The sequence below is a fragment of the Balaenoptera ricei genome, chromosome 16, assembly GCF_028023285.1.
Source record: "Balaenoptera ricei isolate mBalRic1 chromosome 16, mBalRic1.hap2, whole genome shotgun sequence".
Lineage (NCBI taxonomy): Eukaryota > Metazoa > Chordata > Mammalia > Artiodactyla > Balaenopteridae > Balaenoptera > Balaenoptera ricei.
The window spans coordinates 37,935,083-38,068,517 of record NC_082654.1 but is presented as its reverse complement, the minus strand read 5'-3'; the positions used below and the strand labels follow the sequence as shown (position 1 = coordinate 38,068,517).

Sequence of the window (133,435 nt, the reverse complement as noted above, 5' to 3'; positions counted from 1 at the left end):
ATTTCCTATGGCTGTGTTTATAGCCAACCCCAGCTGACCAGCACCTAACTCCCTGTGAGGAAAAAGAGGCTCCTTCAAGGTGTAGCCCAAAAACTTGACCCCCCAAGAGAGGTTCAGTAGAGCATACCTAGGGATCTTAACTCACCACATTGTCTAATGGCTCCCACTGGAAGCATCTGATTAAAGGAGTGTCATGATCATAATTTCATTTATATAATAAAGCCAACACTCTGGCCATTGTGTGGAGAGTGGATTTGAGGCAGACAAGAGAGAAAACAGCAAGACCAGTTAGGAGGCTACTGCATTAGGTCAACTGAGAGATTATGGTACCAAACAAAGGCAGAAGAGCAGCAGTGGGGATGGAGAGAAAAGGAGGAACTATGAAGGACGTAGGGTGCCATGTCAGCAAACCAAAACTTACATAACTTTCGTGTCCTTGTAAATGCTCTGCTTGACCAGAAACACAGTATTTCCAGCCAGTCAGTCCTCAAACACCAAGAATCTGTTCTGATATCCTTGTTCTAAATAAGGTCAGATATGCAACCCCAGGGTAATCAATTTAAGCCAAATACATTTTCCTTATGCCCTAATTGACCTGCTAGCCTTGTGAAGAACTCTCCAACCTCCTAACCAATCATGCCCTATTTCTGTGTTGCTGCTTCTAACAAACTTTACAACTCACTCCTGCCCAAACATCCTTGGAAAGAGGACTCCACTGTTTCTGAGGCACTGTACTCCTCCAACCCATTGATTGTTTCCCCTTAAATAAGGGACATCAAACTAAACGGTTTTATTTTCGTCATTTGACAGCTACTACCTCCTGGCACCAAACACACTTGTTTATATTTTGTTCTGTGATGCTGACACTAGCTCCCTGTGGACTATATTTCTTTTCTCCCCACTGACCTCATGTTAGATTCTCCCAATAGGGACCCCTCAAGGGAGACTACAAGGCTAAGGAGGGAGAAAGAGACCCGCTCATTCCACGTTTGCTGATCCTATCAGTTTAAGCCCAGCAATAGTATTTCATCCTAGAAACAGCCATTGGGCCAACTTTTTTTTTTTTTTTTTTTAAATATTTTGGCCCCATCGCACGCTGCATGTGGAATCTCATTTCCCCGATCAGGGATCGAACCCGTACCCCCTGCGGTGGAAGCGCGGAGTCTTAACCACTGGACCGCCAGGGAAGTCCCTTGGTCCAGCTTCGTTTCACACTCCCTGAACCGGCCTAATCACCCCCGCAGAGGCCCCAGCATCAACTGTCTCCCCTCCCACTGCCAACCTGATGCAACTTCTCTGCTGAGCTCCTCCAGCATTAGCAACTGCCAGACAATGGCCCCTCTTCAAGCCTGGGTTCCAAGAATTTCAGGGTCCTTCCCCCAAGTTCCTAAATTCTGATAACCCCAACCTCTGCTCTCTGTTCCTCCAGTCCGAGAAGTGGTGGTTGCCCCCTGCAATCCTCTCTCCGTTACCTCGGGCATCTCTCTTTCCCTTTTCAACCTTCCAATACCCACTTAACTGAGTCCTTATATTAAATCTTTCTGTTGAAGTAACTAGTGTGGTTTTCCTTACTGCACCCTGGCTGATATAATATTCTAGAGATGTTTAGACACTAGAAATAGCAGGAATTCTTACTCTGATATGAGATACATGGGAAATAGCATATCAAGGATGACATGCATGTTTGCTCCTTGGGAAATCTGGTAGATTTTGATACCTTTCACTGAAATTCAAAACACTGGAAGAGGAGTCAGACTAGGGAAGGGCTGGGGAGAGATGATTTGTTCCAGTTTGCATAAGTTGTGAGTAAGGGACACAAGTGTAGCACAGGTAAGGAGAGATATCCAAAAGTAAGTTTGTTATGTGGTTTCAGAACTTTGGAGTAAGAGTTGTTCTAGAGATAAAGGTTTTGAGAATTATTAGCATATCGACCAGTAGTTTTCAATGTAAGAAATGAGAGAGTTTAGATACCTTATTTTAGACTTTTTTTCTCATCTACAGCCTGTATAAATTCCTTGGTGGTTGTATAGGGTTATTTCTTCTTTAAATAATGCAAGGACATTGGCTTTTCATTTGAGCCACCTTTTTAATGCTAAGAATTGCTATTTAATCAAATAAGTACTTTTGCTAATCAGAATGTTTGTGTTTCTGAGTTTTATGCGTTGGAGTCCTGTCATCTCATTCTGTAATTCTCTCTTGTTCTGTCAGCGCTTTTTATATCATTTGTTCACTTAAAATTAAGTCCAGGATTCAGAAGCCAAACAGCAGTAATACTTCTTGTTTTGTACTAATATAGGGTTTTTACTTCAAGACTTAAAAAATCTTGTCAGATTTGAAATCACTTTTGAATTTTCCAGTAAATACAGAAATTTATGGTAATGGAGAAGGAAATGGGGTCAGCCAACCCTTAAAATAAAAAAAATACCGGCATTGCAAGTTTAAATTTAAAATAGGTTATTTAATTGTTTAGCTCTTATGCAATGATTAATTCCACAGTGTGTTCTATTTCTGTGTCATCCTTTACAATGTGCTTACAGAATTAGTTATTATCATGTGCTTTAATGGAAACTCAAAGAGTAAATATCATGCTCGTGGTCCCATAGTCATTGGAATGCTGAGATTTTTGTTTCTTAATTTTGTTAGATAATTTAACATATCTGAGACAAGAGAGTTAATTTTCATTTCTTAGTAAAAACAGAAAATAAAACTAGGAAGTAAATATATTTCTGACAAATCCTGTTACACTGGATGGCTGTTTCAAGATACAGTCACCTACTTCTGCAAACTTTCCACTATTTCTCCACTGACTCAAGAATCTGCTGGATGACTTAAATTGTAAGTCTCTTTCAATTTCGCAGTAAAGCCAGTTTCACAGTATGAGACAAGGTATACACTTCAGGGTGTGAGTTTACTACTCTGACCCACGATGAAGAATGTAGCCCACTTTACCCTGTGACCTATAATTTTCTTTTATTCCTGACGTCTTTCAGGGCTTAAAAAAGAGATGATTTATATCTACTCCCTTATGAGGTCCTAATGTTCATTGTATTAGATTCAGCTCCAAGCCTATGAAATGCAGTCTCAAGTTTTTATGGGATTTTGTTTGGTTGGCTCTAGTTTATAATAAAGTATTTTTTGGTATATATACCCTTCCAATCTTCTTCCTATGGAAATGTACACTTTATTTATTTATTTATTTGAAAAAAATGAGATTTTTGGCATGATTTTTTTGCATCTTATGTTTGCCCTTCAACAGTACATATTGACACCCTTCCATGTTACAAAATAGTCTTTAATATCATTTTTAGTGACCACCTAGCATTGCCTTGATATCAAAGATAACAGCTCTCATTTATTTAGCACTTACCATGGGTTGAGCCCACTGCCAGCTGCTTATCGTATATTGTCAAGTTCAATCCTTGTAGTAATCCCTTGAGATAATAATAAAAAATAATGGCTAACCTTTATTGAGTGCTTACTGGGCAGATCTCAAGAACCTCATCCACCTTACCCCACTTGGTGCTCTTTTACAATAACCCTGTGAGGTTAGTACTATTATCACCATTTTTACGATGAGGGGACTAAGACTTCAAGAGGTAGGATTACCTGCTCAAAGTCAGCAGCCGGCAAGTGGCTGAGCATAGCCAAAAGCCTTTCCTTGAACTACTGTGCACTCCTGCTACCTCTAAGAGACTGTAGTGCATTTGATCTTAACGTGCTTTAGACCTCAGAGGCAAGTAGACTTCTTGCCGTTATGACAGTTTTTTGGTTTCCAGATGTTTGTGAGCAAACATCTGTTCAGCTCCCCAGACACCACTAGACCACAGAAACTCCATATTGCTTGTCATGAGCTTGGATTCCCTGAACTTTTAAGAATCCAACTCGGGGACTTCCCTGGTGGCTCAGTGCTTAAGAATCAGCCTGCCAATGCAGGGGACACGGGTTCGAGCCCTGGTCCGGGAAGATCCCACATGCCACGGAGCAACTAAGCCCGTGCGCCACAACTACTGAGCCTGCCCTCTAGAGCCCATGAGCCACAACTACTGAGCCCGCGCCCTAGAGCCCGGGCTCTGCAACCAGAGAAGCCACTGCAATGAGAAACCTGCGCACTGCACCGCAAGGAAGGGCAGCCCCCGCTCGCCGCAACTAGAGAAAGCCCACGCGCAGCAATGAAGACCCAACGCAGCCAAAAATAAAAAAATTAGATTAAAAAAAAAAGAATCCAACTCAACCAGCTACTGTCCTGTTGCATTTTAACACAGGCCTTATTAACTCTGACCAAATAAATGCCACAGAAGAGAAATCCACAGCTCTTAGAATGTTCCCCTCTCAGAGCAGGCCCTCCTGACATGAGCTCTGAGGCTAACAGCCTCATTTGCAGGTGGTCAAACAGAAGGCTGAATGAGCTAGGAGCTAGGGTCAGGTTTCCTGTACAATTTCCCAGCCCATTGCCTCACGGCTCCTCTTCTCCCTGTAGCCCCTTGTCACATAGGGCAGGTGAGAAATGTCTGTTGGTTCACTTCTGCCTCCTGGCTCACTGAGCACATCCTGGAGCCCAACAGTTGGCAGCCCGTAACACTCAGACGAGAGAATGGGGAAATGCAGCCAACACAGCTGGAGAGTCTGGGGAGCTCACACAAGCAGGCACTTCTATGGGCTTCCAGCCCCTAAGGACAGTGCTGGACCTTGGCTTGGGCTGTGGCATGAAATGTTAGGACACCAGATTTCCAATTCCTGCTCTGATTTTCTATGTGAATTTGAACATGCTTAGACTTCACTTTCCTCATCTGTGAAGTGAAGGGGCTAGACAAGATTATTTCTCAAGTCTTTGAGTTCAGAGTTGTTTAAGTTTATGCCGAAATGGTGTCCTAACTAAATATTTCAAAAATGAGAGACGCTGTGGCATAATTGAAATGAACACGGGCTTTGGGATCTAAGCGACAGAGGTTCTATTCCTGGCTTTGTTACTAAAAGGCTGATGACTTCAGACAACTTTTCTGACTACTGGTTTCTTCATCAGAGAATTGAAAAGGTAATCATCAAAATTAAATGAGCTAATGATTAGAAGTGTCTAAATCATAGCAAACATAGGAAATTGTAGAGACAGTCATCAATTCCTCCCATTTCTGTGCACACATGTTGCTCTTCCCATCAATATGGGACAACCTTGTGATTTGTTTGACTAACAGGATGTGACAGAAAGGATGCTATGCCGATTCTGTACCTAGGCCAGTTTCTCACCTTCTCTTGGGATCCAGCCATGTTTAAAAAAACATAGGCTAGACTACCACATGACAGGGGGCCACAGAGAGAATCCCACCCAAACTCCGGTGGCTTCAGCCACCCAGCTGAAGCAGCAGACATTTGAGTGACAGTATCTTGGATGTTCCAGCCCCAGGAGCTCCCAGCTGAATGCGACCACATGAGTGATCCCAGCAAACACAATGTGAGATAAAGGCACCTCCTAGCAGAGCTCAGCCAACTCTCAGAATCATGAGATAAGTTTTTTTGATTCACTAAGTAAATTTTGGAGTGGTTTGTTACACTGTAAGAGATAACTGAAACAATGAACACGATAATTCATAACTGATATGAATATTAGTTAATATGTTTTGATCTCTAATTCTTTGCTACTTTGTTTTCACTGGAAATTCATGTTTTTTAAGCTGACTGCTTCCACTGATTAGTTTTCCCTGTCCTCCCACTTCTCCCCTTATAATCAGACTACATAACATAGGGATATGACTGCAGTGTATATAGTCAGAGTTTCTCCACAGATAGAATTTCCCCTGGAAACAAAGGGAGAATCCAAGATGACAAAATGCACTTAAAATGAGCTCTCTGGACTCCAGAAGAGGATAGGCCTGGCTTGATTTAGAAGAAACCAGTTTTGGGTGGGGTAACTCATTGACCCTAAATGTTCCTTCCGGCTCCTGATTCTCTGATTCCTTACGTTAAGAGCTGGGTTAGTCATACGGTGTAGCCAGAATATTAGATGCTGGGTCAGATATGCTTGTTGGAATGACTGGTGATACATTTGCATCAAAAACATCAGGGATCAAAAGATTGAGGAAAACATTTGGACTCCTCTTTTGATAAATCTTACCTCCCTCCAACCTCCTTTCACCTCTGGGTTCAGTAGCTCTTTTTGCATCTTGCCGTTGGTAGAGCTTACAGTGACATGCAGTTAGTGTGATCACTGAATGGAGTGCATCTCTTTTCAGTAGTGAAAGTTAAGAGCACATGCTCTGGACTCAGAGATGGATCGACTTGCTCAAAAAACCTTCATATTACTTTTATTTATTTAGTCAATAAATATATATTGATTACCTACCATGTGCAAGGCTCTATTTTATTTTATTTTATTTTATTTTATTTTAATAAACTTATTTATTTATTTTTATTTAGTTTTGGCTTCATTGGGTCTTTGTTGCTGCTCCTGGGCTTTCTCTAGTTGCAATGAGCAGGGGTTATTCTTCGTTGTTGTGCACAGGCTTCTCATTGCGACGTCCTCTCTTGTTGTAGAGCACAGGCTCTAGGCACGTGGGCTTCAGTAGTTGTGGCACGTGGGCTCAGTAGTTGTGGCGCACGGGCTTCATTGCTCCACGGCATGTGGGATTTGCGGACCAGGGCTCGAACCCGCGGCCTCTGGATTGGCAGGTGGATTCTTAACCACTGCGCCACCAGGGAAGTCCCAAGGCACTATTTTAAATGCTCAAAACCAGTAGCAAAAAAGAATGATAATGTCTCTGGCCTCATGGAATTTATTCCTCTAGTTCTTCACCTATAAAATGGAGGTTTTAATAGTTCGTACCTCAGAGGGTTGCTCTGGGGTTAATAAAACATTATGTATATAAATAACACAGTAAAAGAACTCAACAAATATTAACTATTATGGATAATATTATTCAGCCTAGTCTACTTAGAAATAGAAGCTAAAGGAACTTGTAACTTTTAAATTGCCTTGCTAGTCTTATTTTATTTGGATATATTCCATAAAGAAAAAAATGTTTAAGTAACCATTTCAACAGAAAAAATATTAAATATATAAAATTTAATGTTTTTCACATATTATGTTTAAAATATTAAATAGAAAAGACAGTAGCAAAAATTTTTGTATTTACCCATGGCTATTTTTTGTCTCCAAGGAGAAGATAATAATAGTGCTGTTTTCCAACTGTTATCACCCATACTTCAGTGCACGTGTCAGAGTTGAGTTCCCCATGAGCTATGAACCTGGTTTGAACGAAATATTGATCCCTAGTTTATAATTCCAACCTTAGGGGACCATATTCAGGAATTTTGGCAGGGACTCAGAAAGAAACCAAGAGTGGGGAAAGGAAAGAGCTATCTGACAAAGAAGGCGGTGACTTAGCTTGTGCTAAGAAATATGGGACCTTTACCTACATTCCGTCCAAAATTCTGTTAATGACTCAAAGACGTTTGATGATCCAAGATGGAAGATTCTATACAGCTTCAGAGCTTGATGTCCCTCAAAGTTTAGCCCCAGTGCAGGTGGGAGTATAAATTGCTATAGCCACTCTGTAAAATTGTCTGGAAGTATTTACTAAAATTCTGCACATGACTATCCCATGACCAGGTAATGCTACTCTTAGGTATATACTTAAGCAAAATGTAAGTACCAAAGACATACAAAAATGTTCAAGCAGCATTATTTATAATAGACAAAAGTTGGACCCAACCCAAATTCCATCAACTGTAGAATGGATAAATAAAATTTGATATGGTAGTATAATGGAATACCACACAGCAATAAAAATGAACAGACTATTGTTACATACAAAAACATGGATAAATCACACAAATATAATGTTGAACAAAGAAGTCAGACACAAAAGTGTATATACTTATAATTCCATTTTTATAAAATTCAAAAGAGCAAGCTAATATATGATGTTAGGATCAGAGTAGTGTTTACCTTTGGGAAAGAGAAAGAGATAGTAATTTGGAAGGCACTTGAGAGAATTTCTGGGGTATTTGCAATGTTCTATTTCTTGATCTGGGTTATGATTTCACAGATATATTTGCTTTAGGATAATTAATTGAGCTTATGAGCTGCACATCTTTCTGTATGTATGCTACTCTAAAATTAAAAATAAAACACACATACACACACCAAGGTCAAGGCTTCTACATGATAAAGGGACTTAACAAATATGCTCTTCTAGGACCCTCTCCCCCAGTGCTGCTTCCCCACTCCTAGCAACTCGCTGTTCTCTTAGAGAATCTTCCCATCTTCAGTCTTGCCTCTTTCCTTGTTATCCCAAGTGTTGGTGACTGGCTTCCACCTATGGTTCTGGCAGGCCTTGGACACCTGTAACTTGCCTCATCCTAGCCGTGAATAATCCATGGCTCCATAGGAAAGCATCTTCTTTGAGATATATGAAAGGAAACACTAGAATTTGGCCATATCTCTCTTCTTCTCTTGGAAGGATTCTGGAGTACCCCGGCTTGCCTTTCTATGCACAAGTCATAAAACAAACAAAAACAAAACAAAAAATCCCCCAAATCATCCAAAACAGTTAGAAGAAAGCAGAAGTATCATTACCACTTAGAGTGCCATCTGGTGTATTTTTTGCCTCGTGGCATAAACATCACTGCCAAGAGCCATGGAATTTAAAGCCTTTTCCTGAGGGATATTATAGACCTCTTTCTTTAGATCTAACCATTGACAGAGTCCTAAGAATTCCGGCTATGTCTCAATTTGAGAAATATAGAATAACTACTGATGCTGTGAACATTTGTCTGTACTTCTGCCTGTGTTCCTAAAAGCTATGTTTGGAGACTTTCCCACTGTGAAAACTGTTGAAAAACAAATATTGGATTTCCCGGACTCCTGTTCACCTCAGACATGGGCATATGACCTAGGGTCCACTGATTAGAAGCAACTGCCACCTGAGCTTAGTATTGGAAGTTTGGAAGAGAAAAAAGGCTGAGACTGCCATTTCCATTCTAGTGGTGGCCTCCAGTTTCTTAAGACAGCAATGGGAGTAATTCTAGCAGCAAGGTGCAAAAATTGATGGGTATGAGGTTTTGCCCTACTTTAAGCTAATAGGTTCACGTGCCACAGTTGGATGGATGCTAGTAGAAGACACTAAACCCTTGGGTCAAAGACAAAGGACTCTATTAATCATGGCACATCAAGCTGGATGAATATTAGCATATGCACTAGTTAGCTGCCCTTGATCCTAATTTTCATGGGAGCAATGCAAATGGGCCAGATAGATGCCTGAACACGCAGTGGTTGTGTTACAGGAGACGAACCTGGATCCTTTATAATGGGCAGTGAGCATGTCTACTCTTTGCTCTGGAGGGAAATACGATATCTTCTAAGGCTTCTGCTGTGCGAACATCCTTGAAAGATAATCTGAAACGAAGGCAACCAGTGTCTCTGCTTGCAAGACATGCAGAAATGCAAGACGCCAATGAAGAAGTGTCTCCTAACACTTCAAGGACCAGTGTTGATGGAACTGGGGGCATTAATTGCAGTGACTCATCTGAACAATGGTGTCAGTGGTACCTTTACCAGACCAGTTCTGCAGCATTATTTTCAGCCCTGGCCCAGGCTGTACCATCTCCAAATCTGATTCTTGGACCCATCTGGAGTTAGTGAGCTCTGGCCAATATTTTCTACTTGATTTCTTTCATTCACACCTATCAATGCTGACTGATATATTAAAGAAGTGGTGAGAAAATGCCTATACAAAACCATTTCTTGTCCTTTATTTTGGTTGGTTCGTTTAGTCTCTTAGGTGTTGGGTAAATCATCTGCCTTCTCATCCCCCAAAGCAAGTATAAGCTCTCTCCTCGGTCCAGTCTTAAAGAAAAAAGGAAGTGATATCTGTATCACCTCAAGATCCTGGACCTGAGTTAAAATCCCCAGATAATACAGTTTCTGAAGGTGCTGGATCTCTGGCCTGCAAATTGCTAGAACCCTAGAGATTTTGTCTTAATCAAGAATACAGAGAAACTCAGCTTCATGAGGACCATTGATGAGTTTTTTCAATTGTTGTTCTCTTTCTCCACAGCAATGCTCCCTAGGATAGCGTTTCATGGTTCTTGCAAGATGTAATTTTTGTTTATTGATTGTTGAATAATGGTCTTAGTTTTAATATTTCTTGATTAGCATACACTACCATTGCTGAGAATCAAAAAAAAAAAACTTAGGCTTGAAAGATTACTTCTCAAATAGTTCACAATTTGATATTGACTTTCTTATCTAAAAATGTTATTCAAAGTTTCACTATTGTCTTGATAGTGAAAAATACTTTTCTAACAGTTTTCCAAGACGGATTGTGTATATTGCATCATCTTCCCTCTAAGACCAGCTACTTTGATTATATTCCAACTCTACATTTCCAGTTAATTAAATATCACATAATACTCCTTCTTAATTTAAAGAATCATGGACTTATAGAGAAGGAAGGGGCCTTAGAAGTCATCTTCTGGTTTAGTGCTTAATTTTAAAAGAAGGAGGGAATCCTACCTGCTATAAATTTTAATACTCTTTGTATTTCTTTTAAAAGCATTCCATTTGTTATATTTCATTTGAAACAATAAAGTAATACTTGCTTATTTTTTTTAGTTGGAAAATAAAGAAGCCAGTTTTTTAAAAGTCACCCAGAGAAAATTCATTATCAGTGTCTACATGCATTTTTCCCAAGCTCTTTAGTTCTCCCTGTATGTATATTTTCACACACCTTAAATTACAATGTGTATTTCATTTACATCTTGGTTATTTTTCCACTAGTTGCACATCACTTTTTTCTTTTTTCTTAAAGTGCCAGTGCTTCTTAAAGATGTCCTACCTTTTTGCCCAAATGATAAGGAAAGTTAACAGTTTTATGAAACAGTTTTCAGATATTAAGTTGCTTTCTAATTTATTTTTCATTTTATATACATAGTCTGTTGTTAAAATAATCTCTTCCCAAAAGTAATTTTGAATTTAAGGGCTTCTTCAGGTTTAAATGGTATGGTAAACAGTAGAGTGTACGTGGCTATGATAAAATGTAAAGTTAGATTTATGTGCCCTGATGTAAGTGAAGACTGTGCTGGTTCTTTCTAAACCAACATGGGCACTTACGTGTCCTGGAACTATATGACCCCGAAGAAGAGAAAAGAATGTGGGAATTCCTGCTGGGAAATAGAACAGCCGTGCAAGATCAGGATAACAGATGTCATTGAAAAGTGTGGTCAGGACAAGCTAAATAACATTATTAATAATGGTAATAACGTTATTTAATATTGGCTGAGAGTTTGCTATACTCTAGGAACCATACCTTAAAGGCACTGTCTTACTTAATCATCACACAAACATCAAAGTAGATATTATTATCATTACTATTTTAGAGATCTGAAAATTGAGGCATAGAGAGGTTCAGTAACTTATCTAAGGGTGAAGAGTTTGTAAGTGACAGAACCAGGACTCTTGAAGCATCTCTCTTGGTGCTAGGCATTTAGAAGTCATCCAGTAGGGCTTCCCTGGTGGTGCAGTGGTTAAGAATCTGCCTGCCAATGCAGGGGACATGGGTTCGAGCCCTGGTCTGGTAAGACCCCACATGCCACGGAGCAACTAATCCTGTGCGCCGCAACTATTGAGCCTGCGCTCTAGATTCCACGAGCCACAACTACTGAGCCTGCGCTCTAGATCCCGCAAGCCACAACTACTGAAGCCCACGCGACTAGAGAGAAGCCCGTGCTCTGCAACAAGAGAAGCCACCGAAATGAGAAGCCTGCGCACCGCAGTGAAGAGTAGCCCCCGCTCGCTGCAACTAGAGAAAGCCCGCACACAGCAACGAAGACCCAACGCAGCCAAAAATAAATAAAAGTAAAATAAAATAAATAAAAATTAAAAAAAACATATAAAAAAAAGTCACCCAATAATGATCTGTTGAGCTGACATAGTTGGATGTAAATTATATTTTAGGAATATATTTAAAGATGTAGGGGGAATTCCAGTGGTTAGAACTCTGTGCTCTCACTGCCATGGGCCTGGGTTCGATCCCTGGTCGGGGAACTAAGATCCCTCAAGCCATGTGGCACTGCCAAAAAAAAAATAGATGTGGGAAAATGTTCACAATATGTTAAGAAGAAAAGGTTATTTAAAATACTCTAATGTATATTCTAATACTAATTAGGTAAAATACGTATATAGAGTGATATATGGAGTGTATATATGCACGCGCATGTGTGTGTGTGTGTATAGATGAATCTGAGAACAAATACAACAATGTGTTGGTTTTTTCTGGGTAGTTAGATCACCGATGATTTTTATTTTCCTCTTTGAGATCTCTATTTTAGAAATAGTCTCGTTTTATAATAATAGGAAGCAAATAGTGTGCTGTTTGCCTCAAAATGTTGGTTGGGTAATTGGTTAAATGGTATATTAGTCAAAGGTTTCCAGAGAAATGGAATCAATGAGGTAAATATAGAGATATGTAGATAGAGAGATTTATTATGAGGAGGGTTGGCTCCCACTGTTATGGAGGCTGAGAAGTCTCATGATCTGCCGTCTGTAAGCTAGAAGCCCAGGAATGCTGATGGTGTAGTTCCAGTCTAAGCCCAAAGGCCTAAGAACTGGGATCACCTACCTACGTTTGAGGGCAGGAGAAGGTGAACGTACCATTTCAAACAGAGGGAGAAATTTTGCCCTTCCACTGCCTTTTTGTTCTCTTCATGCTCTCATTGAATTGGATAATGCCCACTTACATTGGTGAAGGTGATCTTCTTTACTCAAGCTACCAATTCAAATGCCATCTCTTCCAGAAACATCCTCACAGACACATCCAGAAATAATGTTTTCCCAACTATCTGAGCGTCTCTAAGCCCTATCAACTTAACACATAACATTAGCCATCACAAATTGTATCCTACCAAGCCTGGGGTAAGAGGGGAGGAACGTGTTATCATCATAAACAGGCCAGTATGCAAGCAGATGTGGCTACCAAGGGTATCTAAGCCAAGCCTCAGAGTCTCATCCTAGATTTACTCTATAAAGCACCCACTGGGGGTTCTTAGTTTAAGGCAGGGCCTCAGGGGCATAGCCTAGATACCCTCAGCAGAAGACTCACTGGAGGCCTTAGCTTTTATAAAACCTTCCGATCAACCAGGTCTGTCTCCTGAAACAAAGGCTTTATCCCAGCCTCACCTTCCACCCTCAACCCCTCTGGCATCTTCAGATATCCCTGTCCTTCAGTGACAGATTTTCTTTTCCGTGACCAGGAAGACAAAAAAAAAAGGAAAGAACATATTGGGGATAAATCCAAAGTTTTCCATCTTACTCCCAGATGCTTACCTCCAAGCCCTCTCCTCTCCAAACCATTTTTTTTCTCTTTTTTTTGGCCACTCCGCTTGGCTTGTGGGATCTTATTTCCCCAAGCAGGGATCGAACCCGGCCCTGTCAGTAAAAGCTCCGAGTCCTAACCACTGGACCGCCAGGGAATTCCTTCCAAACCATCTTGAACAGAGTGGGCCGATTTCCCTTTCAAACTGGTTTTTCACACTGATGTGTTTAGTGAGAGAGATGTATTTCCTTAATAACTTAAAAAAAATTATTATTATACTTGTAATAGGTGCTCTTGGCAGAAATATTGAAAAAATAGAAAAATCATACAATTAGAAAAACTACAAAAAAAGAAGAAACTAAAAATCGCATATAAATCCATCCCCTGTCATCCAAGAGCTTCCAGAATTCAAATCATTCTCTAGGCACTAACACAATGCTAGAGTAGTTATTCCTATTGCAACGGCTTCCTTAGGCTAAGTCAATACAGATTTTAGTCAAGTTAAATCAGATCTTAATGAAACATCTGCTGACAGATGCATTTTGTCTCCTTAGTCTAGCCTGCATTGCAGATATCTCTTTTGGGCTCAGATATCAGGGCTGAAAGAGTATCCAAATGCTTACAAGTAGAGCACACCACTTTCCAGGAAAGTAAGCTTGGATATTTGCATGCTAAATGGCCTGTAAGTAGATAGGCAGACTCTGTGCCCCCAGCCCTCAGACCCCTCTCCATACACACACTATTCTGTGGCTAAAGAACTTGCAGGATGGCTCAGGGATGTGTCTCCATCTGACTCCGCCCATCTGACTGCCCCGCTAACCGGGACTCCTCTTTCACTACCAGCTGTATTGGTGACTATTTATTGAGTGCCCACAGGGTGCTGGTCACTGTGCTAAGTACTTTACTATAACAGCTCAGTGAATAGTTACAAACTCCCTTTGAAGTATATTATTATCCCTGTTTTATGGATGATGAGGAAACTAACATTCAGAGAAGTTAATTCACCGGCTCAAAGGTCACACAGCTGCAAAGTGGCAGCATTAAGATTCAAACCCAGGTCTGCTGACTCCAAAGCCCTTTCTCTTAATCATTGCAGTAAATGTCCTCACTTTTTGCAGGCGTGGTCCACGTTCATGGTTCTGATGATCCAAGTACGGAGGAAAATGCTGAACCAAGATTGTGTAAAGGGTCTCCCACTCAAACCTTAACTCCTTAAAGATCCCACCTGGAAACCTAAAATTGAACACTCAGGGGTCAGTAATTACTGCATGGCTGATGTCTGTTGAATTTTTATATTTGGTAAGATCGTTCCTATCTCCCTGAAGCGCCTCTGCCTGATGGGATGTTAAATCAAAGAACTTTGTTTTGGGATGGATACCACACGCCTTCGACCCTATACTTTTCATCCTTTCCTTCTGCCACAGATGACTTGCATGTGACAAGAATACATGTTCATATATGTTCTCAATTTTCCGCTCTCTTCTTGGACTTGGAGAGGTAGCAGGAGGTGGTGAGAGGCTTCTTGCTTATAGGTTAATTCCTGGTCTCTCTTTCCTTGTAGGGAATCTGAATAATGTGAGAATAAGTCATTGGAAAGAGTCTAGGAAGCTATGTAGATTTCACAATAAAGACAAGGGGCTCGGAGTAGAAAAGGAACACAACAAAAACGTTGGAGTAACTGCCATTTACAAGATACTAAATAAGGAGGGGGGAAAAAACCCATTTAGCATCATGAAAACAAGTCCTTTGGCATCTTTGTGTCACACAGCAAAGTTTTAACTTGCTATCTGAACTCTGGACGCTGAATGGATGTTTCTTTGAATGCAAGAGTGTGCTAAGAAAGAGTTCCAAGGCAGTAGGACATGGGAAGTTTGGTTCTCTTGTTCTGAAAACAAGTCCTCACGTCTGCATTACTGATACCATCCTTCAAGATCTTACTGTCTTCATTAACTCTTTCCATATTCCAGTCTTCTATCTTCCTTTTGCCACCAGGTCTTTCCCTCTGCTTCCCTGCCTGGAGGAAGAAGCTACTAGGCTCTGGTTACCCCCTGATTACCAATCTAGTCCTTGCCTTCCTTTGGGGTAACTGGTGCACAGCTGGTTCCCCCATTCCTTTCCCAATACCCCCCTCTTCACTTCCCTGTAACATTGTGGATGTGCCCACCCCTCTTCTGAAAATGTACTCTTCACGACCAGTGACTTATACATGGGAAAATCCAATTGCCTTCTTTCAGACTTTGTTCTCCTTGCCATCTCTGCAGCTTGTGGCCCTGTTCACCACCCCTTACTTCTTCTGTCCCTGTGGTTCAGAGTGCCAGCTCTCATCATGGCTGCATCACTCCATATTCTCACCTGGAAATAACGAGGGTGATGATATGACCTACCTTGTTGGGTTGTGTGGATAAAGTGAGGTGATGTAAGCAAATCACTCAGCACAGTGCCTGGCTCAGAGAAGGGCCAGGAAAGGGTGGCGGTTTTGTAATTACTATTCCCCACACTCAGTTATGCCTGGTTCTCTTCTAAGATTGACCTTTTCTGGCTCTTCTTCCTTCTGCAGCCCAGTACACGTGGACATTTGTTAAGGTTCAATCCGTGGTGCCCAGGCCTTCCCCATCCATCCTTGAGGCTTTCATCCATTTTCTGGCTTTTACTTATTACCACTCAGCAAATGTCCTCCAAATCTACACCTTAAGGTTAACTTTCCAGGATTATTAGGCATTTCCACTTGACTGCTCTTCATTCATCTCCAACACATCACCATCTCATATAGCCTATATTATTGCTTGATTTTTTTTCTAGCAATAATAATGTGAAAAATAATAAAGGGAAATCTCACAAAAATGGAATTGAGAGGCCAGAAGAGAGAGTTCTCCCACACATACCACTTGCCATCAATACAGATTCCAACAGGGACTTCCCTGGTGGTGCAGTGGTTAAGACTCTGTTCTCCCAATGCAGGGGACCCAGGTTTGATCCCTGGTCAGGGAACTAGATCCCACATGCATGCCTCGACTAAGAGTTTGCATGCCACAACTAAGGAGCCCACGTGCTGCAACTAAGGAGCCTGCCACCACTAAGGGCCAGTGTAAAAAAATAAATATTAAAAAAAAAAAAATACAGATTCCAACAGAAACAGGTGTACCTTGCACCTCTGGCAGGAAGAGACACTACTTTACTACCACCAGCAGGAGGAAGGAAAATTTTCTCCTTGCCTGGTAATAGCTCAGCTAATGAGAGACTGTCACAACTCAGTCAATGAAAAGCCACTGTACTTTGAACCCCTCCCAGTATCTTCCAATGGACTTCTTTTTTTATAACAGCCCCTCCCACCTTCCCAGTCTCCTCTATAAAAGTAGAGTTTCCTCTCTTTTGCTTCATCAGACTTGCATGTGGTTTGCCATAGCTGCATATCCTGAATTGCAATTCTTTGCTGTTCCCAAATAAACCCGTTTTGCCATAAAAATAACTGGCTATTTTATTGCTTTAGGTTAACAATAGCACCATTCTTTTTGTAGTCCAGGCTCCAAAACCTCCTTCCACCCCTTCCTGCCTTACACATAGTGCTAGATGCTTTATAGATATGATTTTATTTACTCTTCATAAGAATTCCATTGGGACTTCCCCGGCTGTCCAGTGATTAAGACTTCGTGCTTCCACTGCAGGGGGCGCGGGTTTGATCCCTGGTCTGGGAACTAAGATCCCACATGCCTTGTGGTGCAGCCAAAAAAGAAAAAAAAAAAATTCCATTGTATTTACCCATCAAGAAACTGAGGCTTAGAGAAATTAACCAACTTGCCTTTGATGTACAATTTGTCCAACGAAAAGTACCCATTTTTTGTGCTCAACTATCCTGCCACTTCATATCCAATTTCACAAATTCATTTATCCTTTATAATATGTAACAGACACCCATTTGTTTCTATGTGGCATTTGAGTTCCACTTTAATTCTGACCCTTATTGTCATATGTTTTGCAGATTTGCAGTCTTCTGTCCTCCACACCTTTAGATTGTACCCCTTCCTAGAAGCACAACCCTTTACCCTTTGGCCTCACATATGGCCTTCTGGTTTCACAGGGTTAAGAGAACCAATTGACATCATGTCTGGGAAAGGCATGTACCGTCGGTAAAGGTAAAATCTAACAACACTAGCTAGTGGCGAGCTAACCACGTTTCCTGACTGTAATGGAACAGACTCAAGACTCGGCTGTGGTGCTGCAGTCTACAGTGACCTTGACAAGTCAACGCCACTTTCACGATCTCAGTTTCCTCCTCTGTGAAGTAAGGAAGTTGGACTAGATGATATCTGTGATAACTTCTGATTCTCAAATTTGAAAACTCTGCTTGTTCAGGAAAATGTACCCTATTTTCCACCTCAAAGAACGGTAAAGATCTTTCTGACTAAAAAAAAATGATTAAGTCAAAGAAAGGCAATAACAACAACCTCTTAGAATTTCTCCCTTCTCTTTTTGGAGGGCAGAGTGTGTTTTGTGTTTATTCGAGTCTCTGAAAACATAATGGATTATGACAGAGTGACCTGTGATGGCAAAGTTTGACATTTAGTCAGAGAAACTGAATAGATGAGTGCATAACAATGACAGAGTCATGATTATTTTGTGGCTTGGGGTCAAAGAATCCTGCAGTTTCTATGAGACTTGTATGAAACTATGTGGCTTCATTCAAGGTCTATTTTGGACTTACTTCAAATGGCAAATAGGTTGCTAGCAACTGAATTGGGTACCCCCAGATGTGACTCAATATGACCGTACTTAAAGACAGGACTTTTAGGGAGTGATTAAGGTTAAATAAGGTCATAAGGGTAGGGTCCTAATCCTACAGGACTGGTGGTCTTATAAGAAGAGGAAGAGAGAGAGAGATCTCTTTCTCCCCTCTACCCCCATATGAGGGCACAGTGAGAAGGTGGGTGTCTGCAAGCCAGGAAGAGAGCCCTCACCAGGAACCCAGTTGGCCAGAGCCTTGATATGAACTTCCCAGTTCCCAGAACCATGAGAAAAAGTTCTGTTGTTAAGCCACCCAGTCTGTGGTATTTTGTCACAGCAACCCGAGCAGACAAAGATATTAGTGTTTATCTACATTATGAGCCTAAGCTTTAAGCCCAGCAGCACATGCCTAAATGTATATTTAGAGATCTGCTATTTTTACTATTTGTCCTTGGAAAAGGTCATGTCTTTGCTTACATAGCAATAGATAAGTTTAAGAGTTGTATTTTAGGAAGGTATTATTCAGTCCAGTGAAAACTTCAGTGGGCACATTTTTCTATAAACAGAAGGTATTCTTTTTTCTGTTGACCAAAGACATTTTAAATTTAAAATAACAAGTACAATGCTATCTTGTGTCTTTTGCACTGTTTCTGCTCAAACCTACTGAATAGCTGTTAAATAATAGTCAAAGCTTACCACAGAAGGATTTCTATTGCATGAAGCAGCCCCAGGGGAGATGTGACCATCACATCACATGTTTTGACAGTGAGGGTGAGGGTCAGATGCTTTTCTACCACCTCCTTCCCGCTCTCCCTCCACCTGTCTGCCCCTCTCCACACATCCTTTGTATCTGTAAGTCAGCCTGCAAAAAAAGGTCTTTAGAAAAAAATCTATTGCTCCAAACACTACTAATATTTGTTCCACATTTATCAATATCTTATGTACCTAAATCCAAGAGATTAAATAATGTCAGCTGAAGAGAGAATTCACATTTTCATCAAATGTCTGTCTGGATGTTGAAATGTTAAATAGTAGTAAGCCTTATATCTGTAAAGCACATCGAAATTTCCAAAATGCTTTCATATGTATCAGCTTCATAACTACCTTAAGAGCTTCCCAGCTACCTTTGTAACATGGCCATCATTCCCATGTTTTGATGGAAACACTAGGCTCAGAGGAATGAGGTTCCAGGAATTCTGAAACCTCACCTAGTATCCAGTATACTGGATATGAGAACATAATGGACATAGAATTCTCCAAGCCTAAGTAATTAACAGGAAGAGGGCAGCAAAATAAATCTCAGGAGTGGAAAAACTCAAACGTGCCTGCAGTTTCCATTTTTGAAGCAGTTGCTTCCTGCATTTACTGACACAGGCTAGTTGCCACAGTTATAATTCCTCAACGAGGTCTGAGGAAAAAATAGGTTATTCAGAGCTTATTAGTTCCTTAATGGCACAGATTAGTGGTTTTTGCAAACTTTTCAGTCTCCAGACTCTATACAGTCTTTTTCTTTTTAATTTATTTTTTATTGAAGTATAGTTGATTTACAATGTTGTGTTAGTTTCAGGTGTGCATCTATACAGTCTTAATCTTAAAAACTATCACGGACTCTAGAGAGCTTTCATTTAAGTGAGTAATATCTATCCATTTTTTACTATACTAGAAAATAATATAGAGAAACTTAAAATATTTATCAATCTATTAAAAATAATAAACTGATTACACGTTAAATTAAACATCTCATTTTCGTTACAATATAATGATGTTTTTCCCAAACACAACAAAAACTAGTGAGAAAATTGGCACTGTTTTATATTATTACAAATCTCTTTCACATCTGGCTTCATAAGAGATGACTGGATTCTCACACTTGCATCTGCATTCTAGCTGTGGCGACATCAGCCATGTAGCTCTGGAAAACTCCACTGCAAACTCATGAGAGAATGAAAAAAAAGGTCAAAGAATGGATTTGTGTTTTCATGAAAATAGTTTTGACCTTGCTGAGTAGACTGGATAGTTTTGACTGTCTGAAAAGATTTCAAGGGTCACTTCCATACTTTGAGAATTATTGGTATAAACAAAAGCAAACTCCAGAGTTTTAAGAACACATGTTTTTAAGAATATAGTCATTTCTGAGGTACATGCTTTTAAGTACACAACCTATGAGATGAATTTTTCTTCTAATAGAATTGAGTTGGGTATTTTAATTCATTTTTCCCCTTGATTTTAAAGATAATCCAGAGCCAGGAAATTCTAAATCTGTGAAACAAAGAACAAGAACTCCAGTCCATCTGGTCTCAGCAAGGACCTCCGGTAAGGGCGGTTATTACCCCAAGGAGCACCATTTTATGTGCAAACACCAAACAATTACAGGAGGGCACAAATTAATTTCAGTTTCTCAATCAATGTAAATTCAACACTGCTCACTTTCTCCTTGTACTGTCAGTTCCAACAAATAAGATTCTCTTAGGATGTCAACTGATGGGGAGAATAAAGGCTACTCCAAACTCGTCTCCAAACTCGTGGACTTTTGGGTGCCCCAAGGAGAGTGGCAGACCTCCATGTGATGGCCAATCAGAGGCAAGAGGTTGCCTCTTTTTCTTGAATACCAGCACCCTGTGCTCATCCAGCTTCTCTGAACAGATCTATCTCTGATGTTGTGGAACAGAAGAAAAATCTGAGTGCTGACTCCCTGTTACTTATACAGTGAGAAAGGTATTAATGTTTCGCCACTTATCACATTTGGGAAATACTCCAATGCAGAATTACTTAATAAAGCAATTTAGAATGTAATGTCCTGTTTCTATATGTACCATCAACTAAACAAAAGACAGGGGAGTCCCTTAATTCATCACTCTTCTTTGTGAAATAGTGTGTCCTTCATTTTTTCCTCTCTCTCTTCTTTATTCCTACCTTTGTCCTTTTCTCAAACATTTATTATGTACCTATTTTGAATGAGGCACTGTGATAGATGCAACCTTATGTTTTTCTGGCTTCCAATATTGTTTATTTTTAATTATTAAATATTTCTTTTCCTTAAATAAGATGAAATCATGCCTTTTGTAGGAAATTTAAATTACAGTAAAGTATAAAGAAGGCAATTATAATTGCCTATAACTAATCTCTAGGGATAATTTTAATAAATTCTCCTAGATGTTTTCCCTGTGTTTTTACCTACTTGAGATTATATGTTTATGCAGTTTTGTATAGTTCTTATTTATTTAACATTGTATCATAAGCAGCTTCATCATAAACATAACTCTAATGCCCAAAGTTGGTGATAAATATCCCAGTGGAAAAATCTGATTCCTCATTTCAGATTTCCTTAGGATACATTGCTTCCTGGAAGTGGAATTACTTTGGGCAAAGGGATGTGCATATTTTACAGCTTCTGTTAACATACTGATAAATTCCTTCCCTGGCAGTGTATCCAAATTATACCACCAGATGAGGGGGCTCATTTCATTGCATCCTCACCAGTATTGATGGGCACTGTTTATTTATACACAATCTTTGTTAATATAATTGATAAAGGCAAAAAAATTCTATCTTTTAAAGGGATTTATATTGAAATAGAATCTTCAAAAGTGCAAGCAAAATTATAGAACACTTTAAAATTCTCTAAGATAAAAGATGTATAAATATTTCTGTGCCCACTTTTCATTAATTCAGTTAACGAAAGGGAGGCAGAGCTTGGATCAACCCAACCTCACTGTGTCAGAGTTCTCACGGCAAACACTAAAACCAATTCTGGTTAACTTAAGCAGAAGAGAAATGTCTTGGAAGGCCATTACATAGAATACCAAAGAGACAGAAAGGTTGGAGAATCCGGCTCATGAAAACAGGCAGGGCAGCTTGGTAGCTGGAATCAGAACAGGCCACACCACCCAAGCAGCCCACTTAGGACACCACTGGTACTGCCATTGGACAGTCCCACCTCTCACTGCTGGCACTGCTGTCTATGGGCATGAAAGCTACTCCACAGATAATGGTATTATTTCTAAAATGTCCCTTTGAATCACACTGCAGATTCAGAGACTTGGGTAGGAGACTCTGATTGGCTGAACTTAGGTCACATGATGCTAGCTGCTAAGGGGAGGAGACAGTGAGTGCTGAGCTATTTTGCCTTTTATGAGAGTTTGGGATTCTAGGCAACAAGACTACGATCAATGACCACTATAAATATTTATGTGCATTCTTTGTTTCTTAATACTTTTTAGGAATCTGATTAATCTTTTTTTTTGGCTGCCTAGGGTCTTAGTTGTGGCACGTAGGATCTTCATTGTTGCACGTGGGACCTTTAGTTGCAGCACACGGGCTTCTCTCTAGTTGTGGCACACGGGTTTTTCTCTCTCTAGTTGAGGCATGCAGGCTCAGTAGTTGTGGCGTGCAGGCTTAGTTGCCCTGCGGCATGTGGGATCTTAGTTCCCCAACCAGGGATCGAACCCGCCTCCCCTGCATTGGAAGGCGGATTCTTTACCACTGGACCACTGGGGAAGTCCCTGATTAATCTTCTTAATTATCACTGAATTTTAGATTGTCTAGTAGATCATGAGATTATCTAGTTCCAAACTACACACTCAAATGTCTACCATATCCTCAATGTCAGGGGATGGGGCATATAGGAGTGGTGGGGACTGGGGAAAACTGAAGAGCATCTTCCCAGTCTAAAGGATACACCTACTACTTAGTTCTAGCTGATGGCTGCTAGAACCCACCATGAAGCAAAAGTTGACAGTCCTTCCAACTTTCCAGCACATGGCCAAAGTCTGAATTTTTGTTAAAATTTAGACTCAAATTCAAAATTAGAAAAAACAATGACACCACTGCTTCTTAAAAATCAAGGCTGCAGGCTGCCTATAATAGTCAGACCTCACCATTTCAAAAACCAGTGCAGGGAAATGAGGCCTAAGAGGGTGAAATGCCTTAGGCCAAACAGCTCACTTGGTGGCAGAGCCAGGGCTAGAAGTTTGGTCTCCTGAAGAAAAGCAGGTTAGAAGAAGTTCATGTTCCATTACCTCTCTCTGCAGTCACTTCCCTCTCTTGGAAGTAACCTCCCAACCAAACTCAGGAAAAGTAAAAAAATGTCTGCGTTTCACCCAGAAGTAGTAGTATTTGTATAATGTTTACACATTCAGAGATTTACACATTAAAAGCCAATAGGAATAGCCTTTAGTGTCTGATCAGAATTTAAATCTTCTACAACTTTCTAGGTGGGTCACCTGGGACAAATTACCTTGCTTCTCTGTGCCTCAGTCATGAGAAAAGTAAGAGTACCTTATATAAGGGCTGTGGAGAGGATGAAATAAGATTTCATGTGGAGTGCCTGGCTCAGTGCCAGGACCATACTAAAAACACCGCACATGATAATAATATAATATCCAAAATATATCATAATAGCCTGCATTACCCCAGGACACAGAGCGGGGAGAGGGGAAGAGGACTGAACTGTTTCGCGGTGGGGGTGGGTTATGGATAAATCTCAAGGTGGAATTCCTAATACGGTGTAAGTGGGATTTTCACGAAAACCCTATCCTTCCTCTGACTGCGATGCGAGTTCACGGTCAAATCCAGCTGTACCACCTCACGTGTACACTTGAAAGGCACCCACTCTGGTCCACCTCAGTGAAACTGATGGTGGAGCGAAATGAGAGTTCAGGTGGTTCTGGGCTGAGAAGGGGACGGGCAGGGTTTCAGAAGAGAAAGTCGCACCCGATTGTTTCACATTCGCTCTAGGCCGAACCGCGGGGACCTGCTTCCACCCGCGAGCGTTTTCTGCGGAACGCGGGAGGCCGCCGCCGAGGAAGGGGCGGAGGCAGAGGCGGAGGCGGCACCCAGGGGCCGGGGCAGAGGAGGCCGGGACCATCGCAGTGACAGTTTATTTTCCTGCGGCGGCGGCGGCGGCGGCGGCGGCATCAGGGACGGCTGCTGCAGGCTCGGGATCGCCAGGCCTGCGCGTGGGTTTTCGAGGGAGCTCTCTGCGCTGGGCGCTGGGGAGCTACGGCCGCGAAGGGGAGGGGGAGGAGAGGAACGCACGGAAGCCAAACGGGCGAAGGTAGCAAAGCTCCGTCAGTCCGCAGAGAAGCGGAGGAGGGTCGGCAGAGTGAAGGGAGCGGGCGCCTGCTCGCTGGGTGCCCTATCACCCTACTGCAGTGCCTTCCAGCAAAAGCCACCGCGGCCCGGGCTGCAGCGGCCAGACGGATGCCAAGGCCACACGGCAGGCGCGGGGACAGCCGTTGCAGTCGCCATCCCACGCGGGCTCCGGACATCAGGGGCTGGTGGTGAGTAGGCGCGCTCGCGTGCGTGTGTGTGTGTGTGTGTGTGTGAGTGTGAGCGCGCACCGGCACAGGCGAGTGTGCACGCCGGGCGCGTGTGCCCGGTGGCCTGGCGCGCGCCGGCCCCTCTTCCGCTGGCGACGTTCTGTCCCGGGCTTGCTCCGCGGGAGGAAAATGCGCTTTGCGGCCGCTCACTTCCTTCCTGCCAGTCCTGCGGTCGGCTGCCTCCGCCTGCGTTGCCTCTGTCCGCCCCGCAGCGGGCTCCGAGGGGTTAGTTTCACCTTGATGGGGAAAGCAGGAAGCTGTGGCTCCTGGGGGCAGGGTGGGACGCCGGCAGTGATCTACCTCCACGCGGGTGTTTCTGGTTTAGGCTTGGGGCGCGGCCTCGGAGATGGTGTCGGCGTTCAGAGAGACCCCCGCAGTGTCTTTGGGGGTGCGTGGTGTGGGGAGGGACGGGGCGGCAGTTGGAAAAACAGGCGTCCTTGCAGGACCGTGTGTCATGCCTTTCTAGATGATGCTTACTGTTACGCCGTTTATGAGCCACTCATAAGGCATTTTCCCTCACCTGAATAATTTATAAGCCTTAACGGAGAGCCTTTAATGAAATGCACAGAGAAGTGGAATGTCACTAAAACATAATTTTCCAGAACTCTCTGAAACAACCCACACCGCTGATAGCCAAGAGCCTAAGGTGCTGTAATTACTGAAATTTAAAAATAAATAAATAAACAATAAGTAATTCGGGAAACAGAACCTGATCGAGAGGATTGAAGAAAATCTTAAGTGTCTGGGTGTCTTGGGGGTGGCTTTCTGGAAATCGGTGTTTGAATCTTTGAATCTTTCAAAGTAAGCCCCAGAGAGCCCAGTGCTTTCCAAACATCCTGCTAATCACTGAGAATAAAATGAAGTCCTAGGCTTTAAGGCATTTCTAAGTTTATAATGGATATCACCAGGATGCTGATTTATGATCTCATGATTCAAGGCCCTGTCAAGGTCAATATGGCAGATTTGTTCCAGCAGTTCAATTACACGTGAATGTTTGATTTTCTGTTTCAAGTTTTGGGGAGTAATTTTCTATGGTTGTTTTACACAGAGTTTAAGCCACTATCTTCTATGCTTTTCCAGACCTTGTTTCAGTTGGCAGTCTTATGTTTGTGGGATGGATGCTAAATTGAACTTCAAAAAGGTACTCTGTTTTAAAATATATATGTATAAAAAATGTACTCTGTGACTCTATTATTGTAGACATTTTATAGCTACACTGTAAATATCTATGTTTCTTTTTAATACTGAGTCAATACCTTTGGGAAGGCACTGGGAAGTAGGTTCCTCTTGTTTACCGTTTGCTCCATTACATCTTCATTCAAAGGCATGAAATGTTATTAGAATCTCCCTGGAAAATGGACAGGCTGCTTGTTTTCTGTTCAAGCGTATATGCAGCAATTTGCTTGCCTCTTGGGAATCGGCTCTTGAATATACTACTTCACCTGTAATTTATGTATTAGCTGGTTCTTGGGAATTTTAAGAAGAAACTTGTTTTCTTACACTCTTTTGTAACATAAGCACCATTTAAATCAGCAGGCAGAGAATCCAAGTCCTTTACCCATATTGTGGTCTTCAGGGCCAGTTTCTTGCGTACTTTTGCTCTGTTTGATAGCACTCATTCCCATTGAAAGGCTTGGAGGGAGAAATGGGAGCATCGTGGTCCCAAGGGTGTCCTCAGCAGAGAGATTATTTCCTGGAGGGGAGACTGTTTTGGTGATTGGCTTCTGAGAAGGACTGATAAAAAATAAAGAATTGTTAGTAATAGTTACCTCTGTTTACTTTTGGCACAAAGGTCTTAACACAGTTCGATCACATTCCTCCTTCAAGGACTCTTCCCAAGCCTACTTACAGCTACAATCCAGAGAGCGAGGTTGCCTTTTATAGAGAAGAAAAACCTGGTAGTGCTTGCTCAGGATCTGAGGGGTAGAAGAAATAGTAGATGCTGCCCAGAAAATGCCAGGTGCCTTCAGGGAGGATACATTTACCAATTAGACACACTTATAAACCACTGGATTTGTGATTCTGTCTAATCCTAGCATTTTTTTCTCCCCCCTGTGAAAGATTTAGGAGTAACTTCAATTGAAACTATGAGAAATGACTCATGGTCATCCTTGAAAATATGAGAGTCAGTTCTCTACCCCTGAGGGCTAATGGATGTCAGCTGCCCATTAAATATTTGTTAAATGAATACCAATTCTAGAATCTTCCCAACCTTACTACATCACCTCTTCTAGTATTGATTATTTTTAGCCATAACTTTATATGAATCATCAAACGTTTCATTAAATTGGAGCCAATTGATATAGTCAACTAAGACCAACTTCCTCAACTGAAGGAACAATAACGATCCCGCTAAAACAAAACAAAACCAAACAAAGAAAAAAAACACTGTATTGGTACTTACTGACTTGCTTATTTCAGCTATCTGAACATGTGAATTGTCCAGTTGGATGTGTTGAGTGTACATTCAGAAATCCTGAGTTGACATCGTAATGTTCAACTCAGGAATGATCTAGATGTAGCTACATCTGGATATGCCTTTTGTCAGAAATTAGTTGCATTTCTAAGCAAATTAGATGAACTTCTAGTACAATCCTTCATCTCCTCATGTTGAGTAGAAAAGCCAGTTAAACATTTGGCAAATTGCTATGTCTTCAAAGTTCATATTTGATTTTCTTTCTAAATTTTAAATTAAATCCATGTTATGTTTGTCCATTGATGTGGTTGGCTTACAGACATTAATTCAGACCACTGGCTACTTAGTAACTCATATTTATTAAAAGCAGCCCCTTGATATAAGCACCAGTAATTCATATGTTTTGATTAGCTCTAGCTAGCCTTTCAAAATACTCTTGGAAATGAGTGCATTGTGTGATCTTGAATATGAAGAGTGTTATGCCTTCCTTTTTTTTTTTTTTTTTTTAAATAGTTCTGACTTTCCGTCCCCAGTCATTGGAGGTTTACCCTATGATTCATGATCTAATTTCAGGATGAACGATTAGAAAGCTGACTGAAATTTGTCTGGATATTAACATTATGGTGCATATAATAATGCAGATTTTTCTCTGATATTCTTCCCTTTTTGTCCTCCAATCAAGCTTGTTTCATCCTGAATAAAAATCAAGTGAGATCCTTAAACATTTAAAAATGTTTTCCTGTTGGGCTGTGTCCAAAAGAAATAAATAAAATTTAAAAATTGCTTATTACTGTTGTGAAGTAACACAAACACTACTGCTATTCTCTGCATAATGAAACATGGCCATTCTTATCAAGTATTCATTTGATAAGTAGGCACCTGAGCACTTGAACTAGAGTTAAAGGCATGTTCCTTCCATGTCTTATTAAGGCCCTTGAAAGCAAGGGGGTGGAATTTTGATTTAGATAAAGTAGCCAATTCAAGGTAGGTTCCTTGAAAGGAGTACGTATGAAAGCATCTTTTGGGAAGAGCACTTTGGCAGTTGGGTGGGGAGCGAGTGGGTTAACAGAAGGAGAGAGTGGAGGTGAAATCTGATGTCAGATAATGACAGCCTGACATAAGATCCCAGAGACACTGAGATGAAGAAGGGAAAACTTCAGACAGCCAGACATCAGGATTCTTTGTTTTATGTGGAAGAGGAATCGTAAACCTGGGGCATAGTGTGATCACACACGTATTCCACATCCACGGGACACCTCACCAGTTGATCACAGCATTCTTTCCTGCCGAGCCCTGGTGTAACCTCAGAATCTTGCAAACGTTTGACAAATACTTATTAATAAATATTAGTTATTAAACATGTGCTATATGCCAGGCACTGTACTCAGCCTTTACATTTGTTATCTCAAGGATGATGGAGTGGTTAGGAACGTGAATTCTTTTTGCCATTTACGAGTTGTGGGTCCTTGGGTAAGTTACTAACTTCTCTGAGCTTCAGTTTCTTCATCTTTCAATTGGGATATTAGTTTCTGTCTCATAAGGTTTGGGGAAAGATTAAATGAATAAATAGGTATAAATGAAAAGTACTGAGAAGTGTCTGGCACAAGGTTAACTGCTACATGTATTAGTTGTTACTATTGTTATTAATTCATAAGACAACCTTATGGAATAGGTGCCATTTTGCAGATTAAAAAATTGAGGCACAAAAAGGCTAGGTAAATCACTCAGCGTCATAGGCTGGGATAGAGTGATAGAGCTGGGCATCAAACCCAGACAATCTTGACTCCGGTGTTTGCTTTCCTAACTTGTGTGTATCCCTGATCACATGCCAGGTGCTGGGGACGCTGACTGGGGAGAGAAAAGTGGGGGCTTGTCCTAATGAGATCCGGGCCTCCAGTCATTTCCACTGCAGAGTTTGTCATCTCCTATATAGAATTAGTACCCAATTATTGTACAAAATTTTGGCTATTTTTCCTTGATGTTTTGGTATTTTGTAAATGTGTTTCATTAAATACTTTAAGAAGGGGTCCAATTTGTGTTTTCACATATGCTTTAAAAATAGGTTATTTTTTGTTTTTGTCTAACAGTTGACATATGCAATACATATTATAATCATTTGTAATATCTTTCCTTGTACCTAGTGATCCTTCGCTGGAGGCAGCAGGATATGTCTCCCTAATATAATGTATAATATATACATTATATGTTTTATATATATTGTGTGATGTAATATTATTTAACTATATAATATATATTAGATGCATTTTATACAGTGTATGTCGTGTATACATAATATAATGTATACATTATATATAAGGTATGTATTATAAAATATATACATTATACTACATATTATGTGTAATATAATACATACTGTATAACGCATTGTGTTAGGGAGACATTTACGTTAGATGTAAAGAATCACTGGAGAAGAGAGATGTTACAAATGAGTATGTGTACATTGTATTATTGGAAAGGTATCAGTATTCTGAAAAACTTCTATGCCATCCACCTTTGTCCACACTCTCAGAGTCTTATATATCTCCCATTCAGAAGCCATGGTGAAGTTATGATGACATTTCATAACCATTTTTATTCAGAATATTTTATAGAGTAAAAGCAGAGTAAATTTTAGCTGTTCTTTGACTTGACATAATTACGTCTAATTATAAAAGGCCAGACATTTTTATTATTGGACCTGCCATTAACATTATGTTATACTTTGACTATACCTCAATTTAAAAAAAAAAAAAAAGAGAGAGGCCAGATTTTAACTATAGGTGGGAAGACTGCTGTAGCAACAAAGAATCAAAAATTCTGAATTCCTCCAGAACTTCTTTAGCAAGGAGTATGTCATCACTGATTTCAATATTTTAACATTACATTAGTCCTCATAATTCTTTATTCTCATAAATAAATTTCAGAGATTTGTAACTAGTATTGTTTTTTTCTAAGGAGGCAAAAACTTTTCTTGGTCTTGTGTAAAGTTCACGGATACTATTTAGTTGAGGAAAATTTTTTAAATCTCATTTTAAAAAATACAGTCTGCATTGTTTGATTTTACCCTTTTGTTCAAATTACATAATTATTTAAAGTCCAGTTTCTTTTAAAGGAACTATTTAAAAATGTTGTGAGTTTAAACTTGACTAAGTTTGAGTTTTGGTGAATTTGGTGTTTTATTTTGTTTTTAAACTTTTGCTGTACTTAGGTTTCAGTGCTTTCACAGTAACTGAACCAAAGATTCAGCCCAGGCTCATACAAGAGATAGCTAGCTGTTCAGGGACTCATCACAAATTACTCATTTTGATTGCTTGACTTGATTTGACTCTGGTTTATTGGAAACAGGAGGCCAGTGATGACTCATTTTTAACCCTTCCAGTCCCCAGTTAACACTGCCTGTTTTGCCTTTGCAGGTACTCAGGGGGAAACTCCACTGTGGGTCTTTTTTGGGAGTGTTACATTTCAAACTTGAGTGGCTAGGACCGTAATCAACTGTGCACCTTTTCATTAAAGGCATAAAGAAAACTGCAGTCAGTAATGGTGATCAAGTTTAAATTCAGCTCATCTAAGGACCCTGTAATTTTATTGAATCTGTTGCTGGAGCCCTGTCTTTTAACACCGGAAGTATGCATTTCAACCACTGAGAAGAAATATGGAGAGGCCTTTATGCCTGTGGGTTCATGCTTCAGTCTTCTGATAGATTGACTTCAGTTCTTTTTCCAATCTGTTTTGTCCTTGAGAGGTTGGTTTATAAACTGTTCCACAGGACACATTTTCTTTAACAAGAGGAACAATTGGAAGTGGTAGATAGAATGAGATTAGAAAAGAGAAGCCTGGAATAAATCCTTCATACGTTCCTGTTTTTGTAAAAATGGGGCAGAGAAACTGCTTACTGAATCAATATAGTACTTTAAGGAAAAAAAAGATGAAAATCACTTAGAATCATTGGTGGGTGTGGAACTTTTTTTTGTCCAAGTATTGAAAAGTTCAAGAAATTCAAATGTGGCTCTTGAAAGAAATGTAAATGACCATCACATTCTTATGGCATCAAGGTTCTTTGTCTTTTGTCAAATGTAATATTATTGAAAGACTTAGAAAGGTAACTAGGGCAGTGCATTTCAAACTAGTCTCAAAAAACCAGAATGACTTCCATGCCACCCCCATAGGTTATTATTTAGTAAGTTTGGGCAGGGCCTGGGAGCCTTATTTTAACAACCTTTTCAGAGGATTCTGATGCAGGTGGTCAATAAACCATACTTAGAGAAAAACCTATTTAGAAGCTAAATCTAATTTTATATGCAAATTTGTGCTTCTGTTTTTAAGCTTTATGCATTTATTCCTCTGATTTTCATATACATTTTTATGGAATAACATATCCATCAAGGCTGCCTTGGAGTTTTTGTAATGGCACCCAACACTGTGTTTAGTTTTCTTATGAATACCTGTTTTCAGGTGGAAGAAATCAGAAAACCACAGAGCTGGCAGGAAAGAATGTTGCACCTCCTTCTGAATGGCAGATGTTGGGATAGGGCAGAGAGGGTTTGATCAAAAAGAAAAGTAGGGGAAGCCTTATATATTGGGAAGCAATGGAAAGCAAAGTCTAATAATGCACAGCACTGAGGGCCAGCAAGGGTGTTTAGACCTCTTCCATAGACACTAGGTTATCAGTTGCTTTTTTGATCAGGAGACTAACCTGATGCAAACAAGCCTTACTCTTGTGCTAGGGACACATGGTACGTGGTCCAGAAGAGAGGATTAAGGAAAGGCAGAAGGGAGCAGGGTGAGCCCTTGGGGCCTTGAATTTGGCGGGACTGACTGAAGGGTTCATGCAACAGGGTTCTCCCGCGCTGTTTTCCTGAAGGTCTATAGCCAATCAGCTAACTGCTCTCTCTAGCAGCTGCATGTTATGGTGTGTAGCACCAAGGCTGCCCAGCCATCAGGCCAGATAGCCTCTCTGGGTTTAGAAAGCCCTTGAATAACTGTTTCAACTACCACTACCTTCAAAACATTGTGAGGCAAGTGTCTCACCTTAGACAAGGGAAACAGACTCAGGGAGTAATTGATCAAAATCCACACATCTGGAAACTGGCAGGGCTAGGCTTCAAATCTGGAGCTACCTACTGACAATTTCTAGGCTTTAAAAAAAGTATAATTTGTCTGATAATGAAGTGATACATACTTGTAACAAATTGTACCGAAATGAATAAGTTACATATGAAATCCTTCATGATTTCATCCTTGAGAGAACAGCTGAGAAAAATCCAGTGCATGTTGTTCAGATACCTTTCTAGCAAATGCCAATATACATTAAATACATATGTATTAGTACTACAAGGTGGGAGTCCTACGTTATATGCTATTTTACAACTTGCTTTTTTTTTCACTTAATGCTGTAACGCGGACAACTTCCTGGTTCAGCACATATAGATATAAATCTTTTCTAATGGCTTCATTTCCTGTAGAGATTCTTTATTTCAAATAACATCCTTTTGACGGCTATGTATTTTAATTTCCAAAATTGTAATATTTTTAAGCCGTACTACAGTGGGAGCAAGTGTGTGTGTGAGAGTGTGTGTGTGTGTGTGTATTAGTGTATTATTTGGGCAGGACAGTCTATGGGGGAAACTTAGAATTGCTTGGTCAACAGGAATGCGTATTATTTTTTTTAATTGCCAACTTTTCTTCCAGTCTTCATCAATATTAAGTATGACCAATCACGTAAATTTTATCAATCAAATAAATGGAAATACCATTTCAAATCCATAGTTTCTTAATTACTAGTGAAATTAATATTTTTCACGTGCTGCTTAGCCGTTTATATTTCTCTCATGACGTGTTCATTCCATTTGCTGATTTTTATTCAACTTTGTATCTCTTTCTTACTGTTCTGCAAATATGCCCTATAGTTTAGACATAATCAATATTATATATGTTGCATATGATGCAAACTTTTTTCCTTTTGTTGTCATTTTACTTGTTGAAGGGATTGTTAAGGTACTAATTGAACATTTTAAAAATATTTAATTTTAAAATAATTTCAGAATTCCAGAAAATTGCAAAAATAGTACACAGAATTTCTGTATATCCTTTTTACCCATTTCCCCAAATATTAACAGCTAATATAATCACGGTAGTTATCAAAATCAGGATACTAACACTGTTACAATACTATATTGTCTAATCTACAGATCTTATTCACATTTCACCAGTGTCCTTCTTCTGGTCCAGGATCCCATACAGGATCACACATGGCATTTTTTGTAATGTCTCCTGAGTCCCTTTTGATCCGAAACATTCCTTCAGGCTTTCTGTCTTTCATCATCTTGACACTTTTTAAGAACACTGGCCAGTTTTTTTTTGTAGAAAATCCCTCAGTTTGGGTTTGTATGGTATTTCTTTATGAGTATATGACCAAGAGTGTGACTTCGTTTGGAAGTGGTCAAAAATATCTGCCTGAGGAAGAGATGCTTAAACTAACACTGGAAAGATACAGAGGAAGTAGAAGTGTGCAATGAGGGTGAATAGAAGGCTGGTGGGTTGGCAGCTGGATCAGACCCAGCTTTGTGGGACCTATTAAAGATGCATGATATTGACAGTGATGGAAAGCTATTAAAGGGTTTTAAGTGAAGAAATGACAATATCTGAATAGCATACCTGTTGAATGTAGAATTAAACAAAGGGGAGCATGATGGAGACAAATAGACCAATTAGAAGGCTATTCTAGCGATGCAGACAGAGTAAAGGGTGACACAGATTAGGGTACTGTAAGGAAAGTTGGTGAGAAAATGCAGATTTGAGAGATATCTTGGAGGGTGACTCAGCAACTATAAGTGGTAGAATGGATGTGGAGTTGAGGGAGGGAGGAGATTCACGGTGACTGTTTCCAAGTTTTGCCAGGTTGTGTGTAATTGGGTGTTGATGCCATTCACTGAGATACAGGAGAAGTTTTCTCTGTTGAAGTCAGAAGCATCACCATCTCCACTTCCCTTAGATGCCAACATTTACAGTATCTTTGCCTACTTACGCTCCTATATTCCGGTCTTTTCACTTAACTTCCAGGTTCTATGTTTTTTTTCCCCTCAGAATCGCTCCCAATAGCTATTTATCCTTCTACATTCTTTTTACCACTCTCAGTCCAGTTCTGGGGTATCTCCAACACAGTTGCATACTTGCCTCCTTTCTGAATTGCTGATATCTCTTCTCTATGTAAGTTTATCCATCACTCCCAGACTTTTTTTTTTCAGCTTCGTTGAGGTATAATTAAGAGACTACTTCAGTTTAATAAATATGTACTTAGTTCCTAGTTTGGGCAGATCACCTTATTGAGCAGAGTTGAGAATTAAATAAGAAGCTAAGCAAAATTGAAGAGATTCAGGGTCATTTTGCCTAATGATAAAAAGAATCTGTATCCGTGTCATACTCCTTACATAAAAATAAATTCCATACAGATCAATGGTATTTATTCAAAAATAACTAACCATAAAATTACTAGGAGAGGGCTTCCCTGGTGGCGCAGTGGTTGGGAGTCTGCCTGCTAATGCAGGGGACACGGGTTCGAGCCCTGGTCTGGGAGGATCCCACATGCCACGGAGCGGCTGGACCCGTGAGCCACAACTACTGAGCCTGCGCGTCTGGAGCCTGTGCCCCGCAACGGGAGGGGCCGCGATAGTGAAAAGGCCCGCGCACCGCAATGAAGAGCGGTCCCCGCACCGCGATGAGGAGTGGCCCCCGCTTGCCGCAACTAGAGAAAGCCCTCGCACGAACCGAAGACCCAAACACAAACAAAAAAAAAATAAATAAATAAATAATAAAGTAGCTATTAAAAAAAAAAAAATCATCCCCTCGAAAAAAAAAAATAGAAAAAAAAAAAAAAATTACTAGGAGAAAAGATTGGTAGACATGTTTTTTAAAATTTTTTATCATTAGTCAGTTTGAAGACCTTTTAAAGAATGATGAAGAACCCAGATACCATAAAAGAAAAAAAGGATCCTTTTGACAGCCTAAAATTTTAAAATTTTGTACAAAAAATTAAACAACCTTCAACAAAAACTCCAACTAAGCTAATAAATATAGAAAGAAGGGTAGAAATAGAAAATTCACCATTTTCAAACATCACAGTAATAATCACTTCAGAAAAGAATAATCTTTAGATGCTAAAATGAATGGGCAAAAGTATACTTGCATATTCGCAAAGTAATTCCCTGTAAGACACTTTGTAATTACAAAAGGAAAAATAGTATCTTTACAGGGGAGAAACATGGCAGACATAACTTAGGTGATCAAAGTAAACATCGCTGATAACAGGGCAAATCAGTGTCTCCTGATGTACTGAGAAGGACACACCACCACTTCTGAGATATTTTTGCCAAAAAATGCATAACCACCTCTGTTGTATTTCATATTTGTAGCACTTACCGCAGTTTTAATGATATATTTGTGCAGTTAGTTGTTTAGTATCTTGGTATCTTAGTACCTCTGTGCTCAACCTCCTGCCTCTAGCAGAATGTAAATTTCATAAGATCAATATCGTCTGTGTCTTTGCTCACTAGTTCCTAGCAGGAAGTAAGAGCTTCATAAATAATGTTGAATAAATAAATGAAGGAATGAATTTACTTGGAGCTGATACTTGTGGGAAAGATATACAGTAGTTATTAGCCTTGGAACTATTGAGTGAGAAATCACAGTCGGATATCCTGGTGAAAGTGGATGGAGTGAAGACACAGTGCTCAGATTAAGCCTTAAATGAAGCCTTGAAAGAAATGTGTCCCATGGAATAAAAGTATGTTAAAAGACAGAAAATTAATAGGTAAGATGCAAGGTGAGGGAAGTGGGAGGAAAAAGGAAATGCCTCTACTTCATTTAGAGCAAAGCAGGAGTTTGCTCTAAAGTAGGTACTGTTCCGCTGATCAAGGCGGGTATTTAGGGGGTTATTTGTAACTGTCTTAGAGCAGTTTTATCTGATGCAGTGAGTCTCAAGTTTCAATGTGCATAAAGATCTCCTAGGCTGCTTGATAAAAATAGAGCTCTGTGGGGCACCCATGGCAGAAATACTGATTTGATGGGGCATAGAAATGTTTGTTATTAATAACCACCCTCCTCCTCCACTGAGTAATTATGGTGCAGGTGGCCCAGGAACCACACTCACAGGAAACTTTACATCAGAGTAGAGGGGTATAAGCTGCAGGGAAGGAAAATAAGAAGGAAGTGAGTGGGGTGAGCAAAGAGAAACAGTGGAAGGCCACTTGCTAACGGCTTTGGCAGTATAGGGAGGGGGCTCTTTAAACATTTAAAAGTAACCTGCCAGGGAAAGTGATGAAGGGACACAGCCTGTTTTGATTTTGTCCACCTCGTTGAAGAGATTGTCTAGTTCAAAACCAAAAATGTGACTGCAGCTATCTATTGAAATGTGTTGAACAGTTAGAACATTTCCTTTGGTTGAGGAACACTGGAGAAGCCGTGTATGAGAGGTATTCTGGGACAACTTTTGCTTTTGAAAGGAGTGCTGGACTAAATTCATGTCTTTCAAGCACTGCCCTTAGGAAATTTATGAAAATTAAATAAAATTGATTAATAATGCCCAAGGACTGACCTCATCTCTGGGCTTCAGGCATCTGGCAGGCAAGAAGATGATGTTATTTAAAAAATGTATTTCTGACTCATTATGCTTCATTGGATTAGATAACTTGTGGATAGTATTTTCTTTTCTTTTTTAACATCTTTATTGGAGTATAATTGCTTTACAATGGTGTGTTAGTTTCTGCTTTATAACAAACTGAATCAGCTATACATATACACATATCCGCATATCCCCTCCCTCTTGCGTCTCTCTCCCATCCTCCCTATCCCACCCCTCTAGGTGGTCACAAGGCACCGAGCTGATCTCCCTGTGCTATGCAGCTGCTTCCCACTACTTATTTTACATTTGGTAGTGTATATATGTCCATGCCACTCTCTCACTTCATCCCATCTTCCCCTTCCCCCTCCCCATGTTCTAAAGTCCATTCTCTACGTCTGCATCTTTATTCCTGTCCTGCCCCTAGGTTCTTCAGAACCTTTTTTTTTTTTTAGATTCCATATATATGTGTTAGCATATGGTATTTGTTTTTCTCTTTCTGACTTACTTCACTCTGTATGACAGACTCTAGGTCCATCCACCTCATTACAAATAACTCAATTTCATTTCTCTTTATGGCTGAGCAATATTCCATTGTATATATGTACCACATCTTCTTTATCCATTCATCTGTCGATGGACACTTAGGTTGCTTCCATGTCCTGGCTATTGTAAATAGTGCTGCAATGAACATTGTGGTACATGACTCTTTTTTTTGGATCCCCATTCTCTTTTTTTCTTTTTTTTTAAAAACATCTTTATTGGAGTATAATTGCTTTACAATGGTGTGTTAGTTTCTGCTTTATAACAAAGTGAATCAGTTATACATATACATATGTTCCCATATCTCTTCCCTCTTGCATCTCCCTCGCTCCCACCTATCCCACCCCTCTAGGTGGTCACAAAGCACCGAGCTGATCTCCCTGTGCTATGCGGCTGCTTCCCACTAGCTATCTATTTTACATTTGGTAGTGTATATATGTCCATGACACTCTCTCACCCTGTCACATCTCACCCCTCCCCCTCCCCATATCCTCAAGTCCATTCTCTAGTAGGTCTGTGTCTTTATTCCCGCCTTGCCACTAGGTTCTTCATGACCTTTTTTTTTTTTTCCTTAGATTCCATATATATGTGTTAGCATACTGTATTTGTTTTTATCTTTCTGACTTACTTCACTCTGTATGACAGACTCTAACTCCATCCACCTCATTACAAATACCTCCATTTCATTTCTTTTTATGGTTGAGTAATATTCCATTGTATATATGTGCCACATCTTCTTTATCCATTCATCCGATGATGGACACTTAGGTTGCTTCCATGTCCTGGCTATTGTAAATAGAGCTGCAATGAACATTGTGGTACATAACTCTTTTTGAATTATGGTTTTCTCAGGGTATATGCCCAGTAGTGGGATTGCTGGGTCATATGGTAGTTCTATTTTTAGTCTTTTAAGGAACCTCCATACTGTTCTCCATAGTGGCTGTATCAATTTACATTCCCACCAACAGTGCAAGAGTGTTCCCTTGGATAGTATTTTCTTAAAAGCAAATTGCAATAAAAAGGGAAGTATGTTCCAGTAGATATTAGAGTTTAGTGGCTTATGGGTGGCTTATCTTTAGAATGCATAATTTCCAGGAAATTTTAGTATTTCAACAGCAAGATAACACAATTAATCTCATATGAATCTATCTTGGCAAATTAACTGAATTTCTCCCCAACACTTCAAATTCATATTCCAAATGTTTTATGAATTTTTAATTGTTTTATGAAGATATTAATTGAATCACCTCATTTAAAATGTACAACAGAATCATAAATTAGTATATTTATGAGCATATGAAATGCCTTTTGAATACCAGAATTTATTTTATTTTTTTATTGAAGTATAGTTGATTTACAATATTGTGTTAGTTTCAGGTGTACAGCAAACTGATTCAGTTATACATATATATATATTTTTCCAATTCTTTTCCATTATAGGTTATTACAAGACATTGACTATAGTTCCCTGTGCTATACAGTAAATACATGTTGTTTAGCTATTTTATATATAGTAGTGTATATCTGTTAATCCCGTACTCCTAATTTATCCCTCCCCCCCTTCCCCCTTCAGTAACGTAGCTTTGTTTTCTATGTCTGTGAGTCTGTTTCTGTTTTATAAATAAGCTCATTTGTATTATTTTTTAGATTCCACATATAAGCGATATCATATATTATTTGTCTTTGTCTGGCTTACTTCACTCAGTATGATAATCTCTAGGTCCATCCATGTTGCTACAGAGGCAATTATTTCATTCTTTTTTATGGCCAAGTAATTTGAGTACCACAATTTAGAATTTACATTAAAAACCAGCACATATTTTGAATTAAACTGTGTCTTGGTCGAATAATTATGCATTTGAATTTCTTAACTACATATTCCAGGTGGTCAGTCCACAGACATCGAATCACTCTGCCTAAGAAACAAGTGGAGGGAATGGATGCCCTTTTATTTCTTTGGCAGGAAGAAGACTATGAAACAGATGTAATGCTGGCCTGAAGTCTCATTTCTGCAATAAATCCTATCACTCTTGTCCAAAGCCCAAGAATTTGACCTTCCCCTGATTTCACCATCAGCTATTAAATATTAATTGCCAGTATCACCGTGTGACTACGAGTATGAACTCTGGGATCTTACACACCTAGTCTTGAGTCCTTGCTCCACCACTTACTTAAGTTGCTTGCCTAGTCTAGGCTCAAGTTTCCTCCCCTATAAAATGGAGATAATGGTCATTATCATTTGCTGAGTGCTTCCTGACACCAAGCATCGCGCTCTTGGTTTCACAAGCATTTTCTCACTTCACCTTCTCAACAGGTCTTTCCTTAGTTACTATTATCAACCCCACTTTGCAGTCTGGGTAGCTGTGATTCTGCAGTTATTGCTTGGAGTCAGAATTTGAACCCATGTGGTCTGACCCTGGAGGCTGCATGTCTAATCTCTAGACTCAACTGCTTCCTATTTGATAAGGCTGTTGTGAGGGCTGAGAATGGAGGTCAATGCATTACTTCAGATAACCAGGGAAGGAAAGCTTTTGGTTAGTATATAATTAGTAACCAATTACTATAATATAATTATGATATTATATTATCATAATAATATAATTATTATTACGATAGCTCTTTTGCTGAATTAAAGGTGATATACATAGTCCTACCTCACCTGCCCAGAACTCAACTTGCTCTTATGTAGAAGATAGTAGAGGAAAAAAAAGGTAAGAAAAATGATTTTTCAGCAGCCAAATTAGAAATCATGTAGCAGTCACTGTAATCAGCATATAGTTTATTCACAGGAGATCCTTTCAGACCCATGTCCAGTTAAACTTTAATTTTACAAATAAATTTAAATTATTTTATCAGTAATCAAGATAGACTAAAAGGAGAGAAAGACTGAAGTCAGAGAAGTTTAGTAAAGAAGTTGTTTTTTAAGTGATTTTCTAGATGAAAGCAAATTAGAAATGGAGGGAAGCATTGCTGTTGGCAGGTACGTTGAAATAAAACTGTGAATCATGAAGAAAGAGTTAAATAACATATTTTAATCAAAGAAGAATATAATATTATGATAGAAATATTTCCTTCGAAAATTGTTAAATCTCACAAAATTCTTCCCCTTCTTCTTCTTCTTCTTCTTCTCCTTCTTCTCCTTCTTCTTAATATTAGTATTAGTGTTAGTATTAGTATTCAGAATTAGCGCTTTCACCATTGGATTCACATAGGTAAACACTTCCTTACGTTGCCAGAGGAATCCTGTATCAATTAGGCAGCAGATTACAGAATCCTAAGAGTGCCTTAAACAATGGTGCTTATGTCTTACACAATAACAGTTCAGAGGAGAATGGTTTCAAGATAAGCTCAGCAGCTCAACAGTGTCTGCAAAGAGCCAGGCTCCCTCCACCCTCCACCTCTGCCATCCAGCTGGGTCTTAGGCTTGACCCGTCTGGGTTGCAAGAGGGCTGCTGCATTTCAAGTCTTACATGAAGACACAGGTCCAGCTGATGAAAAGGCACATATTCTCCAGACTATCTCTTTGTATTAGAGATGAAAGTATCTCAGAGTCCTCCCAATAGATTTCTCCCTTCTGGTCCCATTTTCCAAGATTTGGTCACTTGCCAGCTAGTCAAGTCCTGAGTGCCAGGGAGTCTGGAAAAGTGAGTATCTCTAGTGAGGCTGGGCCCTGCTGGCAGGAAGAAGCGGGGGTGGGGAGAGTGGGCGGCTGTTGGATAGACAACTGACAGCGACTGTCAAAGACTAATTGCAATGAAGCAAGTAGTTAAACATTAGTCATCTCTGCTATTTATAATAGAAGCCTACATCATCTTACTTTTCTAACCATTTGATGTGAAAAGGGACTGATTTTCTTTGAGTTTTCTACTGCATGCCAGGAACTGTAATAGAATTTGTGTGTGTGTGTTTTAATGATCTTTATTTATTTAATTTGGTCACGCTGCGTGGCATGCGGGATCTTAGTTCCCCAACTGGGGATGGAAGTGGACGCCCCCTGCAGTGGAAGCGTGGAGTCCTAACCACTGGACCGCCAGGAAATTCTCTTTTTTGTGGTTTTTTTTTTTAACCTCATGTAAGCTTCCACTGAGTTCTTCTGGAAGGGTGTTATTTCCCCCCATTTAATAGATGAAGATAAAGTACACAAAAGGGTTAAATAAGACACCATAGCACTCCCACCTCACAAGTGGTAGAAGCTGGTTTCTCCTACACGTATACTGCCCCAAACCCTGAGCTGCTGGGCTAAGGGTGCCCAAACATCTCATCCTGGTGTCAGAATAAAAATTGTACTGCACTATGAGAAATAATTCTTTTATGGCCCAAAGTGCGACTTGATTGCCCTCAGGGTAGCCTAGACTTACCTCAAAGTAATTTGAAACATATATTGGGCATGGTGATTTATTTAATAATCTTTCCTGTAGCAACTGCATTCTTGCTGATTGATCTAATCTTAACTACACTGCTGAGGTATGTTTAACTTGGGATATCCTTCTAGGGATAAGAGACAAATACCTGATACCTAGCAGGTACTCACATGTAGTACTTACAAGTATATAAAAAAGACAATAAAAGCTATTTCTAATATTCGGATCAAGTTTCATATTTATCATATCAATATTTTAGTACAAATAATGGTATCATCTGGGTCACAGCAGATGATAATTTCTGATTTACAAAGATTATATAAAAATAATCTCTTGAGTATAAAAAAATAATCTTTGGTTTTAACGTCTGAATCCTTCCAAATGAACAGCAAGGATGGGCTTAGATCATTTTTTTTTTTTCCTGAAGCAGGTCCCAATCTGTAAGCCTGCTGTGACTCAGGAGATGCTCCTTTCTGCCTCTGTCATTTAAGGCGTGGGAGTGACCCTTTAACCTCCTTTTATCTAAATCAGATTAGGTCACTGCAGCCCACAGTCTAGGTTATGATCATTTCCTTTATCTCCAACTAAGTAAATTGCACCATGTTCTTCCAGGAAAACCTGAACTCTGACCCAGTGGGGAGAAGAAAGGCTGCTTTTGGCCAATTAGAAATGAGACTACAGCATGTGGCATGAGGTGCCCTGGCCTCTCTCATCTGCCGCCCCTGCTTATCCAGTTCCCTGCAGCACTCAGCCTGAAAGGAGTACCAGTGAGAAAACGACACGTTTGGGCGATGGTCTCACTGGCTGTCCTGTGTTCCCGGTCTCTCAGGAGACTGTTTCCTGCCTGGTTAGTCTTTGTATTCTGGAAAAATCTGGCTCTGTGTATGCAAGTTAAATCAGGATTCTGAGCTTAGCCCACCAGGCCCCCAAAAAAAGTATTTAAGAAAAAGAAAAGGAAGAGAAGGAAAATTAAGGGAATTAATAATTAAGGCTAAAAAGGTCACAAAAGAAACACTGTGTTAACGGGTTAGATATTGTCCTCTTTTGTTCTTGGCATTACTTGCTGCTGGTTTTAAAGGGCAGAATCATAGAGCTGCTTCCACATTTCCTTGGGGGCAGTTGAGACATAGAGACATCCAGTTGGGACCCAGAACCCAGAAGGATCCTGCTGTTGGGCTATAGCACCAAGAGGGCGTAGAGAGAGTGAACTGTTAAAACTCAAGAGCTGAGAAGTGCCAGTTTGGAGAGGGTCCTGCCCCATCCCAGGCCACTCTTGAATGAGACTAGATTTGTGCCTCACCCGCTCTGGGCACAGTCAGGAGCTGCTCAGATGGTTCCAGGAGCTACTTGTTAGCTGCTCCGCTAGGACGGGGGTTGGCTTCCGTGTGCTCGTTGTGAATATGTGGTTCTGATACCTTCCTGCGCCCGGTTTCCCCAGGCCCTTGTGTGTGAGGATGAACAGAAATTGGATACTCTCCCTACTCTTTAAAAGGTCAGTTTAAAGAGGAAAGTGGTGTGTCTTTCGAATCTACAGTGAGGAAAAGGGTCTGGAGATAAAGGCAAGAAGACAGGAGCTCTACAGCCAAAAGAATTCTCAAGAGGTATATTACAGGTTAAAGGTGTCACAAGGCTGTAGTTCAGATGTTATCAAGCTGCAGGGATATGGGCTCTTCTGGGGGCAGAGAGTAGGGAGTAGATTGAGATAAAATCAGGCATTCCTGTTGAATGTTTTTCATTAGTTGTAAACCACTCTGAATTGATGAAGTGGTGATGATCCCAGTTGTGAATGAGGGAAGTGAGCCTGGAAGGGTCCAGTGGGGATGACCAGCAAGTAGATAATAAAGCCGGGACTCATACCCAAGCTGAAGCCAAAGGCTGTCTTTGCACTATGTGCTCCTGGAGCCTCCACTTTGAAAAGGGATTTTATATTTTATTCCTGCATGATGTTGAGTCCTTCCCCTGCGCCTTTGGCATCCTCTGGGTGTCTTGTTTCAGTATATTTCTGATCCTCCAAATTGCAATGTTTATCTTTATCTTTAGCACTTGAAGTCGTCTTCAGCCTGTCTTCCCATGACAGTTGCTGAAGGGTGAGGATTTGGAAAAGATGGCCCTGCCAGTGTCATGCCAGCTCTCCTGTCATTAATGTTACATGGATTACATCCTTCTTTTAAGTACCATTTGCTTATAATTATGGCACTTAAGTCATTTGCCTTTCCTCCGGTTGGAAATGGAGAAAATAACGAACATCACATTTGCTGATCCACTGCAGTCTCCAGCTCTCTGTACCCCCCAAGCCGTCATCACCTCTCCCCACTGATCTCCCACTCCTCCCGTGCTTCCCCAAGTGCATTTGCAACAGCACCCCAAGGTCACTTTTTAAATTGTAGTGCCATTGATGTCGCTCATTTGCTCATTGCCCTAAATAGCTCCCCATTTCACTCCAAATAAAAGTGAAAGTCCGTATGGTGATCTTGTGTCCTTATGGAGGACTTATGTCCTCCTTACCTTCCTTGCCTCTCTGATTTCATGTCCCACCCCTGTCCTCTCCTCTCACCCTGCTCAGACACACTAATAGATGCGTTGCCACCTTAGGGCAGGGAAAGCCTGGAAATGTAGGTTTTACGTGGGTGGCTGTGTATCAACTAAAAAATTATATTTTTATATTAGAAAAAGAGAATGGGTATTGCAGGTTATATAGCAGTCTGCCACATTTGCTCTTGTGGGTCTTGGGTTCTGTGAGGTAAGGTATCTCTTATTGTGCCCTCAGTTTTCTAATTATTTTAGCGAGACCTTAGTAGTACAAATGGAAGGTGATACTTGACCATTATTTTTTCATCTTTTAGATTCTTATGGCCCACTATATTTCTGGTTAGATTGAAGTAGCATGGCGAGGTTTTGTTTTGTTTGTTTGCGTAGTTGATCTAGAGCAGCAGGTTTTCCAATTTTTTGGTCATGAGACCACTTTACACTCTTAAAAATTACTAAGGGCACTAAAAAAACGTTGTTTCTGTGGGTTATATCTGTTTATATTTACCATATTAAAAATTGTAGCAGACATTTACAAGAAGATGCAAGTGAGCATAGCCATTAACTTGTACCCTATGGAACTCTCCACTATACAGATGGATGGTAAAAAAAGCAAATAATGTTTTAGTAATATTACGAAAATAATATTGACCTTGCAGACCCCTTGGGGACGCTGTATCACACTTTGACAGCTACTGGTCTTGAGAACATAACCTGTTTATGCTGACATTGGTAATTGTTTATATTGCAAGGGATAAGTGGTAGGACTGCAGATTGAAAAATAAAGGAATTAAGGCAGGACCACTGCCACTGAGTAGTTAATGGTCCAAAAAAAAGCAGTTGACTGACCAATGTATAAACTTCTTTCCTATTAGATTTGAGGGGAGTTGGTTTCTGTTTCTGAATTATAAATAAATTTGTGTGGGGGAGTTAATAGAGTTAAAGAGAGATTTAACTATTGGTTTTCATCTATAGGAATTTAATAAATTCTGGTGTTCAAGATATATTGAATTAAGCATTTTATACGTCTAGTAGATCATTGCAGAAAAGTTTGATTTTTGTGCGCACTTACCGTTGTTTTTGGCCGCCCAGCCTTGAATCTACCTTTTCTCACCTGGCACATCCCACTTTGCCTCCTATGGAAGTGTGAAGTTCTAGATATTTGCATTTTTAACCACCTTTGCAGCCTGGCTGCAGGCATGTGACCTAGGTTCTGCCATTCAGGCACCTCCACCTCATATTTGGAATTAGAAACTAGTGACATGAAAAAATATGTGGCACCTCCACAGGTGGTTTCCCGGACAGCAGCTGGTGTTGGTGATGGAAGCCGCTGGCTCCCCCGCCCATCAGTGACAGGCAGCAGACCAGTGCTGCTGTGTGATTTGGGGTCATGTTGCTGGGTATATAGCCTCCAAGCCCAATTTATCTGGCCTTCTTGGAAATTTGTGACCTTTCCATTATCATTCTATGGATTCAAGAGTCGGTGCCTTTGCTTGCAACTAAGAATCCTGCTTGATACATTCTCAGATGCAGTGTCTTTCCAAGCATTGTTTGGAAGTCTCATGTATCAAAATCACCTGCACCACATCCTAACAATGCCTATCGGTGGGCTTAAAACTAGTGGATCCAGAATCCTTTTGAGTTCCAGGAATCTGCATTTTAAACAAGTCTCAGGGTTATATGATTTTAGAACTGCTGTGCTAATGTTTCCAACTTTTTAAATTATTTGTGCTCTGTTTAAGGATCTGAGTAACCCCTAAAAGAATTCATTCTTGGCTTTTAGGAGACCCTAATCAATGAGTAACTAGTATTTCCTTGTCCTCTTCTCTCTCCACCCAGCCTCAAATTCTCCATAAGCCTCTTTGTTCTGTCTCCTTAACTCTTTTAACGTCTTTTTTTTTCTGTTTTATTCTCACCAAGAAGTGGTAATTCCCCCAAAGGGATTGCCTACATTCAGTGGTCCCAGGATTAATTTGTATTTTAAAACTGCACTGTGACTGGGGCCCTCTGTAGGTCCTTTCTTTCTTGGGCATTTCTGCAACCTGCAGGCCTACAGCTTGATGTGTACTCCAGGGATCACTGGAGAGGATGAAGGGGAAAGATCAGAACACACTAAGTGACTTTCCTTGGAAGGATTTTCCAGCCATGGATTCAGGTCAGAAAATAGCACGGAAGGATTGAATAATCTACTTCTGAAGTTTTCGAGAATCACAGAACGTTGTAACTTGAAAGAGTGTAGCTTAACCCCCTCATTTCATGAATGAGGAACTGAGGAGAAAATATGTGTTCAGCGTCGCATAAGTGATTAGTGGAATATAAAAGCCGACATAAATTTAGAAGTGGGAAGTGATCATGCAGAGCTCGACCTAAACTAGCATACAAAGGAAGGAGACTAACATTTATTGAGTGATTATTTGAACTTGGGTACATTCACTTAACATCCCTGAGCCTCAGTTTCCTCAACTGCAAAATCAAGATTCTAATAATAGCGGACATTGATATGATATTGACTATGTGCTGGGAACTGTTCTAAGCACTTTATGTGCTAAGTCATTTAATCCTTACCACAACGACATGACATAGGTACTATTATTTTCCCCCTTTATTCAGGTGCACAGAAAGGCTAGATATTTACCTGCAGTCACCCAGCTAGAGCATTCATTTTCTACTGCTGCATTGTAAATCACCCCAAGCTTCATGTGTTAAGACAACATACATTTATTATCTCACAGTTTTGTGGGTCAGGAGTCTAGGCACAGCATAACTAGGTCCGCTGCTTGGGGTCTCACAAGGCAGCAATGGAGGCGTCGACCAGGGTAAGGATCTGATCTGAGGCTTGGAGTCCTCTTCCAAGAGCACGTCATTCTTGGCAGAATTCATCTCCCTACTGCTGTGGAACTCAGGATGGCTGAGTCTTCCAGGTCGGCAGGAGAGGTCTCCCACTCAGGATAATCTCCCTTCTGATTAATTGAACCTCAGATATTAGGGGCCTTAATATATCTGCAGAATCTCTTCATCTTTGCCATATGACAGGATATAATAAACATGGGAGTAATTTCCCATCACCTTTGCTATGTTCTGCTGAGATGAGAAGCCAGTTACAGATCTTGGCCACACTCAAGGGGAGGGGCTTACATAAACATGTGGATTCCAAGGGGCAGGAATCACAGCACCGTCTTAGAATTCTACCTACCACAGCCAGTAAGACTTAGTTTAAGCCCAGATGGGCTCCAGGGCTGAGTCCATGCTCTCAATCACAATGACCTTCTTTCTCCTTTTGAAGCAAGTAAATCCACTTTATAACCTTGCATAGTGTTCTAAGTAAGATAACACCCAGCAGATTCACACTGGGTACTAGGCAATAACTAATTCTCTTCACACTTCCTTTTTTAAAAGTCTGCTTCAAGAAACCTTATAACCACCTGCAGTTTTGTATTTTCAGGAAGAGATTTCCAATAGTCTCAGATTATATAAGTTATTTCAATTTGTTCATATTTTTTCTGAGGCAGAAATAAGCCTGGCATTTGGGATTTGAGACTTGAGTTCTCAAGAAATAACCATAGCTCTGCTTTTTGTCTTTGAAACAGATGAAGTGATTGAGAAGAAACAATAAACACCATCATTTTGTAGACAGGACAACATGGATCCGCCGTTAACGGTGAATTCCCTGGTAGGTGGCACCAACCGATATTTTACATGTGGTCCGAAAACCCAAAAAGAAGAACAGAAACACACTGAATGGGAAATGAGTCACAATTACTTCAAGAAGTTGAGCACTTGCCGTTTTCATCCATCTGCGTGGTCCTGTCCTTTGAGGAAGTGATTAATAAAACCACCTTTGCTAGAATTAAAAATAATGCTTTTTTTTCCATGAAAGTGTGAAATTTTAATCTATCTGGTTCAATTCCAGGAGTGTAGTCCTTTAGCATAACACCGGGGAGAAGAATTTCACAGATGACATTGTAGCAGGTACTTCAACTTCTTTGTGCCTCAGCTTCTTCCCAGATAAAAATTAGAGGCTTACCTTGTGTGGTAATGACCAAGGAAATAATTTTATATTTAACACCTAGATGCTGCTTTGGGATCTTTGTGTAAATGTGTGACTACTTGAAACTCTCATCCTTTTCATCTTTTCCCCTTACAGCCAACATAGTACACACCTTCTTGAGCTACATCTTAGAAGAAATAACGTGCTGGAGAGGAAATAACAGGGGCCTTGGGATCCCATGAGCTTATTGTGTGTCCCAGATCAGTCTCTGAATGTGAATATAGGAACGTTATATAATCTCCATGGCCCTGTTTTTGTACTTTGTGCCTTACAGCTTTTGGAAACCGTAGTTTTAATGTTGCCAGCCTGTCCTTGGGGCTTGATAAATGAAAGCTGTCATTACCCTCCCCCTCCTCCTGATGACCCTCCCAAACCCACTCACTACCCCTGTAGCCCTGGGAGCAGCAGTATACTGAATACCCTATACACACAAAGTTTAGCACCAGAACATAAAGAAATAGAGGGCCTGGGGCTTCCCTGGTGGTGCAGTGGTTAAGAATCCGCTTGCCAATGCAGGGAACACGGGTTCGAGCCCTGCTCCGGGAAGATCCCACATACCGCGGAGCAACTAAGCCCGTGCGCCACAACTACTGAGCCTGCTGCGCTCTAGGGCCCGCGAGCCACAACTACTGAAGCCCGGGCGCCTAGAGCCCGTGCTCTGCAACAAGAGAAGCCACCCAATGAGAAGCCCACACACCTCAAAGAAAAGTAGACCCCGCTCGCGGCAACTAGAGAAAGTCCGCGCACAGCAACAAAGACCTAACGCAGCCAAAAATAAAAATAAATAAATAAATTTATTTAAAAAAAAAAAAAGAAGAAATAGAGGGCCTGGTTCTTGCTCTGAAATAGGTTAGTGTTCTCTCTCTGAGGAAAAAGTCCTTCACAGATGCTCAGTTGCTTTTGAGAGTGTGTTTGAGGAGCAGAAAATTGGAGGAACTTTTCACTTTCTGACCCCATATTGTCAAGGCACTGTGGGAGAATAAAGGCTGACCCATTTCCACCTCTGCAGAGGAAGGAGTCATCCTTATGGAGTGCCTTGTGTGTTTTTCTAGAACATTATGTAGGAATAATTAAAATTTTAGTGAACATGTCAATGTAAAAATGAACACTAAGGCTTTTTCATCTGGAAAATTTATTTACATCTAAGAAGTTCATATGCAAATGAAACACTACAGATTGATGAAGAGTTTAGGCTATTTCCCAGTTTATCTCTGAAATCAATTTTAAACTTAGGAAGGGTAGCACCATTCCCGTAAAGGGAAAATAAATCTTATTTTTTTCCTTCAGATAAAAAGATAATCTAATTATAATCATGTTGCTCCCTCTCTTCCTCCTTTATTTGATACATTTATTGGTTATCATCTGTGTTTCAGGGAATATACTACATTCCAGAGGACAGAGATGAGAGTAAAATGATTCCTTTCCCTCATGGAGTTCATAAGGAGTCAAAAATACTTGTATACAAATTATAATTCAGGGTAGACTGTATAGTAATAAAAAACGGACAAGTTACTTTTGTGCACACAGGAGGCTAGAAGTCTGCTTTAGAAAATGCCCTAATTTCCATAGATTTTGTTTTTTCCAGTAACTTTCTGATGTCATTGAAACATTTACCTGTGGTCAAATAACAATATTTTTGGAACACAGGATTATTTGTTTACGTTGGGTTTATGGCTGCTTTCACACCAGCAGAGCTGAGTACCTGCCATGGAGACTATATGTCCCACTGAGCCTAAGAAACTTGCTATATGGCCTTTAACAGAAAAAATTTGGCTTTTTCACCTTTCAGAAGCACTGACTTTTTATTGAAGAATTGAATAATTATCCTGAATGTATATGTTCCATGTTTTTTCAGATGTGTATAGATGCTGTTTTTATTAATAAAATACAAATGTATTAATATCACAGACTTTTTTTTAGTAATTATTATTATTTTCTCAGTCAGGGACTAATTAATGGTGTAGTTACTATTATGTCGGGCTCTGAGAGTGTCTTTATGTTAAAAAAGGGGTGGGGGGAATGGCCATATGCTTGAAAAGGTTTTTCCTGGAATTATTGGGGGGGTTTTATTCAGTTGGTAAAGATACAGGGAGGCCCTGAAAGCTACTTATAAAACCAGATGTGTTTTGGAATAGAATTGAATCCTGATAGTAACTTCGAATCCAAGCCATCTCTTTGGAGGCCCTTCAAGTATAATGACATGATCCCTACCCTGGTAGGAATTCATCTCTTGGCTTGCTTCTGTGAGGATATAAGGGTCAATGATATTTTACCTAAAATGACCTAAAACATTTGCATACCCAGGAACTGCCACATATTTGTAGCTGAAACCTATAAGAGGTCTTAGTCCAAAAGAGTGTATGTTTACCCTGGAGATGTGTGTCTGTTTGGTGTGTAGACCACACGTTTAAGCAAAAAGACTTATTTTTATCATATCACTAACTCTTATGAAAAACTTTCCTTAGGTATTGATGGCAGGTATTTAGTACAGAAAATACATGTATAATTTCAGTCATGTTCATTTCTTCTTATAACCAGAGATTCAAATTCGACTTTGCAGAAAAAGTTAGCTGCGATGCCGGACCACAGGGATGTTTCCCTCAGCCCGGAAGAGCGAGTCCGCGCCCTAAGCAAGCTGGGCTGTAATATCACCATCAATGAAGATATCACTCCACGCCGCTACTTTAGATCCGGAATAGAAATGGAGAGGATGGCGTCCGTGTATTTGGAAGAAGGAAACTTGGAAAATGCCTTTGTTCTTTATAATAAATTTATAACGTAAGTGTTTTATTTTAGAGGTCTTCAAAATGAGAAAATTGAGGAAAATATTTACCTGGTATTTTGGTGAGACAGCTTAGATGCCGGCATGTTTTCATATTCAGACTGAATTTACAGTCTCCCAAAGCATGAGATGTCCAGGTTTTTAAGTTACCAAGTAATGTGCTCAAAGGCGGCCTCACACCATCTCTGAGGCTTAGGGATGAATGATCAGGGATGGGGCGAAGCTCAGGGATGTCAGACACCTTTCAACAGGCCAGCCCAGTAGCCAGCATGCCTCTTCCCTCTCTTCACAGATAAAATTTCTTGTTTTGTGTCATTCTTCCTTCACAGGAATGCAAGCTTTATGAAATCAGACATCATATTGTAGCTCCATCTACAACACCTGGAACGTGCCATTAACATTTTAAATATTTAATTTGATGGGTTGAGACTAGGGGATAAATTGACGATCCTAGGAAGGAACTGATTCCGGGACAGAGTGTAGTAGTTGGTTTCACATTGTGGTTAGTATTTTTTTAAGGCAATTATTTAGCTGTGTAAGAATTGTATGTATAAAAGAGCTTCCAAAATATTGAGTGAAAGTGGCTCCATCAAAACAGCCATGTAAAAATATCACACTTCACATTAGATAGATATTTGTTAGTAAGATATCCTAGTTTGAACTAAAAGAAATGGGATTTGGGTTTTCCATACCAATTTGCCAGCTTACTGATTGGGAGGATCTCCTGTTACCAAAAATTATTTCATCTGAGCTGAACCCCTTATTTTTGTTTTAATTGGAAATCACACATTGATTAATTGTATTAGTTTAGTTGGGGACTTAACCTGAGAACATTCGAGAAGCTGAAAGATCAACTGTTTTAAATACTGCATCCATGATTCTACCATGGACGAAATTAAAGGCAGTTAATATGGTGTGCAAAGTGGGCTCTGCACTTTATTCAAGTTAATTAACTTCTTGGAAATTTAGAGAATGGTTGGCAACATTCATCCTACCTGGGAAAAATCGAGTTTCTATAAAGTTAAGCAATAACTATGAAATTGGACGTTATAAACTGTCATTGATAGCACACATTTTCCATTTTAGTTTCTGAACTATAAGTTACTAATGGATAATATTTTTTTTCACCTTCTTCTGGGTTTTATACACACACACACGTAAGTGTGGTAAAAGGCCACTACACTCTCTGAGTTACTGAGTAATCAGAATATTTGAATTCTCTCCTGTCATTAACGATATGACCATAGGTAATTTAGTTATCCTCTGTGAGTTCAGTGTTCAGTTCCTCACCTGTATAAATGAAAGACTTATGGGTGAAAATCTCTGAGGTCTCTTCAACTCTAAATGTCTATGACTTTATGCTACTTACAAAAGCCTTAGGCAACTGACACACCTTATGTAGTTTCTTTAGGCTTTAATTTTCTTATTTGAGAGATAAGAGTTATAATACCATTCCTCTGTATTCTATAGATGAGATGATCAGTGTATGTGTGATTTGTAAACAACAGAACATCAGTAGCTATAAGGTATAACATATTCATTGATCAAAAATAGTATTTGCTCTAAGAGCTTTTCATTCATTTAACAAATATTTATTGAACATTCATTATGAGAGGGACACCATTCTACAGGCTAAGAATACATCAATAAGGAAAAAACAAAAAAAACAGAATTTCCTGCCCTTGTGGAAGCAATATCTTCACTTTACCTGGAAGCAATGTACCTGGTTTGCTGTACTGATTTCCCTTCATTTTTATTGTCCCTTGTTCCTCAAAAGGTGATGAAAAATAATTAACTCTTAATTAGCACCTCCTAATCCATTAAGGATTCTGTCTGACATGTCTCTGAGTTATGAATTTTCATTTAAGAGTTTTTAATGTAGACACCATGGCACTACTGATTCATCAGTGGCCCTCTGAGTCTTTCAATGGTGAGAAGGGGTTACATCCATCTTTCCAAACTCTTACATTTTCACGTGATCCTCAGTGTTGCCAGCACTACGCATAAGTAAAATGATGCTCAAGTGGGATTTAGTGCCGAAGACGTGAGAAAAACCAAAGTGATGTGGTCTCTTCAGGGAGCATCCCGACTTTAACCCTCTTAACCTCAGTGCTTAGTTTGCTGAGCTTAACTACCCTGTAATGCCAAAATCATACTTGGGCCAACCTTTGATGGAAAGACAAATGGAAAGAATATAGGTTAAATAATGTTATTAACAATGTCCTTTTTGAAAAGGAGGCTCATTCTCAAATCAGAAGCCATCATTGAGCTTTTTCTGTCATATAATGCTAAGGACATGTTTTCTTTTTCTGCAGTTTGTTTGTAGAAAAGCTTCCTAACCATCGAGATTACCAGCAATGTGCAGTACCCGAAAAGCAGGATATTATGAAGGTATTGTGGGATAGACTCTCCCCCGGGGGGTTCAAATGTTCCACAAGCATCCATTATTGATTCATCCCCTTCCTCTCCTCCTCTGTCTCATCCTCTCAAGAGTTTAAGCACAAAAGATTCATTCCATTAGCTATGATGTTTCGATCTCTTCCTAGACCTTTAATCATCATTACTGTGGGATGTCTACTTGAAACAAGAAAAAAAAAAAAAAAGAAGAAAAAGATCAAGAATGTACTTAATCATCTTAAGACGTGAAGAAGGAATTATTTTATGATTCCTCCCAGAGATTGAGAGAATGGTTGTCTATTTCCCCATTCTTATTTGAGACAGTCATTTTGACTGGTTTTGATTATTCCATACAATTCTGAACCCAAAACCTATTTGAATATCAGTGTTGATTATTAAGGCAGCCACAAAGTTCTAGTCATTTTCTTCTTATAGTACTAGCCTATGAGACAATAAAGTGTTTAGTCAGTGGCCTGAAATATTCCAAAGGAAAAGGAAGGTTGTTGAAATGTATTTATTTACCATCAACATTTCCTGCATATATAGTTTCAAATATCTTTAGCTAAGAATATATCCTTTTAGATAACATTTTTTAAATGTTTTCCATTTATTTGTCTTAAGTAGTTTGGATTGATTTTATATGATGGAAGATAAAACAATGTATACAAAGTCAATCACAGTATGAAATTTTAAATTACTCTCAAAAAATATTTTACCACATAACAGAATAAAAGCTTTCTTACCAGCTATGTCAGGCCTGGGGGTGCCTGTAAGCAGAACACAAATTTTTGTCAAATGGTCATCTACATTTTAAAATTTCTGTACACTATCTGAAGGGTCATTCATTATCAGGCCTTTGAGTAGCATTTCCCCTCAATTCTCTTGTTCATGTAAACTCAGAAAATTCTATATGGAAACCAAGGTCTTAGGCTGCCAAGGTGACTCTTTTACTCTAATTTGGGGTTATTCTTATTTTTACTTGTAGGGAAAGAATTCTCCAAAAGCATATACATTTTCTGTTTGTGATTGAATAAATGGATGGATGGATGGATGAATGGATGGATGACAAAAGATTGGCTAGAGTTAGGAGTTTTAGTCCTAATGAGGCCATTAGCTAGTTGTATGACATTGGACAAGCCTTTCAATCTCTCTAGGCCTTTGTTTCTTCATCTCTACAAAGGCGGGGCTGGTGGGTGCTTGGACTGTATCAGATTTTCCTGCATTATGAATCACTGGGAAATTGTTTGAGATCCAGATCCCAATCCCTTCTCTGAACATGTTGTCTCAGTAGGTCTTGGGTTAGGCCTGGGAATCTATATTTTTATAAAAAGTACCTCAGCTGCTTTTTACAGTCTGTTAAGCGTAGGGATCCCTACTCATGGTATTCTCTGAGGTCCCTTCTAACTATGATGCCATAAAATTTACCTACCATGGAATGTGCAGTTACAAACCCACTACCTAAAAATGAGGTACCTACTAAACAAAATGCTTATCTAACCAGTGAAGTCAATAAAGGTCTTACAAAGGGGATAATTTTTTCTCTTCTCTACTGATAAGTTATATTTTGGAGCCCTAGAAAAGATTGATTTTTCCACGATCATCTTTGGTTACTTGTGTCTTGATTGCTAATGCACATACCAGCTGTTTTTCTTTCTCAGCTGATGATCTGAAAGCTGACTATACTGAAAATCCCACTAATCAATATGTATATATATATTTTTAAAAGAAACTGAAGGAGATTGCATTCCCAAGGACAGATGAATTGAAAAAGGACCTTTTAAAGAAATATAACGTAGAATACCAAGAATATTTGCAAAGCGAAGTAAGTTCAATGGGTACATTTATTGCATGACTGTTTTCTGTGCAAATATTTTTTGAATTTCGTTTTAATGAGTTTTTCAAATGTCATATGCATTCAAATTAAAAATTAAAAATACAGTGATATAAAGCCCATAAAAAATTCATGTTGATATCCTGCTTAAGCACTTGCACCAAGGATGTGGTATTTTTATTTCCTGACAACATCTAATAAAGTGAAGCATTAGAAAATAGACTTCTTACAGTGATTTAAACAGAGCTTTTTGACCAACTCTTGCCAATGTAATCTTGAGCCAGATGGCTGCTCTTTAGCAATGAAAGGAGACAGTAAGAGGTAGGGAGAACAGTATATGGTTTCTGATGTGTCTAATTATGTATGCCTTGGAAATGTGAATTTGATTCTTAAATATTATAATCAGTATAACATCTAGATGGAATAATGGCTAACCATATGAGTGAAATGTAATCATATCACCAAGGGGTGATGGCTCCTGGATTCTTATTAAATAGAGAGTGAAAATGAAAATGATGTCTGAGACTGAAGGCCATTGAAGGAAGAAGCTGACCCGTCAGTCTATAAGATACTCCAGTTCAACACTTGATCTCTTAATGTTTACAGCATAATGATAAAGGTTGTTTTGCTTCTTCGTTTGGCTATGTGTTTATGTGCTTTGGAAGTTGTCACTTTTACTGACTCTCAGTTCAGTCCGATCTTGTTACCTCGGAGTGTGGTCACAGGCCTTCTCTACTTCCTTTGATATAGCTAGAAGGCAGGTTTGAGTGAGTTGTTTGCACTGAGTGACAGAAGGAATGTTGAAATGAGAAGATTTCCTCCAGTGTGGATACTGATGATTTGATTTGAACTATAAAAGATAAAAGTGATTTTGGCGGCTTGGACAGAACTGTAGGAAGGGATTTAACTTAACAACAGTCCAGTTAAGTTCCCTTCCCTACTCAGCCATGTGCACGCTGGTCCCCTCAGGAGCTCTCTGGGAGGAGAAGCCTCAGCAGTTGTTACCTGGTCTGCCTTTGGTGACACCAATTACTTCATAGTCCACAGTAGGATCCCAAGCATATGACATGTAGAAACCTTTGGGGGATAGAATGGCAGGCTTTACGCCTTGGAGAGATGAACAGACACACTGAGAAGCCTTTGCTACAGGCAACACTCACATCACCTGGGAGCCTGTTGGAATGCAGATTCTCAGGCCCCACCCCAGACCCACCGAAGGCCAATCTGCCCTATAACAAGACCTAGAGTGCATATCAAAGTGTAAGCTGATATGCTGTAAACTTGCACCGCTGTAAGCTCTGTCCCCCACCCCACCCCTGCCTTATAGTAGCTCCCAAAGTCTAGTTTTCATCAGAATTATTTGGGAAGCTTGTTAAAGATTTATTCTCTGACCTAATAATGCCTGGATATTTTTGTTAAGACTGGGGAGCTTGGGAATCTTCATTTTTAACAAAACTCCTAGTAGTTTGTTCTGATAGAGTTGATTGGACCACATTCTGAGAACCATTTGTTAGTGATTCCCCCTTCTCCATAAAGTTCCAGCAGTATGAGTTATAGAGTCAAATGCAAAAGGTTCTAGGGTGGCACTGTCCCATAGAACTTTGTATGATGATGGAAATGCTCTATTTGGCACTCTCTGATATGGGAGGCACTAGCCTGTGGTACTTCAAATGTGGCTAGTGAGAACTGAGGAGTTGAATTTCTAATTTCATTTCATTTTAATTAAACTTAGATAGTCACACGTAGCTAGTGGCTACTATATTGGACAATGCAGTCCAGGGTGATATAACTATTTCTGAGATATGGTCTGATCAGTCAGGCTGTGTAGACAATCCTGACTTTGATTTACTAATATTTAAAAGCACAGGAGGGTGGAGGGAACTTGATTGTCCTGGCCTGTCTCTGGTAAAATATGAGTGGATTTAGAACTGCTCCCGTAATCAGATTAAGGGGCTTTTGCCACAATGTTATATATTTTCCTGGCAGTCTCAGGAGTGTCCCTGTGGGCATATCACAGTATCTAGCTGTGTCTCTCCGTCTGCTAGAAGATTGAAACTGTCTAATCCCAGTTTGATGCTTTTGCCTTGGAAACTAACCTTTTCTTCTGGCAACCACATTTTTTTAGAACAAATATAAAGCTGAAATTCTCAAAAAACTGGAGCATCAGAGATTGATAGAGGCAGAAAGGAAGCGGATCGCTCAGATGCGCCAGCAGCAGCTAGAATCGGAGCAGTTCTTGTTTTTCGAAGATCAGCTCAAGAAGCAAGAATTAGCCCGGAGTCAGATGCGAAGCCAGGAACCTCCAGCACAGTCAGAGCAGATTGATGGGAGTGCTTTGTCCTGCTTTTCCACACACCAGAACAATTCCTTGCTGAATGTATTTGCAGATCAGCCAAATAAAAGTGATGCAACCAATTACGCTGGCCACTCACCTCCCGTAAACAGGGCCTTAAAGCCAGCTGCAACTCTAAGTGCTGTTCAGAGTAAGTGAGGAAATGCACCCCACAAGACATGGTATCTCCTCTAATGGAACCATATTTCTGTGACACCTGGGAGGGGTCTCCTCATTTTATTGTTAGTTGTGGTAGTTCCCCTACATAATGTGGTGTGAATGACAATATCACCTGACTTTTGCTATATGTAACCTCAGAATTCAGGAAACGTGAGTTACCCCCTGGTAGAACAGAGACTCCATAATAAACAGCACTGTATATGATCGTGGTACAGAGATTTTAAAAGAGAGAAATTCCGAGCTTTTTTTTTTTCCTTTCACGTATTTTGACCAAGAAGCACTGAATCCTAAAGGTAAACACACTGGAGAGGAAAGAAGATGCTGGAAAACTTGTTGGTTCAGAACCTTGTTCAGTCATTAAATTTAAATATTTAGCATTTCCCTGGCCCAGGAGGATCTGTACACATGGGTGTTAACCTCCAAAGGGGTTACGTGTTTCTGCCAAAAGTTAGTGCTCCTGGACTGCTACATCAGTGCTGGCAGCTTTCCAAAACCAAACGGGAAAATTTCCCAGCAGACACTGTTAAGTGGAGTTTATATTTCCATTTATTTTGAAAGAGTTATGATAAGCAACCATTTTATAAATTACTCTACTGCCAATTATTTCCAAAAACATGGTGCTTTTACCTAATGATCCCCAACTTTCATAAGATATAAGTAACACATGGCAAACACAAAAAAAGAGTTATCCTACCACTGATAGAATATGAGACGTATTCTACGCAGCCTATGCAATTTGTGCCAAAAGAAAACACACACATACATGTAAATAGTTGATATAAGGCACAAAGATGTAAAAGTGCTTGCACCTTCCCACTTGCATATAAATAATTTATACGCAAGGGGTAATTTTACCTTCCTTCTAGTCAATGTTCACTATTACAAGTTTTAAAATGAAATACAGAAAGTGGAGCACCTGATTATTTCATTTTTGAAATTTATATTTACCTGCAGTCACTTGCTAAAAACAGTTTTGAAGGATGGGATGTAAGGTTTGTTCTTTTTGTTTTTTCTCCCTTTTCTGTTTCTTAGATTTAGTGGTTGAAGGACTGAGATACGTCGTTTTATCAAGAGATCTTTGCCACAGATTTCTGCTCCTGGCAGAATCTAATACAGTGAGAGGAATCGAAACCTGTGGAATACTCTGTGGGAAACTGGTATGGTCTTTGTTTCATATCTTCCCTGCACAGGATACTTTCAGTACAGCTGGCTTTCTTGTGATAAGCTGAGCAGAACAAAAGCATCCTAAGTTTCGTAAACATTATGAAATTAACTAAATATAGATTAATTTCATAAAACTACTGTCATTATTAATGGAATTATCCTTCTAAAAAATGGATTGTAAAATTTCAGAGATACTATAAAAGTTTATTGTAAAGAACTAATCAAACCATAAGTTAAATCTTTGTTAAGAAAAAGGGTGGCTTTCAGATTTTCCGATTTCCAGAACCATCTAGTTTTCTGAATCAAATTTCCGTTGCAATTGTTAGTTTCATATATATTTGTATAATTAACTCAACCTGCTTTTGTCTGTGGTAGGTATAATCTTGCCACCCTTTTTCAGATACATGCAGAATAAAGCTAGGGTTTTGTTGTTTTCTTTAAGGCAGTAGTTTCAACAAACTGAAATTTTACAGCACAGGTCATATTTAAGTATGGAAGATTTTATCAGAAATAAGTGATGAAAGACAGTATCAAACTAGAAGGAGATAAAAGAGAGAAGATACATTTAATTTCCTACTTCAAGAAAGAGGAACAATGTTTCTTTGGAAGTGCCTTTGTACCCTCTGTGGGGTATCAGTTTATGTTTCTAAGTCCAGGCACATTTTCATCCCTAAACATTTACCTGGGAACTGTTATTTAACTGAATAAGATGTTTCATTCAACACACATTCTCCTACTGTATTCCAGTGTTGCATCATCACGTTTCCCCCAGGGCAGAAGAAACACAGGAGACAAGCAAAGGAGAGTGACCTGCCATCTCCTCCCCACAGCTACCTTCTTTGCCCGGCAGGGGGCAGTATGCTATGGATGCTTCTTCCCCAAGACCACATGGTGTACTTAGTTTGAGTCACTCATTCATTGATTCATTCTTCATTCATTCCTTCATCAGACAGGCATTCAGTCGCCTACAACAGCCTCAGTCTTTGCCACATGATGCTTCTAAAGAACCAGAGAGATGATTAATTATAAATGGAGCTGGTTGCTCTCAGTGGAAGTGCAGGGTATCATGGGAAGCTGTAACTGGGAAACCCTGTCTGGGAGGGTCAAGAAGGGGTTCCTTGAAAGCCGACGTTTATACTACATACGTTTAGAATACATAAAGTTAGCCATGACAGGAGGGGCTGGGATGGAGAGAAGTATTGTAATCAAGGCCAAAGGAATAGGGCCCAGTTTGCAGAAGTGCCCTAAGACTAGAGACAAGATGGTGCTGTGCAAGGATGGACAGCTTCCCATCACACAAACTTCTTTTTTCTGAGGATCCTATCACTACTTTACAACCCTCTTCCTTTCAACTCCTATCTTTTACCTAAGGGGGGCAATTTGTTTTTCCTTTCTCTTTATCTAATTACCAATCCAAAACATTACCTTAATTATGGAAAATCCCATTGAATTCCACCACCACCCCCCAATAGTAGAAGAAAGTCATAAATCTTCACGCGAAATTAAATAACAATTAATAAACTAAAAACAAGACCATCGACCTTCACAAACCTTAGAAATGTCCTTCAATAAAACCACAACATGATTTAATTAACATCTCCCTGCCAAATAAACCTGCTGCTGTTTTGTTCTGATTTTTTCCTTTGCAGATGTAATATGAAACACCATTATTTATTAGCCAAACTTCCAGGGACCAGCCCAGGATGCTAATTCCTATTTATGATACATTTTATATTGTGAAAATGGGTTTCAGGCTCCAAACAACTGACTCTCAAATTTTTGGCAGATGGTCCGTGTTCAAGTATGGGGCTTTGTTTTTGAATTGTGATGGGGTCGGGGTGGGAGGAGGATGATATAAGTGGTGGGCACTTTCTAGTCTTATTACAACATTATACTTCCTACTCAGGCTTTTTTTTTTCTGTCAGATGCTTATTATTCTCTTTGCTATTTGTTTTTCAGACGCATAATGAATTTACTATTACCCACTTAATCGTGCCAAAACAGTCTGCGGGACCAGACTATTGCGACGTGGAGAATGTAGAAGAATTATTCAGTGTTCAGGATCAACACAATCTCCTCACTCTGGGATGGATCCATGTACGTTTCACCTTTTGGGTTTCAGTTTACTTATTTATTTTTTTTGGCGGGCTGTTTTCCTTCTGGAGGAAGTTTAGCTTAAGAAATAGTTTCTTATTTTTTAAATTTTCAAGTGTAATAAATGTCATCGTTTTAAAGCATTTTCTTCAATGTTAGGCCGTGTCTACATCTGTCAAATCCAGATTTGGAGAGGGCTATAGTCTGCTTTTTCCTACTGTTCCAAGTTGAAAGAGAGATAAACATTTGGAAATCAGCTGACTTGTTCTGATGACTTTATGTAGTCTAATGGAGACCTAGGCAGATTTTTAACTAATATGATTAGACAATTATTAACATTCTCTTTCCCATGGCTGTGGGTCTAGAGTAAATTATTTTAAGAAAATTTCTGAAAAGGTCTCTTTTAAAAAGGTATTTGTACATATCAAATAGGGACCTTACCCTCCACTTCACCTCCCCTACAGGCCAAGGATGTACGCGTCGCTGTATAAACAGCCACGGAGTAGGGCCAAAAACACTGGGTTCCAACATCCACCAGGCCACCATAGGAGCAGGAAAGGGCTTACAAATCAAAAGACATGAGTTTAAATATCAGCTCTGCTAAGAATTCACTATAGGAATGTTGGCGAGTTATTTAAGCAATCTGAGCATCTGCTTTATCATCTATAAAATGGGGACCATAATAATGGACTTCATGTGATAGTGAGATAATGCCAGTGAATTTCTTAGCACATTTTTTCTAGGAACTCAGAATATTGTAGCTGATGATATTTGGTGATGATACTGTACTTTTCCTATCCATGGTTTCATCTATCTGGGGACATTTTTCCGTTCAGTCTCACACATCTGGGCCTGGGGTAGGAACAAGTCATCTCACGGCATGAGATGCTAGTCAGGATTTCCAGGGCACATCCTAGGGACCTCCAAGGGCCTCTGAAGAGTGAGAAGGGGCCATTTTTTATTTTACTTGCTTTATAGAGAAGTATTGAGGAGGAGCAGGACACACATCCTCACCCACACCTCAACACACACACACACACACAATCACCAAGCTTTTGGTGTTTTGTAATTCAGGAGGGCAGAGGAGACTAGCTCCTAGTCCTAGCTCCACCTGCAAATTACTGTGTGCCTGTACAATCCTTCAGTCAGGACTCCTAGCGTCCTGTTTCCAGGTTCCCTCATTGATCCAGTAGGGCTAATGAATGCCTTCTCTCCCTCACCGGATTTGTGTGAGCTGTAAGCAACATACTCGATGTGAAAGCCCTTTGAAAACTATAAACCACCTCTCAAATACAAGAAATTATTTATAATGAAGACTTTGCAAAAATTTTCTGTATGTCTGTTTTCCTTACCAGTATTCGCCTTACTGTTTGCTTAGAAATTGGGTAATTTTAAAGGCATTATTTAGTTTAATGTAATTTTCTGTAACAAGAATGCATTTTAAAGGAAAACAAATTGTAGCAAAGCAATTGTAACATAAACTGAGAAAGAATGACAGTTAAATTACACTTACGTTGAAAAGTCAGTGTTAGTTTATCTCATAAAACATTTCCCAGATCAGAAACAAAAGATTTTCCCTTATGACATGTACATATAATGTATGCAATAATGAAGTCATTTAAATAATGAATTTAGCATAATTTTAGAATCCTAAGACTTTTTGTTTTTTTAAATTTTACCATGTCAGATTGTTGTGGTTCAATGAAATCAGTAACATGTTGTATTTCTAAACTTCAGTGGTTGTAATGACTTTTTGTTATGGTTTTTATTGGCATAACAATAGCAACAAATTGCAGAGCTAATATTTTTCAGATATACATTGGTCATAGCAAAGAAAGTTTGAATCAGAATCAGATGGATCCGGATTTCAATTTAGACGTCTCAGCTTAACTAGCTCTATGCCCTTCAGCATGTTATTTACTCTTCTGCTTAGCTCAGTTTCCTCATCTGGTAAAATGGGGATAATAACAGCACTCATCTCATCTTGTAAAATTAATTCATGGAAAAGTGATTAGTTCAGTGCCTGGCATGTTATTCAATTGTGATAAATGGCATCAGCTGCTGATGTTGTCATCATCGTCATTACCATCATCATCATCATTTTTATCTCCATAGAATGGGGGCATGGGATTGGAGCACCATTCTCCCATGGGAGAGCTGTCCTTATTGGAGCTGGAGTGATTCCTCTTGGCAGAAATGAAGGACTCAGAATATCTTAAGGTGCAACACAAAGACATAAAACAGAAACAATGAAAACAAAACAAAAACAAACAACAGAATGTCTTAACAGTGTGCATTCAGTCTGGAAATAAGTTGAAGGGAGAGTGATTTGTCTGTTTGACAATCTGCTTGCTGCCTCCATGGCACTAGAGCTTCTTTGAACACTTCTTACTTTTTCATCAAGGCATAGAAAGCTCTATGTATGAATAGAAGGTTTTCACTGAATCAGGTAACAGGCAGTCAGACCCTCCCACTCATGCCCTCACTAAAGATTTGGGCTTTAAAAGTTAATTTCTATTCTTCAGTTGATCTAGGTCTTTGCAGACCAATAGTTATTTTTTCCCTGCCGAACATTTATCTTTCTATAAATAGGTATCAATGGATTTTACCTTCATTTTATTAAATAAAGTAGAAAGGGGTTTTGAAATCTTGCATTTCTTCAACAGATCATAGTTATGTGTAAAGGCATGAAGGGGTTTCTATGGGTCTATGCCCTCTAGTTAATAATGACAACATTAGACAGTCTCTTCAATAAGACGTGCTGGCAAAAGTGTAAAACAGCTACATGTAGAAGAATGAAATTAGAACACTCTCTAACGCCATACACAAAAATAAACTCAATATGGATTAAAGACCTAAATGTAAGATGGGATACTATAAAACTCTTAGAGGAAAACATAGGCAGAACCCTCTCTGACATAAATCACAGCAAGATCTTTTTCGATCCACCACTTAGAGTAATGAAAAAAAAAAAAAAATAAATAAATAAATAATAAACAAATGGGACCTAATTAAACTTAAAAGCTTTTGCACAACAAAGGAAACCATAAACAAAAGGAAAGACAACCCACAGAATGGGAGAAAATATTTGCAAATGAAGCAACTGACAAGGGATTAATCTCTAAAATATACAAACAGCTCATGTAGCTCAATATCAAGAAAACAAGCAACCTAATCAAAAAATGGGCAGAAGATCTAAATAGACATTTCTCCAAAGAAGACATACAGATGGCCAAAAGCACATGAAAAGATGTGTAACATCACTAATTATTAGAGAAATGCAAATCAAAACTACAATGCAGTATCACCTCACACCAGTCAGAATGGGCATCATCAGAAAGTCTACAAACAGTAAATACTAGAGAGGTTGTGGAGAAAGGGAACCCTCCTGCACTATTGGTGGTAATGTAAATTGGTACAACTGCTATGGAGAACAGTATGGAGGCTCCTTAAAAAACTAAAAATAGAACTACTATATGATCTAGCAGTCCCACTCCTGGGCATATATCTGGAGAAAACCATAATTCAAAAAGATACATGCACCCCAATGTTCATTGCAGCACTATTTACAATAGCTAAGACATGGAAGCAACCTAAATGTCCATCAACAGATGAATAGATAAAGAAGATGTGGTACATATATACAATGGAATATTACTCAGCCATAAAAAAGAATGAAATAATGCCATTTGCAGCAACATGGATGGACCTAGACATTATCATACTAAGTGAAGTAAGCCAAACAGAGAAAGACAAATATCATATGATATCACATACATGGAATCTAAAAGAAAATGATACAAATGAACTTATATACAAAATAGAAATAGACCCACAGACATAGAAAACAAACTTATGGTTACCAAAGGGGAAAGGGGGAGAGGGATAAATTTGGAGTTTGGGATTAACATATACATACATATATACATGATATATAAAATAATCAACAAGGACCTATTGTATGGCACAGGGAACTCTCCTCAATATTCTATAATGATCTATATGGGAAAAGAATTTGAAAAAGAATAGATATCTGTATATGTATAACTGAATCACTTTGTTGTACATCTGAAACTAACACAACATTGTAAATCAACTATATTCCGATATAAAATAAAAATTAAATTTAAAAAATGACAACATTACAATAAAAACAGCAATAACAACAGCAATCATAAAAGCTAATGATTTTGATTCCTATCTATCTCTGTGCTAGGCACTGTTTTAAGAATTTTACATGGATTGTCTCATTTAAGTTTCATAACAATCCCATGAAGAAAATGATTATTATCTTTATTTTACAATTGCTGAAATAGGCATGAGGAGGTTATGGCATCTTCGCAGTGGCTTACGACTAGGGAGCGATGGAGCCAGGACCCAGCATGACGGGGATGTTGGATACATGCTTTAAGTGGTCGCATCCCTTTTTCAAGGGTGTTTGGGGTTTGCTGTGAATTGCAAATCATGGGGGTGCACGTGTTTGTCTCTCCTAAACACAAGTCTGTATATAGCCCCAAACCTGGAAGACAGCTCTTGTAATTTATAGTCTCCCCTTCCCTCCCGTCATGCGAGATGAGTCCCAAACATCTTCAACACCTCGGAGAGCTCTGTTCCCTCATCTGTAGGGAATGGCGATCCATGAAGGGATAGCAGCATAGTGTGGAATATTCAGTGAAACTCCTCCTTTTATGTCCACGGTGTTGTATATGAGTATCTCTGGGTTTCCAATCACGGTTCTGCTCCTTACGAGCAAGTCCCTTAAAGGAGTCTCAGGATCCTTGTACATAAAACTGAGTCACTAAGTATCTCCCAGATGAGTTGTGATGATTAAAGGAAGATCTATGTAAAGGCTTTGGCAAATTTTCAGTTTTACGTTTCCCAATAAGCAGAAAGTACATAAACACTCCCAAGAGCCTCTTCTCAAAGTCGTCGTTATTCCATAGATGCATAAAGGGAAGGATTATGTCAGCAAGACATTTTCAGAATCCTCATTTGATTAATGATGGTAAAAAAGAAAAAGCAAATAAACTAGAGTTTTTTCTTGGCATGGACTCTGACTTTGGCCAGCACTCAGCTATTGATTGTCCAATAGGATTGTCCAATAAGAGTGTCCTCTTTTCTTTTTATAGACACATCCAACCCAAACTGCGTTCTTATCCAGTGTTGATCTCCACACTCACTGTTCTTATCAGCTCATGTTGCCAGAGGCCATTGCCATTGTCTGTTCACCGAAGCATAAAGAGTAAGTATGACTATTGAGAGGGTTCAAGTAAGGCTTTGTCTGGGTCTGCTAGGTTCAAGTGTGTCCACACACCAGGTTGTAGCACTTGGATAAGTAGGCAAACCATGCCCTTGGGAAAAAGAGATTGGTGCCTGCTGGCTTCCATAACTTGTAGGTCTGCCATCTTTTGCTTTTTAAGGTCCTTTCCGTGGTAGAATTACTGGTTTTCCTTCTTCACATGACCTTGAAGTGGATAAAGCAGATGTTATTCCAGTTTGCCGTCTGAGATCTTAGTTCTATTGTATGATTACTGCTGTGAGAAAATTTCCAGCCTTGGGGAATTCCCTGGCAGTCCAGTGGTTAGGACTCTGCGCTTCCACTGCAGGGGGCACAGGTTCAATCCCTGGTCCGGACACTGAGATCCCACATGCTGAATGGTACGGCCAAACACACAAAAAAAGAAAATTCCCAGCCTTAGCTTAATTATCTCCAAAACCTTCCTAAATTTGGAGGACAATGATTATCGTAGCACAATTATGAGCAGAGGAGTCAGACAAACTGATATCGGAATCCCGGTTTGGTACCTGACCACTGTGAGCCTCAGTCTCTTCATCCCTGACACTTACCCATCACAGACTGATGTGAAGGTGAAACTAGATGATAGTCTACATAAAGGGCTTAGCATAGTGCCTGGCACCACAGCCAGCACTCAGCAAATATTTCCTGCAGCTATAAATACTATTTATTTCTCAGAAATATTGCAGGTTCAGTTCCAGATCACCACAGTAAAGCAACTGACACAATAAAGTGAGTCACATGAATGTTTTGGTTCCCCAGTGCATATAAAAGTTTTATGTTTACATTGCAGACTATTAAGTGTGCAGTAGCATTATGTCTAAAAAAACAATGTACATACCTTAATTTAAAAATACTTTATTGCTCAGAAGTGCGAATTATCATCTGAGTCTTCAGCAAGTCATAGATCACTCATCACACTTTACCGTAACAAATATAAGAATGGAAAAGTTTGAAATATTGTGAGAATTACCAAAATGTGACAAAGAGACGTGAAGTGAGCAAATGCTGGAAAATGGCTCCAGTAGACTTGCTCAACGCAGAGTTGCCACAAACCTTCAATTTGTAAAAATGCAGTATCTTCGAAGTGCAATAAAGTGAAGTACAATAAAATGAGATATGCATGTATTAGAGAAATTAGAAATATCCATCACCTATAATTTCCTCCTATGGGGTCTCAGCTTTTCTCCCAAGGTCTCACAGCAGTTCAGGCACTTGGCAGTAGCATTGGTCTCTTCAGTCTTCCTCTAGGCCGTCAGCACAACACTGGTTTAAAAAAATCACTGTAAAAATTTTAGTTTGTCGTTTCTTTCTCCATTCCATTTGAAGAATATGTATGCTTGTGCCATTCAAATTAAAGCATCTGGAAAGCCCAAATGATCCTGAATTTTTGTACCTTTTTTTCACTCTGAAACTTAGCACTGGCATCTTCAGGCTCACCAATGCTGGCATGCTTGAGGTTTCCGCTTGTAAAAAGAAGGGCTTTCATCCACACACCAAGGACCCCAGGCTGTTCAGTGTGAGTAGACAACGTTGGTTATTTTTTGCACATAGTGTTTATTTTTCACCCCCTCCTTTTTTTTTTTTTTTTTTTTTGATTGAAATATAGTTGATGTAATATGTTACTTTCAGGTATACAATATAGTGACATTTTCATACCTTATGAAATGATCACCATGATAAGTCTAGTAACCATCTGTCCCAATACTAAGTTATTAAAATATTATTGACCATATTCCTTATGCTATATATTACACCCCTGTGGCTTAAAAAGATGTGAGATATATATATACATACACACACACAATGAAATATTACTCAACCATAAAAAAACACGAAATCTTGCCATTTGCAACAACGTGGATGAATCTAGAGGGTATTATGTTAAGTGAAATAAGTCAGACAGAGAAAGACAAATACCATATGATTTCACTTACATGTGGAATCTAAAAGACAAAACAAACAAGACAGAGTCATAAATAGAACAAATGCGTGGTTGCCAGAGGGAAGGGGGTTTGCAGGTGAAATAGGTGAAGGAGATTAAGAGGTAGAGACTTCCAGTTATAAAACACATAAGCCTCTTTTTCTATTTTTAAGGAGAGAAATAGTAGCACTATCATATAGGATAAAACACTTTATTGCTTAGTTTGGAATTTTCTTATCTCATAAAATTAATCAATCTTTGTACTTTCTTCTGATTTCTTGTCATTACTATTTTACTTACAAAAGAATGGCAGTATTTCTGTAGCAGAGTTGATTATACATAAAGTTTCCTTTCCATTTACGTATCTGTGTGATACTTAAACAATTAACAGTTTTCTCCAGGGTTCCAGCAAGCAAACGATTATTAAAGAAAATGATATTAAATGTGTCCTGAATTATTTCTGCTTGATATGGCCAAATTAGTTTTTCATAACAGTTCAATGAAAACTGTAATCCTATTTTTTTGATTAGCTTTGTATAGCCCCAAAGTAACATTATTGGAGTACATCTTTTCCTGTTTGCTTGGCTGTTCCCTGGCTGTGACATCAGAGAAACAGTATTTTGAGCTTAGAATTTATTTAAAATGAAAATTACTTGCACCTGTTGTAAACATTTTCTTGTTGTCGAAAATGAATACATATGATTGTATTTGTTCTGAGTGGAAATATTTTTAAAATTAGAAACATTTTAAAATTAGGAAATTCATACTCCCTCCCTAAAGAGAATCATGTTAAACATCATGAAGTAAAGCCAATTTTTTCTTTCCTAGATATGCAAACATGTGTTGGTAAAAGACATAAAAATAATCGTACTGGATCTGAGGTGATATGTTCCGAAGATTAGCACCGTCCACTCCAGACACTTACCCATGGACCTGTGGTTGCTGGATTTTCTTAAGATGTTTCCAGAAATGACTGACATTTTATATTTATACATTTTAGATCAGAAAGTTTGATATTTATTACTTTTGCATATTTTGAAGCTTTCTTTTTGGGTTGCTTTGTCTCAAGAGATGTTACAATGGAGTTAAATCAATACCTATTAATGTGCCCAAATACTATGACCAGATAATAAATTGTGCCGCAAACAACAATATGTCTGGAATTCTTAAACTTTTTTTTTGACGTATAGTGGGTGTACAATATTATATAAGTTCTAAGTGTACAACGTAGTGATTCACAATTTTCAAAAGTTATACTGTCTGGTATTTTTAGAGGTCTCTGCATGTGTTTTCAGAGCTTTAGATGTTTTGCTGTATTATTTTCATTCCTGTAAAATGTAGTTCCACATAAGAAATTCTGAGTACCAGGGGGTTTCCAAGACAGGCCATATGTTTCTGAGACTTTTCCCTGCGGTGGTCAAAGAAGGATGTGAGAAGAAACACGGCTGCAGACACTTGAGCCCATCGTGTGTTTTCAGTGTCAGCGAATCCTGGCTCAGAGTCTGTAGTCATTCTTAGTGTAGGAGACCAGAGCCCTGAGCTTCTACTCAGGGATCAGGTGTCAGAGGGCCTAAGATAGCCAATGATTCATTAACTTGATTTAGAAGACTAAAAGCAGAGACACTTGAGAGAGGAATAAAAAAAGGCTCAGATGGAAATGTAAAGCCTATTTCTGTGAAAGTCAATAGGGATGACAGGGAGAAGAAATGAGGTATAGGAAATACTGATAATTCTCAACCAAAAAGAATAAATCAAATCATTTGGAAAGAACATTCATAATTAAAAGTATCTATATAAACCAAGGCACAGGGAATAGGAAGAAAAATATGTTTAAACTGAATAGGGTATCATGAATACAGAGTTATAGTATGACCAAGGCTTGGAATGGAATTTGTGACTGGTACCCAGATAATAAAGGCATTTACGTGGATCAAAATATAATAGATTAATAGAAGGAATGGGGGACTGATGGAGTATGTTGGCAAGTTGAATTGGTAGGAAAACATTATGAAGAAAATGTAGCCCAAATAAAAGGAGAGAAGAATGGAAGTCAAGCTAATCCCATCTAACCTTCTCTGTTCCCAATGTCTTGTGTGCCAACCTCAGCTTTCCCACACTTTGCTTTCCTCCTGGCATTATATCTGAGTTGCCTTAATGATCTTGTTTGCATGTACTAGCATCCACTTTTTAGTTCAAGGATCTCTGTATTCCTAGGAGGAATATTCCCTACACTCTGTGCTTGGATGAGATAACATTCCTCCCCGACTTGTCTCTTCCCTAATACAGGTATCATGTCACCTAGCTTCTACTCTAGCTCTCATTCATAAAGAGCCTACTGTGGGCAGCTCAGTGACTTGTTTCTGCCTATGACAACTTGTAGGCTTGGAGAGTTCAGGTCCCAGACTCCAGAAGCAAGAGCTTTGCTTGCCCAATGCACGGGGACTTGAGTCTATAGTCTCCGACAACTAAGGGCATATTACCTCTGCGAGCCTGGCTCCACGGACAGCCCACTATCCCCCGAGTGATGCTGTCCTCAACGTCTTAGCATTTAAGGACAGCATGATATTTGGACATACTTGATCACAGGAAAAGATTATGTAATTTATTCAAGTAACAATGACTGTTGGGACTAAGGAGAGTTGAGAAATGAATGATAACCAAAGATACAGTAGTAGACCAAGAGGATGTCCAATGAGAGGTATCTGATGAAAAAACTATGACCATTGAATGATACCTAGAGATAGAAAGGACTCAATTGAAAGCCAAGAACATTTGGTTTCTTAGATTTCTGGAGAGAATAGAAAGAGCTACTCTGAGCATTCAGAGCCAATTATATCGCTTCTGAATAGCAAATTAGAAGGGAACTCTTTTTTATTTTTAATTTATATTTTATTTTTGGCTGTGTTGGGTCTTCATTGCTGTGCGCGGGCTTTCTCTAGTTGTGGCGAGCGGGGGCTACTCTTCATTGCGGTGCATGGACTTCTCATTGCGGTGGCTTCTCTTGTTGTGGAGCACGGGCTCTAGGGCACACGGACTTCAGTAGTTGTGGCACGAGGGCTCAGTAGTTGTGGCTCACAGGCTCTAGAGCTCAGGCTCAGTAGTTGTGGCTCACAGGCTCTAGAGCTCAGGCTCAGTAGTTGTGATGCACAGGCTCAGTTGCTCCGCGGCATGTGGGATCTTCCCAGACCAGGGCTTGAACCTGTGTCCCCTGCATTGGCAGGCGGATTCTTAACCACTGTACCACCAGGGAATTCCGGGAACTCATTTTTCATTAAAAAGATATACCATATTCCCTAAAGGAGTGGGGCATTCTTGGCATTTTTATTCCCTTGCAAGGGGACGCAAAATCTCAGACCTGAGACGAAGTTTGAAAAGCTGCTCTTGAAGGGCGTATGGTTTTCTTATTGCCAGGTGCAAACCCAACTAACCAGACTTCCCAGGAGGACCTTGCCACAGAGCTGAAGGACCCCTGGAGGCTGCAAACCTATGACTCGCCCTGCGTGGAAGAATGAGTTCCTTATGCCCTGTCTGAAAGAGGAGCCATCAGAGGTGTGGCCACGCCCCCGAGGGCTGGGCTGGCCAGGAGCAGAGCCCACGTGAGTCACCGTGGAGGCCCGTGTGAGTGTGTGTGTGTGTGTGTGTGCGTGAGTGGGTGGGTGTGCGACCATAGACGTTCCCTGGAAGAGCTTCCTCTGGAAGATCTCATTCCCAGCAGGCAGTGCAGCTCCCTCTTTTGAATATGAATCCATTCCAGAGCCCCATTTGCCACTTCCTTACCTTCGAAGGCAAAGATAGTTCATTTCTTTTCAGATTTGTGCTTCTGTAGAAAATGAACCAATTGCGCCTGAGCTTCCTTTGTATTTTTTTTTAATTTTTATTGGACTATAGCTGATTTACGATGTTGTGTTAGTTTCTGCTGTACAGCAAAGTGTATCAGTTATACATATATATATATATCTCCACTCTTTTTTAGATTATTTTTCCATATAGGTCATTACAGAGTATTGAGAATTTCCTTTGGTTTTGAATGCTAGTCTGTTTGTACTCAGTGCCTGGCACCTGGTATGTACTTGTTATGGGCTGAGTTGTGTCCCCCCAGAATTCACGTGTTGAAGTCCCAACCCCCAGTACCTCAGAATGTATTTGGAGAACGAACCTTTAGAGTAGTAATTGAGTTAAAATTTGGCCACTAGAGGGGGCCCTAATCCAATGTGACTGGTGTCCTTACAAGAGGAAGAGATCAGGACACAGACACAGAGGGAAGACCCTGTGATAACACAGGGAGAAGATGGCCGTCTACGGGGAGAGAGGCCTCAGAAGAAACCAAATCTGCCAACACCTTGATCTCTTACTTCCAGTCTCCAGAACTGTGAGAAAATAAATTTCTGTTGCTTAAGCCAACCAGTCTGTGGTATTTTGTTATGGCCACCCTAGCAAACTAATATAATACTCAAAAAATATTTACTGAATTTGTTTTCTTTTTTTCTCAGAGATGGAATGGAAATGACTTTCTTTGTTGTCATGCAGAAATCATTCTCTTCTCCATAGACCTTGGAGCAAAGCAGGATGTCTGTGGAATAGTCTCAGCTACTGAAGTTATTCTTGGTTTCTTTTTAGTAGAATTTTACTTGTGGAAAACATGGCATTATATTTGAGATACAGTATCAGTTAAGGCCACATTCTAGAATTGGTTCAGTATTTTTCCCCCCAGTTCATCCCCTGCTGCACCCACTTCGGTCGTACTGGAAACTGCCTTATTACAATGGTTTGGACTTATATCGAAATTTCTGTTGCAAAACCAGCTACAGTTGTCCCAGATGTGGAAAGCAGATGTTTCTCTTCCAGCATGTCTTGCAGAATTTTCTAGCAAGCGAATGTCTTCTGTGAAAAGGATGCTTGAGAATTGTCATGTATTTGGCAAAGATAAAGGAAGAAAGGTAAACTTTCAGCTCCTTATTCTTAGAAGACTTTAGCTTGTTATTTATTGTAAAGACACAAATATGCAAAGAACACTTCTCTGTTTTTTTTAAGAAACCTGTTTCCTTTTCTAGCATCTTGGCTCTTCACAAGTCAAGAATATATTTTTCTTGGGGGCAGCTGACAAAAACATAAGTTAGTCTGGGGAGATGCAGAGGATGAGGGAGAGAAAACAGGAAAATGGAGACGGACCCTGGGGGAGAGAGGGTAGAATTAGAATACTGTAGACCGCAGACAGGCTTTACTTAATTTGTTTGAAGTCAATGTCTTGGGCATTATCTAGACCAAAAGACATTCTAAAACCAAATGGAGACGAATAGTTTAGTTTAGTTTTGTCTTGTTTTACCTCTGTCAAAGAGGATTAACTATTCATCTGCATGGAGTTAACCAGAGTTGACTGTGAAAAACTAAAATTGTTTACTCAAATTAGTCATTGTCTGGGTGGGTCCCAGATGTATCAATGTAATGAGTGGGGAATCTGTATTCTTGAGTCCCAAGAGGACGTTTAAAATTCCTCTCTTCAATTTGTCAAGAAAAAGCATTTATAGGTTGTTCAAAAAATAAGCTCCATTATGTGTCCTCCTAATATAAAGGCTGATGAACAAGAAAAACAAACAACCCGAAGAAACTTACTCTATTCTTGACTTCAGGCAAGGTTTCATTACCTACAGAAATGAGGTGTGTGAATTAACTGATGTTGCAGGGTTTTTTCAGCAATAAAGCTTTGTACTTACTGACATTTTTTCCAGGATAATACATAATTTTAATTTTTTAATTAAAAAGTAATTTATTGGGGTGAAATTCACATAACATAAAATTAACCATTTTAAAGTGAACAATTCAGTGACATTTAGTACATTCACAGTGTTGTAAAACCATCACCTCTATCTTGTTCCAAAACATTTCCATCTCTCCAAAGTGAAACCCCTTACCCATTAAGCCATTTATCCCCATTCCCCTCTCCCAAACCCTGACAATCATCAAGCTGCATTCTGTTTCTATGGGTTTTTCTATTCTAGAGATTTCATATAATTGAAATCGTAAAATATGTGAACTTTTGAGTCTGGCTTCTTTCACTTAACATAAACTTTTACAGGTCTATCCACGTTTTAACATATATATCAGTGCATTCCTTTTCATCCATTGTATGTGTATACCACAATTTGTTTATCCATTCATCCATCAATGGACATTTGGGTTGTTTCCACCTTTTGGCTATTGTGAATAGCACTGCTATAAGCATGCATGTACTTATTTGTTTGTACAAGTTTGTACAAGTGCAAACGTGTACTTGTTTCAGTATATGTTTTCAATTCTGCTGGGTATATATTTAGCGGTAGAATTGCAGGGTCACATGGTAGTTCTACGCTTACCTTTTCCACAGCAGCTAAACCATTTTATATTCCCACCAACAATGTACAAAGTTCCAATTTCTTCACATCCTTGCCAACACATTATTTTTTTATTATTATAGCCATCCTAGTAGGTGTGATGTGATATCTCATTGTAGTTTTGACAGAGCAATACATTATTAAGTTAATTCTTTTAAAGCCAACTTTTAATAATAAAATCAGAGGTGATATGATGAAGGCACCTGAGGTTTCTAGAACCCACTCTCATCACATTCTTATTGTTGTGGGTGACCAGTCCCAGGCCTTTATCAAGTTCACTAGAACCAAGTTCAGAAGCAGAATTTTATTTTATCAAGGATGGTCAACTATTTGGGCTGCAACCAACTAGAGCCACAGTAACAGCGCTCTAAAATACTACTTTTGCTTTTCATTAAATGCAGTGGTGTATGAATTCACAAGATTACATCAGAACATCCATCTGAAATCACAACATTTTCTGTTTTTAAGAATGAGGGCTAGTTCTAAATTTGGAGGATACGATTCGCCTGCTTAATATATTTTTGTCTGAGTAGGTGATGCCATTTCGTAAAGGAAGGTTGAAGTTAAATGATTTTAGGCCATTTCTTAAGGAGTTTTAGATTGTAGCAGATGCAGAGAGATCAAAAGCAGGGGAGGAAAGAAGTGATCCAAGGAAAGGACTGAGGAATAAGGTTCAAAAACTGAATATGGAGGGGAAGAAATAGAAGACATGATCTAGGAGGAATAGGAGAATGTGAAAAGGACATCTTTTGTTTTGGTGTGACTACAGTGCTTTTTCTCCAACAAGAGGAAACCTGCTTAAGGACCTCTGAGCTTTAGGCCACTGAAAACTGTCATGAACTACGCTACAGAGAAGCCTGTGTCATCATCTGTTTTCCTTGAAGTTAACATGTTACAAAACCAATCAGGCAAATGGTAATCATTTGTATTCCCTTCCATCTTTAAGGGGCATGAAGTTGCCATATAAAGAACAGTCTGGGGCTTCCCTGGTGGCACAGTGGTTGAGAATCTGCCTGCCAATGCAGGGGACATGGGTTCGAGCCCTGGTCCGGGAAGATCCCACATGCCGCGGAGCAACTAAGCCCGTGCGCCACAACTACTGAGCCTGAGCGTCTGGAGCCTATGCTCCGCAACAAGAGGCCGCGATAGTGAGAGGCCCGAGCACTGCGATGAAGAGTGGCCCCCGCTTGCCGCAACTAGAGAAAGCCCTCGCACAGAAACGAAGACCCAACACAGCCAAAACTAACTAAATAAATTTTTTAAAAAATACAAAAAAACAAAAAACAGTCTGGAATAGCTGGAGCCATCAGGAACAAATTAGAGTGAGAGATGGTGGTTTTAGAGTGTTCGTTTCCCAGATACATTTCTGAAATTGAGATGAAGAATTGAATTAACGTGTAAGAGAAAATGCTCGGGAATGGCAAGTGAATCAGAGATAACAAAGTTCTCACTCAGCGTTGCCTTAATAGCTTGTAATCGGTGTCTGATTTCAAGACAGACATTTCACAGAGAAAATGTTATGAACTCTACTTTGGAAAATTATAGTCAAGTATAGTCGCACTTCTGAAGCCTATGTGTGGGTTCAGTTCTTTGTGTTCTCTTTTCTGCACATGCAACATCCTCTCCCGTCTCGGGGCCTCTGCCTGGAGCACATTCCCTATACGCCCCACTTCCTCTTGTCCAGCCTCAAGCCTCTCACTCCCCCCGCTCTTTTTCCTAGTTATCTCTTACTCTGTAAACCTCTGCTTAAGCGCTACTTCCTCAGGGAGGCCTCCCCTGGGGTCATAAGAGCTCATACCCCGTATATTTCCACTTCTGTAATCCTCACGATGCACCCTAGCTACTTGTTTAATGTCCATTTTCCCCATAGATTATAAGTCCCATACAGACAGAACCTTGTTCTTTGTATCTCTAGTATGTGCCCTTCAAACATTACCTGAATTGACTTGGTTCTCCCAGGAGTAAACATTACTTAAACATCTGGTTTTCATACTCGGATGCAGAAGAACCACGTCCCCAGCTGTCCCATCTACTTCTCTCTTTTCTTTGTCCGATCTTTTTGAATAAGCTTAGTTGCAGTCAGCGAGTGTGTTGGCCCAGACAGCCCCCTCCCTTGCGGGAACTGCAAATTCTTTTCCAGGCTGTTCTTTGTTTGAAATCCTGCTAAAAATACTCAAGCTCGGCCTGACTACACAAATGATGCCGCACAGGCAACGGAGAATTATTCTTTTTTAAAAAATAGTGCTTCTTTCTGCTGATATGCTCACAGCAAAGGTTGCATGATGTGGATCAATGTTATTAAAAACTCATGTCATCTTCAGGGGCTGCATGGGCCCGTTGTGGGAAAATTGGTGGTCATAGGAGAAGTGTTAGATAGAGTTTGGTTTGCTATTGTTAGGGGACAGAAGAGGACTCACGAAGCAGCCAAACCTGTCTGTTGCTGGGTTTACCTCCTCTGGAGATTCATGTGAGGCTCAAGAGACGCTGCCACCTGCCCAGTCCTCCAAGTCATGGGCATCTGTGGCATGAAGGGGAGGAGTTACTGATCTATGACTGGGAGGAGGTGCTTAGGCACTGCGGCTGGGTGCTCACAAGGAAAGAACGTTTCACTAATGCACATTCGGTGGGTGGTTCAGGCTTTCCTGATTTTTGCCTCTGGCCACGCCAGTTTCCAGATTCTGTGAGAGACCGTTCTAAACGCCCTTTTCTTTACCGGAGAGCTCGCGCCCTCTGGTGGTGAATGTGGAGTACAACACTGCAGTCAACTTGGTTCACTTTACCTAAACCCTGCAGTGACTACAACGGGAATGCTTGGTGATCTTTGCCTCAATTATGAAAGTCATCTGTTTCCAAGTATTTGTACACTAATCCTTAAGTTTCAATTTAGTGGGTATGGAGTGCCTTGCCTGGTAAGCATAAACTTGCAACTGGAAAATTTCAATCATAGCACGTTAACAGTGGTTCTCAGATTTTGATGTGCAGAAGAATCACCAGAGAAATCTGATTAAAGCTCAAGTTCCCAGCCACAGCTCCAGACCTCCTAGTTTCCATCCGTAAAGAGGCCGTGAGAATATCCAATCCACAGGACTGTTGTAGGATAAAATGAGATCCTAATATAAAAGGCTTGGCAGGATCTGGTCATGACAGTTACTCAGCACATGCCAGCTCTTATTATTTGTAGTATTAATCTTAATTGACTGAAGCTACAGGGCAGAGGAGACCAGGGGAAGCTTGGATTTTCTGGACCAAACAGGCATTAAATCTTTGACTCTGAGGTCTCTGCAGTGAGATGGACGGAGATCCACCTCCTGACTCCCAAGGACAGCCAGTGGCTGCTGACCGCACTCAGATGTTTATACCCAGGAGGACAAGTGGCACCCAGCCGGGGAGCTGCGAGGATGCTAAACGGCCTGGGCAGAAAAGTGCTTTGAGACAAAGACGCTCAAGGGCAGGGAAAGTATTTTTATACATCTTTGTACCTCCAGGGCCAGTTGGGTAAAAGAGAAGTTGGCAGCTCTCCTATATAATGATATTAAGGGAAAACTTCTGTTTCTTCCTCTATAAAATGTTTGGGATTAACATATACACACTGTTATATAAAAAATAGATAACCGGGACTTCCCTGGTGGTCCAGTGGTTAAGACTCCACACTTCCACTGCAGGGGCCACAGGTTCCATCCCTGGTCGGGGAACTAAGATACTGCATGCCACATGGTGCAGCCGGACCAAAAAAAAAAAAAAAAAGATAACCCACAAGGACCTACTGTATACCACAGGGAGCTCTACTCAGTATTTTGTAATAACCTATAAGGGAAAAGAATCTGAAAAAGAATAACTATATATGTGTGTATAACTGAATCACTTTGCTGTACACATGGCACTAACACAGCATTGTAAATCAACTATACTTCAATAAAAAATTAACATCAAAATAAAGTAAAATAAAATGGGTATGATAATAATATTTTCCCCAAAGAGTTCTGAAGAACAAATGAGTGAAGATATATGTGAATCCCTTAGTGGTGGTGATTGACACCAGTGGTCCTTGGAAAGTATTGTTATTTTTCCCATCCCTTCTGGTGTGAAAGTAACTGTAGTATAATTTTCAGAGACAGATATTGATTAGAAGAAGGCAAACAGATGATTTAGATGTGTAGTGAGATTTTAGAGTACCATTTCTGTTTTTTAAAAATCTATGTTTCCCCTGGTAAACTTAAGTCATACTTTCTTTTAATATATATTTAAGTTTAATTTGTTATATATAAAAAGTCATATATATGTGCATGTATAATATATGTATGTATGTGTGTGTACAAGCACACACACACACACACACACACACACACACACAGTTGTTGCTGTTTTATTTTCACCCACCAGGCTACCATTCAGGAAGTTATAGAGAGCAAAGTTATATAATGACTCAGCAAGTTGTGAGTCAGTGTGGATTATCCTGTTGATACATTTTAACCCATGTTTATGTTTATCTCCTGTGGGTTTTCAAATTCTTCCCACTTACGGCATTGGTTGGCACTTCCCGTGTTAATGTGATTCTACCCTTTCCTGGGAAACTTACACATCCTGGTTGTCATGTCCTCGGCTGTACCACTAGAGGGAGCCACTCGGTAATGGGTGAGGTCAGCCTAACAGAAATAACATGATCAGCCTGGTGCTGATCAGAGGCCAAGGCGACAGGTTACAGGTAACATATTTCAGATTTATTAAAAAACACATAGGTAACAAGTCAGAGCTTTGGCTAGGAATGATTTGGAAAAGAATTGAAGGCATTATTCCACAAAACATTCACAGTGTGTGCTAGAGACAGAGAGCAGGGAAGTGTTCTAGAAGCATTTGCGGTGGACGATGGATGGCCCGGCCTCGTCGTACTCCTGTTTGCTGATCCACATCTGCTGGAAGGTGGACAGAGAGGCCAGGATGGAGCCGCCAATCCAGACGGAGTATTTGCGCTCGGGAGGGGCAATGATCTGTTGGTCAGCATGAGAAAGAAGGGCCATTAATGCACTAGGACGGGGCCTGGGCATTCCAGCATGGTCCGAATTTGGTGGCCCCCGCTGAAGTTTCATGGACAACAGGGACAGTCTTGGCTGTTAGATGCTGAACCCGAACCTGAACCCTAACCCATGGGGTGTGAATAAGTTGTGGATTTAGAAATTCTTCAGTGAGCACATTTGGTTTCCCAGCTTCCTTTTACACAATCTGTTCCAAAGCATCTATGACACCCCTGCTGCATTCAGTCTACTATTGGGCAAACTGAAAGTTGGCCCCAAATCCTGCACGGCCTCCACTTAAGCCCTGACAATGTCCCTGACTTCCATAAGCTGTTCTTCAGAACTCAGCACGACACATACGCTCTGTGGACACAAACACCAGCAGCTTCAAGGAGAAGTTTTGATTGTGCCAGAACTTACCACACAGGAACTTACTATAGACCTGATTAAGTACACTGAGATGCACTGTTTAACACAGAGGGGCCCAAGTGTCCCCCACTGGGATGAACATTCCCCTGGGATAGGTCCGGGTTAGGCTGCATTGGCTGGTCCTACCCACTGCACAGGCCTGGCATATAAGGGCATGTTGACATTTCTTAAATCAATGAATGGTTTAGGCTCAGAGAGCAGTGAATCAGGCCAAGGGTATGTCTCCCTACAGCAACTCTAAAAATACCTATAGTTGAGTAATTCCAAATTCCACATCAGACTTGGATACTTGGGTAGAAATGAATATGGACACTTGGGCCAACAGATAAGGTATTTCTGAAACGGTGGTGAAAGGGTTTAATTTCTGTTTATCCCTTGAGCTCTGGCTGAACATTTATTTTTAATACAAGTAGCTGATATTTACTGAGCACTTACCATGTGCCGAGCACTTAGCTAAGCATTTTACATGTACTATCTCATTTAATGCTCATAACCACTTTGAAGAGTAAGTACTGAATTACTCTCCTATTCCAAATGAGGAAACAGAGACTGAGAGAGGTTTAAGTAATTGACCTTGGTCACACCGGTTGGTAACTATCAGACCCAGTATGCAAACCTGGACCTCTCGCAGGTATTTTTTTGTTTTGTTTTAGAAATAGCTTTTCATTTTCGTATAATTTTAGTTTTACAGAAAAGTGGTAAAGACAGTGCAGAGAGTTCCTATAGACCACCCCCCACCCCCATTCAGTGTCAGTTTCCCCTAGTGTCACCATCTTACTGTGCCAGGTTTTTAATGGTTTGCTCTCATCACACTGGAGCTCAAAGTTCTACATTCATTTCTATTCAAGACTCCAAGTTTGAAGAACTAGAAACTACCCAACTCTAGCTGGGTGTCTGCCATATACCCCCAACCTCGGTTGGCTTTGTCAGAGACCTAGCAGCTGGTTTCACGTCGCTCCCTCCAGGGTGGGAAGATGAGGAGGTAAGTGCCAATCGGAGGGGCATCTGAGAATCACAAATCCTCAGAAAACAGTCTCTCTCCTCTTAACCCGCAGAATTCCGAGCCTCTAATGTGGAGAGAGAGCATGCTTCAGTCTAGCCCTCCCTGTTATGTTAGCTGCAGACCCTTTCAGAAAAAGAGTGCAAATAACAGAGAACTTGTCTGAATACCTCTCGTGTGTGTGAACTGCCCCCAGGGTGCCCCTTCTCCTGCTCCCTGGGACGTGGATCAGAAGGTCCCAGCCTGGCCTCCTGATTTCAGAGTGATAACAGCCTTTGAGAAGTCACCAGTTTGCCTCCAAAGAATGATGGCCTTTTAATCTGAGTTTCTTTGACTGTGACTCAAAACTCACACAGTGTAGGGGTTCTGATGGCTCAAGGACTGAGCTTGGTCATCCTGGGGTCATGCTGCACTTTTGAGCACTTGTATCAAAGGGTATGTCAGACAGAGAGATGAAGATAAAATTCTAATTCCTGGCCACTGAGATGGAGTCACATTTAGTACTGGAAGAAGAGTATACACTATTGAATCTACAGGGTTTACACCTCTTCAGAAATAAGTCTGGCTCATCTGTAATATTTGTAATGCTCTATACATGACATGCACTATTTTTGTGATAAGGAAAAGCAACAAAATGTGTATTTTAGTGAGATATGGACACATGGGGGGCTCTATTGACCTTCACTGCAGCTGCTGAAAGTAGCTGATTGACAAGGATAAGTATAGATTAAATTTTGTACAAGATAATTCAACTCCTTTATGAACTGAACTGACCTATATCCTTTAACGTATGAGACTTGTGGACTTTTAACCACTGCCTAGCTCTAAAACCCGTGAGTGCGTGTGACCAAGATGTAGCCTCTGAAGAGTCCTTCACCTCTGGTTGTAGGGCTGGCATTGCCAGCAGGATACATGGGTCCGTCACTGAACTGTACCTTGATCTTCATGGTGCTGGGCGCCAGGGCCGTGATCTCCTTCTGCATGCGGTCGGCAATGCCGGGGTACATGGTGGTGCCCCCGGAGAGGACGTTGTTAGCATAGAGGTCCTTCCTGATGTCAATATCGCATTTCATGATGCTGTTGTAGGTGGTTTCATGGATGCCAGCAGACTCCATCCCTGGAAAAGAGACACGGGCCATGGTCCTTGGGTGGTGAATAAAGCCCAGGTTGACGTGGAAGACGATGCGAGCAACTGGATGGTCTTACACTGGACCAAAGATAGGCAGGCATGATGCTCTGGGAACCAGCCATCTCAGGACCGAAAGGTCCTCAGATGCCTCATGTCCTCCTACCTCTTGTCTAGGGAGGAAGCCCTGCCTCAGCATCTCTGGGAGGGTGGGCGGCTACAACATCATATCCCTAATTTTTAATAGATTCACTACTATAAATGATTCAAATAAGAAGCAAAGTCTTCAGATTGCCAGCAGAAGTTTCCACGCTGAGCCAATGTTGCAGCCATTGCTCAGAACTCTCCCAAGTCCCTCTTTGGCTGCTGCCTTGTTCTTACTCCTTAAAACTATATGATGCTGAATCATCCAAAAAAAAAAAAATGCTTCATTTTATTTGGACAAAGACTCGCTTTTCTTCAATCTTTGCAGTTTTATGATGTAATACTAATAATGCTTAGTGATTAATTAGAGCCAATATCTAATAAGCATTGAATGCTCATTTCGGCCAAGTCCTGGGCTAAGTGCCCCCCACACAGCTCGTGTAATCCTCACAGCCACGCTATGAAATAGGTACTATGACAATCCTCATTTTATAGGTGAAGACACTGAGACTTCAGGGTCCAAGGTCATGAATAGAGAATTAAGACTCAAACCCAGGCTCACCTCTCCCAGAGCCTGCCCCCTGTAAACAACTATGCTAACCTGTCCCCCAAGGTCCGTGCTAACGTAGGATTGGGCATTTCCATTTTTCTCGCCCCCTATTATTCCCAAACTCAGCATTCAACCTATCTTTCCCATCCATCCGGTGGCTCCACTGTGTCCTAAGCACAGAGAGTATCTGATTCTTTCACTGTAAACCACATGCCAAGAATGCTTTGGGCTTGACTACAACATAGACAATGCTTTCTTAAAAAGAACACTCCTTCTCTGGCCTCCTTAACTCTTAAAAATGTGACATTCTTTCCTTTGCCCTGGTTTAGAAATGCACTCGGTTTTGTGGCCCCTGTCACATGTCCCCACATGCAGAAGGGTGCTGGGGGCTGAGGGTCGGCTGGGTGCAGGAGGAGAGGGTGGTCTCCCCAGAAGCAGGGGCAGGGAGTGCTGCCTACCGATGAACGAGGGCTGGAACAGGGTCTCTGGGCAGCGGAACCGCTCGTTCCCAATGGTGATCACCTGCCCGTCAGGCAGCTCGTAGCTCTTCTCGAGGGAGGAGGAGGACGCAGCAGTGGCCATCTCGTTTTCAAAGTCCAGGGCTACATAGCACAGTTTCTCCTTGATGTCCCGGACAATCTCACGCTCAGCTGTCAGCGAGATACAAACATGGTGGCAAATATGGTTTGCACAGGCGGTAAAAATCCACCTGCCCTACTGCAGACTCTCCTACAATACAGGCTCCATCCACAAAGTGTATAAGTTCGATATTACATTCTGCAACCCCAAATCCATCAGGGCAATTAAATTATAAGTCCACTACGGAACCACTTCTGTTCCCAGCGGAGTGCCTCACACAGAAGGTTCTTAGCAAATATTGTCTGGAAAATTCAGGACAGGATGCAAATGAGCTGGCTAGAAACAGGCAAAGAGCAGGAAATCCTTTGCACATTAACTTTTTTGCACGATTAACTAATGAATCTCCATTATAAGTGCTTTATAACCGTATGTTATATTGGATTTTCAGTTGACCAGGAAGACGCATGCCGAAGCCGCCCCTTAGAGGCCCCTACAGTTTCAAAAAGCTCCAGAGACCCGTGTCATCTGGGCCAGGTAGATTCTAGCTCAAATCCTTGGAAAATTCATCACCTTCCAGAATGAGGCAGGCCCTGGCTCAGGACAAGTCCCAATTGAGAAGGCCCCAGTGGTGCATGGAAGAAGTGGGCAGGCAGACCGCTTTCAGACTCCTGCCCTCTGAAGTTCTAAGCTATTGGTTCCATCTGGGCCCCTGGGAACCTTTTCGAAGCATCTTGGAATTCTTCATAGGGAGTAGAGGAGGAACAGAATTCACTCAACTGCCTACTCCAAAAGGAGATTTTAACATCTTCAGGGCTCAAACTTGGAGTCTAGAATAAGCCTCAGGGATGTCCAGAAACCTAAACATTTGGACAAGACCAAACTGGCCAAGGGAGGGCGGACAGCCAGGGTCAAGGGCACTGAGGACGTCCCGACATCTCTAGTATAGTCTGCCTCTGCCTCTCGTAGATAGAGACCAGGTGACGCCAGTTTATAGTCTGAAGACAAATGTGTTGCTGCCTGCGGGTTGATATTAACAGTCACTAACAAGTGCTGCATGCTTCCTCAGGGCCAGGAATTGCACGTGCATGATCTCATTTACTACTCACAACATCCTTGTGAGAAAGGGTCTATGATTACTCCCATTTTACAGATGAAGAGGCTATGGCTTAGTGAACTTGGGCATCTAGTCCAAGGTCACACAGCTAGTGAGTGGCAGAATTGGGACCCAAGTCCTACTGAGATGTCTCCAAAGACTGCCCATCACCACACCATACCATCTTCAGTCTCTATGTGTGAATGGAAGGGATTAAAAAATGTTCAAATAATGCAATTCTGACCGGCTCATAATACCAGATGGTTATAACTGTTCTTCTTGAAGAAATAGTGTAATCGTTTAGTGATTTCACATAGCAAAATATTCACTGCTTTGCCCTGGGCATTAGAATCAGGCCTTGATATCTGCAAGGCTGCCTCCCATTGTTTCCTTGGATAATCACCAAGTCCAGGAAGAACACCCCGCCCTTACACCCCCTCCCTTTATCTCCCGCAGGCCTCACCTGTGGTCACGAAGGAATAGCCTCGCTCAGTCAGGATCTTCATGAGGTAGTCGGTGAGATCTCGGCCAGCCAGGTCCAGACGCATGATGGCGTGGGGCAAGGCATAGCCCTCATAGATGGGTACATTGTGGGTAACACCATCTCCAGAGTCCAGCACAATGCCTGGGGGACAGTTGTACACAATAAAAGTCACCAGGGCAGCTGGTATGGGATCACTTACTGGTCTAATAGAAGGGGAATTTCTAAGACTCTTATTTGAAAGGAAGGAAGGCATTTGATAGGAGAAGTGGGGCAGGGCTGGATAAAGAACAAAAAAGAAAAGAACAGGAAGAGGGAAACAATAGGAGAAGTCCTCCTGGAAATACAAGTTAAAGGGCTTAATTTTAAAGGTGAGAAGACCTCTGAGGGCTGGAATTAACCCTGTCAATTTGAACTAAACCCCGATCCATCACAACCCGTGTGTTTATGAACCGTTAAATCCTGTAACTGATGGTGTATTCAACTGAGGCTCTCACCCCTCCCCACCACCTACCAGTTGTACGTCCAGAGGCGTAGAGGGACAGCACTGCCTGAATAGCCACATACATGGCTGGGACATTGAAAGTCTCAAACATAATCTGCAAAGCAATTCAAAGAGCTGAGTTAGTGATGCTGCCAGTCTTACCAAGGATGCACAAGACAGCATCTTGTTGAGGAATGCAGAGGGCCCACGTGGTTCTGGGCAGAGGAAACTAAGGTAAAGGAGGGCTAGGGCAGCCTTGGTTACTAGTCAAGGAGAAATGAAGGTGTAAATGAAGAAACCATTATACCAGAGGCCTGATGGCATGGGGAGGGGGATACATGACCAGCCAGGTATAAGGAGGGTCTAGCTTCTGGCCCTGGCCCTGGCCCTGGCCCTGACTTGAACATGACCTGGGAGAATTCACCAAACTAACAGCTGAATAATGTGGGCTTCATTCCAGGTCTCTTGATAACAAATGGAGGAGGAGTTTGGATGAGAAGTGTTCTGAGAGTCTTCCAGTGTGAACAGTCTAGGACTTAATACTGTTATCAAAGCCAAAAGAAACAAAAGACTGCATCTATACTTCTCTGGTGTATGAAACAGCCCCCCCCTTTTTTTTTTTTTGACCGCGCGGCTTGCAGATCTTAGTTCCCTGACCAGGGATTGAACCCAGGCCCTCTGCAGTGAAAGCTCAGAGTCCTAACCACTGGACCGCCAGGGAATTCCCGAAAGAGGCCTTTTAAACCTGAAGCTCAGACTGGTTGAGATGAGCCCTGTTCTGCGGTCTGAGTTTCGTTTAATCTGTTCCACTTTTTTATGTAGTTGCTGGGTCAATGCCAGCCCTAGAATCTGAGGCCACTCTGGTGGCAGTGAAGGAGCCCTGATTCCTGGAAGAAAAGAACCGCCTGCTGGTAACAGAGAACCAGGTATGAATGTCAGTGTGGCAGCTCATGCAGTCTAGGGACACGATTAGAACCAGAGTCCCTCCGGGTCAAGCATTAGAAATCTGTGCCCACGGAGATGCCCACAGACCACCATTTCTCCATCTGCAAAACCCTCCCTGGTCCATTCACCAGAGTGAATATCTAGCATCATTTGCTAGACGGCCATAATCCCCAACTATATTTTTTACCATTCACAGGAAAAATAGCCCCCATAAGAAACAACATCTCTTGCTACATGAGCACTTCCCAGGCACACAGATGTTCCCCTGTAGAGAACAGCTGCTAGTGTGTTGGTGTAGCGCCTAGAACTCTTCGGAGAAAAAGACCCTGCAGTATTTACATTTATTATTCTCCGAGGTCAAAAGATCATGGGCCAAATCCAAGCTCTGCCACTTCTAGCTGTGTGACCTTGGTACAATCACCTAATGTACTTGAGCCTCGATTTCTTCATTTATATTATCAGCATACGAATAGCTCCTGCTTTATGTTGTTAAGATTTAAAGAGACAATGCGTATAAAATGCTTAGTCCAGTGCTTAACCATAGCAAGCATGAAATTGACACTAGGTGTATTTACTTAGCAGATCATCCAAACTGGAAATCTTGTCTGGCTGGTGGAATGGATGATCTCCTGATCCAAAACCTTTGAGCTTCAGACAAGTCACAATAATGACAATAATAACTATTTGTTGAAGGTTATCATACCAGGTACCATGGAACACATTTAGCCTTTACCTCATTAATCTTCACATCAATCCTTTGAAAAATAATAGTACTAATATTATTCCCAACATATGGACAAGGAAACTGAGGCTCTGAGAAATTAAGTGGATTCTTTAAAGTCACATAGCTGATTAAGTGACAGATCGAGTTTTCAAACCGGGATCTGTCGGACTCCAGAACCAAAATTCCCCATTTTTATGTTATCCTGCACTTTGAAATGACTTCTCCTTACAAGGTTTTAACCTAAACGTGTCACCTTTTCAGTTAAATCTTGGAAATTTCCTGTTGCTATTGGAACCAAGGGGCCATTCCTGCAGTAAGGATGCTCCGGGCCTTTGGAATCCTGGAAAGTTACCAGCCTGTGAGTGGACTGTTGGGGGGGCCTTCTCACTGCTGCCCTGCACAGCTCCTTTAACACAGGACTTTCCCCAGACCCCAAAGTGCTGGGCCCTGGAGTGCATATTTACCTGGGTCATTTTCTCCCGGTTGGCTTTGGGGTTCAGGGGTGCCTCGGTGAGCAGGGTTGGATGCTCTTCAGGGGCAACACGAAGCTCATTGTAGAAAGAGTGGTGCCAGATCTAGCAGGGGGACCGGGAAAAACACAATGATGTGACGCTGTAAGGGCACTGCACTCCTCGAAAAGGGATCAGAATGGGCTAATGAAACCAGGTCCAAATAAAATGCTAGAAGTACTCATTATGTGTCCACATTTTTACAGATGCAGAGACTGAAACTCAAGGGCTGTAAGTAACTCACTGAGGATACACAGCTAGTAGGTGAATGAGCAAAAATGCAAACCCAGGGCTATGAGGCAGGATGGAGTAGTGGTTAAGGGTACAGGCTCTGGCATCAAACCTGGGTTCAAATCCTGGCTTAACCACTTCTTGGTTATGTGAGCTTAGGTAAATTTTAACCCTTCTCAGCCACAATCTCTCCATGGGTAATATAAAAATAATTGTATGTCTTTGTGAGACTTAAGTCAGGGAACCCTAGAGTTGCTATTTAGCTCAGTGCCTAGCCCAGAGTAAATGTTACTATTATTCAACTATATCTTCTTTACCCCCTATTTCCACTTTAGTTAATACTCATGGGCAAATGACTTAGAGTAGCAAGTAAAAGGACAAATGAATGAATATATGAAAGGATGAATGAAGCTGACCTGAAAACCTAATTGCCATTTTTAATATTTAAGGGAAATTTTCCTCCCCCCCATTCCCCTCTTTGCTCCCCAGGGCTGAGAGAAGCCTACCTCGGTCAGCACACTCTGGACCTTTCATTCATGGGCAGACATTTGGCCTTCAGGTGTTTCCAAAAAAAGCCAGTGCCTATTTCTAGCATGTCCGTGTGATGTACTTTGGACATACTTGTGTTTGCTTCATGGTTGAGCAGCCTCTTTATTTTTTTTATTTTTATTTTTGAGTTGTTTCTTTTTTAAATTTAATTTTTATTTTATATTGGAGTATAGTTGATGTACAATGTTGTGTTAGTTTCAGGTGTACAGCAAAGTGATTCAGTTATATATATACATATATCCACACTTTTTCAGATTCTTTTCCCATATAGGTTATTACGGAATATTGTGAGCATCTTCTTTAATCCCTGGATGCCATAAAGAACAAAGCATCGTGAAAAAGGTTCAGTTAATTAGTTATTTTTAAAAGCCTGAAAATTCTCCACTAGCACCAGAAATATTAAATTCATTCAGAATTAAAACAAAATAAAACAAGAACTGCTAGTGAAAGCTCATACATTAATAAAAGCTAGATCGACCTTAAAGAGTCTTTATCTTATTGCAGTTACTTTGGTTTTGAATTTGTTGTTTCTAGAAAGGAAATGAGACTCCTGAAAGTTCTATTCCTTTGATGAAGTAAAAGCAGCACAGTGTTCAAGAAATCAAAAAAAAAAAAAAAAAAAAAAAGTGAAGAAAAGAAATTCTACCAATCGTATTATATACTATGGATACTCTGAAGCATCGTTTAAAAACCAACCAATCTCTCTCTCTCTCTCTCTCGAAGACCCTTTGAATTTAAATTTTAGAAATTATGGAATGCTTTATTTGTTCCAAGGATCTTTCTCCAGGTGCATCCCTTCTGAGACGCTGCCAGCTCCATGGAGAAACTCTTAAAAGGGTATTTTCCCACTATTAATATCTTCTTCACAGTGAAAACTGCAGTCTTAACCAAATCCAGAATCTTAGACGCAGTAAACCTCATGAAACACAATTTTTGTAGAGAAGCAGAAGTTTCAGCATTATTACCGATAAATCCTAGCAACACTATTTTCTTTTACACTAGTGGGAGAGAGAGAGAGAGAGAGAGAGTGTGTGTGTGTGTGTGTGTGTGTGTGTGTGTGTATGGAGCTGACAGATATATGAAAGTCCAGATGTTCTGGTTCTAATATATTTGCTGCATTTGAAAAATTTAAGTCACTTTCTCATTATTTCTTCTGCTTTTTCTCTGATCACTTGTGTTTCCATAATGTTTCTAATAACAAACATCAAAATCCTAGGATTTAACTCTTCTCATTAGCTCTGCTATATGGATCTGGGAGATAAAGACTTCTCTTAATGCAACACAGGGAGATACTTTTAAAAATATTTATTTAAAAATTTTTGTCATGTGCTTGGGCTTCAATATGTTGAGGGACATTCAGGAATGTATGAATGTATAGTTTTCTACAGTGAAAACTAAAAACTATATATATATTTTTAAATGTTCAGGGTGAGTTAATGAAAAACTTTCAAGAATGGGTGGGTGAAGGCAACCCTTTGTTCTCCTGGCTGCTACTCGTATAATGCTTGTCCTCGGAGGGCAAGCCAGTGGACTGAGCAATAGACTATTAATTCCCACCATTGTCTAAGGACTACTGTTCTCATCTGCAGAGCTAGCTCACTCTAATTGGTTTATAAACCCTGTTAGGCAAAGGATTTGCTTTTTTTTTTTTTATTTAAAGAAACAGTTCAGGATTTTTTTTTTTTCCCCAGTTAGTAATAATCTAGAAGGAACATCAACAAGTAAAAGTACAATTGGGCAAAGTGAGCCAGTTCTTTTCCCCAGCAGTAGCAAGATGTTTGGAATCTGGAGCCACAGGAATTATGCATGAATCTCCCGGTACCTTTTCCATGTCGTCCCAGTTGGTGATGATGCCGTGTTCTATCGGGTACTTCAGGGTCAGGATGCCTCTTTTGCTTTGTGCTTCATCACCAACGTAGCTGTCTTTTTGTCCCATTCCCACCATCACCCCCTAAAAAAGGTTCAACATGTCACGAGCCAGCCTCTCTCAGAACTTGTGAACTGATTACAGTCCGAACACAAAGGGTTAAATCATTGCGATAGAAAGTTCCTTCCGGTACCAACAATGATACGCTGAATCCTACCGTCACTAAGTTCTTAAGAAACAGCCTTAGTTGATTGGAAACAGGCCTGACTAGTCCTCTCAAATAGCAGAGAACCCTGGGGGTAAGGCAACTTTGTGTCATGTATCTTCTACATCCCTTGATGAGCTCTCTTAGGGCAAAGATTGTATCTGTCTTGTTCGCCACTATGACAAATTGCCTGGCACATTTTCGGCACTCAATCATTATTTGTTGAATGGATATGTAAAATTTTACATATTAGTTAAATGGCATTTTGCCTCTTATAAATTCTTTAAACTGTACTTTTGAAGTTGTCACCTACCCGAGAGTATATCTAACCGTTATAAGCAAAAACATTATTTCTACAAATGATCACTCTGTGCTTGATTTCTCATAGATAAATTCATACCAATCAACACTGACATCTGCCTAAAGTAGTGGGATGTATTTTTTAATCCATTAAGTGGGATGTATTTTTTAATCATTGAAGCTTTAAAAAAGAGAAAATTCTCATTACTAAAATTTAAAATTGCACTGGAGTGACTTAAAATTGCAAAACAGTCATGGCTACTATAGTTCCATAAGTAGTGATTTATGCAAAATATCTCCATCCCAAAAGTTCAACAAAGGGACAGAGTTCATTCATGGGGAGAGGCTTCTGTTATTTGTTCTTGTGAATCTATGCCAAATTGAAAGCTTAAATATCAATCAGATAGGCTCAATGTGCAAAGTACATTTCTGCTGTGAGGGAGAATTTCTGAGACGAAACTCTCAGTTTTTACCCTGTGGCTGCCATCAACATTTTGTTTCTACATAATGCTACGTAAAATTACCACGTGGCTGTCCAGATATATTTTGTTGACAGCTAACAGATGTAAAATTACATTTGGTAACAATGCTTATTTTCATCTAACATTAGGTTCTGTGAGAGTGGGTGACCGGGGCTTTTATTTTAGTTTCTTTCCAAAGAGTAGCTATGGAATACATCAGATAACCCATAAACTCATAAATATTTCTGATGCTGATGACAGTGATTACATTTAGACAAAAAGGATTTATGAAAAAGAGTCAGTCTTTGTATCTGATAGACACCCAATAGATAATCTATCAACACGGTGTATTAAATTGGCACTTATTTCTAGACGTCAATCATCAGAGGTACATTTTTAACATGGTTACATCATTTCCGGGCAGAGAGCAACAGACAATCTATGAATACCCATAGCGGGTACCAGAGACAGAGAGGGACCAGATCTATAGCCTTGTTTCTCTCTGTTCCAGAGAAAATTTTCCTCACCTGATGTCTGGGACGTCCCACAATGGACGGGAAAACAGCCCTGGGAGCATCGTCCCCAGCAAAGCCAGCCTTACAGAGCCCAGAGCCATTGTCACACACCAGGGCGGTGCTGTCCTCTTCTTCACACATCTTGGCTGGAGCTACGACACGGGGTCCTGCAGGGAACAGGGAGGAAGCCACCCCGCTGTTATCCAGCAGTCATGGCACTTAACCTGACCACTCCCACCTTCCAGGCTGGGTTGAGACCCCTCCTGTGTACTCCTAGAGCGCCCTCTGCTGATTCTTATCTAACACAGCATTTATCTCAAAGTACTTTCATTAGACTGAAAACTTTTTATAACTAAAACTCTGATTTCCACGTTCATACAACAGGTCTCTAGCACCGTGGCTGGCACGTCACATGTGCTCACAAGCACTTTAAAGACTGACTAAGTAAGTGAATGAATGAACTACTGCAGAACACATATGGAATATCAGACCATGAGATCAGATATTCACAGAGACAAGTCATTTGTTAAAGAGGTATCTGGAATTTGCTGTCTGTATCCAACCATCTTCACATTTTTCTAGATATGTTATAACTTCAAATTTTTTTTCAGAAACGTAGATTTTGAGGAATGGGCAGCATGTGAAAATTTGGAAATATTGAGACATTTAATGTAAAATGTTTAAAAGAAAATTCTCTTTTGGATCCTGAGGACTTTAAATTTTACCCTTGGAAAAACATTAGAACCAATCAAAACTTTCTAAGAAGGTGCTTTAAATTTTAGGGGCCACAGTTATTCCATTAATAAAAACCACTGCTACCCTGTAAGTCCAACAAGCCAGGGTGAATCCAAAAATTTACACATCATGCAGTAGAATGCTTTGTTGCCATTAAAAAAGATAAATAAAAGATAAGTTACAGGTATATTCTTATGTAATACGAGATTAGAGAAAGTAACATTGTACAATCCCATTAAAAATGTATTTTTATGCGCTAGAAAAAGATTAATCATATTTACCATGATGTTGATGGGGGTTATTTTTGAAGTGGCGGGTTTTCTAGGTGTTTTAAATGATCATCCCTGGGTTCTGTAATATTTTCTAAATAAGTTGAGCGTGTATTCTTTTAGTAAGAAAACAATATTTTAAATATCCCATTGTTAAGCTTGGATCCTACCGCAAAATTTGGAAGGCTGGAGCAAAAGTAACAACTTAAAGATCTGGGAAATTGAAGGCTTATTAGAGAACGTTTTCATTTAATGCCCTCATTTCTCAAATGAGAAAACTCAGGGTAAGTGATTTGCTCAAGGTCACACAGGGCCTTACAGGCAAAGTTGAACCAGAGATCAGGTCCCCTTGGCTACCCTTCAGCTTTCAATCTAGACCCCTTCCATTTTTTAAGCAGAATTAGATGAAAATAGTCTTTAAAGAGAGGGACACCCAGAGTTCTCTGCCTGACTTTGAGATGATAGGATTTCAGGTTCAGGAAGATTCTTCTAAGTTGGTGAACTCATTGCACCCCCAGGCCTAGATATAAAAGGCAACTCTTTTAAGGAAATTTCTGGGACGTAAGAAAAGAAAAAAAGCTATTACAGTTTGAGTTTTGCCAGACCATTCCCATGAAACCAATGCTCCATCTTTCCAAATGCCTAGAACTTCCCTGGCAGTGTCTTATGCAACATAACCCTTTGCAAAGAGCATGAACCTCAACTGAGAGGACATATCTTAAAATCCAGGACACGTACTATTATCTCCAACTGACAAACCAGGAAATCAAGACTCAAGTTGGAATGATTTGTCCAAGATCCCAAAACTGGTAGAGTTAGAACAATAAAGATGACAGCACATGATGACTATGGGCTTGGATTCTGGAGTCTCACTCTGGATTTGAGTGTGGCCTTCACCGCTTAGAAGCTGTGTGACTTAGTAAGTTATGTAACATCTCTAAATCAGTTTCTTTATCTATGAAACAACAGTAAAATCTGTAGGTAGCACATAGAGTTCTTATGGGGATTAGATTTTCTAAAAGGCATTTAAAATAATTTATGGTGGCATATACATTATGAATTCTCAATAAATATTATTTAAAAATTATTAGCATCATTATGTGATTATTATCATTATCCAGATCTTTTTACTTCTAGTCTTTGCTTTCTCTCCACACTCCCTCCAGGCCTCCCACAGAAACCTTCAACTTGTGGATTCTACTCGTAAGAATGGAAAATGAGGGTTATCAATGGCCGACTCTTTCTTTTCCCACCCTTCCCTTCCCTTTCCAGACACTGAATTATGTTTGGCAGTCATGTGATTTGGCTTCCTTCCTAGCAAATTAAGAAGCAAAAAGAGAGATGAGAAATGTAAGGGAGAGAAGGCAGAAGAAGCAGTCGGAGTCCGAGGCATGAGTCAGAGGCGGTCAGCACCGAACCAGCAGCCTCTCTGGATGTGCTAAGCAGACTTGCCAAAACAAAAGTAAGGGCCGAAAACAGGATAAACTATTTGGAATTAGGAGGCTCTAAAAATGTGATGGTGTGGTCACTATGAATACACATGTCCTTAATAACCCTTTCCTTGGGCAGGAAGTGTTTGGGGGAGTGTTAGAATGCACTGCAGACAAAGTAGGCTTAACACTCAGCATCAGCAAGCATGCAGAAAATTTAAAAATCTCAAAATTTGGTAAATGTGTTTTTATTTGGCAAAAAAAAAAAAGAAAGAAAATGTCCAGGAAGAATTTTAAAATCTCTAAAAGGAGCACTGTCGTTAGAGAAATCTGTGTCCCCAGAAAGGACCCGGCTCAGTGGTTTGCAACTCTTACCTAACCTGATGAGCAGCTGGGTTTGGAGCAAAGCATTTCCTAATTAGGTAAAACACACTCGAATGTCTGCTTTTGGAACAGCACCCGGGTCAGGGGGTTTGCTCCAACCGACTCTAGCGCATCTCGTGCCAAAAATGAGGAGTTAGTGGGAGGGGAACGCTCCAGGTCCCAGCTCGACAGTCTTGAAACACAAACCATATTTAGTCATGAATCACAAAATAGAAGGAAAATCTCAGTGTGAAAACTCCAGTCCGGGCTGAAGCTGCCAACCCCTGATTTACAGCAAAGAGCAGCCTGGGGTGGCAGGGCTGGCTCCTGGGTCCCGCCTGGCTGAGAAATGCAAACCAGACATCCCATAGGCTGAAACGCAAACAGCTGTCAGACGCACACCCGGTTCCCTCTCTCTTTATTCACAAAGATTCAGCTGGGCTCCTGCTGCGCTCTGCTGCATACGACCCACCAACCGAGACGCATATATCTTGAAGTGTAAGCTCACAGTTACACGCAAGAGACTTTCCCACAGAAGACACTACCAATGAGAGCCAGAGGAACCCAGATGCAAATACACAAGGAGCCAATATCAAAGGCTAGGCAATGGACCTCGGTTCAATTCTAAAATCCACTTCCAGACACCGTAGCTGCACCAAAAGTACAGTCCAGTGAAAAATCCCCACACCAAATCTGAACCACAAGCAGATACTGGAGTTTCCAGTGCCTAAATATAAATCATCACGTAACTTACTGCAGACAGCTTGACTGCGTCTCTGAAATGCGCTGCAAGATCCAGGCTGTTGGTTTAGTATAAACAGATGTTGCAGGTGACACACATAGATTTCATTCCATCTTGCTCTCCCCACCCTTTCCCACACCAGGCTGCGTCTTAACTTGGATTTTAAGGTTAGATAATTAGAGCTAAAAGCTACAATCATGTTAGTAGTACAATCTTCATTCAAAAATTTCAGAGTGTGTGAACCTGGCCAAAATCCCCAGAGATGACATCTGATTATACTGGGTAATGTCAGAGCCGCTGGAATCTAAGTCACATCCCTGGGCCGGTGCCACTTACCCTGAAAGTGCTCGGCTGGGCTTCTCTCCTCTGGCTGGTGTTCGGGGAAGCTGAACGCTGAAGGATTATATAGCCCCTTGGTCTGCTCCCCTCCCACTTGCTTCCCAAACAAGGAACAAAGACAGACTTCAGCCCTCCGTTCAGTCTAACACAACCATATAGGGACCTCAGCACAAAACTCTCTAATCTGGGTGGCCGGAGGTCTGGGTCTCTTCCACCGCATTCCACTGCTCTGCTCATGAAAAGGCAGGCAGCTCAGCTGCCTGTGGGAGATAAACACCCCAAGCCTTCAGAACAACTGCTGAAATGTCCAGAGATACTGAGTGAGCCTCATGGGGCAGATGCAGGCACGGTTCGCACATTCCTCAGGAGATGCCAGCCGGCTGTCTTGCTAGCGTTTCGGGTCATTTCCTCATGAACCAAGCACAGAAAAAAGCAGTCTCTGAGGAGCAGGGACTTTTAAAAATTCCCCTAAAAACGGGGTCTGCAATGAAGAAAGAGATGCTGCAGTGGTCCATAAGTTTAGAGAGGGAGTGAGACCTTTGGGGTCGTCAGTGCTGGGTTTATGAATCAAGTCTGGGGGGGGTGTTGATGGAAGTAGGAACTGAAGTGGAGACAGGGTTGAGGGCCTGTGTTTTCACAGAGGCGCTTGGAAGTCAGCACGACCTTAACCATTTTGGTCCCCTGGTTCATTAGCTGTGTCTGCTAATTTGTCCTGAGCAATGTAGCAGCATGAGAGGGGCTGCCCTTCAAGGAGAGTCCATGCAGGCACCTGTCACAGAGGCAGGCTGAGAGCAAAGGGCGTGTTTAAGGGAAGGCTCTCTGGGCCTCCTCTTGCCCCGCTGACGCATCTGACAGGTGACAGAGGTAACAGGTGACCCAGGCATTCCTCAAAGGAAGGTAGTGAGTAAACACCAGTCTGACCTTAAGCTCTCATTCCCAGGTGACAACAAATAACTTCAATGGTTTTACATTTGCCTGTTCCTCTTCGCCAAGCCAAGGTTCTAACTAAATTCATGATAGAAATATTTTTGATGGCTACCATGAGCGTTTCTGCTGACATATGAGAAAAATCCCAGGATGAATGTCTCTGTTTTACAGCTGTGGCCAGCCCTTCACTCACGTTACTGTGTCTGACCTGTTTGATTTATGGTACACACACACACACACACACACACACACACACATTTATCTTTGAGAAATTGCACGATTGATGATTATATAATTTTATATGACTTAAGACTAAATGATAACAGATTGCTCTGTATTTTTCAAGGATGTGTCAACCGTTTCTAGTTCGTGTCAACCAGAAAACACAATTGTGTGAATGTTCAAACTTGAAGACTATGCAATATAACGTAAAGTTGGGCATTTGGGATTAATCTAGTGGTTCTTATCACAGGGAACACGTGAAGCAGAAATTCCGTATTTTCCTCATTGGGGGGGCAATTTGAGCAGAGGTAGGATCCTTCCTCCTCCCACTTCTGTCTCAAGCAGTGTCTGTGGAGTCCCTGACAGTATATGTAGTGAATGTTTCTTTAAATACCGAAAATAAGAGTTTTGATGTTCACCTTCGTGATTCTTATGTCATTTTCTCGCCTTGATTCTACCAGTGTGCATTCACAGCCCTGATAGCAATCAGACTATGATGACACGAACAGACATACAAGACGATGATTCAAGGTTTAGTTTTTTTTTTTAACAAATGCAGTTTTTTTTAATATAAATCTGATTCTTTTTTTTTTTAATTAATTAATTTATTTATTTATTTTTGGCTGTGTTGGGTCTTCGTCTCTGTGCGAGGGCTTTCTCTAGTTGTGGCGAGTGGGGGCCACTCTTCATCGCGGTGCGCGGGCCTCTCACTATCACGGCCTCTCTTGTTGTGGAGCACAGGCTCCAGACGCGCAGGCTCAGTAATTGTGGCTCACGGGCCCAGTTGCTCCGCGGCATGTGGGATCTTCCCAGACCAGGGCTCGAACCCGTGTCCCCTGCATTGGCAGGCAGATTCTCAACCACTGCACCACCAGGGAAGCCCCCAAGGTTTAGTTTTTCTTACAAGTTTTTTTTCCTTTTTCCTTCCTTCCTTCCTTTTTTAAAATTTATGACACTAACCAGGGACGACCTCTAACTGAAAATAAATTTCTGAACCGGTGATTAAATGGTCTCATTGTCTGGGTTTGAGATTTATACTTTAATACCCCATCCAAGTCTCCTCAGTGAGAGAAAGCAGCGCTGGATGAGTTTGTGTGTGTGTACAGAGACATCTCCAGTCAAGTGGCCAGATATCTTCTGGGGCTCTCAGCCATGTATCCAAGAAGTTATGGAGCAATTAGGAAAACAGTAGTGTCTGATGACTTGGTTGCCATTCAGGTAAACTATAAAATAAATTCCAGGCTATAAGCACGTTCAAGAATCATGCCCAGATGTGTGGTTCTACAAACAGCACATACCCTCTTGGTAGCATTATCCAATGATGATTTATTGTAAATTCCTTGAGATCTGGGACAGTTTTAATCCTCTATAATCCTCAGTCCAGAGCTGAGTAAGCAGTGAGTGCTCAATAATTGCCTAATGATTTCTTGATTAATCTTTATCCCCACTACCATGTGGATTTCACTTGGCTGTGTTAGTATGGGCAAACAGCCACATAATATGGATGTCTGGCAAAGAAAATGATTTTCTGCTGCAGTTGAAAATTTGGGCTGTAGAAATTGTTTTCTCTAGACTGATCACACTCATTAACTATTTTGTTCAGCTCATAGAATTAATTTTGCCTGAGGACACTCAATGAGAGCAAGGCATCCTTTCTGTTTCTATTTCTCAGAATTCTCCAGGTTCTGGAATTCTCAGAATCAAAGGCTGAGTTCTCCTAAGACAGCCCAAGCAGACAAACTCACCCAGCCCATGCTGGCACAATGGCCATTCCAACCACATCTGCAGGGATTTGCTGGACTCCATTCTGTTCTTTGCTTGAGCAAATCAGAATTTTTTTATGGCAAATTTAATTTGACACTTCCTACTGGAAGGTAAATGCAGGTATTTTGGGGATATGCTAACACTCAGTAGATGGTGTTTATTTTCGCAGTGTTCTTACTTATTTCAAAATCTGAGAAGTTTGAAGGAATCTCCCATAAGAGAAGACAATTGGCACACTAAATGTGAGAGAAACAACCTGCAGCATAAGGAGGAAATGCAGTGAAAATCAGCCTTCAGCCCTTGTCTTTGTACAAAGGCAAAAAATTTTAGAGCAATACACAGGGGATTTTGATTCAGAGTTCAAGCTCTAGAGCTACCACTAGCTCTGTGTCCTCTCTCTCTCTCTCTCTTTTTAAAACTTTCTATTATATATTGGAGTACAGTTGATTAACAATGTTGTGTCAGTTTCAGGTGTACAACAAAGTGATTCAGTTATACATACACATGTATCTATTCTTCTTCAAATTCTTTTCCCAATTAGGTTGTTACAGAATATTAGGCAGAGTTCCCTGTGCTATACAGTAGGTCCTTGTTGGCTATCCATTTTAAATATAGCAGTGTGTACATGTCAATCTCAAACTCCCTAACTATCCCTCCCCCCCCGCACCAGCTTTCCCCCCTGGTAACCATAATGTGTCCTCGCTCTGACTCTTAGATTTCTTATATGAAAATAGGGTTAATAATCATATCTTATCACAAGGTGGTAGTGAGATGTGAAGAGTTAATAAATGAGAAGTGCCTGGAATACTGCCTCGCCCGTGGAGAGCACTATGGAATTATTAGCTATTATTATCATCCAGTGTTCTATGAGGGAAAGTTAGATCTAGAGGTGAGAGAGTTTCTCAGACAAAAAAAAGCACAGACATAAACTTTTAACCAAAAGAATGTGACACTCTGTGTTAGTTTCCTTTTGCTGCTTTACCAAATTACAACAGACCTGCTACAAACAACAAAATGTATTATATTACAGTTCTTGAGGTCAGAAGTCCAAAACAGGTTTCACTGGTTTAAAATCAAGATAGTTATCTTTCTTCTGGAAGCTCTGGGGGAGAATGTGTTTTCTTGTCGTCTCTATTCTAGGGGCCACTGCATTCCTTGGCTCATGGCCCCTTCCCCTATCTTCAAAGCCAGCTTTGTAGCATCTTCAAATCTCTCTTTCTGACTCTGACCATCCTGCCTCCCTCTTAGAAGGACCTTTGTGATTACATTGGGTCCTGCTGGATAATCCAGGATAATCTTCATATTTTAAGATGATTAATTTAATCACATCTGCAAATTCACAGGTTTGGGGGATTAGGATATGGACGTGTTGGGGAGGCCATTATTCTGCATATAATATATGTTTATTCAATCACACACAAATGTATTATCTGTTGCACATCAAGGCATTTGTAACAGTTTCTCAGATAAAGAGAAAATTTCCACCAATGGCGTTGACATTAGAAATACTTATTAACATCCAATAGACGTTTAGAGATAATGCACAAGTCCTGTATTAGGAAAGGGATCAGAAAACCCTAAAGCTGTCTGTCCACAATGCCATAAAGGCCAACTAAGAAAGTGGAATAAACTTGTCCACTCCTTTAAACTTTTCAGAGTGTCTAGACTATGTAATGTTTTACAAGGTGTATTCCAGTGCTTTACTATATTTTACTTTATTTGTAAAAGAAGAAAATGCATTCAGGCTTGCAGAATAACACCCTGTTAGATTTTGGAGGCAGAACAGCTTTTAATATTCTCGTTGTCATCAAAAGATAACTTGGGGCTTCCCTGGTGGCGCAGTGGTTGAGAATCTGCCTGCCAATGCAGGGCACACAGGTTCGAGCCCTGGTCTGGGAAGATCCCACATGCCGCGGAGCAACTAGGCCCGTGAGCCACAACTACTGAGCCTGCGCGACTGGAGCCTGTGCTCCGCAAGAAGAGAGGCCGCGATAGTGAGAGACCCGCGCACAGCGATGAAGAGAGTGACCCCCGCTTGCCACAACTAGAGAAAGCCCTCGCACAGAAACGAAGACCCAACACAGCCAAAAAATAAATAAATAAATAAATAATAAAAGTGTTTAAAAAAAAAAAAGATAACTTGGGAAATTAGGGTTAATCATGAAGAATCGAGCGCTCCACAAGCTGAGTTGAATTCCTGGAGGAGAAGGACACTATGATCCCTTGGTTAACAACACTTATGTTTTGCCTGTATCTTCCACCTTACCTACCCCCACTCAGAAGTAGTATGCTCCAACATTGCCCCAATAGTCCTGAACAATGGACTTTTCCACTAACAAATCAGACTAGCTCACAGCTTAGGATCTCTGCTCTTGCTGTTCCTCTGCCTGGAACAGTTTTTCCCCATTTACCGCTCTAACTCCTCCCCCCAATCCAGTTCTTCTTCTGTCATGCTCTACGCAACCTCCTCAACTCAGCTAGGTGTCACTAAGCCCCAGTAAGCCTTCCCCACCCCCCTCCACTTTCCATTTTGGTTAAGTGCCCCTCCTCTGTTTGCCCATACCATACCATGTTCACCTTTCCTCTGGGACCCACAGCATTGCTCATCTATAATGCACCTAACTTCCAGGCTAGAGGGCAAAGACTAAATGCTTTTGAGGGCAAAGACTAAATTGATTTCATCTTTGTATTCCTAGAGTCTAAAACATGCAGTAAATGTTTCTTGAACTGAACTAAATCAAGCACGGAAAATGCTTAACAAATAGTTTTTAAACAATGAAGGTCAAAGTTATTCGGAGGAGAGGGTAAATAATATCAATTAATATTTATCAGACCTATGTTCTCTACTTACATGAACTCATTTAATCTTCACAGCAGCCATAAGGGACACGGTTATTCCCTTTTATAGGTGAACAAATGGGGGCTCAGATAAATGAAACATCTTGCAAAAGCCTTCATAGCTAGTAAGTGGTTGAACAGGAATTCACACCCAGACACATCTGTGTTTGACCAGAGCTTGAGTTCAAATACATACACAGAAGTGTGGGTAGTCGCCTGGATTAGCATCCACCAAGGTAGAGGGCAGCAAGAGGTCAAACCATCGTGCCAAGGCAGGTGACTTCACTACGCAACAGTCATACCTCATGAAATCCTGGGCACATAGGACAACACTTCACTAGCTGTCTCAAAGGAGAGAAAATGTCCCACCATCAGCTCCTCCCTTCTGCCCCGACTAGACTCAAACCCCCTAGCTTCCTACTGGTTGAAGCTCTCCTTCAAAGCCCTGGATCTCAAGGATGACTGTCATGATTTGCCTGGGACATGGGACTTTCAGTGCTGGGGAAAGTTCCGGGTGAACCAGGACAAGTTGGTTATTCTATTCTTCACCAGTAAGAGTGGCCTGTCCTATGTGTTACTCATAGGGCATCTTTAGGGACAGTTCCTCTCAGAGGCTCTTGGAGAAGACCACAACTATCCCCTTCACAGCAGTGATACAGACCAGCACTGTCCAACAGAACTTTGTGCAATGATGGAAATGTTCAATATCTGCACAATCTGCTAGAGTAGCCACTAGCCACCTGGACTATTGCTCACTGAAATGTGGGTAGGAATTGAATTTTTAATTTTATTTAATTTTAAATAAATGTAAAATCCACACGTGGCTAGTGGCTACCATATTGGACAGCAGGGTATAGAAAGTGATTTTTAAACTTGACTAAATCACTAAGGGGCTTTAAAAAATCCCAGTGCTCAGGCCACACTCCCGATCAATTAAATCAGAGCATCCAGGGTGGGATACAGGCATCCAAATTGTAGCCAAGGATGAGAACCTTCAGAACAGACCAGGGTTCTCAAAGCATGGTCTGTGAATAGATTGCATCAGAATCAATAAGAGAGTGTGTTAGTAATACACATACCTGAACCCCCTCCCACCCAAACACACCTCCTAAATCTTAATCCCTGGGGAAGATCCCAGAATATATTTTAAGTTTTAGAATAGATTTAAGTTTACAGAAAAGTTGTGAGGATAGTACAGAGAGTTCCCATATACCTCACACCCAGTTTCCCTTATTATTAACTTCTTACATTAATATGGTACATTAGTAACTTGTCACAATTTATGAACCAATAGTGATACCTTGTTGTTAACCAAAGTCCATACTTTATTCAGATTTCCTTAGTTTTTACCTAATACCCCATTTTGTTCCAGGATCCCACCCAGGACACCACATTACATTTAGTTGTCATGTTTCTTCAGGTTCCTCTTGGCTGTGACAGTTTCTTAGACCTTCCTTAGGTTTACAGACCTTGACAGTTTTGTGGAGTACTCGTCAGGCATTTTGTACAATGACCCTCAACTGGGAATCATCTGATGTTTTTCTCATGATTAGACTGAAGTGGTATGTTTTGGGGAGGAAGAGCCCAGAGGTAAAGCAATGCCATTCTCATCGCTTCATGTCAAAGCACATGCTGTCAAGATGACTTATCATGGTTGATGTTCATCTTAATCCCCGGGCTGAGGTTTGTCAGCTTTCTCCACTGTGAACTTACTCTCCTCCTAACCCCTTCCACACTGCACACTGCGGAAGTCACGGTGCACAGCCCCCACTCAAAACGGGGAGCTCCCCTCCATCTCCTTGAGGGCAGAGAATCTACATAACTTATCCAGCATGAAATCTATTTTTGATAGGACCCCCAATGATGCTTATCCAAACCGAAATTTGGGAATCACTGGGCCGAAGGTCAGAATCACCTGATGTCCTGGGGTTCCTTCCAGCTTGATGACTCTCTGATTGTCTGAGTGTGGAGGACATGGTGGACGGTTGGATTTGCTGGACTTCTGCGGAGACTGACTGATAGTCACTTATTTAGTCTAGAAACCAAGTCTTGGATCCTCTAGACACAAAACAGTGGATAAATATAGAATTGTTGATATTACCAGCGTGGAGTGTTTTGGAATTGGAACCCAGCATGCTGGAGGAGACAAAAGCCATGCCAAGGAGAAGATATACAGCGCTTTGGATGGGAGTGCTAGACACTGCTGAGGAGTCAGCTAAAGAAGAGAAAGTATCAGCTATGTCAACCAGAGGAATGGTGTCATGGGGGCCCAGGATCCTGGGGTATTTAAGGCTGTGGGAAGAGGGTCACGTGGCACATGAGCAGTACAGGGCACCTCAGAGCTACAACAGCATTAACAACAACAATGACGAACATCTATTAAGCTACTGGCATGTATCAGGCTTCAGTTGTACTACTAATATATCCATTCTTTAAATTAGGAAACTGCAGCTGAGTTCAACCCAAGGTCACACCATTACTGAGTGATGGATTTAGGATTCAAACACAAGTGTGTATGACTTTGGACCTGAGGTTAAAGCAAAGGATATGGTCAGCTGTATTCTTAGAGGAAGGAATCATTCCCAAAGTTATCTGAAGGACGTAGTACACATACAACAGGTGACAAGCAACCATGCTCCTACGTGGGAAGTACCTTTATGAAAGTCGCTGACTTCAGAAAAACGATACAGGGAAGGCAAGCTGAAGATGAAACCAATAGCAAGAGTCTGGGCACATGAACTGTTGAGAGAGTTTATGGTGTAAAAGGTAATTCAGAGACTCATTTGTCCTTAACAGAAGCCTTGAACTAGTAACAAACTGCTACACCAAGGGGAAAGTCTTTTATTATTGCTGTTTATAAACCACAGAAAGTCTAGGCAACCTGGATCCCAGTTTGGCTTAAGCAAACTGCAGTTAGAGACTCAACCTGTTGGTTTCTCAAGGCATTGATCGGCAAAGTGTTACATGTTAATAATCAAGGAAATGGCCGGTGAGAATCCTTATGATGGTGAGGATTGTGAGTGGCCCAGAAGCCTGGCCATACACAGGAATGGCTCTGAGTACCCAAGAAGGCTTAGTCAAAAGAAAGGATCTTGGGGAGACGTGAGGTTTGCCTAACGGCCTGAAGTGATATCAGGGAGGAGAGTGGGTGTCTTCATGTTTCTTGAGAAAATATAACTAGCAACTATGGGTCACATCTACGAGAAAACAGATTTCATTACCCCTTACCTAGAAACTTAGGTTAAAATTTCTAACAACCCAATAACGTGGAGGACAAATTGTCTTATGGGGTAGAGAACACCGTGTCCATTGAATTAATTAATTGGAAGCAAGATGGTTTCAGGGCTATTGTAGAATGGATTCCTGTACTATGTGGAAAATTTGAAGAGATTTTTAAGTACCCATTTACTGTTTGGCTCTCCAGTCTTTCGCTGCGGTATGAGTGACACCATACTAAGTTTCTTGGATGAATGATACTGCCCACATCTGTTCCTTAAAAAATGAGAAAGATCAATACTAATAATAATAACTCCTGTTACAAATATGCAACATGCAGCTATTATAGTGTGATCCTTTCCCAATTTGGCTGATTTACACACTTCAGAAGAAAACTTAGTGCAGGCAAGCCGGGAGTAGCCACAGTGCAAAAGAAAGACCTCTGATATGGGAATTCCACCGTTCTGAATCTGCCACCAAGAAGCTACTGTGACTGGGGACAAGATCTCTGCATCGCCGAATCTCAAGAATTTATTTCGGAAATGAAAGTTTGAGCACTTTTGCCTCTCGGTTTTCTTCTAGTTCTGACATTCTCTTCCATATCCTCTTTGCCTTTATCTTTAGACAGTGTTTGCTAAATCTCAGTGAGAAAGTACTAGGCATTACCATTCAATAAAAATCACAAGCTTTGACACTAGGCTTTGCTGGTGATGCTCCAGAAGATATTAACAACAGAATTAACAACAGAACAACTTCTGCATTGATTGACCTTTCTACTTCCTAATTTTTTTAGGTGTGCACAATCTTATATATGACATTTTTGCCATGTGTCGGTCATCTATGTCCCAAAATCTACAGCAAGTTTTGCAAATCTAAATGCCTAGAGAGGCAAAAATGACTGAAAAGGTCAAGTGATAACTTTGATGAACAGGGAACCCAGGTATCCTGTAAAGGGGTCCTCCCCCATTCAACTCTCGTCTGTTGTTGATATGCTAGTTCAGAGTTGCTTGGTTTTCCACTTTTTAAGAGAAGGCAAATTGCAATTTTTATGGACAATCCCCTGATTTTTAAATGATGGCAATTAATTCACATTAAGAAAAAATTTAAGGAGGCTAAGGCCATCCTTTCTGGGGGACTTCAGTTCGTAAACTGAGGTACAAAATAATAACCACCAGTCCAATCACAATTCCAGTGCTCCCTGGGACTCCATCCTACAGTATTTCAATAGATTATTAATTTTAAAAGGGGAGGAGCAGAAGTGTGAATTGCTCTCAAGGGTTTGTTTAAAACAATACTTTACATGATACACAGAATAGCAGGCAAAAGGGCAACAAATCCAGCAAAGGAGGTGGTCTCAATTAAGAATATTTCATATATACTTATAGTATCTACATATCTTGTACCAATAGGCCTCTTTCCTTCTATGTTGCTGTAAGAATTCAACTATCAGGAGAGCAAGAACATTCAAAGGAGGCTTCCTTCCACGCCTCCCATTTGCTGCCCCCTTGCAATTTCCACTTCAAGCTTTACAAACATTTTTAATGTCCTGAGTTTCCTCTTTCCTTCAAATTTAGACCGTTCTGCCCCGGAGCCCTCATGCATCCAATTTCCAGAGCCTGAGATACCTTCCTACTTCTTATTCTGCTAAATGAGGTTCCTGCCTTATTTCAAAAGCCTGCTCAAATAAAGCTTCTTAGATTAATTTTTCCCCGTGGAGAATGTTCTTTCACTCCAGTGATTCCCTCATTACATTTCTTTGTTATAAGCCTCTACATTTTCTCATGTGTGCCCTGCGCTCACCATTAGGTTGCCAACTTTTACAGGCAGCCCATGTGTTGGTTATTCCCTGAGGGCACAGAGCCCTTCCACACAGACTGGGAACTCAGGAATGCAGTTAAGCAACTTCCTATTTCCCCCAAACCTTAAAAGAGCTGCAATGACCATCTCAGACATTGAAAATAACATTGTTATTTTCAGAAAGTTTTCCTAACGTATTTTAAGAAAAGAACAGATAAGATGCATATGATAAGGAAGTGCTCTGGCTCTAGGCTTTCTTTAGCACATTTCAGGGTTATTACAACATTCTAGCGTTGCCCTCTTGTCCTTAAAGAGTGTGGCTGTCTAGTATCACAGCCTTAGGAGGTCAGGCACACTAGCTGCATCAGTGTACACCCACTGCTGAAAACCAATGCCCGGAACAGAACCCTCGGCCAAGCAGGCTGGACCACAGTTTGGGAGGTCAGGTTATTTGGCAAAGCAGCCAAGGGTGGCCATTGGGCTTCTCTTTGCACTTCTGCTGCAAGGGGCAGATTTTCCCAGGATTGCTGAGCAGAGGAGCTTTTTACTAAAGGAACAGCAAACTCATTGGAGGAGTCTCTATTTTATGATACACCACTGGTTTGGGTTGACTTGCTGCCACCCGATTATTGATCACCATTATAACTGGTCTCTGGGACAGCCTTACAAAAAGTAAGGCTTAAATGTAGTTAACCAATGCATTTCCCATCCCAGTCCTTGAAAATAGTGAGTTAGAGCAGAGTTTCTTAAAGCGTGGCCTAAGTTTGTAGAACCTTAGCCATTGGAATTACTCATTAGTTTCTCAAAATGAACATTCCTGGGGTTCACCTGAAACAGATTCTTTGGGGTGGGGCTTGAAGATGTGCATTTAAACAAGAGCAACCCAGAAGCACCGGAGCAGAGTGTAGGGAGATAATGTGACATAGAACTATCAAAAGTATAGGAAAATTGTGTAGGTCGGGTCATTATTATCATTATCATCTCTAGTTAGATTACAGGTCCCAGGCACATGTCTTCAGAGAGCAGACACAGAGACAGGGGAAAGCAACTAGGCGAGATTAGAAGGCTTTGTTCTATTTTAGGCTCTGTCACTAATTGTCCGTGTGGCTTTGAACAGTTCACTAACCCCTGTGGCCTTGGTTTTGTCATCCATAACTATAAGTGTGTGGGCCTATATATTTTAATGTCCTTTTTAGTTCCACTTATCTCTGATTGAAATATTAAATCTGAAAATATACAGTATAAACTGGCCTGATGGCATCTATGAGGTAATAGGCCAAAGAGGTTGATAGTTTTCACAGAAGGAAAGTGTGACCCAGATACAGTGGCTGAATTTCTGCCCCAAGAGCTGGTACCTTATTATCCACTGGCTGTGTGTGACTTGCACCCCAGTCTCCTCATTTGCAAAATGACAACGACACTGGCTCAACCACTGCACCGGGTTCCTGAGCTGGTAGAATTTACAGAAAGACATAAAACTACTCGAGTGTCTTGAAAACTATAAAGTGCCAATCCAGGGCAAGCTGTCACCTAAAGGAGGATTAATTCAGCTGAATATCAGGTGTTGGGAGATGCTTAAATGTTTGTTGTCCAGAGTGCCATGGGAAGCCTTGGAAACTTAGGGTTCTCTTAGATGATCCTGAGGTTTGAGTGAGACGATTCCATAGAGAGCAAACGTGGCCTGATCGGCGCTGAGGGAGGGCAGGCTGTGTGCCGAGATCGGCCGGGAGCTTACACAACACTCTCTCTCTAGCATCAGACACACTTTTAGCCCTTAGAAAAGAAAGGGAACATGAAGGGCCCCATGAGATATCTTCGGATGCTTCAAGAAGTCTAAATGCTACAATTTGGAATTCAAGGCATTCACTTCCTTTTCCAACAAAATTGAGACCCTATAGGGTAATTTCAGGCTGAGGAACTCCCACTTCTTTAAAACCTGATTGGAATTTGAGATAGTTGGAACAGGCCGAGACTCTCACTGTATGTGATGAAAAGCTTCATAAAGTAGGAGAAAGCATATGGGCTTCGGAATTAAGTTGGATTCAAACACCAGTCAGTTGTGACTCAAACACAACCTAATTTGAGTCATTGGGCAAATTATCCAGCATCCCAGCTCCTCAGTTTTCTCATCTGTAAAACAGGAATATTATAACGTCTACTCCATCAAATTGTTGTGAGTACTGACAGGAGAATGCAGTGGAATACTGAATTCTGGTTACTTTCAGTAGAATGTTCCTCAGCACTGTTCCATGCTTACATGTATTTGATCACAATCCACATTCCCTGAACCCAAACTGCAAATGCAGCACATCTTAGCAACCTTCAAACACAAACAAAAATAAGCCTAAGAACCCTTGTTTCTTAAACTTTCAAAGATTAAAGATAAATGTATAAAGTAGAACAAATTGTTTCATAATTTTCTTATCATAGGCTATGTCTTGTAAAGGCCAATAAAAAAAAAAAACCGGCTGAATCTCTGTGAATACTTCAGCCAGTCCAGAAGCCATGAAGCTTCACATCCCTGAATCCAGTTTATTTTACTTTTCTGGTGATATATCTTATTACCTTATGCATTTATTCTTTTTCTTTTATTGAAGTATAGTTGATGTACAATGTTATGTAAGTTACAGGTGTGCAACATAGTGATTCACAATTTTTAAAGGTTATACTCTGAACCCATTTTAATCATCACTAAATCAAAAAATAGGAAGATGGTTGACAAGTCTTCCCCCATCCCCTAACTTGGGACCTTACTAGAAATAAATATAAATTTGAGTTTTTAAAATGAATCTCAAGATTTTGTTGGTATTATCATCATACTGCAATCTTATATTTTATCCAGAGTTCAAACTATAGTGTCCAAATAACAACTGTTTTTATTTTTTTGGTGTAATATATAACAATAACTGAGATTTTTCAGTTGTGACCTGAAGGGGTGGCATGGCCCTGACAGTTCTTCAGAAATAAAGTATTCAGTTCAGTAGGGTTGTATATATAATGATTTGTGGACAGCTTGCATGTTGTATAGTAAATCTATATGTAAGTCTTTGAAAACTTGTAACTCAGATATGTTAGATTTAGCAACTCTCATTTATCCAGACTATCTGACTAATCACAATATTTAATTATGTTTCCATAATGGTCACATCTATGCATTAATGAAATTCTTTATTTTGCAGTAATTTTCTTATATGTAATATAGGTGATTCCTCACAGGCACAGGAACCCAGGAAGACTTCAGGCAGGGTCTTTGGTCACCTTGGGTTTAAAATTCATAATAGAGCAATACAACATGTTTGCTTTCCTGAACCCATGACAACGAAGACTTTACCCAAAAACCAGCTGTGGATGGTGGTAACAGAGCCACTCCGCTGACCTGAAAGAATGCAGGCAGGGTCTATATCTTGCGCACATATTTGTTGATGGAGTACTTTTTTGGTAGAGAGGAACAAAAAATTCTGGCTTCTTCAGAGAACTGGATGCAGGCAACCCCTCCTCCAAAAGTAGTCAAAATACCACTCGGGAGAACCTTGACTTTATAAGGGAAGGCAGCTTCTGAGTCACAGAAAGTCTTTTCCTGCTTAATTCTCACTGGCTGGCCTGGAATGAGGCTCTGCTAAAAATGTTTCAGGCAACTGCTGATTTAGGAATTTCTGTCCTCTTTTCTAGTAATGAAATGTGTATGTGTTGTGGAAATTCTACAGATCCCTATACCTCATTCACCCCTTTTAAAGTCTTTTTCTTGGAAAGTGGATGTGGATGGAAGATTTCCCAGACATACAGAAGGAAAAGTTTCTGTCCATCAGAACTTTATATGGGTTTGGCATTTGGTGGTAAAACACTACATTATTTTATTTTTTTTCCCAGACTACATACAGATGGAAAATGTGTCTGGGTAGAAGATCCTTCTGAATAAGAAGAAACATCCCAGAAAACATAAAGGTTTAGGGGTTTGGAAAATTATTATCTACATTGCATTAGGATCTTTTCCCTCACATTGAATGGTACTCACGACAATTTAAAAGTAGGATCCTGATGGTTGAACCAACAAGTATAATCCTAAGTGATGGGAGTGGGGGAAATTGGGACACATTATTTCCATAAAATTAAAATAGCTTTTTCCAATGCCCTGTTTGCCCTGTCACTTCTCTCATCTCCCGAAAAACTTTCTTGACTTTAGTGTCAATATTCCATCTTTTTTTTTTAAAAAAAAAACTGCTTTGTAAGAAACAAATATTTCCACATTCTGCTATGTTTGGGGCATCAACTATGCCTAAACCCATGTTGTAACCTGAGCTGTCACTCTGCCTCTATATGACTTTGATGTCTCTATTTGAAAGGAAACAACCCACCCAGAATGGCGTATTGTCTTATTGTGCAAAGGAAACTTTCGGATATTTCGGTTTCACCTCTCATTATCCTTTTCTGGCTGGTTTACTCCCACTCAGATTTTTCAGATCTCTGAGATGATCAACTTTTTGTAAGCCTTTCCTGAACACCACACTCCCTCCCAACTAGATCTCAGTATGTACTTTAAGAGCACTCAAACTTCCCCTCATAATACTTATCAGTATTTGTGATAGTGTGTGATTCTTTCATTATACCCACTTTTCTCACTAGGCTAGGGCAGGGACCCTGACTGTTTACCACAGTATCTCCAGTGTCTATTAAGTGCCAAGGACATAGCAGGTGCTCAGTAAACGTCTCTCACGTGAATGTTGGTAAATGATCAACTCTGCCTGGACTTTGATGATGAATGAATGCCTCTAATCCTTCAGGAAATAGGCACTTTTTGCAAAATATGCTGATAGCAGACCACACTAATAACTAAAGAAAGATGAATTTAAATGCATTTCTAGTGATAGAACAGTGTTTTCAATATTCAAGGAATCCATAAATTCCTTACGTTTAATGTTAAAATGCAGGATATGATGTTTAAGAAAAATTTTTACTTTTATGTAAAAAAGTAAAGCTTGCAGCTTACCAGCTCTTTCTCCACTCACAGGCAAAGTCACCACTCCATTCAAGTAGATCTATTTCTCCAAGAAGCATCACTCCAATCTCCACATCCTATTCCACTCTCCAGAAACACTCTGAAATCCCAGCAAAGTCTTGTTGACCTGACTGTCCTCTCCTTTGAGTTCCCTTTTCAATGCAGCAAATTGCTGAGTGTTCTCTGACTTCCATCCCCACTTTTATCCCAAGGTTTCCTTGGAGCTCAGGCCCCTGCTCCTAAGAGAGGGCATTCAGTTAGGAATGCGGGGACCATCTGAATAGAGCTAGTTCTAGCTAAAAACAACTCAGCCCTAGCAGTGAGCACTAGGGGGTGGGAAGAAGGACATCATACCAGAATATTAATATTGCATTTGGAGAGTCCCGAAATTAGACACTTTGCACAGCTTTAGAATTTTCCACTTGGTATTTATGAATCCAAAAATCTGACAAAGAGATATGTCTGAATTTGTGTCTGACACTGGGATTTTACCATCAAAACACAACAAAATGTAATGACAAACTTTGTCTTCACTTACTCTTATCCATAAAAGGGACAAATAGTAGACATATTCCTGAGTGATGGAGTCTGATTTTTAAGCTCTTCTCAGACAACTGTGGATTGGGACAGGAAAGGGTTTTCAAGAACACCTAAGCTGGAGAAGGCAGGCTCCAACCAAAAGACATAGACTTGCTGAATGGATACAGAAACAAGACCCATATATACGCTGTCTACAAGAGACCCACTTCAGACCTAGGGACACATACAGACTGAAAGTGAGGGGATGGAAAAACATATTCCATGCAAATGGAAATCAAAAGAAAGCTGGAGTAGCAATTCTCATATCAGACAAAATATACTTTAACATAAAGACTATTACAAGAGACAAAGAGGACACTACATAATGATCAAGGGATCAATCCAAGAAGAAGATATAACAATTGTAAATATTTATGCACCAACATAGGAGCATCTCAATACATAAGGCAAACGGTAACAGCCATAAAATGGGAAATCGACAGTAACACAATAATAGTAGGGGACTTTAACACCCCACTTTCACCAATGGAAAGATCACCCAAAATGAAAATAAATAAGGAAACACAAGCTTTAAGTGACACATTAGAAAAGATAGACTTAATTGATATTTATAGGACATTCCATCCAAAAACAACAGAATACACTTTCTTCTCAAGTGCTCATGGAACATTCTGCAGGATAGATCATATCTTGGGTCAGAAATCAAGCCTTGGTAAATTTAAGAAAATTGAAATTGTATCAAGTATCTTTGATACTTTGATACTTTGATACTTTGAGACTGATTGTAATTTTAAATGAATACAATTGTGTTCTCTTGGCATTTTATAATGTATATCCATAATTAAGAAATTATGATAGAAAGAAAATGTTGAACAGAATTCCTTGAAAATGTTTCATTAAATAAAGCAAAATGTAAATGTCCAGGCGCTTGGGTAGAATTGAGGTTTGAAAATTAAATAATTATTTCTTTTGTCAAACGTTATTAGACCCTCTTAGAGGCTTAAATCAATACCATGTTTGTAGAAGAGGTTTACATTGAGATGCTTGACTCTGGTTTAGGGAGTTTTGCCTATGCCCCCTAGATTCCTTTGAATAAGCAGCAAAATGTTCTCCTCTGGATCCCAAAGGAAAAACTTATTCCCGACATCTTTGGCATTGAATGAATTAACACTTTTGTGGACTGAATTACTAAAAAGCTAAAAGGAGTCTTGACTCACACTTTCACATAAATAGGTGAAGCTGAGAAAACATAACTGTCAATACACTTGTTGGAACTCTACACATCTGCACGAGCCTGTTTTCTGTGGACTCTGGGAGAGCTTGTGCACACCTCAACCGACCTGTCAGCTAGTGGAAGGAGAGAGAAAAGACTCTGTTCTATTGGTACCAACCACAAAGGAAGGAAGAAATGAAAGCTGTCAGGCTTGTGCTGAGAGCTAGTCATCAGTCAGGCCCGGTCCATTTGCACTAAAGCTCCAGCTCACCCTACTGCCAGGGAACCTAGAAGTCCCAGGGTATCTGGGGACCACCCTGGGAAGGGGATTTTATTAAAGTAGATCTTCTCTCCCATGAACACACAGTAAATTGTGGCACTCCTGGCAGCAGCTTCTCCATAAATCCTTCTATGGTACCTGAAGCTATTATAGAAGCAACCCTTTGTCCTCTTGAATCTCTTAGCAATTTTGCCTTTCTTATACTAATAATAACACTAATAGGAACTAATATTCATCAAAAATGACTATGTGTCAGATTCTGTGCAACATCCTTTCCATGAATTACCTCTACCTTCATAACAAGCATATAAAGTACTTTCTGTTGTTAACATCTTCTTTTTACAGACCAAACTAAAAGCTCAGAAAAACTAAGTAACTGTTCCATGACCACCTACTTAATGTTTGTGGAGTCAGAATTTGACTTCCAGAATCCGTTATGAGCCCATAGATTATACTGGCTGCCTCTGTTCTTCTAGGAGACAGGACCCGTGTGCTGTCCATCTCTACATCCTAAGTCTTCCCTTTCTCCTGCCGCTGCAAAGGTAGAGACTTGCCCAAAATGCAATACATAGTTTTAGAATTAAAGCCCAGAAGTGAATTGGTCTTCAGTTTCACTTCTGGGTGGGAACAGGCTGGCTTGTTATTACTTCCTCATTGAGGGACATGAAAAGGTCATGTAGCAATGTGAACTATTTGGCTATAGAATTGAAAGAAAATAAGTTTTCTCCATATATCTTCAGAATTATAAACCAAGTGAAAGCCAAACTGTGGTTGATAGTCAGGGTAACCTAGAAAGTTCCCCTTCTCCCTCACCCTGTTTAATAAAGCAAATCTGTTTTCACTTGGCCACCCCACTGTATACACCCAGAATTCTACCATCTTCCATAAGACAACAGTAGAGAAAGGCCCTTTGATACAAGTGAGCCTTTGAAAGCAGTCAGTATGGGAAAATGTGGTCTGTACAGACAAAAGTTTCAGTCCTAAGAGGATGCCGGCACCCGACACTCTCCCAGAGCAGACCTGAGGACACAGCATTTTCCTTGTCCTGATGTACATCATACTAAGCCAGTTGTCCTTCTGTCTCTTCTGTTTATTGCAGGAAAAATAGGATGACCACAAGCAGAGAAAGGAGAAGAATAAAATGTGCGTCAAAAAAATGGGCACTGGTGGGAAAAAAAAACATGCTATTTTATGTTTAGGAACACGGTCCAATGTCTGAAACACTGGAAAACAGAGAAAAACGAGCACAATTCAAATTATAGATTCTTTAGCTGCTATTAAGCCAGTTCTAATGGGCTGCACTGGTGTGTGTGTGTTGGGGTGGGCGACAGAGAGGGGGGAGGTGAAAGCTGAGATAAAGGGAAGAAAAAAATGGGGTCAGTGAGTTTCCAGGCTCTGCAGCAGAGAGGTTTGGCAGCCTTGGCTCCTAAGGAAGCCAGGCCTTGTGATTTATCACAGACCAGATTCCTGCTGACTTCAAAGAGAGATGTTCATGAGGAGAAGATGCCAGCTTTCAGGAGGGAGGAAAGTCTGGCCAAGTAATTGTTATGAACCCTTAAAATGTAGGCTCCTCATCTTGAGATGATATTAAACTCTGGTTAGTGTAGTAGTCATAAGCCTAGCAAAGAATGGGAAAGAGAACATAATGGTCTCAAGCTGAGGCATCCCTCTCTTTCCCTCTCTGTCTCTCTGCTTTTCTATTGGTGATGATGACATTGTTGTTTATCTTAACATGTCTGCAAACCCTGAGTTTTGGGAAAGGACAGCATGGATGTAATTATTTTGATCTTTCTGTCAAAAATCAGGACAAAGGCTTCCCTGGTGGCGCAGTGGTTGAGAATCTGCCTGCCAATGCAGGGGACACAGGTTCGAACCCTGGTCTGGGAAGATCCCACATGCCGCGGAGCAACTGGGCCCGTGAGCCACAACTACTGAGCCTGCGCGTCTGGAGCCTGTGCTCCGCAACAAGAGAGGCCGCGATAGTGAGAGGCCCGCGCACCGCGATAAAGAGTGGCCCCCGCTTGCCGCAACTAGAGAAAGCCCTCGCACAGAAACGAAGACCCAAAACAGCCAAAAATAAATAAATAAATAAATAAATACAATTAAAAACATAAATAAATAAAATAAAATAAAATACATTTACTTACAAATTAAAAAAAAAATCAGGACAAAATTAAAACCTCATTCAATCAGAAGAGGTTAAAGGGGCTTGCCCTTATAATTTGCTAGCCATCTGGTCCTGCGTCTACAATCAAATGCCAGGTGACGCCATGCAGAAACAGCAAAAGCCATTTCCAGTGTCTGTGTCCTCATCACACACCTCCTCATACAGTAGGAAGTGCTTGGGAGACTTTGGGGGTAGACCCTGACAATACGGAATAGTAAAAGTTACACGTCCTACTTTTAAGGAGCTTCGAATCTAATTATGGAGATTGACAGACAGAAGCAGCAAAGCAGAGTTGCAAAGTTTGTGGGTTCTGAAGACATCCAGATGGGCCCACAGACTAAAGAGGGCTTATTCCTACTTGAAATTTTTTCTCATGTTTCATTTTGTTCACTGCCTCCAATTTCCTCACCTTTATGGTTTAGATGAAAATTGAAGAGCTCAGTTTTAGGCACATGAAGAGTTTGAGGTGACGACTGGAAAATGAGAAGGAACGTAAACCTAAATCAGAGCATGAGGTAGAGATTTGAAAGTCGTCTGGAAAGAGGTGATGGTCAAAGCTTTAGGGCATCTTTGAGAAAGTGAGGGGAACAGAGGGCTGAGGAGAGCATTCATATAAGCAACAGGAGGCCAAGCATAACCAGTATGAAGATGGCAGGGTAGGGGGAGGACCAGAACAGTGGTGTCTGGTGAACCAAAGGGGATGAGTGTTTCTCAGGCCAGGGGAGGCCAGGGCTGACTATTATAATCACTCTGTAAAATCCATGAAGGCAGGGACCACACTTGTCTGGCTCATTGCTATTCCCAGGGCCTAGTACAGTCCATGCCACAAACTAGATACTCATTGATATTCACTTAATTAAGAAGATTGTTGGGAGCCAGACTTCAGCTCAAAGCCTCTGCTCAAAGACAGTACCATACGACCCAGCAATCCCACTACTGGGCATATACCCTGAGAAAACCATAATTCAAAAAGAGTCATGTACCAAAATGTTCATTGCAGCTCTATTTACAATAGCCAGGACATGGAAGCAACCTAAGTGTCCATCATCGGATGAATGGATAAAGAAGATGTGGCACATATATACAATGGAATATTACTCAGCCATAAAAAGCAACGAAATTGAGATATTTGTAGTGAGGTGGATGGACCTAGAGTCTGTCATACAGAGTGAAGTAAGTCAGAAAGAGAAAAACAAATACCATATGCTAACATATATATATGGAATCTAAGAAAAAAAAAAAAAGGTCAAGAAGAACCTAGGGGTAAGATGGGAATAAAGACACAGACCTACTAGAGAATGGACTTGAGGATATGGGGAGGGGGAAGGGTAAGATGTGACAAAGTGAGAGAGTGGCATGGACATATATACACTACCAAACGTAAAATAGCTAGCTAGTGGGAAGCAGCCGCATAGCACAGGGAGATCAGCTAGGTGCTTTGTGACCACCTAGAGGGGTGGGATAGGGAGGGTGAGAGGGAGGGAGATGCAAGAGATATGGGAACATATGTATATGTATAACTGATTCACTTTGTTATAAAGCAGAAACTAACACACCATTGTAAAGCAATTATACTCCAATAAAGATTTTAAAAACAAACAAACAAAGACAGTAGAAAAGGATGCCCTTCTCTCAAGCAACTTGTTTTGTGATTAGCAATGTGTCTGGTGCCAAATAAAATCAAGTCCATTTATAAGGCAAAGATAAGTAAGAGTGGGGTAGTTCAGTTTCAAGTTGATATGGATTTATCTGAAGTGTAAAGTTTTAAAAAGAGATAATTTTCACAGACTCCAGATATGAAACTCAGTCTCACTCAGTCTTCAAAAGTACTGAGAAGAACCCTCTTGCACTGTTGGTGGGAATATAAATTGATATAGCCACTATGGAGAACAGTATGGAGGTTCCTTAAAAAACTAAAAATAGAACTACCATATGACCCAGCAATCCCACTCCTGGGCATATACCCTGAGAAAACCATAATTCAAAAAGAGTCATGTACCACAATGTTCATTGCAGCTCTATTTACAATAGCCAGGACATGGAAGCAACCTAAGTGTCCATCATCGGATGAATGGATAAAGAAGATGTGGCACATATATACAATGGAATATTACTCAGCCATAAAAAGCAACGAAATTGAGATATTTGTAGTGAGGTGGATGGACCTAGAGTCTGTCATGCAGGGTGAAGTAAATCAGAAAGAGAAAAACAAATACCGTATACTAACACATATATATGGAATTTAAAAAAAAAATGGTTCTGATGAACCCAGGGGCAGGACAGGAATAAAGACGCAGACGTAGAGAAAGGACTTGAGGACATGGGGAGGGGGAAGGGTAAGCTGGGATGAAGTGAGAGAGTGGCATGGACATATATACACTACCAAATGTAAAATAGATAGCTAGTGGGAAGCAGCTGCTTCACACAGGGAGATCAGCTCCGTGCTTTGCGACCACCTGGAGGGGTGGGATAAGGAGGGTGGGAGGGAGATGCAAGAGGGAGGGGATATGGGGATATACGTATGCATATAGCCGATTCATTTTGTTATACAGCAGAAATTAACACAACACTGTAAAGCAATTATACTCCAATAAAGATGTTAAAAATAAATAAATAAATAAAACAATGAAAAAGAAAAGAAAGTGCTGAGAAAGTTCTACATTTGGAAGGGTTGCAATGGGGTGAAGCAAGTCAGGGAAGGCTACGAGTTTTCAATTTTGCCTTATGTGAGAAGTGGGATTTGGATTGTCAAAGTGGAGGAAGAGCGTCCTTCCAGAGGGGCAGTTTGGATGATAGGGTGGGGAGAAGTTGTGGGGAGGCCAACTGCCAGGAAGTCAGCAAAAGCAAAGGGCAAAGAAGACAATACACCATCAAAGAGGGAGTGGGGTCAGTTGACAGAGGGGTAAGACTGGAGTTCCAACCCAGCTCTAACGTACACTGGTGTACGATACTCAGGCAAGTTACTTAAATTCACCAGGCTTAAGGTTCTTAACCTGTCAAATGAGGGTAATCTTAAATAGTAAGATATTAGGCTCAAATGAGATTGTGCATAAAGCACTTTCTAGTGCAGTTAAACTCTTCATAAATGTTAGTAATGTGTCAATCACTGGGCTGAGAGAGGAAATGCTTTTTTTGAAGAAATTGGCCAATGCTTTATCCTTCATCATTGTGGTTTATGAACTTTCGCTATACTGACAAACATGAAAAGAAGATAGGAAATTCTATTTTGCATGAGGGTTAGACTAGTATCTAAGGAAAAGAAAGCAAAATGACGAGATGCAATCCCACAGTGAGGGGAAGCCCCAAGGGAAAGTAAGGGAGGGATATTTTCCAATTCCATCTAATGTCTACTTTGTTAATAAGGCCACAAAGAGGTAGATGGGCAGAGAGGGGAGACATGAGGTCATAGGAAGAGGGAACTGTGAGAGAGGTAGGAAAGGTGAGGTGGGGAAAAGGGTAGGAAAAACTTAGGCAAGGTATTTTAGACCCTTTCAGAAAGAGTCCCAGAACCAGATAATATATGTTCTAGTCTGTGCTCTGGTGTATGCAAAGGTTTCCGATTGGCCCTATATTAAAAAAAAAAAAAAAAAAAAAAAGCAAGAGGCAAACTCTCATTCACTAAAAAGGTGGTAGATATCAAGATATTGTGCAAAGAGCATAGGCTTTAGAGTCAGACAGACCTGGGTCCCTTACTTGCCTTGAGAATTTGATCAAGGTACCTGCTTATGTGAATAAGAAAAGAATGAATATATGTATATGTATAACTGAATCACTTTGCTGCACACCTGAAACTAACACAACATTGTAAATCAACTATACTCCAATACAATAAAAGTAAATAAATCAAAATTTTTAAAAAAGTCTTTCCTCGTAGATGTGGGTAGAATTAAATGAGATAATATATGGAAAAGGGTCTGATGCATAGCGAATGCTCAGTTAGCTAGTATGTGCTGGCTCAGGAAGAGGGCAGCACCCTGTTAAATGTAAGAAGCAATTATTTGGTTCATATCCCAGCTCTACAGCTTACTCACTATGTGACAAGTGCAAGATCCTTAACCACTTGGGGCCTCACTTTATTGCACCTGTATGATGGGTATAAGAAAGACCTATCTCTCGGGATTTTTATTAGCATTAAATGACATGATATTTATAAAACCCTTAGAATAGTACCTGGCTCATATTAAATGCTCTAAATGTGTTAGATATTATCATTAAAAGGTAATCAAAAGCTGCACGTGTACTAAGTTTAACATAAAAAATTTTTTACATGGGAGATCCAATGTGGGGTTTTTGGTTTTTTTTTTTTTTTTTTTTTTGAGAAGGGGAACGTAAGACATAAAAGGCAGAGTATGTGGCACCGAACTGTAAGATACATGTCCCCATGACAGAAATAAAGAAGGCAGAGATTCCCTGAGGGGGGAATTTATGGACATTTATGGTCATATTATTCTGATTGGCTGAGGGGATCAGCAGGCTTCTTGCCAGTTTTCTTTCTGTTCACGGAAGTGTGTTTGAAAAGGAACTAAGTTTCTTTTTTCCCTTCTTTCTCTTGATAGGAAGGATTTATTTACGTAGTCAGGGCAGACTTGTTTCTGCTAAGTGAAAATTTGGCCTAGGGAGTATAAGAATAAGCTAAATGGAAACCGGATAAAAATATGTTTATTATGACATTATTTGGTTTGTTGACTTCCCTACATTCCCTACCTAATACCATAAAAGAAACCCTCAAATAATAATACAGCTGGTCAAAATGTTACAAGTGGAGTCAGCTTGTTTGTATCTGTATGAGATCAGACAACTGGACTGATGGCTGGTTTCCCTGAGCTGATTACCTTGCCAACCCAAGGGTCCTCTCCAGCTGTGCCATCTACATCTTGTGGGAGCTTGTGAGAAATGCAGAATCTCATGCTTCTCTTCAGACCTACTGCATCAGAATCTGAATTTTAATAAAATCACCAGGAGATTTATCTCCATATGAAGGTTTGGAAAGCATTGAGTTAGAGTGTGGAGTTATGGCCACACAATCCTAATCATTACAGTCTTCATTTCAATCCAGTTGACATGGACAAGAGCTGGGCGAATTCTTAGAAGGGGCGAATGGATATAAAGACAGCAAAATTTCTTACTTGATAGAATTGATCAGTGCAATAAAGAGTACCCTTAACTCATGAAGTCTTAGGAAATAAAGCCTGAAATTGAAGAAAATAAAATGATAAAAGTATGACATTAATCAACGGGAAACCATGCGTTCAACAGAACCACAAAACAATCAGGTTCTATACTTGCTTAGAGAGTTTATGTCTTGATCCTAAGGCCATTGATTTAACTTGTTTGAAGAGGGAGTAGATTTGGCATGGACTTCAGAACTTCACCTCGGCTACCTCATAACCATGCGACTTTGGGTAAGTTGCTACAACAAGTTTCTTATCTATGAAATGGGATGGTAACAGGACCTACTTCATGGGGTAGTTATGAGGCTTAGATGAGTTAATAGGAAGGGGAAGAACGCACAAATGTCTGTGTTAAGATTAGTTATTATTAAGCGTTAGACATTACTATTAACATCTGTTTATGTATAGCTGATTCACTTTGTTATACAGCAGAAACTAACACACCATTGTAAAGCAATTATACTCCAATAAAGATGTTAAAAAAATCTAATTAATATTATTGGATATTATTATGAATAATACCTTAGTTTTGTTGGATTTCACATTCCTTTCTCCTTAAACAATTCTCCCCAGCATATTTTCATGGTTTAAATAAAAATAAGTTTGAAGAAAAATTTTAAAGCCCCTTGGATGACTTGGAAATTCCAAGATTTCAAAGCCAGGTGAGTGGGCGATGCCTGCTTTGTATCTTTGCTCAGTCTCAGCCTCTCCAAACACAGCAGACTCATACCTACTACAACACTTGGGAGAGTCTTCTAGAGAACCATCCTTCCTAGAAGGTGGTGTGTATTTGGGAGGAGAGGATGCTTAGAAATTTAAAACAATTTTTAATCATATATCCATGACACCCTCCCTTTTTGGGCATTTCTCATGATGGGTTTGAACAACTTTATAATAATCACTGAGGCACATCACAAAGCAGGTTATTAAGATCTTTGTTCTTTGTCAACACCCATTTGGTGGACTTGAACCAGCAAATGAACCACAGACATAGCACAGACTGGGCATGCAATTTGCATTTAGTTCTTCATGAAACCTTTGGGCCTGTCTAAATGGTCAAGTCACATATGAAGAGAGAGACCTGATCAGAGCCAACAATAGATGATCATGAGAACGAGGAGGCTGAGCCAATGATTTCTTTTTATTTCTTTTCCAAAAAGTTTAAAATATACTGTTTCCTCTGTGGAGAAGCCAGGATGAGGGGCTGCAGGCAATGTTTACGCTCTCTAACCTGGTGAAGAAGGAAAAGCAGTACACATAAATAAAAGGGCACCAATGTTGGTAACTTTGGGCCAAGGCCACATAAGTCGTTACCTATGAAAGGTGTTGGTGATCCACGTAGTCTTGAGAGGACATTTGCACACTGCAAAAATTAAAATAAGGGCTTCCCTGGTGGCGCAGTGGTTAGGAATCCGCCTGCCAATGCAGGGGACTCGGGTTCAAGCCCTGGGCCGGGAAGATCCCACATGCTGTGGAGCAACTAAGCCCATGCACCACAGCTGCTGAGCCTGTGCTCTAGAGCCCACGAGCCACAGCTGCTGAAGCCCACGTGCCTAGAGCCTGTGCTCCACAACAAGAGAAGCCACCACAATGAGAGGCCCACGCACTGCAACGAAGAGTGGCCCCCACTCGCTGCAACTAGAGAAAGCCTGTGTGCAGCAACGAAGACCCAACAGAGCCAAAATAAATTAAATAAATAAATAAATTTATTTAAAAAAAATTAAAATAATATTACAAAATACAAGACCAACTCCCAGACAAATCATTATCACTGAAAGCGCTTAGGTTTGCCAAGTGAGAAAATTGAGGCTGAACGAGGTTAAATATTATGCAAAGCTTCTCACAGCTAGTGAAGTAACTGAACTAGGATTTAAATCCACGGGTCTATCCTCCTCACTCTTCTGTATTAGTTGACTAAGTCCATCTTCTGCAGAAAACCATCTACTTCTTCCTTCTCTCCAGGTGCTCTGTGCTCTAAATTAGCCTCCTGTTCCCCTATCATCTCTCTTCTAATACCTTACTCTGTATTTTCTCTCTAGCTTTACAGGACTTGCTGTAACCCTCCCCTCTTCCCCATCCATCATCTCCCTTGACCTGTCACTCAGCCTGTTCTAACAGGGAAAGGTTTGTGCCCTGGTGGAGGGTTGCCCCCAATCACACTCCTCCAGCACTAGATGGGGCTTAACAGGCAATGACTGTCCCTAACCCCATGCTGCTCTGACATCTCTTGCTGTTGACATTACCTAGAGATGGGCCTGAGGCCCAGGTTTGCTGGTCTTTTCTCTGGTGGTCATTTTGGAGGCAGAGAGGAAGGCTAAAGCAGAGACTTTCACGTCTTAGGTCAACCTTTCCAGAAGTGTAGTGGTACCCTTACCACGGGTGGTTTGGGAAACATTTTTAGTGGTATGCAGGCAAATATTTTGTTTCAGTGGTTGTGTATTTATTTTTATAGATACCTTCTATCTTTGGTAAGGAATGCTGATTTTCCATTTATAGTTACAAAGTAATGCTTTGTTTTTAAAAATAAATTACTTAGGAAACAAAGCAAGTTGACTTAAAAATATATATTAGTTAAATGACAAGTGGACCACAGATATGGCAAAATGTAGACAGAGGTTTAAGAAATATAGCCTTAAAATAAGCCTTGGGGCTTCCCTGGTGGCACAGTGGTTGAGAATCTGCCTGCCAATGCAGGGGACACGGGTTCGAGCCCTGGTCTGGGAAGATCTCACATGCCTCGGAGCAACTGGGCCCGTGAGCCACAACTACTGAGCCTGCGCGTCTGGAGCCTGTGCTCCACAAGAGAGGCCGCGATAGTGAGAGGCCCGCGCACCGCGATGAAGAGTGGCCCCCGCTTGCCACAACTAGAGAAAGCCCTCGCACAGAAACGAAGACCCAACACAGCCAAAAATAAATAAATAAATTTATATAAAAAATAATAATAATAAGCCTTAAATCTCATCTGCCTCAGATTAGCACTTCTTGAAAAGTGGTCCCTACCTTTTCGTGTGTCGGTTCTGAACACCTTGGGTGGGCCCACTTTTCGTGCGTGGATTCATAGAAAATCTGTGCTTTCAGGGCACTCAGGGGAAGAGTGCCCAACTGGATTACAATATCAGGCCCTACAGAAAGCTGTTTTCTCCACCTACTTGCTGCTCAGGGTGCTCTCTGCGTCCTAGCCACTACAGTCTAAATGCTCTCTAATCCATTGTCTTTTTCAAGTTCTTGCTCAAGAGGTAGGTTAATATACCAGTGTTCACGGTGGAAGACGTTGGGAGATTGAGTAACTTGCTCCACATCCCAGGGGCCAAGCTTTCCAGCTTCTGTCAGCCAGGCTCCAAGCACTTTTCCTTGGAGAAAAAGGAAAAGTACTTTTCCTGTACCTTTGGGCCCATGAACACACTCATATAGGAAATAATACAGGAAAGTGGTTGTAAGCTACTAAACTTGTCTTTCTTTCTACCTGAACTGTGACCCCAATTCGCAACCTGTCCTGTGACAGCACCTCATTTAGGAAGAGCAGTGCCAAAGTAGTAAGTAGTATTTATTGAGTGTGCTAGGTGCTTTGTATACATCATTTCTTTAACCCTGAGAGAAATAAGATGTTCTTTGGGAGATGAAAATGTCTCTATGATCAGGTTCACAGATTACATATCCAAATCAAAACATGCCCTCTTCTTTCTTCCATTTCCCAAGAACTCAAATATGTTTCTATTCATGGATGGAAACAGTATTCAATTTTCTTCATCACTTGGCTGATGTGGTATCTGGTGCCCTCTAGCTATAGAAAAATTCTTTGGTAGAAGTGATGTCCCTAGATCTTCGGCCATCTCTACAGGCTTGTTTAGGCCTTTATCCTTACTTGAGCCTGAAACTGCAACAGTCCATTTGTAACAACTAATTTTGATAACAGAGAATTTCTTACACTGATTATAAGCTCTGATGACATAGTAGTTAAGATTCTTTTAGTTGTAAGAATCTGGCTTAAGCAAACACTGAGAATGTACTGAGCCAGGTAACTGTGGGTAGTCTAGGTTTTGATTTCAGGACTAAATCAATCCAGGACTCAGGCGACACTGCTAGGCTCAGCCTCTCAGTGTGGTTTTCTCTCAGCGTGGGTTGACTGTCTTCAGCTCTGGGAGGAACGACCTCACCAGTTCCGCACTTCAAATATCCCCACTTCAAATGCAGTGGAGGAAAATAAAAAAGAGTTTGTGTCCCACTGTTTCCAGGAAAGCTCACAACAGAATGTGATATGCTGGTTGCCTTAACCAAGTGGGATTCCCTGTCCTCCTCTCCCCTCACTACACACACACACAGGCCCTGGGATTGGTGTCAATGCCACTGTGATGGTTAATCTTATGTTGACACATAGGATTATGTGTCACTTTGACTAGGCCACAGTACCCAAACAGTTGGTACTATCTGAGGTGTTTCTAGGTGTATTTCTTGAATGGGATTAATATTTAAATCAATAGACTTTGAGTAAAGCAGTTGCCCTCCATAGTGTGGGTAGGCCTCATCCAATCAATTGAAGGCCTTAAGAAAAGGACTGACCTCTCTTGAGAGAAAGGGAATTCTGCCAGCAGATGGTCTTTGGATGAGAACTGCAATTCTTGCCTGGGTTTCCAGCCTGCCCTGCACATTTTGGACTTGCCAGCCTACATAATCACATAAAACAATGCCTTACATCTTTCTCTCTATATATACATAGGTCTATCTATCTATCTATAGGTAGATAGATAGATAGATAGATCTAGCTATATAGATCTTGATATCTGTCTATATATATCCTATTGGGTTTTTCTAGAGAATTCTGACTAATACAACCACCCACATCAAATACCTAAGAAGAGGGAAGAGGAACAAAGGCAACTTAGAGATGCTATTACCAGGAAGAAGGGGGAAAGATGTAGGGTAAACAATCATGAATGTGCACTGCAAGTGGGGATTATTAAAATCAATTTGTTGCTATTTAGTAAGAGCAATTTTTTTGACAACAATTTTTAAAACATTCGTGGAGAAGAAATAAAAGTAGTCTTGGTGGTGAAAAGGTATTGGAGGTTTTCTTCCTCCCAGCTTTTTAAAATAGACAGATGTGTGTTTAAATGTTATTCAGAATGAAATGTTCAATGGTAAGGATATCTTTAGAGTAGAAGAACAGGCTTTAACTCATATGGTGTGGTTTCAGTAAAATCAGGACGGTTGTCCAAAGTATCTCCCACATCTGGTAGAGTGCCGGAAATTCTGTTATTAAAATTGTATTTCTTTGCCCTTGAAGGCTTGGAGGCCCGTAGGAATGCATTGTTAAATAAAAATAACCGTTAGAGATGTCTGAACTGTTTCTCCCAGAACACCAGCGTTCCTAAGGTGGTCATTCAGAAGGTGTCCTTCAAACGACTCCATAAAGAAGACAAAGAAGGCTGGGGAACAGTATATATCATAGCCCCCTCCTAGACAGTCACAGTGTATATTAGCATATTGAAGGCTCTGAGAAGTCTTGGATTAAGAGACCTGTTTAAATTAACCCAGAATTTTCTAAAATCATTTGATCATGAAACACATTTCTCCCCACAAAGCATCTGTAACTATTTCATTGAACTTGAGGGTAATTGGGTGGAGGGGGGCGGAGCGGGTTAGAAAGAGCAGGGCCTCAGGAACAAGAATATCTAAGTTTAATTCCTGGATCTGCTGTTTATTAACTAACCAAATTGCCAATGTTGCTTAAACTTTTTTGGCTACAATTCTTTATTTATAAAGTAAGTTTAATAATCACCTACCTCACTGGGTTAAAATGGTAAATATTAAGTAAGGAAGAACCATTTGTAAAAGTTGCTGGCTCATGATTCACTCTCATGAGATGCTGATTTTGTCAACTGTTCTGTCTGTCTCTCTCTCTTTCTCTTGCTCCTCCTTCCCTTCCTCCCTCCTTTCTTCCCTTCCTTCCTTTTATGATTTTTTTTAAAATTTCAATAAACTTTTAAATTTCAGAACAGTTTTAGGTTTACAGAAAAGTTGCAAAGATAATACACAGTCTCTCCACATCCCACACACACACCCCCAACTTCCTGGCTCCAGCCCCCCACCATTCACTTCTTTTTGTGTCTGTTTTGGGCTGGGAACTGTAGGAACGGGCCTGGCCAGCCAGGGTCTTCTTCACAGCACTATCAATCTGCAGGGAGATGAAGCAGAGACAGGTAAATCCATACCTACAAGACTGGGGTCATGAGGGCAGTGCAAAACACCAGGTGAGTGAAAGCATTTAGGAGGGTGACCTCACCCAGACTTCGGAGCCCAAAAAGGCTACCAGAAGAAAATGTCCACAGAGAGGGAGCCTGATGGATGAGGAATGAGCCAGGCAAAGGGAGGGAAAGGAGAGTGTTCCTAATGGGATACAGCCAACTGGGAAGGAAGAAGAGCACCAGAGTGAGGGTGGAAAGCTTCGTGAAGGACGCCAAGGAAATACCGCTTCACTGGTGCCCAGCCTAGGAACTACTTTCAGAGTCATGTTCGTGAATGATGTCATTATACAAACTTTCTTCTGTAAAATTCTTGCAGAACTGGCTAAACAGACAGACCAACTTTTCCAAAACAATAGTGACTTCGAGCTGTTAACCAAAGCACTAAAGTACTACTTTTTTTTTTTTTTTTAAAGAAAATTGGCCAGGAAATAATGAGCAACAAAGGAGGGGAAGTAATTGTGAACTTCTAACACAGCTGGAGCTGTGTGATTTGTCTTGGGAGTTAGCTTTGTACTCCTCTTGAGAAATAAAAGGTAAGGGGTCCACCCTCTTCGGAATCCCCAGAGCACAATATCTGAAACTTTTCGTTCGGTAACTCCCACTACATACACTAGTCCGGGGACTCCTGTGAGCCTCTCAGGTCACCACCACAACACGTGGAGCTGAGGGAAGACTGGGTCTTTTCTGAGAATCCCAGCAGTTAGCCGAGGCTCCTGCACGGAGGCAGGATGTCTGCGCTCTGGACCCCAGTCCTCCCCAGCCTTCCCAGTTTAAACTGCGGAAGAGTTTAGAAAGGACATCAAGCCCGCTCTCAAGATCCTCACCTGAGCTAGGCATGCCAGCCGACTGCGGAAACGCCCCCAACGGGGAATGCCCGTTTGTGCAACAAACCCTGGCTCTTTCCCCACTCCCGGCTCTACACCCCCGTCACCCCCCCCACCCCGCCCCGTGCGCGCGCAGGCTGAGTTGCAGAATCGAAGGCGCCCTCCCCCACCCGGGCGTTCCCCAGCAAAGCTTCCTCCTCCAACCTCGGCTGCCCCCCGCCCCCGGGCCCGGCGACCTTTCTTTAAGGCTTTTCGGGTCTCTCAGAAGAGCCACACGCAGGTGCTCGGAGACGCTACTGGAGAAAGAGAGAAGCGCTACCGGAGTAACTGTGCGTGAGCGCCCCGGGGCGGGCCCCAGCGGGAACACTCTCCCAGGCTGGCTGGAGCGCGGGGAGGGGCCCGGCGGGGCTGTCACTTCCCACGGGGTGTGTGACCCGCTCGGGTGCCAGTTGGAGAGGCTCCTTCACTTTGGCGATTGCTCCACAGCCATGTCCGAGATCTGGGTTCTCTGGCCACTGGTGAGTCCCCTCCTGCCCGGGCGGGGGCCTCTCTCAGCTCGGCCACTGGGCGCGCGCGGTGCGGGCGGGCGCGGGACTTAGCTCCGGGGGCGGCGGGGTTGCGCGCGTGGGCGGCGGGCTTGTCCGGCCTCTGACAGGCCGGCTCACCAGGGCTGCCAGGACTTTCCCTGAGGGCGGGATCTCAGGAAACCGGGGAACTCGTTTTTCTTGGGGCTGGATATGGAGCGGCCAGCCCGCGGGGCAGGCGGAACAGCTCCGGGTGCTCCTGGAGGACGCTGTCCGCCGCCCAGAGAAGGGTGGGCGCGGGGGGCGGGCCGGGGCCTGCGAGGTTTAAGGGTCGCTGGAGGGACCGGAGACAGGAGGGGATCTTCTGGACAAGTCCATACAAGTCACGCCGAAGCCCCGCTGCTGTGCTGGTGGATGTGCGCGCCGCGGGGTGGTGAGAACCTGCGCTCCCTGAACTGGTAAAAGTTTTCCGGTAGTTCCCAACTTTAGGGAATAAATCAGCCCCGAGGCGGTGGTTAAACCGGAGGCTTTGGACTGCACCGTTTCTTTCTCGAAAAAGTTATTTTGGGGCTGAATGCGCCTTAAGAGACTTGTTTACCTTCTTATCACTACACAGAAAAAGAAACTGTTTTGTTTCCCTTCCGGTAATATCTCTCCTTAAGACTGTGAGTCACTATCTCAGGTTTGGTCTTTTTTTTTTTTAATTTTCTTCTCTCCATTTTCTTTCTTGTTATCTTTCATTGCTCGCTGAACTCCGGGGCGGTAGGGAACCTGGGCCTCACTGCTCAGGCGGTGGTACCCGCTGCCACCGCGCACGCGCTGGGGAGCCTATACTTGGCCCAGAAGCCTAAGCAGTAGCTACCTCTTCTGGAGAGTCCCTACCTCAGCAATGCCAGCCTGGTGATGGCTGATCGAAGACACTTGGCCTCAAGAGGTTCATCTGAGTTCCGAATTCTCTGAAAGCCAACCGATTCTTATTTTGTTGGGCCCCATCAAAGTGCCAGGCACTGTGATTAGAATGTCTATGAATGTGATCTCAGTTAATCAGCAGCTGTGCAGTAAGGAAGATGTCCTCATCTCCATTTTACAGATGGCGAAATGGGGTTGAGAAAGCTTAAGTAATTAGACCGAGTCCTAACTGTAAGCGGCAGGGCTGGGATTTAATTTAGATCCAGTTCCAAAGCCCGGGCGGTTCGTTGATTGCACCTGATGTCCAGATGACACCAAGAGTTGAAAGGAAAAAAAGCATTGATGTCTGGAACAATCTTATGATTGGAAAAAAAAAAAAATTCTCCCTGATCCTTTCAGAAATAATGTACAATATTTGGGCTCCTTTAGAAATTTTCTTCGAGAAAATTTAGGATTCAAAATTGAGAAACCATTTATACAACCTCAGATCACACTCTTCTCTTCCTTATCATTAACCAGTGCCTTATTGCAGTGTTAGTTGCTTTGACAATCTCTTAGTTCTTGGAACAACAGTACTAATAAGTGTAGCAAAATTATCAAAGCCCAGAGCTATGCTTAACTTTTATACTATAGCATCTTTACCAGAGGTGCATGTTTAAAGCACCAAGGAAACTGCTTTTCTGAAAGAATGCATGCACATTCATACACACACATATGTGCATATATATATACACACACATTTATTTATATATACATGTTATTATAATATCTATAATATATATTAAACATAATTTGCTTATTACCGTTATATATGATATATGGCCTAAGAAATTAACATTTATCAATACAAATGTGTAAAAAGAAAAAATCTGACATAACCCTATCACCTAGGTAATCATTGTTTGCATTTTGTAGTATATCCTCTATTTCTCTTTTCTAATATGACTCTTAAATTTAGTTACACAGAATGCTGCTCTGCACCCGTCACTGGCACAGTATCACGCCTCTACTCTTAAAGAAGTTTCCACACCATTATGTCACCTTGTGTGTCTCCAGAAAATGCTTGCTTTTATGACTTCGCACTTAGCAGGGCTTTATTTACTAGTGTGCAAATAAATTAAATGGGGGCACGAATGCTGATCACATGGAACACAGAAGCAAATTTGGTTTAATCGTGTCAGTGGGCTGGAAGTGGATGGGAGGGAGCGGCCATATTTTCTCTTTTCCTCTTTCTTCCTCTAGTCTTCTTGTCTCTAGCGCAATCTATGGTCAGCAAATATCCCATCCTTTACCTCTTTGCTTCTCTTCCCTTCTTTCTTCCCTCTTGGAGTTTTCTTTCCCCTAGTTTCTGGTTGTCATTTCCATGGGACCTACGATAAGTCAGTTTGAAAGCCCCAAACAATTCACAAGTGTCTAAAGGATACAGAAAAAGAGGCAAACTTGCTTTAGAAATTTGTGTGAGAAATAGCTGTGAGGACTGCTGCTGCTTCTTTTAATAGCACGTAGTCCTGATAGGTTTTGTCTTATACTGTTTAGGTCTATGGTTAGGCAGTTACTAGATTAGCCATTTTCCTCTCCTTTATTTCTTAGAGCACTTCTCAAAATTATGGTTGAGGACAAGGAGAGGGCAGCTGAAAAAGATGTCGGTGTATTTATAGGTAATCATACAGAAGAGTTTCAGGGACAAAATAAAGGACAGTTGTTTAGTTTATAGTTTAATAATTTTTCTTAAACCAGCCTAAGAAACATGAAATAGGTTGCAATGTGTTTCTGTTTATTGTTGTTTTTAACAGGTTTTCCTTAAATCATAAAAAACTTGAAAATTCTTATGAATAAAATAAATTATGAAATGTAATTTAAAACATTAACAACCAGGATGGAAAAACAGAAATTTATAAAAGATGGCAAGATTGGAAAGGAAAAATGAAATTGATATATGGAAATCTTCGGGTCCTTCATGACTAGCTACAATTGGGTGAATGAAAAATCTTCTATTGTCTGTCTCCATAATACAATTACCACCCTTAGTGGCAAAATTAGAGTTTAATTTAGAAAAAGCAATTTTTATTCTTGCGTTGAGTTTATAGAAGGCAAAAGGTGAAAGGCAAAGAGGACTCAGGATTTGGATGTTGTCTCCAAGTAAGTTTCTTTGGGACGCTAAACAAGTAATTTACTTCTAAATAGTTCTTAATAGTGGAAGTGTCAGTATTTCAAAGGAATCTCTCTGAAGGCTACTAGCACTATACCACAACTGCCAAGGACAGAGTAATCATTTTCTAAGAGATGATCAAAAACCTGAATAAGGAAATCCCCCACTTGAAAACCCCTAGTGAGTTAAGTGCCTTTTGGTGAATTATCTTAGTTTCCAAAAGTCCCTTAAATGAGCACATGTTTTGTAGTAGGTACTAAAGACTTATTGACTTATGATGAAAAATAATAATATAAGTAATAATGTAAAGATAATATCATATATAGCTTATTACCAAAAAATTATTTGTAGGACCATTGTAAGTACCTTAATGGATAGTATTGTATTCTTTTTTTTTTTAATTAATTAATTTATTTATTTATTTATTTTTGGCTGTGTTTGGGTCTTCGTTTCTGTGCAAGGGCTTTCTCCAGTTGCGGGGAGCAGGGGCCACTCTTCATCGCGGTGCGCGGGCCTCTCACTGTTGCGGCCTCTCATTGTGGAGCACAGGCTCCAGACGCGCAGGCTCAGTAGTTGTGGCTCACGGGCCCAGTTGCTCCACGGCATGTGGGATCCTCCCAGACCAGGGCTCGAACCCCTGTCCCCTGCATTGGCAGGCAGACTCTCAACCATTGTGCCACCAGGGAAGCCCAGTATTGTATTCTTTTTGCTATGTGTGTGTGTATGTATTCACAAAAGTGGGAAAACAGCATTTAACTACCTAATAAGTCCTTTCATTTTTGGAAGACCCTTGCTTTAAAATGAAAGAAGTAAAATGAATAAATAAATAAACAAAATGAAATAAAATAACGTATCTTTAGCTTTTTATGTAGTTGGACTCCTAACACCAATTAAGTATCTTCCATTCAGTCTTGAACAGGAACAAATAATTCAAAAGTACTTGCCTACTTTCATAATATCTTCTTTGAAGTGAGACTGTGAGTTGTAAGGCCCAAATTAGAAAGTTGATCATTGTAAGATTGTTAACTTCACCTTCCTCAGAAGGAAATGGGCTAGTTCTCCTCTTTGATCACAGCTCCCTTTCTGATTTGGAATGAGCTTTTGTGCAACCAAGCCATCCCCATCTTTGGGCAGTTAGAAACAGCAGCCATTGCTCTATTGGACACCTGGCCCGAGATCCACTAAGTGGGGGATGATAGACTGGCTCAAGATCCACTAAGTGCGGGATGATAGTGACTTTTGTATGAAATTGTGCATGTTGAGTAAGGCCAATCTTGTAAATTAGCAAATCTGACTACAAATTCAATCGGCAGATGTACTCAGCCCAGCAAGGCAAGCAAGCCTACCGTAGGTAGGTTTTGTTAAGCTGTGAACTGGGATAAACTTGGAAAATTAGAATAAACTTTGCTTCGGAGTCATTAACGTCAGGCTGTCCTACAGTCAAGTGATGCAGCATTATGGATTTAGTCACCTCTGTGTTCTGGGAGGCCATCAAAATATAAGATGTGAGAAACATCTACACTTTTGATTTCTGAGGTCAGCGATCTTAGAAAAAAAGAGAGGGGAGAGAGAGAGAGAGAGAGAGAGAAAATGAACTCAGAACATGTGGTGTAAGGCTCTTGCCCCTTGCTGAGGATTGAGCTATGGGTTTTAGCCATCCTCACAAAAGGATCCTTGTTCCTAATGGACTGTTTTTTCACATGGATGTCTGTATGGATTTAGGCCTGATTTCAAAAATTGGGCTTACACTGCCCCAGACTATGTTTTGTATACCCTGCACAGTATTGACACATACCGTATGTATGTATGCAGGTATGTATTTTTAATATTAGCTGCCACCACTTATATGTTGGAAGATTTTGGTTTCTCTTGAAACATGGAAGATCTGGACCCACATGCCACCTGACCCCCACGCCCCTGGATCAAATGGCTGCCCCTTTGGTCCACGTGCACCTCTCCATTTGACCAGCGCCTCCTAAACTTTGTTGTCTGTTCCACCTGGATGCTTTACTCCTGTGAGAGCCCTGTGACCCCTCTGGGCATTTAAGAACTCTAGGGTTCTAGTTTAGGACTTGGTAGCCCTCCCATTACCCATTTCCTCCACCAAAGATGACTTCTTTTCTTTTCGGGCTTATTTTTAGAAGGGTCATTATTTCTCCATGAAAAGTCAAATTCTGATTTGCAAGTGCAGAGCACAGATGCTGTTAGTCTATAACACTCTTATCTTCTCACATGTAAATGTAGTCGCCTGCTAACCTCAAATTTTGCTTCCTCCAGTTGGTCTTCAGCTGGGAGGAGCATCAAAATAACCACCAGGGTTATTAAATATTAAGTAACAAGGTTGAACATAATCATAAGGAGA

General features: G+C 40.7%; 3 protein-coding genes across 12 annotated transcripts in view; 2 read left to right on the top strand and 1 right to left on the bottom strand.

Moving 5' to 3' along the window:
* Positions 1 to 23,920: 23,920 nt before the first annotated feature.
* Positions 23,921 to 68,986, top strand: STAMBPL1 (STAM binding protein like 1). 8 transcript variants are annotated; one of them, XM_059899386.1, is made up of 12 exons: positions 23,925 to 24,304; positions 41,889 to 42,123; positions 47,390 to 47,472; positions 50,411 to 50,628; positions 52,948 to 53,023; positions 54,756 to 54,851; positions 56,986 to 57,343; positions 58,405 to 58,529; positions 60,496 to 60,633; positions 65,760 to 65,872; positions 67,346 to 67,445; positions 68,679 to 68,986. In XM_059899386.1, exons 3-12 carry the CDS (start codon positions 47,443 to 47,445, stop codon positions 68,733 to 68,735), a joined length of 1,311 nt encoding a protein of 436 aa, XP_059755369.1. In that variant the 5' UTR covers positions 23,925 to 24,304; positions 41,889 to 42,123; positions 47,390 to 47,442; the 3' UTR covers positions 68,736 to 68,986. The 8 variants fall into 8 exon arrangements, with proteins under 8 accessions (XP_059755375.1, XP_059755369.1, XP_059755371.1 ...); XM_059899388.1 differs by lacking the exon at positions 41,889 to 42,123 and adding an exon at positions 25,424 to 25,484; XM_059899387.1 differs by lacking the exons at positions 23,925 to 24,304; positions 41,889 to 42,123 and adding exons at positions 24,518 to 24,568; positions 25,424 to 25,484.
* Positions 68,987 to 78,914: 9,928 nt separating this feature from the next.
* ACTA2 (actin alpha 2, smooth muscle) lies at positions 78,915 to 95,403 on the bottom strand. Its single transcript, XM_059901046.1, has 9 exons — positions 95,295 to 95,403; positions 91,432 to 91,586; positions 89,894 to 90,022; positions 87,247 to 87,357; positions 85,144 to 85,228; positions 84,612 to 84,773; positions 82,935 to 83,126; positions 81,592 to 81,773; positions 78,915 to 79,203 (listed from the first exon to the last, which is right to left on the bottom strand). The coding sequence occupies exons 2-9, from the start codon at positions 91,558 to 91,560 to the stop codon at positions 79,060 to 79,062; spliced, it is 1,134 nt and encodes a 377-aa protein (XP_059757029.1). The 5' UTR covers positions 91,561 to 91,586; positions 95,295 to 95,403; the 3' UTR covers positions 78,915 to 79,059.
* A 32,385-nt stretch (positions 95,404 to 127,788) lies between these two features.
* Positions 127,789 to 133,435, top strand: part of FAS (Fas cell surface death receptor) — a 27,359-nt gene continuing 21,712 nt past the window's right edge. For 2 of the 3 annotated variants that reach the window (XM_059901048.1, XM_059901047.1), the window contains exon 1: positions 127,789 to 128,009. In XM_059901048.1, coding sequence (XP_059757031.1) covers positions 127,980 to 128,009 — 30 coding nt within the window. In that variant the 5' untranslated portion in view covers positions 127,789 to 127,979. Of the gene's footprint in view, positions 128,010 to 128,426; positions 128,474 to 133,435 lie in introns of those variants that run through there. The other variant, XM_059901049.1, reaches the window with a different exon arrangement.

Coding starts and splice junctions, on each gene's coding strand:
- STAMBPL1 (XM_059899385.1), top strand. CDS start 47,443: ATGGATCCGCCGTTAACGGTGAATTCCCTG. Junction 50,629..52,947: donor CTTTATAATAAATTTATAAC/GTAAGTGTTTTA, acceptor CTTTTTCTGCAG/TTTGTTTGTAGAAAAGCTTC. Junction 57,344..58,404: donor AACTCTAAGTGCTGTTCAGA/GTAAGTGAGGAA, acceptor TCTGTTTCTTAG/ATTTAGTGGTTGAAGGACTG.
- ACTA2 (XM_059901046.1), bottom strand. CDS start 91,560: ATGTGTGAAGAAGAGGACAGCACCGCCCTGGTGTGTGACAATGGCTCT. Junction 90,023..91,431: donor TGGGACGTCCCAGACATCAG/GTGAGGAAAATT, acceptor AACCTTTTTTAG/GGGGTGATGGTGGGAATGGG. Junction 84,774..85,143: donor CGCCTCTGGACGTACAACTG/GTAGGTGGTGGG, acceptor ACTGTCCCCCAG/GCATTGTGCTGGACTCTGGA.